This window comes from Mustelus asterias, chromosome 20 (assembly GCF_964213995.1).
Source record: "Mustelus asterias chromosome 20, sMusAst1.hap1.1, whole genome shotgun sequence".
NCBI lineage: Eukaryota > Metazoa > Chordata > Chondrichthyes > Carcharhiniformes > Triakidae > Mustelus > Mustelus asterias.
The window spans coordinates 17,790,997-17,935,175 of NC_135820.1; the positions used below are offsets into that span (position 1 = coordinate 17,790,997).

General features: G+C 46.2%; 1 protein-coding gene across 1 annotated transcript; it reads left to right on the forward strand.

Annotated features, from left to right (window-relative positions):
- Window positions 1-59,302: 59,302 nt before the first annotated feature.
- LOC144508415 (transcriptional repressor CTCF-like) lies at window positions 59,303-101,207 on the forward strand. Its single transcript, XM_078236300.1, has 10 exons — window positions 59,303-59,366; window positions 65,226-65,396; window positions 67,829-67,962; window positions 76,835-76,955; window positions 77,509-77,658; window positions 82,855-83,015; window positions 84,794-84,976; window positions 89,016-89,148; window positions 95,780-95,911; window positions 98,307-101,207. The coding sequence occupies exons 2-10, from the start codon at window positions 65,297-65,299 to the stop codon at window positions 98,435-98,437; spliced, it is 1,245 nt and encodes a 414-aa protein (XP_078092426.1). The 5' UTR covers window positions 59,303-59,366; window positions 65,226-65,296; the 3' UTR covers window positions 98,438-101,207.
- Window positions 101,208-144,179: the final 42,972 nt, after the last annotated feature.

Sequence of the window (144,179 nt, forward strand, 5' to 3'; positions counted from 1 at the left end):
TACTGACTCTGTGTGATCACTGGTTAGGGAGATCACTGACTCAAGGTGATCCTGGTTAAGGGAGATCACTGACTCGGTGTGATCCTGGTTAGGGAGATCACTGACTCAGTGTGATCACTGGTTAGGGAGATCACTGACTCTGTGTGATCCTGATTCGGGAGATCACTGACTCAGTGTGATCCCTGATTAGGGAGATCACTGACTCAGCGTGATCCCTGCTAAGGGAGATCACTTACTCAGTGTGATCCTGGTTAAGGAAGATCACTGAATCTGTGTGATCCTGGTTAGGGAGATCACCGACTCGGTGTTATCCTGGTTAGGGAGATCACTGACTCAGTATGATCACTGGTTAGGGAGATCACTGACTCAGTGTGATCACTGGTTAGGGAGATCACTGACTCAGTGTGATCCTGGTTAGGGAGATCACTGACCCGGTGTGATCCTGATTAGGGAGATTACTGACTCAGTGTGATCCTGGTTAGTGAGATTGCTGACTCAGTGTGATCACTGGTTAGAGAGATCACTGACTCAGTGTGATCCTGGTTAGGGAGATCACTGACTCGGTGTGATCACTGGGTAGGGAGATGACTGACACAGTGTGGTCCTGGTTAGGGAGGTCACTGACTCGATGTCATCCTGGTTAGGGAGATCACTGACTCGGTGTGATCACTACTTATGGAAATCACTGACTCAGTGTGATGACTGGTTCGGGAGATCACTGACTCACTGTGATCCTCGTTAGGGAGATCACTGACTCGGCGTGATCACTGGTTAGGGAGATCACTGAATCAGTGTGATCCTGGTTAGGGAGGTCACTAACTCGGTGTGATCCTGCACAGGCAGAACACTGACTCGGTGTGATCACTGGTGAGGGAGATCACTGACTCAGTGTGATCCTGGTTACGCAGAACACTGACTCTGTGTGATCACTGGTTAGGGAGATCATTGGCACGGTGTGATCACTGGTTAGCGAGATCTCTAACTCTGTGTGATCACTGGTTAGGGAGATCACTGACTCGGTGTGATCAATGGTTAGGGAGATCACTGACTCTGTGTGATCACGGGTTAGGGAGATCACTGACTCAGTGTGATCACTGGTTAGGGAGATCTCTGACTCAGTGTGATCCTGGTTAAGGAAGATCACTGAATCTGTCTGATCCTGGTTAGGGAGATCACTGACTCGGTGTGATCCTGGTTAGGGAGATCACTGAGTCAGTAGGGTCACTGGGTAGGGAGATCACTGACACAGTGTGATCCTGGTTAGGGAGGTCTCTGACTTGGTGTGATCCTGGTGAGGGTGATCACTGACTCGGTGTGATCACTGGTGACGGAGACCACTGACTCAGTGTGATCCTGGTTACGCAGATCACTGACTCTGTGTGATCACTGGTTAGGGAGGTCACTGACTCGGTGTGATCCTGGTGAGGCAGATCACTGACTCAGTGTGATCACTGGTTACGGAGATCACTGACTCAGTGTGATCCTGGTTAGGGAGATGACTGACTCAGTGTGATCACTGGTTAGGGAGACCACTGCCTCTGTGTGATCACTGCTTCGGGTGATCACTGACTCATGTGATCACTGGTGACGGAGACCACTGACACAGTGTGATCCTGGTTACGCAGATCACTGACTCTGTGTGATCACTGGTTAGGGAGGTCACTGACTCGGTGTGATCCTGGTGAGGCAGATCACTGACTCAGTGTGATCACTGGTTACGGAGATCACTGACTCTGTGTGATCACTGGTTAGGGAGGTCACTGACTCGGTGTGATCCTGGTGAGGCAGATCACTGACTCAGTGTGATCACTGGTTACGGAGATCACTGACTCAGTGTGATCCTGGTTAGGGAGATGACTGACTCAGTGTGATCACTCGTTAGGGAGACCACTGCCTCTGTGTGATCACTGGTTCGGGAGATCACTGACTCATGTGATCACTGGTTAGGGAGATCACTGACTTAGTGTGATTACTTGTTAGGGAGATCACTGACTCTGTGTGATCACTGGTTAGGGAGATCACTGACTCGGTGTGATCACTGGTCAGGGAGATTACTGACTCTGTGTGATCACTGGTGAGGGAGATCACTGACTCGGTGTGATCCTGGTTAGGGAGATCACTGACTCGGTGTGATCCTGCTTAGGGAGATCACTGACTCGGTGTGATCCTGGTTAGGGAGATCACTGACTGGGTGTGATCCTGGTTAGTGAGATTGCTGACTCAGTGTGATCACTGGTTAGGAAGATCATTGACTCAGTGTGATCCTGGTTAGGGAGATCACTGACTCGGTGTAATCACTGGTTAGGGAGATCACTGACACAGTGTGATCCTGGTTAGGGAGGTCTCTGACTCGGTGTGACCCTGGTTAGGGTGATCACTGACTCGGTGTGATCACTGGTTATGGAGATCACTGACTTAGTGTGATGACTTGTTCGGGTGATCACTGACTCAGTGTCATCCTGGTTAGGGAGATCACTGACTCGGTGTGATCACTGGTGAGGGAGATCACTGACTCAGAGTGATCCTGGTTAGGGAGGTCACTGACTCGGTGTGATCCTGGTTACGCAGATCACTGACTCTGTGTTATCACTGGTTAGGGAGATCACTGACACGGTGTGATCCCTGGTTAGGGAGATCTCTGACTCTGGGTGATCACTGGTTAGGGAGATCTCTGACTCTGGGTGATCACTGGTTAGGGAGATCACTGACTCAGTGTGATCACTGGTTAGGGAGATCTCTGACTCTGTGTGATCCCTGGTTAGGGAGATCTCTGACTCTGGGTGATCACTGGTTAGGGAGATCACTGACTCAGTGTGATCACTGGTTAGTGAGATCACTGACTCAGTGTGATCCTGGTTAGGGAGATCACTGACCCGGTGTGATCCTGATTCGGGAGATCACTGACTCAGTGTGATCCTGGTTAGTGAGATTGCTGACTCAGTGTGATCACTGGTTAGGAAGATCATTGACTCAGTGTGATCCTGGTTAGGGAGATCACTGACTCGGTGTGATCACTGGTTAGGGAGATCACTGACACAGTGTGATCCTGGTTAGGGATGTCTCTGACTCGGTGTGACCCTGGTTAGGGAGATCACTGACTCGGTGTGATCACTGGTTATGGAGATCACTGACTTAGTGTGATGACTTGTTCGGGTGATCACTGACTCAGTATCATCCAGGTTTGGGAGATCACTGACTCAGAGTGATCCTGGTTAGGGAGGTCACTGACTCGGTGTGATCACTGGTTAGGGAGATCAATGACTCATGTGATCACTGGTTAGGGAGGTCACTGACTCGGTGTGATCACTGGTTTAAGGAGATTACTGACTCTGTGTGATTACTGGTTAGGGAGATCACTGACTCAAGGTGATCCTGATTCGGGAGATCACTGACTCAGTGTGATCCCTGATTAGGGAGATCACTGACTCAGCGTGATCCCTGCTAAGGGAGATCACTGACTCAGTGTGATCCTGGTTAAGGAAGATCACTGAATCTGTGTGATCCTGGTTAGGGAGATCACCGACTCGGTGTTATCCTGGTTAGGGAGATCACTGACTCAGTATGATCACTGGTTAGGGAGATCACTGACTCAGTGTGATCACTGGTTAGGGAGATCACTGACTCAGTGTGATCCTGGTTAGAGAGATCACTGACCCGGTGTGATCCTGATTAGGGAGATTACTGACTCAGTGTGATCCTGGTTAGTGAGACTGCTGACTCAGTGTGATCACTGGTTAGAGAGATCACTGACTCAGTGTGATCCTGGTTAGGGAGATCACTGACTCGGTGTGATCACTGGGTAGGGAGATGACTGACACAGTGTGGTCCTGGTTAGGGAGGTCACTGACTCGATGTCATCCTGGTTAGGGAGATCACTGACTCGGTGTGATCACTACTTATGGAAATCACTGACTCAGTGTGATGACTGGTTCGGGAGATCACTGACTCACTGTGATCCTCGTTAGGGAGATCACTGACTCGGCGTGATCACTGGTTAGGGAGATCACTGAATCAGTGTGATCCTGGTTAGGGAGGTCACTAACTCGGTGTGATCCTGCACAGGCAGAACACTGACTCGGTGTGATCACTGGTGAGGGAGATCACTGACTCAGTGTGATCCTGGTTACGCAGAACACTGACTCTGTGTGATCACTGGTTAGGGAGATCACTGGCACGGTGTGATCACTGGTTAGCGAGATCTCTAACTCTGTGTGATCACTGGTTAGGGAGATCACTGACTCGGTGTGATCAATGGTTAGGGAGATCACTGACTCTGTGTGATCACGGGTTAGGGAGATCACTGTCTCAGTGTGATCACTGGTTAGGGAGATCTCTGACTCAGTGTGATCCTGGTTAAGGAAGATCACTGAATCTGTCTGATCCTGGTTAGGGAGATCACTGACTCGGTGTGATCCTGGTTAGGGAGATCACTGAGTCAGTAGGGTCACTGGGTAGGGAGATCATTGACTCAGTGTGATCCTGGTGAGGGAGATCACTGACTCGGTGTGATCACTGGTTAGGGAGATCACTGACACAGTGTGATCCTGGTTAGGGAGGTCTCTGACTTGGTGTGATCCTGGTGAGGGTGATCACTGACGCGGTGTGATCACTGGTGACGGAGACCACTGACTCAGTGTGATCCTGGTTACGCAGATCACTGACTCTGTGTGATCACTGGTTAGGGAGGTCACTGACTCGGTGTGATCCTGGTGAGGCAGATCACTGACTCAGTGTGATCACTGGTTACGGAGATCACTGACTCAGTGTGATCCTGGTTAGGGAGATCACTGACTCAGTGTGATCCCTGATTAGGGAGATCACTGACTCAGCGTGATCCCTGCTAAGGGAGATCACTGACTCAGTGTGATCCTGGTTAAGGAAGATCACTGAATCTGTGTGATCCTGGTTAGGGAGATCACCGACTCGGTGTTATCCTGGTTAGGGAGATCACTGACTCAGTATGATCACTGGTTAGGGAGATCACTGACTCAGTGTGATCACTGGTTAGGGAGATCACTGACTCAGTGTGATCCTGGTTAGAGAGATCACTGACCCGGTGTGATCCTGATTAGGGAGATTACTGACTCAGTGTGATCCTGGTTAGTGAGACTGCTGACTCAGTGTGATCACTGGTTAGAGAGATCACTGACTCAGTGTGATCCTGGTTAGGGAGATCACTGACTCGGTGTGATCACTGGGTAGGGAGATGACTGACACAGTGTGGTCCTGGTTAGGGAGGTCACTGACTCGATGTCATCCTGGTTAGGGAGATCACTGACTCGGTGTGATCACTACTTATGGAAATCACTGACTCAGTGTGATGACTGGTTCGGGAGATCACTGACTCACTGTGATCCTCGTTAGGGAGATCACTGACTCGGCGTGATCACTGGTTAGGGAGATCACTGAATCAGTGTGATCCTGGTTAGGGAGGTCACTAACTCGGTGTGATCCTGCACAGGCAGAACACTGACTCGGTGTGATCACTGGTGAGGGAGATCACTGACTCAGTGTGATCCTGGTTACGCAGAACACTGACTCTGTGTGATCACTGGTTAGGGAGATCACTGGCACGGTGTGATCACTGGTTAGCGAGATCTCTAACTCTGTGTGATCACTGGTTAGGGAGATCACTGACTCGGTGTGATCAATGGTTAGGGAGATCACTGACTCTGTGTGATCACGGGTTAGGGAGATCACTGACTCAGTGTGATCACTGGTTAGGGAGATCTCTGACTCAGTGTGATCCTGGTTAAGGAAGATCACTGAATCTGTCTGATCCTGGTTAGGGAGATCACTGACTCGGTGTGATCCTGGTTAGGGAGATCACTGAGTCAGTAGGGTCACTGGGTAGGGAGATCATTGACTCAGTGTGATCCTGGTGAGGGAGATCACTGACTCGGTGTGATCACTGGTTAGGGAGATCACTGACACAGTGTGATCCTGGTTAGGGAGGTCTCTGACTTGGTGTGATCCTGGTGAGGGTGATCACTGACTCGGTGTGATCACTGGTGACGGAGACCACTGACTCAGTGTGATCCTGGTTACGCAGATCACTGACTCTGTGTGATCACTGGTTAGGGAGGTCACTGACTCGGTGTGATCCTGGTGAGGCAGATCACTGACTCAGTGTGATCACTGGTTACGGAGATCACTGACTCAGTGTGATCCTGGTTAGGGAGATGACTGACTCAGTGTGATCCTGGTTAGGGAGACCACTGCCTCTGTGTGATCACTGCTTCGGGTGATCACTGACTCATGTGATCACTGGTGACGGAGACCACTGACTCAGTGTGATCCTGGTTACGCAGATCACTGACTCTGTGTGATCACTGGTTAGGGAGGTCACTGACTCGGTGTGATCCTGGTGAGGCAGATCACTGACTCAGTGTGATCACTGGTTACGGAGATCACTGACTCAGTGTGATCCTGGTTAGGGAGATGACTGACTCAGTGTGATCACTGGTTAGGGAGACCACTGCCTCTGTGTGATCACTGGTTCGGGAGATCACTGACTCATGTGATCACTGGTTAGGGAGATCACTGACTTAGTGTGATTACTTGTTAGGGAGATCACTGACTCTGTGTGATCACTGGTTAGGGAGATCACTGACTCGGTGTGATCACTGGTCAGGGAGATTACTGACTCTGTGTGATCACTGGTGAGGGAGATCACTGACTCGGTGTGATCCTGGTTAGGGAGATCACTGACTCGGTGTGATCCTGCTTAGGGAGAACACTGACTCGGTGTGATCCTGGTTAGGGAGATCACTGACTGGGTGTGATCCTGGTTAGTGAGATTGCTGACTCAGTGTGATCACTGGTTAGGAAGATCATTGACTCAGTGTGATCCTGGTTAGGGAGATCACTGACTCGGTGTAATCACTGGTTAGGGAGATCACTGACACAGTGTGATCCTGGTTAGGGAGGTCTCTGACTCGGTGTGATCCTGGTTAGGGTGATCACTGACTCGGTGTGATCACTGGTTATGGAGATCACTGACTTAGTGTGATGACTTGTTCGGGTGATCACTGACTCAGTGTCATCCTGGTTAGGGAGATCACTGACTCGGTGTGATCACTGGTGAGGGAGATCACTGACTCAGAGTGATCCTGGTTAGGGAGGTCACTGACTCGGTGTGATCCTGGTTACGCAGATCACTGACTCTGTGTTATCACTGCTTAGGGAGATCACTGACACGGTGTGATCCCTGGTTAGGGAGATCTCTGACTCTGGGTGATCACTGGTTAGGGGGATCTCTGGCTCTGGGTGATCACTGGTTAGGGAGATCACTGACTCAGTGTGATCACTGGTTAGGGAGATCTCTGACTCTGTGTGATCCCTGGTTAGGGAGATCTCTGACTCTGGGTGATCACTGGTTAGGGAGATCACTGACTCAGTGTGATCACTGGTTAGTGAGATCACTGACTCAGTGTGATCCTGGTTAGGGAGATCACTGACCCGGTGTGATCCTGATTCGGGAGATCACTGACTCAGTGTGATCCTGGTTAGTGAGATTGCTGACTCAGTGTGATCACTGGTTAGGAAGATCATTGACTCAGTGTGATCCTGGTTAGGGAGATCACTGACTCGGTGTGATCACTGGTTAGGGAGATCACTGACACAGTGTGATCCTGGTTAGGGATGTCTCTGACTCGGTGTGACCCTGGTTAGGGTGATCACTGACTCGGTGTGATCACTGGTTATGGAGATCACTGACTTAGTGTGATGACTTGTTCGGGTGATCACTGACTCAGTATCATCCAGGTTTGGGAGATCACTGACTCAGAGTGATCCTGGTTAGGGAGGTCACTGACTCGGTGTGATCACTGGTTAGGGAGATCAATGACTCATGTGATCACTGGTTAGGGAGGTCACTGACTCGGTGTGATCACTGGTTTAAGGAGATTACTGACTCTGTGTGATTACTGGTTAGGGAGATCACTGACTCAAGGTGATCCTGGTTAGGGAGATCACTGACTCAGTGTGATCACTGGTTAGGGAGATCACTGACTCTGTGTGATCCTGATTCGGGAGATCACTGACTCAGTGTGATCCCTGATTAGGGAGATCACTGACTCAGCGTGATCCCTGCTAAGGGAGATCACTGACTCAGTGTGATCCTGGTTAAGGAAGATCACTGAATCTGTGTGATCCTGGTTAGGGAGATCACCGACTCGGTGTTATCCTGGTTAGGGAGATCACTGACTCAGTATGATCACTGGTTAGGGGGATCACTGACTCAGTGTGATCACTGGTTAGGGAGATCACTGACTCAGTGTGATCCTGGTTAGGGAGATCACTGACCCGGTGTGATCCTGATTAGGGAGATTACTGACTCAGTGTGATCCTGGTTAGTGAGACTGCTGACTCAGTGTGATCACTGGTTAGAGAGATCACTGACTCAGTGTGATCCTGGTTAGGGAGATCACTGACTCGGTGTGATCACTGGGTAGGGAGATGACTGACACAGTGTGGTCCTGGTTAGGGAGGTCACTGACTCGATGTCATCTTGGTTAGGGAGATCACTGACTCGGTGTGATCACTACTTATGGAAATCACTGACTCAGTGTGATGACTGGTTCGGGAGATCACTGACTCACTGTGATCCTCGTTAGGGAGATCACTGACTCGGCGTGATCACTGGTTAGGGAGATCACTGAATCAGTGTGATCCTGGTTAGGGAGGTCACTAACTCGGTGTGATCCTGCACAGGCAGAACACTGACTCGGTGTGATCACTGGTGAGGGAGATCACTGACTCAGTGTGATCCTGGTTACGCAGAACACTGACTCTGTGTGATCACTGGTTAGGGAGATCACTGGCACGGTGTGATCACTGGTTAGCGAGATCTCTAACTCTGTGTGATCACTGGTTAGGGAGATCACTGACTCGGTGTGATCAATGGTTAGGGAGATCACTGACTCTGTGTGATCACGGGTTAGGGAGATCACTGACTCAGTGTGATCACTGGTTAGGGAGATCTCTGACTCAGTGTGATCCTGGTTAAGGAAGATCACTGAATCTGTCTGATCCTGGTTAGGGAGATCACTGACTCGGTGTGATCCTGGTTAGGGAGATCACTGAGTCAGTAGGGTCACTGGGTAGGGAGATCATTGACTCAGTGTGATCCTGGTGAGGGAGATCACTGACTCGGTGTGATCACTGGTTAGGGAGATCACTGACACAGTGTGATCCTGGTTAGGGAGGTCTCTGACTTGGTGTGATCCTGGTGAGGGTGATCACTGACTCGGTGTGATCACTGGTGACGGAGACCACTGACTCAGTGTGATCCTGGTTACGCAGATCACTGACTCTGTGTGATCACTGGTTAGGGAGGTCACTGACTCGGTGTGATCCTGGTGAGGCAGATCACTGACTCAGTGTGATCACTGGTTACGGAGATCACTGACTCAGTGTGATCCTGGTTAGGGAGATGACTGACTCAGTGTGATCACTGGTTAGGGAGACCACTGCCTCTGTGTGATCACTGCTTCGGGTGATCACTGACTCATGTGATCACTGGTGACGGAGACCACTGACTCAGTGTGATCCTGGTTACGCAGATCACTGACTCTGTGTGATCACTGGTTAGGGAGGTCACTGACTCGGTGTGATCCTGGTGAGGCAGATCACTGACTCAGTGTGATCACTGGTTACGGAGATCACTGACTCAGTGTGATCCTGGTTAGGGAGATGACTGACTCAGTGTGATCACTGGTTAGGGAGACCACTGCCTCTGTGTGATCACTGGTTCGGGAGATCACTGACTCATGTGATCACTGGTTAGGGAGATCACTGACTTAGTGTGATTACTTGTTAGGGAGATCACTGACTCTGTGTGATCACTGGTTAGGGAGATCACTGACTCGGTGTGATCACTGGTCAGGGAGATTACTGACTCTGTGTGATCACTGGTGAGGGAGATCACTGACTCGGTGTGATCCTGGTTAGGGAGATCACTGACTCGGTGTGATCCTGCTTAGGGAGATCACTGACCCGGTGTGATCCTGGTTAGGGAGATCACTGACTGGGTGTGATCCTGGTTAGTGAGATTGCTGACTCAGTGTGATCACTGGTTAGGGAGATCACTGACTCAGTGTGATCACTGGTTAGGGAGATCTCTGACTCAGTGTGATCCTGGTTAAGGAAGATCACTGAATCTGTCTGATCCTGGTTAGGGAGATCACTGACTCGGTGTGATCCTGGTTAGGGAGATCACTGAGTCAGTAGGGTCACTGGGTAGGGAGATCACTGACTCAGTGTGATCACTGGTTAGGGAGACCACTGCCTCTGTGTGATCACTGGTTCGGGAGATCACTGACTCATGTGATCACTGGTTAGGGAGATCACTGACTTAGTGTGATTACTTGTTAGGGAGATCACTGACTCTGTGTGATCACTGGTTAGGGAGATCACTGACTCGGTGTGATCACTGGTCAGGGAGATTACTGACTCTGTGTGATCACTGGTGAGGGAGATCACTGACTCGGTGTGATCCTGGTTAGGGAGATCACTGACTCGGTGTGATCCTGCTTAGGGAGATCACTGATTCGGTGTGATCCTGGTTAGGGAGATCACTGACTGGGTGTGATCCTGGTTAGTGAGATTGCTGACTCTGTGTGATCACGGGTTAGGGAGATCACTGACTCAGTGTGATCACTGGTTAGGGAGATCTCTGACTCAGTGTGATCCTGGTTAAGGAAGATCACTGAATCTGTCTGATCCTGGTTAGGGAGATCACTGACTCGGTGTGATCCTGGTTAGGGAGATCACTGAGTCAGTAGGGTCACTGGGTAGGGAGATCATTGACTCAGTGTGATCCTGGTGAGGGAGATCACTGACTCGGTGTGATCACTGGTTAGGGAGATCACTGACACAGTGTGATCCTGGTTAGGGAGGTCTCTGACTTGGTGTGATCCTGGTGAGGGTGATCACTGACTCGGTGTGATCACTGGTGACGGAGACCACTGACTCAGTGTGATCCTGGTTACGCAGATCACTGACTCTGTGTGATCACTGGTTAGGGAGGTCACTGACTCGGTGTGATCCTGGTGAGGCAGATCACTGACTCAGTGTGATCACTGGTTACGGAGATCACTGACTCAGTGTGATCCTGGTTAGGGAGATGACTGACTCAGTGTGATCACTGGTTAGGGAGACCACTGCCTCTGTGTGATCACTGCTTCGGGTGATCACTGACTCATGTGATCACTGGTGACGGAGACCACTGACTCAGTGTGATCCTGGTTACGCAGATCACTGACTCTGTGTGATCACTGGTTAGGGAGGTCACTGACTCGGTGTGATCCTGGTGAGGCAGATCACTGACTCAGTGTGATCACTGGTTACGGAGATCACTGACTCAGTGTGATCCTGGTTAGGGAGATGACTGACTCAGTGTGATCACTGGTTAGGGAGACCACTGCCTCTGTGTGATCACTGGTTCGGGAGATCACTGACTCATGTGATCACTGGTTAGGGAGATCACTGACTTAGTGTGATTACTTGTTAGGGAGATCACTGACTCTGTGTGATCACTGGTTAGGGAGATCACTGACTCGGTGTGATCACTGGTCAGGGAGATTACTGACTCTGTGTGATCACTGGTGAGGGAGATCACTGACTCGGTGTGATCCTGGTTAGGGAGATCACTGACTCGGTGTGATCCTGCTTAGGGAGATCACTGACCCGGTGTGATCCTGGTTAGGGAGATCACTGACTGGGTGTGATCCTGGTTAGTGAGATTGCTGACTCAGTGTGATCACTGGTTAGGGAGATCACTGACTCAGTGTGATCACTGGTTAGGGAGATCTCTGACTCAGTGTGATCCTGGTTAAGGAAGATCACTGAATCTGTCTGATCCTGGTTAGGGAGATCACTGACTCGGTGTGATCCTGGTTAGGGAGATCACTGAGTCAGTAGGGTCACTGGGTAGGGAGATCACTGACTCAGTGTGATCACTGGTTAGGGAGACCACTGCCTCTGTGTGATCACTGGTTCGGGAGATCACTGACTCATGTGATCACTGGTTAGGGAGATCACTGACTTAGTGTGATTACTTGTTAGGGAGATCACTGACTCTGTGTGATCACTGGTTAGGGAGATCACTGACTCGGTGTGATCACTGGTCAGGGAGATTACTGACTCTGTGTGATCACTGGTGAGGGAGATCACTGACTCGGTGTGATCCTGGTTAGGGAGATCACTGACTCGGTGTGATCCTGCTTAGGGAGATCACTGATTCGGTGTGATCCTGGTTAGGGAGATCACTGACTGGGTGTGATCCTGGTTAGTGAGATTGCTGACTCTGTGTGATCACGGGTTAGGGAGATCACTGACTCAGTGTGATCACTGGTTAGGGAGATCTCTGACTCAGTGTGATCCTGGTTAAGGAAGATCACTGAATCTGTCTGATCCTGGTTAGGGAGATCACTGACTCGGTGTGATCCTGGTTAGGGAGATCACTGAGTCAGTAGGGTCACTGGGTAGGGAGATCATTGACTCAGTGTGATCCTGGTGAGGGAGATCACTGACTCGGTGTGATCACTGGTTAGGGAGATCACTGACACAGTGTGATCCTGGTTAGGGAGGTCTCTGACTTGGTGTGATCCTGGTGAGGGTGATCACTGACTCGGTGTGATCACTGGTGACGGAGACCACTGACTCAGTGTGATCCTGGTTACGCAGATCACTGACTCTGTGTGATCACTGGTTAGGGAGGTCACTGACTCGGTGTGATCCTGGTGAGGCAGATCACTGACTCAGTGTGATCACTGGTTACGGAGATCACTGACTCAGTGTGATCCTGGTTAGGGAGATGACTGACTCAGTGTGATCACTGGTTAGGGAGACCACTGCCTCTGTGTGATCACTGCTTCGGGTGATCACTGACTCATGTGATCACTGGTGACGGAGACCACTGACTCAGTGTGATCCTGGTTACGCAGATCACTGACTCTGTGTGATCACTGGTTAGGGAGGTCACTGACTCGGTGTGATCCTGGTGAGGCAGATCACTGACTCAGTGTGATCACTGGTTACGGAGATCACTGACTCAGTGTGATCCTGGTTAGGGAGATGACTGACTCAGTGTGATCACTCGTTAGGGAGACCACTGCCTCTGTGTGATCACTGGTTCGGGAGATCACTGACTCATGTGATTCCTGGTTAGGGAGATCACTGACTCGGTGTGATCCTGGTTAGGGAGATCACTGAGTCAGTAGGGTCACTGGGTAGGGAGATCACTGACTCAGTGTGATCACTGGTTAGGGAGACCACTGCCTCTGTGTGATCACTGGTTCGGGAGATCACTGACTCATGTGATCACTGGTTAGGGAGATCACTGACTTAGTGTGATTACTTGTTAGGGAGATCACTGACTCTGTGTGATCACTGGTTAGGGAGATCACTGACTCGGTGTGATCACTGGTCAGGGAGATTACTGACTCTGTGTGATCACTGGTGAGGGAGATCACTGACTCGGTGTGATCCTGGTTAGGGAGATCACTGACTCGGTGTGATCCTGCTTAGGGAGATCACTGACTCGGTGTGATCCTGGTTAGGGAGATCACTGACTGGGTGTGATCCTGGTTAGTGAGATTGCTGACTCTGTGTGATCACGGGTTAGGGAGATCACTGACTCAGTGTGATCACTGGTTAGGGAGATCTCTGACTCAGTGTGATCCTGGTTAAGGAAGATCACTGAATCTGTCTGATCCTGGTTAGGGAGATCACTGACTCGGTGTGATCCTGGTTAGGGAGATCACTGAGTCAGTAGGGTCACTGGGTAGGGAGATCATTGACTCAGTGTGATCCTGGTGAGGGAGATCACTGACTCGGTGTGATCACTGGTTAGGGAGATCACTGACACAGTGTGATCCTGGTTAGGGAGGTCTCTGACTTGGTGTGATCCTGGTGAGGGTGATCACTGACTCGGTGTGATCACTGGTGACGGAGACCACTGACTCAGTGTGATCCTGGTTACGCAGATCACTGACTCTGTGTGATCACTGGTTAGGGAGGTCACTGACTCGGTGTGATCCTGGTGAGGCAGATCACTGACTCAGTGTGATCACTGGTTACGGAGATCACTGACTCAGTGTGATCCTGGTTAGGGAGATGACTGACTCAGTGTGATCACTGGTTAGGGAGACCACTGCCTCTGTGTGATCACTGCTTCGGGTGATCACTGACTCATGTGATCACTGGTGACGGAGACCACTGACTCAGTGTGATCCTGGTTACGCAGATCACTGACTCTGTGTGATCACTGGTTAGGGAGGTCACTGACTCGGTGTGATCCTGGTGAGGCAGATCACTGACTCAGTGTGATCACTGGTTACGGAGATCACTGACTCAGTGTGATCCTGGTTAGGGAGATGACTGACTCAGTGTGATCACTCGTTAGGGAGACCACTGCCTCTGTGTGATCACTGGTTCGGGAGATCACTGACTCATGTGATCACTGGTTAGGGAGATCACTGACTTAGTGTGATTACTTGTTAGGGAGATCACTGACTCTGTGTGATCACTGGTTAGGGAGATCACTGACTCGGTGTGATCACTGGTCAGGGAGATTACTGACTCTGTGTGATCACTGGTGAGGGAGATCACTGACTCGGTGTGATCCTGGTTAGGGAGATCACTGACTCGGTGTGATCCTGCTTAGGGAGATCACTGACTCGGTGTGATCCTGGTTAGGGAGATCACTGACTGGGTGTGATCCTGGTTAGTGAGATTGCTGACTCAGTGTGATCACTGGTTAGGAAGATCATTGACTCAGTGTGATCCTGGTTAGGGAGATCACTGACTCGGTGTAATCACTGGTTAGGGAGATCACTGACACAGTGTGATCCTGGTTAGGGAGGTCTCTGACTCGGTGTGACCCTGGTTAGGGTGATCACTGACTCGGTGTGATCACTGGTTAGGGAGATCACTGACACAGTGTGATCCTGGTTAGGGAGGTCTCTGACTCGGTGTGACCCTGGTTAGGGTGATCACTGACTCGGTGTGATCACTGGTTATGGAGATCACTGACTTAGTGTGATGACTTGTTCGGGTGATCACTGACTCAGTGTCATCCTGGTTAGGGAGATCACTGACTCGGTGTGATCACTGGTGAGGGAGATCACTGACTCAGAGTGATCCTGGTTAGGGAGGTCACTGACTCGGTGTGATCCTGGTTACGCAGATCACTGACTCTGTGTTATCACTGGTTAGGGAGATCACTGACACGGTGTGATCCCTGGTTAGGGAGATCTCTGACTCTGGGTGATCACTGGTTAGGGAGATCACTGACTCAGTGTGATCACTGGTTAGTGAGATCACTGACTCAGTGTGATCCTGGTTAGGGAGATCACTGACCCGGTGTGATCCTGATTCGGGAGATCACTGACTCAGTGTGATCCTGGTTAGTGAGATTGCTGACTCAGTGTGATCACTGGTTAGGAAGATCATTGACTCAGTGTGATCCTGGTTAGGGAGATCACTGACTCGGTGTGATCACTGGTTAGGGAGATCACTGACACAGTGTGATCCTGGTTAGGGATGTCTCTGACTCGGTGTGATCCTGGTTAGGGTGATCACTGACTCGGTGTGATCACTGGTTATGGAGATCACTGACTTAGTGTGATGACTTGTTCGGGTGATCACTGACTCAGTATCATCCAGGTTTGGGAGATCACTGACTCAGAGTGATCCTGGTTAGGGAGGTCACTGACTCGGTGTGATCCTGGTTTCGCAGATCACTGACTGTGTGTTATCACTGGTTAGGGAGATCACTGACACGGTGTGATCACTGGTTAGGGAGATCTCTGACTCTGTGTGATCACTGGTTAGGGAGATCACTGAGTCGGTGTGATCACTGGTTCGGGAGATCACTGACTGATGCGCGTTATCACACACGAGGCTTGAGATGCTCAGGAAATAAAGGCTTTTATTTGCTGTAACAACGAAGCTACTAATTATATACACGATCCCAGACTGAGGGGTCCCAGACAGAGCAGAGACCTTTATACCTCTCCCAGGAGGCGGAGCCTGACTGGGATGTACCACAGTAACTATAATACAAGGTGTAACAGCCCAACCCTAACCCCAACAGCAACAAGTAGAACAACCCAACCCTACCCCCAACAGCAACATATATACATACTTGTAGTACTGGCCAGACCCTGGCTCAGTACTATCTCGTGGGAACCAACGATGGTTCACCACATTCACCCCTCCTTTGAAGACAAAGGCTGGCGAGGTACAAAAAAACAGAATAATTTGTCATCAGTCTGTAAGTTCAGACGGTCAGGGGGACCGCACCGTCGTTGTGACCTCCTCAATACTGGCGATGACACCGGAGTAGGCACTCGCGGTGGCGTTCTCCCCAAGGCGATGTCCAACTGTTCCTCCACAGTCTCACAGACCGGTTGACCCTGAGGTGATGGTAATCCATGGAGTTCCGACACGCCCTGAAGTGGCGACCATCCTCTGGACTCAGGCAAGCTGTACACGGGAGTAAAAGGGTTAAGTAATGGTCCCGATGCTGCTCGCGCCGTGTCCGGAGGGGAAACAAGAGTTATGGGGTTTGTAACAGGGGGTATGGGAGCGACAGGGGTTTCTACGTCCCCTGCTGGCGCCAGGTCTCAGATCGAGACCGTGTCCTCTCGCCCGTCAGGGTATGCCACATAGGCATACTGAGGGTTGGCGTGGAGGAGATGGACCTGTTCGACCAACGGGTCAGACTTGCGGGCCCTTACATGTCGCCGCAGGAGGACAGGTCCTGAGTACTTCAACCAAGACGGTAATGAGGTCCCAGAGGAAGACTTCCGAGGGAATGAAAACAGCCTCTCATGGGGAGTAGCGTTGGTTGCCGTACACAGGAGTGAGCGTATGGAATGGAGCGCATCAGGGAGCACCTCTTGCCAACGGGAGACTGGAAGGCTTTTTGACTTCAACGCCAGTAAGACAGCCTTCCAGACTGTAGCATTCTCACGTTCCACCTGTCCGTTACCCCTAGGGTTGTAGCTCGTGGTTCTACTCGAGGCAATCCAGTATGAGAGCAGGTATTGCCTCAAGTCATCGCTCATGAACGACGAGCCCCTGTCGCTGTGAATGTAGCTGGGGTACCCGAACAGGGTAAAAAGATCACGGAATGCCTTGATAACCGTGGCAGCGGATGTATCAGAGCAGGGAATAACAAAAGGGAATCTCGAGTACTCATCAATGATGTTGAGGAAGTACACATTCCAATCTGTTGAGGGAAGGGGGCCCTTAAAATCGACACTCAGTCTTTCAAAGGGATGAGTGGCCTTGACTAATTGTGCCCGGTCAGGTCGGTAAAAGTGCGGTTTGCATTCCGCGCATACCCGACAGCTTCTTGTTATGGACCTGACATCCTCTACCGAGTAGGGCAGATTGCGGGCTTTTATAAAGTGGTAGAGCCAAGTGACCCCAGGATGACATAGGTCATTATGGAGAGCCTGCAAACGGTCCTCCTGTATACTGGCGCATGTTCCACGCGAGAGGGCATCTGAGGGCTCATTGAGTTTCCCTGGACGATACATTATGTCATAGTTTAGGTGGAGAGTTCAATTCTCCACCGCAAGATCTTGTCGTTCTTGATCTTGCCCCTCAGCGTGTTATTAAACATGAACGCCACGGACCGCTGGTCCGTGATCAGGGTGAACTGTTTTCCCGCCAAGTAATGCCGCCAGTGCCTGACGGCCTCCACAATGGCCTGGGCCTCCTTTTCCACCGCTGAATGCCGAATTTCGGGGCCTTGGAGGGTGCGGGAAAAAAAAGGCGACGGGCCTGCCCGCCTGGTTAAGTGTGGCGGCCAGGGCGAAATCAGGTGCATCGCTCTCCACCTGAAAGGGGATGGACTCATCAACAGCGTGCATCATAGCTTTCGCGATGTCGGCTTTTAGTTTATCAAAGGCCAATCAGGCCTCTGGTGTTAGGGGAAAAGAAGTGGACTTGATGAGCGGACGGGCTTTGTCCGCGTAATTGGGAACCCACTGTGCATAATAAGAGAAGAAGCCTAAGCATCTTCTCAGTGCTTTTGCGCTAGTGGGCAGGGGAAGTTCAAAGAGGGGACGCATACGGTCTGGATCAGGGCCAATGACCCCGTTTTCCACCACGTATCCGAGGATGGCTAAACGGCGCGTACGAAACACACACTTCTCCCTGTTGTAGGTCAGGTTCAGGCGAGATGCAGTGCGTAGGAAATTCAGGAGATTTGTGTCGTGGTCCTGCTGCTCATGGCCGCAGATGGTGACGTTATCCAGGTATGGGAAGGTAGCCCGCAGCCCGTTCTGGTCCACCATTCGGTCCATAGCACACTGGAAGACCGAGACCCCATTGGTGACACCAAAGGGAACCCTGAGAAAGTGATACAAGCGACCATCCGCCTCAAAAGCTGTGTATTGTCAGTCCTCTGGGTGAATGGGGAGTTGATGTTAGGCAGACTTGAGGTCTATGGTGGAGAACACCCGGTACTGCGCAATCTGATTGACCATGTCAGATATGCACGGGAGGGGATACGCATCCAGCTGCGTGTATCTATTAATGGTCTGACTATAGTCAATGACCATCCGGGGTTTGTTCCCACTCTTGACAACCACGACCTGCGCTCTCCACGGACTAGCGCTAGGTTGTATGATCCTTTCCTTGAGGAGCCGCTGAACTTCAGATCGAATGAAGATCCGATCCTCAGCGCTGTAACGCCTACTCTTAGTCACAATGGGCTTGCAGCCTGGCACAAGATTCTGGAACAGGGAGGGTGTGGTAATCTTCAGCGTCGAGGGGCTACAGGCGGGGCGCGTTGGGCAATTTGGAGGCTGCTGTTCTCCCACTGAAAGCGAAGGGAGTGGCCCACCGTACTGTAGGGTTACACTCCTCAAGTGGACCATGAAGTTTTGTCCGAGAAGTATTGGCGCGCAAAGGTGCGGCAACACCAGGAGCTTGAAACGCTCGTAAACTGTGCCTTGCACCGTTAAAGTTACCACGCAACTCCCTAGCACGGTGACAGACTGGGACCTTGATGCCATAGAAATTGTCTGTTTGACAGGTTGAATCCGGAGTCCACACCGCTTCACAGTGTCTGGGTGGATAAAGTTCTCAGTGCTCCCGCTGGCAAACAGACAATAAATCAAGTGGTCGTTTACCTGAATGTCCATCATAGACGTGTCAAGTCTATGAGGCTTGGCCTGGTCCAGGATGATCGACGCCACCGTTGGTTCATGAGCGCCACTGCAGGTGGCTGAGATTGACGAGGATGACCCCTGCTGGTCGTTCGCGGTCGGTGCCGACCAACATGGCCGCTCCCATAGGTCGCACGTGGGTGATGGCGCTAAACTCAGCGACCCCTGGTGGTCACACCTCTCCGGCTCCGTCGACCGTAATGGCGTCGTCCTGGCCTCGCACGTGGACGAAACCCTCGACGATGCCGACGACGAAGAACCGGGCTCCGAGGAATCGCAGGCCGCACTGCTGTTCCGAGAAGCAGATTTAGATCGGCACACTTTCGAATAGTGCCCCTTCTTACCGCAGGCGGACCACAACACAGCTTTAGCGGGACACCGTTGCCGAGTATGCTTCGCTCCCCCACAGAAGTAACACCGCCGGCCACCCGGAGCTGCTGCCATCGTCTGGCCCGAGTGTGAGCACGCCATCACGCAGCATTTCGAACACGAGGGACGAGGAGGGATCAGCGACTGCTCCTGCCACGTTGTCTCCACGTGGTCTTCAGGATACAATACTAGGCTTTTGGAGGCCGTCTCCAACATATCCGCTAGTTCTATTGCCTGGGTGAGGTCAAGATTACCTTTCTCCAGTAGTCTGAGTCGGATGTAAGATGATCCGACTCCCGCCACAAACGCATCTCGAGCGAGGTTGTTCATATTCTGATCTGCCGACACTGCTTTGCAGTTACTGCCCCTGGCTAGCTGTAGGAGCTCGTTCACGTATTCCTCCGTCGTTTCGCCGGACTGCCGTCATCGAGTGGCTAAGCGGTAACGAGCGTGCATTTCGTTGGGTGGTTTAATATAACGCTTCTTAAGAAGCTCGAGGGCCTTTGTGTAGTCGGTGGCCGCACGGATCGCGAGGTAGACGGTGTCGCTTACCCTCGCATGGAGGACCCGGAGTCTGTCATCATCTGTGGTGACCGCTGCGAAGGCTGCCAGGTAGTCCTCAAAACATTGCAACCAGTGGTCGAAGGTGTAAGAGGCACCCGCCGCACATGGATCCAGTGTAAGGCATTCAGGCTTCAGAATCTGCTCCATACTCTCTATATCATTTTTTTTTCCGACGAGAGTTTATTTACAGCAAATAAAATTGATGCGCGTTATCACACACGAGGCTTGAGATGCTCAGGAAATAAAGGCTTTTATTTGCTGTAACAAAGAAGCTACTAATTATATACACGATCCCAGACTGAGGGGTCCCAGACAGAGCAGAGACCTTTATACCTCTCCCAGGAGGCGGAGCCCGACTGGGATGTACCACAGTAACTATAATACAAGGTGTAACAGCCCAACCCTAACCCCAACAGCAACAAGTAGAACAACCCATCCCTAACCCCAACAGCAACATATATACATATTGTAGTACTGGCCGGACCCTGGCTCAGTACTATCTAGTGGGAACCAACGATGGTTCACCACACTGACTCAGTGTGATCACTGGTTAGGGAGATCACTCACTCAGTGTGATCCTGGTTAGGGAGATCACTGACTCTGTGTGATCACTGGTTCGGGAGATCACTGACTCATGTGATCACTGGTTAGGGAGATCACTGACTCAGTGTGATCACTGGTTGGGGAGATCACTGACTCATGTGATCACTGGTTAGGGAGATCACTGACTCAGTGTGATCACTGGTTAGGGAGATCACTGACTCGGTGTGATCCTGGTTCGGGAGATCATTGACTCGGTGTGATCACTGGTTAGGGAGATCACTGACTCAGTGTGATTACTGGTTAGGGAGATCACTGACTCAGTGTGATCACCGGTTAGGGAGATCACTGACTCGGTGTGATGACTGGTTCGGGAGATCACTGACTCAGTGTGATCCTGGTTAGGGATTTCACTGACTCGGTGTGATCACTGGTTAGGGAGATCACTGACTCAGTGTGATCCTGGTTAGGGAGGTCACTGCCTCGGTGTGATCCTGGTTAGGCAGATCACTGACTCGGTGTGATCACTGGTGAGGGAGATCACTGACTCAGTGTGATCCTGGTTACGCAGATCACTGACTCTGTGTGATCACTGGTTAGGGAGATCACTGGCACGGTGTGATCACTGGTTAGCGAGATCTCTGACTCTGTGTGATCCTGGTTCGGGAGATCACTGACTCGGTGTGATCCTGGTTCGGGAGATCACTGACTCAGTATGATCACTGGTTAGGGAGATCACTGACTCAGTGTGATCCTGGTTAGTGAGATTGCTGACTCAGTGTGATCACTGGTTAGGAAGATCATTGACTCAGTGTGATCCTGGTTAGGGAGATCACTGACTCGGTGTGATCACTGGTTAGGGAGATCACTGACACAGTGTGATCCTGGTTAGGGAGGTCTCTGACTCGGTGTGACCCTGGTTAGGGTGATCACTGACTCGGTGTGATCACTGGTTATGGAGATCACTGACTTAGTGTGATGACTTGTTCGGGTGATCACTGACTCAGTGTCATCCTGGTTAGGGAGATCACTGACTCGGTGTGATCACTGGTGAGGGAGATCACTGACTCAGAATGATCCTGGTTAGGGAGGTCACTGACTCGGTGTGATCCTGGTTTCGCAGATCACTGACTGTGTGTTATCACTGGTTAGGGAGATCACTGACACGGTGTGATCACTGGTTAGGGAGATCTCTGACTCTGTGTGATCACTGGTTAGGGAGATCACTGAGTCGGTGTGATCACTGGTTCGGGAGATCACTGACTGATGCGCGTTATCACACACGAGGCTTGAGATGCTCAGGAAATAAAGGCTTTTATTTGCTGTAACAACGAAGCTACTAATTATATACACGATCCCAGACTGAGGGGTCCCAGACAGAGCAGAGACCTTTATACCTCTCCCAGGAGGCGGAGCCTGACTGGGATGTACCACAGTAACTATAATACAAGGTGTAACAGCCCAACCCTAACCCCAACAGCAACAAGTAGAACAACCCAACCCTACCCCCAACAGCAACATATATACATACTTGTAGTACTGGCCAGACCCTGGCTCAGTACTATCTCGTGGGAACCAACGATGGTTCACAACATTCACCCCTCCTTTGAAGACAAAGGCCGGCGAGGCACAAAAAAACAGAATAATTTGTCATCAGTCTGTAAGTTCAGACGGTCAGGGGGACCGCACCGTCGTTGTGACCTCCTCAATACTGGCGATGACACCGGAGTAGGCACTCGCGGTGGCGTTCTCCCCAAGGCGATGTCCAACTGTTCCTCCACAGTCTCACAGACCGGTTGACCCTGAGGTGATGGTAATCCATGGAGTTCCGACACGCCCTGAAGTGGCGACCATCCTCTGGACTCAGGCAAGCTGTACACGGGAGTAAAAGGGTTAAGTAATGGTCCCGATGCTGCTCGCGCCGTGTCCAGAGGGGAAACAAGAGTTATGGGGTTTGTAACAGGGGGTATGGGAGCGACAGGGGTTTCTACGTCCCCTGCTGGCGCCAGGTCTCAGATCGAGACCGTGTCCTCTCGCCCGTCAGGGTATGCCACATAGGCATACTGAGGGTTGGCGTGGAGGAGATGGACCTGTTCGACCAACGGGTCAGACTTGCGGGCCCTTACATGTCGCCGCAGGAGGACAGGTCCTGAGTACGTCAACCAAGACGGTAATGAGGTCCCAGAGGAAGACTTCCGAGGGAATGAAAACAGCCTCTCATGGGGAGTAGCGTTGGTTGCCGTACACAGGAGTGAGCGTATGGAATGGAGCGCATCAGGGAGCACCTCTTGCCAACGGGAGACTGGAAGGCTTTTTGACTTCAACGCCAGTAAGACAGCCTTCCAGACTGTAGCATTCTCACGTTCCACCTGTCCGTTACCCCTAGGGCTGTAGCTCGTGGTTCTACTCGAGGCAATCCAGTATGAGAGCAGGTATTGCCTCAAGTCATCGCTCATGAACGACGAGCCCCTGTCGCTGTGAATGTAGCTGGGGTACCCGAACAGGGTAAAAAGATCACGGAATGCCTTGATAACCGTGGCAGCGGATGTATCAGAGCAGGGAATAACAAAAGGGAATCTCGAGTACTCATCAATGATGTTGAGGAAGTACACATTCCAATCTGTTGAGGGAAGGGGGCCCTTAAAATCGACACTCAGTCTTTCAAAGGGATGAGTGGCCTTGACTAATTGTGCCCGGTCAGGTCGGTAAAAGTGCGGTTTGCATTCCGCGCATACCCGACAGCTTCTTGTTATGGACCTGACATCCTCTACCGAGTAGGGCAGATTGCGGGCTTTTATAAAGTGGTAGAGCCAAGTGACCCCAGGATGACATAGGTCATTATGGAGAGCCTGCAAACGGTCCTCCTGTATACTGGCGCATGTTCCACGCGAGAGGGCATCTGAGGGCTCATTGAGTTTCCCTGGACGATACATTATGTCATAGTTATAGGTGGAGAGTTCAATTCTCCACCGCAAGATCTTGTCGTTCTTGATCTTGCCCCTCAGCGTGTTATTAAACATGAACGCCACGGACCGCTGGTCCGTGATCAGGGTGAACCGTTTTCCCGCCAAGTAATGGCGCCAGTGCCTGACGGCCTCCACAATGGCCTGGGCCTCCTTTTCCACCGCTGAATGCCGAATTTCGGGGCCTTGGAGGGTGCGGGAAAAAAAGGCGACGGGCCTGCCCGCCTGGTTAAGTGTGGCGGCCAGGGCGAAATCAGGTGCATCGCTCTCCACCTGAAAGGGGATGGACTCATCAACAGCGTGCATCATAGCTTTCGCGATGTCGGCTTTTAGTTTATCAAAGGCCAATCAGGCCTCTGGTGTTAGGGGAAAAGAAGTGGACTTGATGAGCGGACGGGCTTTGTCCGCGTAATTGGGAACCCACTGTGCATAATAAGAGAAGAAGCCTAAGCATCTTCTCTTATTATGCACAGGTCTGGATCAGGGCCAATGACCCCGTTTTCCACCACGTATCCGAGGATGGCTAAACGGCGCATACGAAACACACACTTCTCCCTGTTGTAGGTCAGGTTCAGGCGAGATGCAGTGCATAGGAAATTCAGGAGATTTGTGTCGTGGTCCTGCTGCTCATGGCCGCAGATGGTGACGTTATCCAGGTACGGGAAGGTAGCCCGCAGCCCGTTCTGGTCCACCATTCGGTCCATAGCACGCTGGAAGACCGAGACCCCATTGGTGACACCAAAGGGAACCCTGAGAAAGTGATACAAGCGACCATCCGCCTCAAAAGCTGTGTATTGTCAGTCCTCTGGGTGAATGGGGAGTTGATGTTAGGCAGACTTGAGGTCTATGGTGGAGAACACCCGGTACTGCGCAATCTGATTGACCATGTCAGATATGCGCGGGAGGGGATACGCATCCAGCTGCGTGTATCTATTAATGGTCTGACTATAGTCAATGACCATCCGGGGTTTGTTCCCACTCTTGACAACCACGACCTGCGCTCTCCACGGACTAGCGCGAGGTTGTATGATCCTTTCCTTGAGGAGCCGCTGAACTTCAGATCGAATGAAGATCCGATCCTCAGCGCTGTAACGCCTACTCTTAGTCGCAATGGGCTTGCAGCCTGGCACAAGATTCTGGAACAGGGAGGGTGTGGTAATCTTCAGCGTCGAGAGGCTACAGGCGGGGCGCGTTGGGCAATTTGGAGGCTGCTGTTCTCCCACTCAAAGCGAAGGGAGTGGCCCACCGTACTGTAGGGTTACACTCCTCAAGTGGACCATGATGTTTAGTCCGAGAAGTATTGGCGCGCAAAGGTGCGGCAACACCAGGAGCTTGAAACGCTCGTAAACTGTGCCTTGCACCGTTAAAGTTACCACGCAACTCCCTAGCACGGTGACAGACTGGGACCTTGATGCCATAGAAATTGTCTGTTTGACAGGTTAAATCCGGAGTCCACACCGCTTCACAGCGTCTGGGTGGATAAAACTCTCAGTACTTGTAGTACTGGCCGGACCCTGGCTCAGTACTATCTAGTGGGAACCAACGATGGTTCACCACACTGACTCAGTGTGATCACTGGTTAGGGAGATCACTCACTCAGTGTGATCCTGGTTAGGGAGATCACTGACTCTGTGTGATCACTGGTTCAGGAGATCACTGACTCATGTGATCACTGGTTAGGGAGATCACTGACTCAGTGTGATCACTGGTTAGGGAGATCACTGACTCATGTGATCACTGGTTAGGGAGATCACTGACTCAGTGTGATCACTGGTTAGGGAGATCACTGACTCGGTGTGATCCTGGTTCGGGAGATCACTGACTCGGTGTGATCACTGGTTAGGGAGATCACTGACTCAGTGTGATTACTGGTTAGGGAGATCACTGACTCAGTGTGATCACCGGTTAGGGAGATCACTGACTCGGTGTGATCACTGGTTAGGAAGATCACTGATTTGGTGTGATCCTGGTTAGGGAGATCACTGATTTGGTGTGATCCTGGTTAGGGAGATCACTGACTCAGTGTGATCACTGGTTAGGGAGATCACTGACTCTGTGTGATCACTGGTTAGGGAGATCACTGACTTGGTATGATCCTGGTTAAGGGAGATCACTGACTTCTTGATCATGGATCGGGAAATCACACACAATTGAACAAGAATTAATTGATAAAATTTTCTCTGGATAACTTACATGTTCAATTTTACTTCGATGTGGAGATGCCATCGTTGGACTGGGGTGGGCACAATAAGAAGTCCCACGGCACTCGGTTAAAGTCCAGCAGGTTATTTGGTATCACGAGCTTTCGGAGCACTGCTCACCTGATGAAGGAGCAGTGCTCTGAATGCTCGTGATCCCAAATAAACCCGTTGGACTTTAGCCTGATGTTGTGAGACTACTTACTGTGCCCAATTTTACTTCACCCACTCATCCAACTCCACGAGAATTCCTCAGCTCTGATTTTCCCTATGTTTCTGGATCTCATGAATTTTCTTCATCTCTTACACTTTCAATAAAATGTACAATTTTTTCATGCACAGTGGTACCCTAATGGTACCATAACACAAATGTTATGCTTTGATTGATCATGTTAATGGTGCCAGTAGACCTGTATTGATTCCTTGGTGTGGAGATGTCGGCGTTGGACTGGGGTAAACAGTTAAACCTGTTGGTTCCTTGGTAGCAGACACACTGTGGGCTCCTATTTCTGCAGTGTTTTCCACTAATACAATGGAAGATCACAAACAATTTTACCCGCTGATGCGTTTTGTCAACAGGTATTACGAATTTATATATCCCCCAAACACGGTACTCAAAAAATAATGAAGGGCTTTGATCGAGTAGATGGGAAGAATTTGTTCCACTGGAAGGTGGATCCATAAGGGAACACAGATTTAAAATAACTGGCAAAAACTGCAGAGATGAGATCTTTTTTAATGAGCAAATTTTTATGATACTGAATTCATTGAACACAGATTTGAAAGCATGTTTATCAATAACTTTCAAAATGGAACCAGGTCACTAATCAACAAGGAGTTATGGGCAACAATGGGGAGTGTGGCTAATTTGATTTGATTTGATTTGATTTATTATTGTCATATGTATTGGGATACAATGAAAAGTATTTTTCTTGTGTGCAATACAGACAAAGCATACAGAATCATAGAATCCCTACAGTACAGAAGGAGACCATTCAGCCCATCGAGTCTACACCGACCACAATCCCACCCAGGCCCTAACCCCATAAAGAACAAAGAACAAAGAACAGTACAGCACAGGAAACAGGCCCTTCGGCCCTCCAAGCCTGTGCCGCTCCTTGGTCCAACTAGACCAATCGTTTGTATCCCTCCATTCCCAGGCTGCTCATGTGACTATCCAGGTAAGTCTTAAACGATGTCAGCGTGCCTGCCTGCACCACCCTACTTGGCAGCGCATTCCAGGCCCCCACCACCCTCTGTGTAAAAAACGTCCCTCTAAAGAGTTATACTTCGCCCCTCTCAGCTTGAGCCCGTGACCCCTCGTGATCGTCACCTCCGACCTGGGAAAAAGCTTCCCACTGTTCACCCTATCTATACCCTTCATAATCTTGTATACCTCTATTAGATCTCCCCTCATTCTCCGTCTTTCCAAGGAGAACAACCCCAGTCTACCCAATCTCTCCTCATAGCTAAGACCCTCCATACCAGGCAACATCCTGGTAAACCTTCTCTGCACTCTCTCCAATGCCTCCACGTCCTTCTGGTAGTGCGGCGACCAGAACTGGACACAGTACTCCAAATGTGGCCTAACCAGCGTTCTATACAGCTGCATCATCAGACTCCAGCTTTTATACTCTATACCCCGTCCTATAAAGGCAAGCATACCATATGCCTTCTTCACCACCTTCTCCACCTGTGTTGCCACCTTCAAGGATTTGTGGACTTGCACACCGAGGTCCCTCTGTGTTTCTATACTCCTGATGACTCTGCCATTTATTGTATAACTCCTCCCTACATTATTTCTTCCAAAATGCATCACTTCGCATTTATCCGGATTAAACTCCATCTGCCACCTCTCCGTCCAATTTTCCAGCCTATCTATATCCTGCTGTATTGCCTGACAATGCTCTTCACTATCCGCAATTCCAGCCATCTTCGTGTCATCCGCAAACTTGCTGATAACACCAGTTACACCTTCTTCCAAATCATTTATATATATCACAAATAGCAGAGGTCCCAGTACAGAGCCCTGCGGAACACCACTGGTCACAGACCTCCAGCCGGAAAAAGACCCTTCGACCACTACCCTCTGTCTCCTATGGCCAAGCCAGTTCTCCACCCATCTAGCCACTTCTCCTTGTATCCCATGAGCCTTAACCTTCTTAACCAACCTGCCATGTGGGACTTTGTCAAATGCCTTACTGAAATCCATATAGACGACATCCACGGCCCTTCCTTCATCGACTGTTTTTGTCACTTCCTCAAAAAACTCCACCAAATTTGTAAGGCACGACCTCCCTCTTACAAAACCATGCTGTCTGTCACTAATGAGATTGTTTCGTTCTAAATGCACATACATCCTGTCTCTAAGAATCCTCTCCAACAACTTCCCTACCACGGACGTCAAGCTCACCGGCCTATAATTTCCTGGGTTATCCCTGGTACCCTTCTTAAACAACGGGACCACATTCGCTATCCTCCAATCCTCAGGGACCTCACCCGTGTCCAAAGAAGCGACAAAGATTTCCGTCAGAGGCCCAGCAATTTCACCTCTCGTCTCCCTGAGCAGTCGAGGAAAGATGCCATCAGGCCCTGGGGCTTTGTCAGTTTTAATGTTCCCTAAAAAACCTAACACTTCCTCTCTTGTAATGGAGATTTTCTCTAACGGGTCAACACCTCCCTCCGAGACACTCCCGGTTAACACGCCCCTCTCCTTTGTGAATACCGATGCAAAGTATTCATTTAGGATCTCCCCTATTCCCTTGGGTTCTAAGCATAATTCTCCTCCTTTGTCCCTGAGAGGTCCGATTTTCTCCCTGACAACTCTTTTGTTCCTAACGTATGAATAGAATGCCTTAGGATTCTCCTTAATCCTGCCTGCCAAGAACATCTCGTGACCTCTTTTTGCCCTTCTAACTCCCCGTTTGAGATCTTTCCTACTCTCTCTGTATTCCTCCAGAGCTCCATCTGTTTTCAGTTGCCTGGACTTAACGTATGCCTCCCTTTTCATTTTAATCAGATCCTCAATTTCCCTGGTTATCCACGGCTCTCGAATCCTACCTTTCCTATCCTTCCTTTTTACAGGCACATGCCTATCCTGCAGCCTTATCAATAGTTCCTTAAAAGACTCCCACATGCCAGACGCGGACTTACCCTCGAACATCCTCTCCCAATCAACATCCACCAATTCCTGCCTAATCCGGCTATAGTCAGCCTTCCCCCAATTTAGCACCCTGCCCGTAGGACAGCACTCATCCTTGTCCATTACTATCCTAAAGTTAACAGAGTTGTGGTCACTATTTGCCACATGTTCCCCTACCGAAACTTTGACGACCTGACCGGGCTCATTTCCCAGAACTACGTCCAGTATAGCCCCCTCTCTAGTCGGGCTATCTACATACTGTTCCAAAGAACCTTCCAGTACGCATTTTACAAATTCCTCCCCGTCCGGACCCCCAGCTCTAAGCACTTTCCAGTCAGTGCCAGGGAAATTAAAGTCCCCCACTACAACAACCCTATGTTTTCTGCACCTATCCAGAATCTCCTGACATATCCTTTCCTCCACTTCCCGTGGGCTGTTGGGTGGTCTGTAGTACACCCCCAGCATAGTGACTGCACCCTTCCTGTTTCTGAGTTCCACCCACAGCGACTCAGTACATGACCCCTCTAAGTTGTCTACCCTCTGCACCGCGGTAATATGCTCCTTAACTAATATCGCTACTCCCCCACCTTTTTTAGCCCCTCCTCTGTCTCGCCCAAAACACTTATACCCCGGAATATTCAGCTGCCAGTCCTGTCCTTCTTTTAACCAAGTTTCCGTCACCGCAACCACATCCAAATTCCGCATAAGCATTAAGGCCCTAAGTTCGTCTGTTTTACCCGTTACACTCCTCGCATTGAAGCAGATGCACTCCAGACCTCCAGGCCCAGTCAGGTCCTCCTCCTCCAGAGTGCACCTCTTCTTAGCTAGCCTTGCCCTGGCCCCCAGCTCGACCCCAGCCTCAGTATTTACTGACCTCCTGTTTTGTTCCCCACCCCCCTGCCACACTAGTTTAAATCCTGCCGAAACACTCTAGCAAAACTCCCAGCCAGGATATTTGCTCCCTTCCAGTTAAGGTGTAACCCATCCTTTCTGTACAGTTGCCATCCTGACTTGAAGATTTCCCAGTTATCTATGAATTTAAAACCCTCCCTCTTGCACCAGTCCTTTAGCCACGCGTTCAACTGTAGAATCTCCCTGTTCCGAGCCTCACTTGCACTAGGCACCGGGAGCAGTCCAGAGATTGCTACCCTGGAGGTCTTACTGTTTAGCCTAGCACCCAGCTCCCTGAATTTCTCTCGTATGACCCCCCTGCTCTTCCTACCTACGTATTTACCCCACGTATTTACCCCACTAATCTCCCTAACACTAAGGGACAATTTTAGCATGGACAATCCACCTAACCTGTACATCTTTGGACTGTGGGAGGAAACCGGAGCTCCCGGAGGAAACCCACGCAGACACGGGGAGAATGTGTAAACTCCACACACAATCACTCAAGGCTAGAATTGAACCCAGGTCCCTGGCGCTGTGAGGCAGCAGTGCTAACCACTGTGCCACCATACGGCTCATAGAGAAGGAAAGAAGAGGGTGTAGAATGTAGTGCTACAGTCATAGACAGGGTGTAGAGAAAGATCAACTTAATGTAATGTATAGGCACATGGAGCACACCAGGATGATAGGGAGTGGGATAGCTTGATCTTGGTTTCAGATAAAGTTCAACACAACATCGTGGGCCGAAGGGCCTGTTCTGTGCTGTACTGTTCTATGTTCTATGTAAGGAAGATCACAAACAATTTTACCTGCTGATGTGTTTTGTCAACGGATGTTACTCAGTTATACTACATCGGTAATGATGATTCCCCCAATAATTGGGAGTTGGAGCACAACAAATGACTTTCTTCTTTGCTCTATGATTCCACGGAACATTCCAATGGTTACCTTCCTTCCCATAGAAGAATCAGGATCACTTGCACTTCAAGAACAACCATACCAACTCAACAAGCATCCCTGTTGTATTTCCAGGTACCCATTGTGACTCACTATACCCTCAGCTGGCACAGGAGATTTTACACTCTAGTGAAAGGAGAATCATTCTTCTTTAAGGGTAAAATCAAGGTACTTGAGGTCTACGATGACAATGGCTCAACAGGGAAAATTCTGCATCTTGGCCCGGGAGGTTTTTAAAAATTCATTTATGGGATGTAAGTGTCTCTGGCCATCCCTAGTTGCCCTTGAACTGAGTGGCTTGCTAGGCCATTTAAGAGACAACCACATTACTGTGGCTCTGGATCACATGTAGGCCAGATTTCCTTCGCTAAAGGACACTGGTGGACCAGGTGGGTTTTTATGATAATTGACAATGGTTTCATGGCCATCATTAGACTTTAAATTCCAGACTTTTTTTTACTGAATTCAAATGTCACCATCTGCCACAGGGATTCTGGCCACGTCTGATAAGTGTGGCTGGAGTTGAAGAGTGTCATTTGTAATGGTGTTTTACAAATTAACAGCATCATTAAGTTTCAGCTAAACTTTAGGGCTGAACCAGCAACATAGAGGCAAGGCATTAGATCACAAACTGAAGCATGAACGCCAGCTACCCTGGGACATTCAGGACTCTCAGGTTGCCAGAAAGATCATCAAACTTTGTTGGTATATGGCCATCCTTGGCAAAGCGGTTGAACCTGCCAGACTTCCAGAAAGATGCACGTAATTTGCTAAATACAACCACACGTAGACCGGAATCTTACCACCGTTCACGCCAGAGGGCTTTTCCCATCCCGCACAGTGAACGGAGATTTGGCTGGCCACCAAATTCTCCGACCTCGCTGCAGCAGGAGTGTGGCATGAACGGGTGGTAAGATTGCACACATAGTGTTCTGGAGCTGGTAAAGTCACCCCAGCACCTCTCACAACCATTTCAGACACAGAATTGATTGTTCAAATCAATTTTGGTCAGCGCTGGAGTGCCAGGATTCAACAAAGACCTCTCTAAAACTGGTGAAATAGGTTAATAGGTTGATACCATTTGGTCGCTACAATCTTGGAAAACTCAAAATATCTAACACAATTGTCCTGGCTCTACTAGTGATTCAGTCAAGAAATTAAGTCAACCTCATAGATACCTGCACCTGAATATGAATAAAATTATATGAAATAAAATATAATCTGTGAAAGTAATTTTGTGAAAACTCAATAATCCTGTCTGTGATAGAAAACATGCTTCTGGGGGAAAAATGATCTTAAGCCCTTGTAGATCTAGCTACAGAAGGTTCTAGAGTGCTCCAAATAAATAAGACATTAACAATGAAACTGGTTAATGATTACATTTTAGAAAAACAGAATAGCAAAGCAACTGAAAACAAGTTTGTAATATTGCGCTATTCATGTACCCAGAATGGGGTCAGAATGATTAATTCCACAAACAGCGTGTTTTTTGGTGCAAAGAACTGGGTAAAAGGTTGCAGCTGATTTGCTGCTTCAATCACGTAGCAGTCGTTCTCTGCTTTTGATTTTTAAGAGCTTGGCTTTGAGACAATCTGAAAGCTCTTGTCCGCCATTCGAATGTTGAATACTTGGCTTTTCAACGATCGTTATCAACTCAACATGAAAATGTGATTGGAGAATCCAAATTGTACTGAAAGGGTAATGCAACTGGAAATATGGCATGTTAATATGACGAAGGGTGGCACGGTGGCACAGTGGTTAGCACTACTGCCTCAGCACCAGGGACCCGGGTTCGATTCCCGGCTTGGGTCACTGTCTGTGTAGAGTCTACACTTTCTCCCCGGGTCTATGTGGGTTTCCTCTGGGTGCTCCGGTTTTCTCCCACACTCTAAAAGACGTGCTGGTTAGGCGCATTGCCCATGCTAAATTCTCCCTCAGTGTATGCGAACAGGTGCCGGAGTGTGGTGACTGGGAGATTTTCACAGGAACTTCATTGCAATGTTAATGTAAGCCTACTTGTGACACTAATAAATAAACTTTAAACTTAAACTTTAAACAATTGGAAATATGACAACCAATATACAACGCAGTTTGGGAAGCCCTGCACTCGTCTCTCTCCCATTTCCCCTCATGCCCTCTCTGAGTTCATCTCGAGTGTGACGCCCATCTCCTGCTCCCATGAACTCATTTCTAGAAAATGGCTGACTGGCCAGCCTCACCCCCTGGACATGCATGCTAGCTGACATTATACATTCCTTCTCCTCAGATACTGCCCCCTTCCTTTCAAAGGTACTCTCAACAATCCCTCTCAACAATGGCAACAACTTCCATTTGTATTGCGTACGTCATAAGAAATAAGAGTGGGAGTAGGCTACCTGGCCTCTCGAGCATGCTCCACTATTCAATACAATAATGAACAGTCCCTCATATAACTCCTGTAGATCAAAAATCTGTCTAACTCGACCCTGAGTATATTCAATGACCCAGTCTCCACTGCTCTCTCCGGCAGTGAATTCCAAAGACTAACGACCCTCTGAGAGAAGCAATTTCTCATCATCTCCATCTCAAATAGGAGACCCCTAATTTTGAAACTGTGTCCCCCCTAGAACTATCTAGATTCCCACATGAGTGAAAACATCCCTCAGCATCTACACTGAGCCCCGGCATCTACAACCCCCTCATTATCTTTTATATTACAATAAGATCATCTCTCATTCTTCTAAACTGCAATACTCTAGTTGCGTCTCATCAAGGTACAACTGGAGCAAGACTTCTCTACTTTTATATTCCATCTTTCTTGCAATAGCAACATTCTATCTGCCTTCCCAATTACTTGCTGTACATGTCGGTTAACCTTTGGTGATTCATATACAAGGACACCCAGGTCTCTCTGTACTGCAGCATTCTGTGGTCTCCTTCCACTTAAGTAATATCCCAGAAAATCTCAGCAGGTCTGACAGCATTTGTGGAGAAAGAATGCAGCCAACGTTTCGAATCTGGATGGCCCTTTGTCAGAGCTGAGAGCAAAGAATTTCAGATGAGATTTATACTGTGAGGTAGTGGGTGGTGGGGGGCTCTTAATTGGACAAAGGAAAAGTAAATAGTGATGATGAACGCTGAGAAAGGTGCTAAAAGTGTCTATTACGCGATCGGAATGTGTGAATGGCTGAACAGAAGTACAGGCTGTTAAGGGACTACCTGAGGAATGTGGCAATTGCCCTGAAGGGCATTGTGAGGGGGGGGGGGGGAGGTGGTCGTTGGAGACAAGCTGGAGAGCAAATCTGGAGAAGTGTAAAAATTGAAGAAGAATAAAAAGTGTTAAAAATAGATGACGACGATAAAAGAGGAAAATAAAATAAATGGAAGTGGGGTGAAGGTGGAGGGGAGAGTTCATGCTCTGAAGTTGTTGAACTCAATGTTCGGTCCGGAAGTCTGTAAAATGTCCAATCGGAAGCTGAGGTTCTGTTCCTCCAGTTTGTGTTGGGGTTCACTAGAACATTGCAAAAGGCCAAGGACGGACATGTGGAAAATAGAGCAGGTTGGTGTGTCGAAATGGCAATGACAGATAGATCAGGGTCCAGCTTGCGGACGGACCGAAGGTGTTCTGCAAAGCCGTCACCCAGTCTACTATTCGTCTCTCCGATGTAGAATAGACTGCATTGGGAGCAGTGAATGCAATAGACCAGATTGAATGAGGTGCATATGAAGCGCTGCTTCACCTGAAAACAGTGTTTCAGCCTGGGATGGTGAGAAGGGAGGAGGGAAAGAGGCAAGTGTTGCACCTTCTGCGATTGCATGGGAAGGTTCTGTGGGCAAGAGGTGTTGTGTGTGACGGAGGAGTGAGCCAGGGTGTCCCGGACAGAACAATCCCCGTGGAATGCTGACAGGGGGAGTGACAGGAAGATGTGTTGAGTAGTGGCATCATGCTGGAGTTGGAGGAAATGGCGGAGGCTAGTGAGGTGAAAAGTGAGGACAAGGGGGACCATATCCTGGTTCTGGGAGAGAGGGGAGGGGGTGAGAGCAGTGACCCAGGATGGGTCGGACACTATTGAGAGCCTTATTGGCTCTATTCTCTCTCCACAGATGCTGTCAACCTGCTGAGATTTTCCAGCATTTTTCTGTTTTTGTTTCAGATTCCAGCATCTGCAGTATTTTGCCTTTAAATAAGTTTCTGCTTTTCTATTTTTTCTGCCAAAGTGGACAACTTCACATTTGCCCACATTATACGCCACCTGCCAAATTTTAGTCCACTCACTTAATCTATCTATATACCTTTGCAGGCTCTGTGTAATCTCCTCATAACTTGCTTTCTTACCTATCTTTCTATCATCAGCAAATTTGGCTACAATACAATCTATCCTTCATTAATATAAATTGGAAATAATTGAGGCCCCAGCACAGACTCCTGTCACACTCCACTGGTTAGAGTTGCCCATTTACCGCTACTCTCTCTTTCCTGTTAGTTAGCCAATCCTCTATCCATGCAAATATATCATCACCAACACCTTTGACGTAGCATCTTATTGAATGCCTTTTAGAAATTAAAATAGACTACATCGACTGATTTCCCTTTATCCACTTTGCTTGTTACAGCCTTAAAGAACTCTCAGAAATTTATCAAACAAAATTTCCCTTTCACAAAACTATGTTGACTCTGTCTGATAATTTGATGCCAAGTCATATTTGGAGACATTGGGTAAAATGACCAAACACTTGGTCAACAAGGGAGGTTTTAAGACATATCTTAAAGGAAAAGAGAGGTGAAAAAATTTAGAAAGGGAATTCCAGAACCTAGGACCTTGCAGCTGAAGGCACAGCTACCAGAGGTACAGCAATTATAATCGGGAATGCTCAAGAGGCCAGAATATGTGGAACACAGATATCTCGTGAGTTGGTTTTGGGGGTGGGACACTGGAGGGAGACTTAGAGCAACTAACAGATTTGGAGAGGGTGTGAGCCATGAAACAATTGAAAAACAAGCATAAGAATTTTAAACCCAAAGCATCACTCAACAGGAAGCCAATGTAGGTTAGCAAGTACAGGGGAAATGGATGAGCTGAACTTTGTGCGATTTAGGACCAGGCAGCAGTGTTTTGGATGACCTCAAGTTTGTGAAGGGTTGAACTAGGCACACCAGCCAGGAATAGTAAGGGCTAGTGATAATAAAGGCATGGATGAGGGTTTCAGCAGCAATAAGCTAAGGCAAAGAATTGGATGAAGTTACGGAGTGCAAATGGTCTTAGTGATAGTGGATAGGTGTTACAAAACTTATGTCAAAGTCAAATGACATCAAAGCAGTGAGCAGTCTGGCTGAACCTCGACAGTTGCCAAAGAAAGGAATGAAATTGGTGTGAAGGGAATGGAGCTTGTGATGGGAATTGAAGACAATAGATTCTGTCTTCCCAATGTTCAGTTGGAGGAAATTAGTTACTGTTGTCAGCCAAGCAGCTGACAATTCTGAGACAGTGGAGGGACAGAGAGGTGGAGACAGAGCTGAGTATGGTCAGTGTTTATACGGAGGCTGACACTTTGGGCATGATCTTACTGCCTGTTCACACTCCCCCTGCAGCGAAGACTGAAATATTTTGTGACAAGCCAAATCTCCGTTCACTGCAGCGGGATGGGAAAATCCCACTTGTGTGAACAGTCGGAAAATTCCAGCCCATGTTCTTGGATGATGTTGCCAAGTAACAGCGTATAGATTTCTTTCTCAAAAATAGCAGCCTTAAATTCACTCTCCTTGTTAACTACCAACCCATCTTCCATCTCTTTTTCCTCTTCAAAGTCTTTCAATGTGCTGGCATTTCTCAATGCTTCATGTTCAAAATCCCTAATTAGATTCACAGAAATTAGAGAATTGTTACACTGCAGAAAGGGGCCATTCAGCACATCATGTTGCAATGACTCTTTGAATGAATGCCATTCTCCTGCCTTTTCCCCATAAACCCTGCATATTGTTTCTATTCAAATAGTCATCTAATGCCATCCCTGCCACAGCAATAAAACGATCATAACCAAAGTCACAAAGAGCATCATCTCTGATTGGGACATTGATATCCACTTATCCATCCTTTTTGCCCTTAACCTCTCTAGCCTTTGACACTGTCAACCACAGCATCCTCCTCTAATTTTTTTCCCGTGTTCAAGCTTAGGGGGAACTGCTCTTCTTGGTTTTCTTCTCAACTGATGGTGGCCAGAGAATCTCCATCAATAGCTTCTCTTCCTGTCCCATCACTATCCTCTCCCTCCCTTTTCAGCCTTCCCTTTTTTTTCCCCACCGCCCCAAGGATCTATCTTTGCCCATTCCTATCTCACAACCTTGCTAACATTCTCCATAGACAGCTACCACATGTAGATTGAAGAACCATAGGGTTATCTGTTCTCCCTGAACTCCTACACTGCCTCTGTTTTGTCCAAATGCTTGCTCATGGATGATCCCCTCTCCCCTCCCACACTGTTACAGCTCTAAACTGCTTTTCCTCCCCACCTCACTCACACCCATGGTAATTTTCAAGCCTCAAAATAGGATTTTAATGGGAAGCACTGGACAGGAGGGGAGAACAACTTTAAGGCGGCACGGTAGCACAGTGGTTAGCACTGCTGCTTCACAGCTCCAGGGACCTGGGTTCGATTCCCAGCTTGGGTCACTGTCTGTGTGGAGTTTGCACATTCTCCTCGTGTCTGCGTGGGTTTCCTCCGGGTGCTCCGGTTTCCTCCCACAGTCCAAAGATGTGCGGGTTAGGTTGAATGGCCATGCTAAAAATTGCCCTTAGTGTCCTGAGATGCGTAGGTTAGAGGGATTAGCGGGTAAATATGTGGGGGTAGGGCCTGGGTGGGATTGTGGTCCGTGCAGACTCGATGGGCCAAATGGCCTCTTTCTGTACTGCAGGGTTTCTATGATTTCTAAGGCTATGGCAGGGAATGTGGAGGAAGGTGGGGGTGATGGGGTTGTAGGTTTGCTTTAGTGGGAAAGGGGAAATGGCAGATGTGGCAGAAGTAGCCGAACAGATGGTGTGAATTTTAGTGACAAAGATGTCTGTGAGCTCCTCGCACTCGATATTGTGGGTGAGGGTGAAGGCACATGGTGAGGGGGTTTAAAGAGACAGTTGGTCACAGGGAACAAGATAATCCTGGAATAATGAATTGTTTTATCAGAGGGCAGTGTGACCCAATAACACTTGCTGTGGTCCAACTGGATCTGGCAGTGGGTGACTAAACCCACTGCTAGATCCAGTTGGACCACAGCAAGTGCTAGATCAGCAAATGTCTCTGCCTCTTTGTTTTACTGGAGCAAAAACTGGGGGCTATATTAGGAGAATGTGATAGACTAAAGCTTGTGAATCGGACATCAGAATTAGAGGAATAGAAATGCATTGCATAGGAATTGCCTGAGGAAGGTTAGCCTGAAATGGAAAAGTGAACCAGGTGTCATAGAGGGGAATGATCACTTTGGGAAGCAGATAGGGGTTGGGAGGTTGTGCCTGGTGGTGCCATCATGCTGTAAATGGAAGAAATGGTGAGAAATTATCCACGATTACTTGGCTGGAAATTCAGAAGAGGACCTCTCATTGTTAAAAAGAAAAGGAGGTAAAATGCACTTAATCAGGCACCATAAGGAAAACCTTAGGAAGTGAAAATAACATTTCAGAGTTCTGGAATGGTAAGTAGACTCTTACAATTCCCACAGAGACTGATAGCATCTTAAAAAAAACTGGAATTTCCAGTTCATAGTTGAACGGAAGGCACATTTTAAGACATTTACTGTAAAAAAAAGACTTAAAGCACTTGTTGTAGGGAAGAATCCCTTGTACCAGTGCATTCAAGGAGGTCGAGTCGCAAGGCAAGGTTCAAAGCGTTTTTCTTTATTGTACAATTACTGGGATCCCAGGGAGACCCCCGTGGCCAGCTCAGAAACAGTGGCTTGGCCACGTTGATCTCAGCAGTTACACATTTGCTCTGGATATTTATAGGAATCCAAATTCGAGCGGGAACATTTGCTCATACATTTTTACAATACCTAAAAAGTGTCCTATCTGGTCAGGAGGTTCCCTGGGAGACTTGTCAATTTACATCTGTATGGTGTGTGTCCGTGTTAATGGGACTGTCTGTTCTTGCCCCGGTGTTTTAATGTGTTTCCCATTATCCTCTTGATGTGTCCCCTTATCTAAATCGGCCTCTGATGTTTTGTGTCTGTATTCTATGCTTGCGAGATTAGGTGTTAATGTCATTTTGTCCTGCTGTGTGTAGGGGGATTTAATCTAATCTTTTATTCTTTTTATCCTGGTTTATTAAGTTTCTTTGCCTGCCTTGGCCATTTTATTCCCATAATATTTTATTTAGAGTACAGTTATGCCATATATCCCACTGTGGAGATGCCGGCGTTGGACTGCGGTAAACACAGTAAGAAGTTTAACAACACCAGGTTAAAGTCCAACAGGTTTATTTGGTAGCAAAAGCCACACAAGCTTTCGGAGCTGCAAGCCCCTTCTTCAGGCGAGTGGGAATTCTGTTCACAAACAGAGCATATAAAGACACAAACTCAATTTACATGAATAATGGTTGGAATGCGAATACTTACAACTAATCAAGTCTTTAAGAAACAAAACAACATGAGTGGAGAGAGCATCAAGACAGGCTAAAAAGATGTGTATTGTCTCCAGACAAGACAGCCAGTGAAACTCTGTGGGGGTTACAAATAGTGGGACATGAACCCAATATCCCGGTTGAGGCCGTCCTCGTGTGTGCGGAACTTGGCTATCAGTTTCTGCTCAGCGACTCTGCGCCGTCGTGTGTCGCGAAGGCCGCCTTGGAGAACGCTTACCCGAATATCAGAGGCCGAATGCCCGTGACCGCTGAAGTGCTCCCCAACAGGAAGAGAACAGTCTTGCCTGGTGATTGTCCATATTCTCAACTTGCGCTCAGGATGCAGACCAGCTGTGAAACTCTACCAAGCAGACGAGACAAAGATGAATGAACACCGCTCGACAATCACCAGGCAAGACTGTTCTCTTCCTGTTGGGGAGCACTTCAGCGGTCACGGGCATTCGGCCTCTGATATTCGGGTAAGCGTTCTCCAAGGCGGCCTTCGCGACACACGACGGCGCAGAACCGCTGAGCAGAAACTGATAGCCAAGTTCCGCACACACGAGGACGGCCTCAACCGGGATATTGGGTTCATGTCCCACTATTTGTAACCCCCACAGAGTTTCACTGGCTGTCTTGTCTGGAGACAATACACATCTTTTTAGCCTGTCTTGATGCTCTCTCCACTCATGTTGTTTTGTTTCTTAAAGACTTGATTAGTTGTAAGTATTCGCATTCCAACCATTATTCATGTAAATTGAGTTTGTGTCTTTATATGCTCTGTTTGTGAACAGAATTCCCACTCACCTGAAGAAGGGGCTTGCAGCTCCGAAAGCTTGTGTGGCTTTTGCTACCAAATAAACCTGTTGGACTTTAACCTGGTGTTGTTAAACTTCTTACTGTATATATCCCACTGCCAGGTCTTGACTCGCAGATATCCCGATCTTCTGGCTAAGGGCCGTTTTAAAATGCAGCTTCGTGCTGTTGCTGGGCAGAATAAGGATCTTTTGTCGGCTTTGAAATTAAAGGTCTCTCAGCTATACAGAGGGGGGTTTAAACGAATGTCCATTTGGGTGTTCCCCTCTGCATTGTGGGCACGTTATGAATGGTGCCAATCAGTCCAATAAATGAATATGTTTAATGGGGTGAATATTGATGAGATAATAAAAATATGGCTTTGGAAAATGGCCTACCTCACACTATTGACTAAACACAAATGTTTAGGCAAATTATACCTTAAACTACCTTCAACGAAACTAAGAAAACACACTTTCTAGGTACAGATTACACTGTACTTTGAGTAGATAGTCAATTATTCCAGAATCAGTCCAGAATGATTCTTAGCTCCTTGGGGTTTACTTCTGCTCTTTTCCTTCTAACCCTTGAACTGCTCTTATTGGTTTTGCCTTCACACTGAGAGAATTACTGGAGACATCTCCCTCTAATTAAAGCTAGGTAAATCTTCTAGTTTCATTTTAATTCCTCACAAATCTGCTCTTTCCAATCTGAGTGTGAGCTCCCACCTGCATTCCTGAATGGTGAACCACAGCATCTTGCTACTGATAGCTGCTCCCCCTCTCCTGGATCCTAGTGGACAAACCTATATGTTATATGGAGTGCTGTTTCAGATAAGCCTGTAACCCAATTGCCCTATGGTGTCCTCTGTACTCTCGCCATCTCAATACCCATCACCACAGCAATAGTGGAGCACAAATACCTTGCATTCAGGTAGCGATGCTAAGGGGCCAGCCTTGAAATCTCAACTTTCTTTCACCTTGGAACTAAATGGGCAATTTCAAGATCAACAGTGTACAACCCAACATTTCTGGAACTTTGGAGACTCACAATCCATCCACTGTTAGTACACAGGCTTTTGCCATTGTATGACGTTAGTGTATCTTTAAGAATTTTGTTTTCTAAATCATGTTCTCTGCAGTCTTAAGCAGGCCTTTTGGTTTCATTGTTTCTGGGCTGTCCAGTAGAAGTCCTTTTATTACTGCTTCAATGGTTTAAATGGGGTTTTGTTAATTTTTACTCTGGGACTCAGGTACTTTCTGTGATTTGTTCTATGACCTTGCATTGTTAGGAGGAAGACTGTCTGGCAGGTCGTGTGTTTTGGACAGTTACTTTTTCTTCCTAGTGGATTCAAGGTTTCATTTTCAGTTTGGCTGGTGGCTGCAGTTTTAGTTTAGAAGTGGGTGGACATCAGACTGAAAAGCAGTGTTTTTCTCTCTCTCTCACTGGCATTGGAAATTCTGCTGGCTATCTGGAAGCACAGCTTCTTGCCTTCCTGGAGTGAAAATTCTGCTGTTGCTGGTTTTGCTAGCTAGAACCTAGAGTCTCTCTCCCCCTGGTGTTTTGGGAAACTGCTGACTCCAAGCTTGTCTGTGTCTATAACAAGAGAACTGCAGCATCCAACCAAAGGACTAAGTTCCAGCATCACGTGAGCATTCGTATTTTCTGTGCTAAAACCTGTGGCAAGGGTTTTTTATAGGGAAGTTTGTTTGCTTGGAACATTTCACATATTTATTAAGGGTTATACAATATCATGGTTGCTTTTCTTTCTTGTTTGTAATTGGTAAAAGCTATTGCTATAAGTTAACTGTATTCTTAAATAAACTTTGTTTGATAAAAGCTCCTTAGTGGGTCAGGTGAATCAAACCTGAAGTAAAACATCTCATGCTCACTATCCAAATTCAAATTGCAAAACTTATGATTCAGGTGGACTGCATAATACACTTTGGAGTTTCTGACCTGAATTTGAGGCTCATCTGGGATTAAAATCTATATTTCTTGATTGTTTTGGGATTATTGAACTCAAAGACAGTGAGTGGTGAGCATATTTGTGTTTTGTTTTCAGTTGTTGTACTCAAGTTTAAATAGGGACTGCCTTGTGGAATAATGGCTCTTTCAGAGGTTAGAAGTTCCTGGCTGTGGAAGAAGTCTCATAGGGTGGTTTACAATAGGTGACTAAAACAAAGCTTTTGAGATTGGCAAAAATGTTGCAGTTGACATTACCTGATGGTGTAAGGAAGGGGGAGATAATTGTGGTGATAGCTCAGCATTTAAAATTGCCAGAAACAGTCAGAATCATTGGAAATGGCTAGAATTCAATTACAAATGAAACAGCTTGAACATGAAAAAGAATTAAAACAGTTGAATTAAAAAAAGAAAAAAAATGAACCTGCTTGAATTGCAGGCAAGAGAAAAAGAAAAAGAGAATTTGAACTTCAGAAGCTGGCAAAAAAAGGCGAATGTCATAAAGGGAATAGTACAGTTTGAGGATAGTGATGAGGATGGTGAGAAAAAACAACAGCTTCATAGTCAAAGGCTTTGTGGGATCTATTTAAATACGTCCAAGCATTGCCAAGGTTTGATGAGAAGGACGTAGAAGCCTTTTTCATTTCATTTGAGAAAGTGGCTAAACAAATGAAATGGCCACAGACCATGTAGGTATTACTGATTCAAACAAAGTTGGTAGGTAAAGCTAGTGAGTTGTTTGCATCACTATCAGAGGAGGTATCTGGAATCATGATGAGGTGAAAAAATCCATTTTACGTGCACATGAACTCGTGCCAGAAGCCTACAGACAACAGTAGGCTTCTAAGGAAAAAACATAGAATTTGAAAGGATCAAACAGTAATTTTGATAGTTGGATAAGGCTTTGAAAATAGACTAGACGTATGAAGCCCTTAGAGAAATGATTATTTTGGAGGAGTTTAAAATTTCACTTCCTGACTTAGTGAGAACTCATGTGGAAGAGCAGAGGGTTAAAACTGTGAGGTTAGCAGCAGAAATGGCAGATGATTATGAATTAGTTCATAAATCAAAGTTTGGTTTCCAACATTGGTTACAGCCTGAGAGGGATAGAAATTGGGGAATAGAGAAATACTCAAGTGGCAAACATAAAGGAGATCTTGTGGGAGATAATAAAGAGAGTGTACCTCAGGTTAAAAAAGAAATCCAGGAGGGTGGAAGAGAAATGAAAAGCCTCAGATGTTTTCACTGTAATAAATTAGGCCATGCAAAGTAGTAGCGTTGGTGGTTTAAGAAAAGTACTGGGAAGACTGAGGTGGTAAAAACAGGATAAGCCAGTGGGGTTTGTTAAAGTGGTACAGGGAAGTTTGTTTGATTGGAACATTTCATATGTTTATTCAGGGATATACAATATCTTGATTGTTTTTCTTTCTTGTTTGTAATTGGTAAAAATTATTGCTGTATGTTAACTGTATTCTTAAATAAACTTTGTTTGATAAAAGCTCCCTAGTGGGTCAGGTGAATCAAACTTGAAGTGAAACATCTCATGCTCACCCGAGCCAAATTCACAGTGCAAAACGTCTGATCCAGGCAGGCTACACAACACACTTTGGAGTTTCTGACCTGAATTATAACATTGTCTCCAAACATTGCAAGTTCTTACCAGTAAAACAGTCTGGGCTCCCTTTAATCTCAATCAATCAAACCACGCAGGCTTGCTGTCAGGTAGACTTCAGCATAGGTCGAATGACCACCTTCATTTTACCTGAAATGTAAAGAAACAGTCCCAAAACATCATAATATCCTACATTCCATTTTTGTCACAACTAACAGAGCAGATTTGAAGAAACAGTGGCATGGGACTGAAGCATAAGCAGTTGGAAACAGGCCTTAAGTAGTTACAGAAATACTTGGAGATGTGAGCAATTGGTGGAAAGGTTACTGCGAGAAATGATGGAACAAAACCCAAGGCTTGTTAAATTCAGAATGAGAGCAGAAAGCACTTGCACTTTTTGTTTTTCCTATTATTTTCACTATTGAGATGAGCAACCAGTTAAAAGATTCAGCTCGTTGAAATGAAAATTTCACACATGTCATTAAACACATTAACTTTCTTCGTGATATTAGTGAGCAAAGCTAAGCGGGAAAATCCCGAGAAAGTCATGAAATGTTGGGCTGAGGAATCAGATGATCATAGAATCCCTACAGTGCAGAAGAAGGCATTTGGGCCCATCGAGTCTGCACCGACCACAATCCCACCAGGCCCTATGCCCGTAAACCCACATATTTACTCTGCTAATCCCCCTGACACTAGGGTCAATTTAGCATGGCCAAACCCGCACATCTTTGGACTGTGGAAGGAAACCGGAGCACCCAGAGAAAACCCACTCAGACACGGGGAGAATGTGCAAACTCCACACAGACAATAACTCAAGCCGGGAATCGAACCAGGGTCCCTGGCGCTGTGAGGCAGCAGCGCTGACCACTGTACCACTGTGGCAATCTTAAAGTTCTTAATTTATCTTTTCATGTATGAATTATTTGAATTTAAATTCTAATTGTGTTCATTTGAGACTTTCACATTTTGGAAACATGAGACAAGTTTGGTGAAATAACTCACAAAATCTTTTAAGTTGTAAATTTATACCTGTTAAAGACAAGGCAGGACTGTATTAGCACATTCTGGCTCTTGCATTCCTGTTCGGCCTTGGTGCAGATTGCCACTCAATCTCTGTTCACTCTAACGTCTGCTTCCCTCTGGACAGGTGACATAGAACATAGAACAGTACAGCACAGAACAGGCCCTTCGGCCCACGATGTTGTGCCGAGCTTTATCTGAAACCAAGATCAAGCTATCCCACTCCCTACCATCCTGGTGTGCTCCATGTGCCTATCCAATAACCGCTTAAATGTTCCTAAAGTGTCTGACTCCACTATCACTGCAGGCAGTCCATTCCACACCCCAACCACTCTCTGCGTAAAGAACCTACCTCTGATATCCTTCCTGTATCTCCCACCACGAACCCTATAGTTATGCCCCCTTGTAATAGCTCCATCCACCCGAGGAAATAGTCTTTGAACGTTCACTCTATCTATCCCCTTCATCATTTTATAAACCTCTATTAAGTCTCCCCTCAGCCTGCTCCGCTCCAGAGAGAACAGCCCTAGCTCCCTCAACCTTTCCTCATAAGACCTACCCTCCAAACCAGGCAGCATCCTGGTAAATCTCCTCTGCACTCTTTCCAGCGCTTCCACATCCTTCTTATAGTGAGGTGACCAGAACTGCACACAATATTCCAAATGTGGTCTCACTAAGGTCCTGTACAGTAGGCATGGTAGCACAGTGGTTAGCACTGCTGCTTCACAGGTCCAGGGTCCCGGGTTCGATTCCCGGCTCGGGTCACTGTCTGTGTGGAGTTTGCACATTCTCCTCGTGTCTGCGTGGGTTTCCTCTGGGTGCTCCGGTTTCCTCCCACAGTCCAAAGATGTGCGGGTTAGGTTGATTAAAAATTGCCCCTTAGAGTCCTGGGATGCATAGGTTCGAGGGATTAGCGGGTAAATATGTGGGGGTAGGGCCTGGGTGGGATTGTGGTCGGTGCAGACTCGATGGGCCGAATGGCCTCCTTCTGCACTGTAGGGTTTCTATGATTCTATGATTCTAGTTGCAGCATAACCCCACGGCTCTTAAACTCCAACCCCCTGTTAATAAAAGCTAACACACTATAGGCCTTCTTCACAGTTCTATCCATTTGAGTGGAAACCTTTAGAGATCTGTGGATATGAACCCCAAGATCTCTCTGTTTCTCCACAGTCTTCAGAACCCTACCTTTGACCCTGTAATCCACATTTAAATTAGTCCTACCAAAATGAATCACCTCACATTTATCAGGGTTAAACTCCATTTGCCATTTTTCGGCCCAGCTTTGCATTCTATCTATGTCTCTTTGCAACCTATAACAGCCCTCTACCTCTTCCACTTCTCCACCAATCTTGGTGTCATCAGCAAATTTACTGATCCACCCTTCAGCCCCCTCCTCTAAGTCATTAATAAAAATCACAAAGAGCAGAGGACCAAGCACTGATCCCTGCGGCACTCCGCTAGCAACCTGCCTCCAATCCGAAAATTTTCCATCCACTACCACCCTCTGTCTTCGATCAGACAGCCAGTCACCTATCCAATCGGCCAACTTTCCCTCTATCCCACACCTCCCCACTTTCATCATAAGCCGACCATGGGGGACCTTATCAAACGCCTTACTAAAATCCATGTATATGACATCAACTGCCCTACCTTCATCAACACACTTAGTTACCTCCTCAAAAAATTCTATCAAATTTGTGAGGCACGACTTGCCCTTCACGAATCCGTGCTGACTATCCCGGATTAATCCGCATCTTTCTAAATGGTCGTAAATCCCATCCCTAAGGACCTTTTCCATCAATTTACCAACCACCGAAGTAAGACTAACCGGTCTATAATTACCAGGGTCATTTCTATTCCCTTTCTTAAACAGAGGAACAACATTCGCCATTCTCCAGTCTTCTCGCACCATCCCCGTGGACAGCGAGGACCCAAAGATCAAAGCCAAAGGCTCTGCAATCTCATCCCTTGCCTCCCAAAGAATCCTAGGATACATTTCATCAGGCCCAGGGGACTTATCGACCTTCAGTTTATTCAAAACTGCCAGGACATCCTCCCTCCGAACATCTATTTCCTCCAGTCTATTAGCCTGTAACACCTTCTCTTCCTCAAAAACATGGCCCCTCTCCTTGGTGAACACTGAAGAAAAGTATTCATTCATCACCTCGCCTATCTCTACTGACCCCATACACAAGTTCCAACTACTGTCCTTGACCGGCCCTAATCTCACCCTGGTCATTCTTTTATTCCTCACATAAGAGTAAAAAGCCTTGGGGTTTTCCTTGATCCGACCCGCCAAAGACTTCTCGTGTCCCCTCCTAGCTCTCCTAAGCCCCTTTTTCAGCTCATTCCTTGCTAACTTGTAACCCTCAATCGAGCCATCTGAACCTTATTTCCTCATCCCTACATAAGCTTCCCTCTTCCTTTTCACAAGACATTCCACCTCTTTCGTGAACCATGGTTCCCTCACTTGGCCATTTCCTCCCTGCCTGACAAGGACATACCTATCAAGGACATCCAGTATTTGTTCCTTGAGAAAGTTCCACTTTTCATTAGTTCCTTTCTCTGACAGTTTCTGTTCCCAACTTATGCCCCCTAATTCTTGCCTAATCGCATCATAATTACCTCTCCCCCAATTGTAAACCTTGCCCTGCCGTACGGCCCTACCATTGCAATAACAAAAGACACCGAATTGTGGTCACTATCTCCAAAGTGCTCTCCCACAACCAAATCTAACACTTCGCCCGGTTCATTTCCCAGTACCAAATCCAATGTGGCCTCACCTCTTGTCGGCCTATCCACATATTGTGTCAGGAAACCCTCCTGCACACACTGCACAAAAACTGCCCCATCCAAACTATTTGACCTACAAAGGCTCCAATCAATATTTGGAAAGTTAAAGTCCCCCATGACAACTACCCTGTGACCCCCACACATATCCATAATCTGCTTAGCAATTTCTTCCTTCACATCTCTATTACTATTTGGGGGCCTATAGTAAACTCCTAGCAACGTGACCGCTCCTTTCCTATTTCTAACCTCAGCCTATATTACCTCAGTGTGCAGATCCCCCTCGAAGTGCCTTTCCACAGCCGTTAAACTATCCTTGATTAACAATGCCACTCCTCCACCTCTTTTACCAGCTTCCCTACACTTAGTGAAACATCTATACCCCGGAACGTCCAACAACCATTCCTGTCCTTGTTCTACCCACGTCTCCGTAATGACCACAACATCGTAGCCCCAAGTACCAATCCACACCCCAAGTTCATCTACCTTGTTCCGGATGCTCCTTGCATTGAAGTAGACACACTTCAACCCACCTTCCTGTCTACCGGTACCCACCCTTGAGCCTGATACCTTCCCCAATACCTCACCACCCTCACCGACTTCTGGACTGCTTTTCCCACTCCCCTGACAAATTAGGGCGGCATGGTAGCACAGTGGTTGGGCGGCACGGTAGCACAGTGGTTAGCATTGCTGCTTCACAGCTCCAGGGTCCTGGGATCGATTCCCAGCTCGGGTCACTGTCTGTGTGGAGTTTGCACATTCTCCTCGTGTCTGCGTGGGTTTCCTCCGGGTGCTCCGGTTTCCTCCCACAGTCCAAAGATGTGCAGGTTAGGTTGATTGGCCAGGTTAAAAATTGCCCCTTAGAGTCCTGGGATGCGTAGGTTAGAGGGATTAGCGGGTAAATATGTGGGGATAGGGCCTGGGTGGGATTGTGGTCGGTGCAGACTCGATGGGCCGAATGGCCTCTTTCTGCACTGTAGGGTTTCTATGATTTCTATGATTAGTTTAAACCCCCCTGAAGAGCCGTAACAAATTTCCCTCCTAGGATATTGGTGCCCCTCTGGTTCAGGTGCACCCCGTCCTGTTTGTACAGGTCCCACCTTCCTCAGAATGTGTTCCAATTATCCACGTATCTGAAACCCTCCCTCCTACACCATCCCTGCAACCACATGTTTAACTGCACTCTCTCCCTGTTCCTCAACTCGCTATCACGTGGCACCGGCAACGTACCAGCGATGACCACATGTTTTGTCTTGGCTCTCAGCTTCCAGCCCAGCTCCAGAAATTCCTGCTTTAAATCCCCGTCCCTTCTCTTACCTATGTCATTGGTACCAATGTGTACCACGACTTGTGACTGTTTCCCCTCCCCCTTCAGAATCCGGAAAACACGGTCTGAGACGTCACGGACCTTGGCATCCGGTAGGCAACATACCATCCGTGAGTCTCTTTTGCTGCCACAGAACCTCCTATCTATCCCTCTAACTAACGAGTCCCCAATAACTATTGCCCTCCCGCTCTGCCCCTTACCCTTCCGAGTCACAGAGACGGACACAGTGCTGGAGATCCTCTCACTGCGGCTCACCACTGGTATGTCATCCCCCTCAACCGTATCCAAAGCGGAATACTTGTTGCTAAGGGGAACGACCACCGGGGATCCCTGCACGGACTGCTTCCTCCCAGCCCCTCTCACTGTCACCCATCTGTTTTCATTCCTCGGAGTAACTGTATTCCTAAAGCTTCTGTCTATGGCCACCTCTGCGTCCCTAATGATCCTAAGTTTATCCAACTCAAGCTACAGTTCCCTAACACGGTTTTGGAGGAGCTGCAGATGGGTGCACTTCCCACAGGTGTAATCAGCAGGGACACTGTCGTCGTCCCTCACCTCAAACATAGTGCAAGAGGAACATAGCACTGCCTGCACACCCATCCCCTCTCGATACCTTGCCAGTACCAGGTAGAAAGTGCAGAAATGAATTTAAACTCACCTCTGCTCGCCCTTACTGCCTAAGCCCTGTGAGCCAAAGCCTTATAGCTCACACTCTGCTTCCCACACACTCAAGCCCTGTGAGCCAAAGCCTTATAGCTCACACTCTGCTTCCCACACACTCAAGCCCTGTGAGCCAAAGCCTTATAGCTCACACTCTGCTTCCCACTCACTCCACTGCCCGCTCCCGACGCTGCCCGCTGTATACTGCAGCCTACCTTTTATACTTCACGTGCTTAAAAAACCCTTCCCAGACTCCTTAGCAGCCCACTTCCAGTTTTCACTTTAAACTTAAAATTCTACTGCAAAAGGCCAAAAAAAAACACACACTAGCTGACTAATTAAATAAATAAACAATTCAATTAATCTCCTACCAGCACTGCTGCCTCCAATCACTCCCTTTCAGCTTGCTCCAGTGGAACAATCTTCATACACAACTGTCAAATACACATCCTCATACACAACTGTCAAAATCAAAGAAATACTAGTAATCTTATTGATTGCCACAGCAGCATAGAACTACATAAATTTACAGCAGAAAAAGGCTATTTCAGCCCAGTTGGTCCATGCTGTTTAGCTCCAGAGCAGCCTCCAACCACCTGACTGCATCTTACCTTACATATAGCATCCCCTTCTTCTGTGATATGTTTATTTAGCTTCCTTCTCCTACATTGCATTTTGAACAGCATGCTTTTAAATTATGGTTGGCCAACCCTCTTTGATTGGACTGGACTCTGCAGGAATTGAACACCAATCTCCAAGACACTGCTGTGTGCAACCCTGGAGGAAAATCATCACGACATAACAGGCTACAAAATGAAGGCAGGTAAAATTACCGGCACCAATGCACCCCTTCCCGATGAGCTCAACATTTCATACCCATTTTAAGCAAGAGGTCAGCGAGAACACGCCATCCATCCTGGAAGCATCGGATGAACCTGTATCTGAGGTCACACTGCCGATGTCAGAGCAGCCTTCTCAAAAGCCAACCCCTGGAAAGCAACTGGCCCAGATGGGGTACCCAGATGAGCACTCAGGTCCTGAGTGGATCAACTGGCAGGGGTATTTGTAGACATCTTCAACCTCCCTTTACACCAATCTGAGGTCCCTACCTGTTTCAAGAAGATGCCTATCATCCTGGTACCAAAGAAAAGCCAGACAGCGTGCCTTAATGACTACTGCCTACTGGCTCTGACATCCATCATTATTAAGTACTTCAAAAGGTTAGTCATGGCACAAATCAAGTTCAGCCTCCCACACTGCTTGGAGCCACTACAGTTCGCCTATCACCACAACAGGTCCACAATAGACGCCATCTCCCTGGCCCTACACTAAACCCTGGAGCACCTAGATAACAAAGATACCTCTGTCAGACTCCTATTTGTAGACTACAGCTCAGCTTTTAACACCATTATTCCTAAGAGACTCATCTTCAAACTCCGTGGCCCGGGGCTCAGCTCCTCCCTTTGCAACTGGATCCTAGACTTCCGAACCTATAGACCGCAGTCAGTAAGGATAGGCAACAACACCTCCTCCATGATTATCCTCAACATCGGTGCCCCACAAGGCTGTGTCCTCAGCCCCCTACTATATACCCTTATACATCTCTGACTGTATGACCAAATTCCCCTCTAACACGATTTTGAAGTTTGCTGATGACACCTCAAACAATGACAAGACAGAGTACCGGAAAGAGATTGAGAATTTGGTGAACCGGTGCGACAACAATAACCTCTCCCTCAATGTCAACAAAACAAAGGAGATAGTAATCGACTTCAGGAAGCGTAGTGGAGGGCAAGCCCCTGACTACATCAATGAAATGGAAGTGGTCGAGAGCTTCACGTTTTTGGTGTCCAGATCACCACCAACCTGTCCTGGTCCCTCCATGTGGACGCTAGTTGAGAAAGCCTACCAATGCCTTTCTCAGATTAAGGAAATTTGGCATGTCCACTGCAACTCTCACAAACTTCTACAGATGCACCATAGAATGCATTCTTTCTAGTTGTATCACAGCTCCTGCTCTGTCCAAGAACAAAAGTCAATGGATGGGATGCTGGTTTGTGTGATAGACTGGGCTTTGTTCACAACCCTTTGTAGTTTGTTGCTGTCTCGGTCAGAGCAGGAGCTGTACCAAGCTATGATACATCCAGAAAGGATGCTTTCTATGGTGCATCTGTAAAAGTTGGTGAGATTCGTAGCCAACATGCCAAATTTCCTTAGCCTTAAGAAAGTATGCAAGAGGAATTTTGACAAATGTTACTTAATTTCCAAATTTTATTGGATTTCTTTTTGCCTGTACATTTTAAAGAATGAGCTGGGATATGATTATAGTTTGGTGCCGCTGGCAGACGGATGGGTGGCACGGTAGCACAGTGGTTTGCACTGCTGCTTCACAGCTCCAGGGCCCCAGGTTCGATTCCCGGCTCGGGTCACTGTCTGTGTGGAGTTTGCACATTCTCCTCGTGTCTGCGTGGGTTTTCTCCGGGTGCTCCGGTTTCCTCCCACAGTCCAAAGATGTGTGGGTTAGGTTGATTGGCCAGGTTAAAAATTGCCCCTTAGAGTCCTGGGATGCGTAGGTTAGAGGGATTAGCGGGTAAATATGTGGGGGTAGGGCCTGGGTGGGATTGTGGTCGGTGCAGACTCGATGGGCCGAATGGCCTCCTTCTGCACTGTAGGGTTTCTATGACTCTGGCACTGCCAAAGCCTCTCCGTCTCAACCCGGGCAACTGGCCGCCCCAACCACCACCTAGCCGCGCCTGCGAGCGGCCACCACTGGACTGCGCCTGCGCACTGCCGCCGCCACCACTGGACTGCGCCTGTGCACTGCCGCCACCGAGCCACGCCTGTGCACTGCCGCCGCCACCGCTGGACTGCGCCTGCGCACTGCCGCCACCAAGCCACGCCAGCGCACTGCCGCCACCAAGCCACGCCAGCGCACTGCCGCCGCCATTTTGCGTCGGGGCTTTGGCGCGAGTGGCGCGTTTCCTGCCGGCTGGGCGTGGTAAGGGCGCATGCGCAGGCTGGAGCTAGGTCGGGCCGCATGGAGGTGGCGGCGCTGCCTCTCGAAGACGACAGAAGGTGGAGCAGCGGCGAGAATTTTCCCTCACTCCTTCCCTCCCAGGCTGCCCATGGGCCTTCTCCCTACCCAGGCCCTCTGAGAGGGAGGAACCTCCCCCCCAGCATTTACCAGTCCCCTTGCCCAGGGGTGATCAGCTTGGTGGAAAGATCAGAACCACTGATTGCAGTGTGGGAGCCAGTTTCCTTATCCTGTTTGCCTGGGATTCCTCTGGGTGCTCCGGTTCCCTCCCAAAAGACGTGCTGGTTAGACGCATTGGCCATGCTAAATCCTCCCTCAGTGAACCCGAACGGGTGCCAGAGTGATGACTAATTTTCACAGCAACTTCATTGCAGTGTTAATGTAAGCCTACTTGTGACACTAATAAAATTCTCAGTCCAGATCCTTCATGAGTTTGTATACCTCTATCGAGTCTCTCTTTTAAATCTTCAGATCTCTGTGAAGCTGAGCTGGTATTTGAAGCAATCCTTGTTATACAGAACTGCAGATTCATCAATCCCTGTGAAGTCTTTGGGTTCTGTTTTAAACTCCATTTGCCCAGGAGAGGTTGCTCTGGATGGGTGGACAGTTAAAATTACTTTATCTTGCTGCCTGGCATTTTATTTTGGAGGTGGTTATCTAAAACAAGCAAAGATGTTAAATTGATGCAAATTGGTATACTAACACTGGGCAAGAAATTTGTCAGTGACATTTTAATGAGGCCTGGCAGATAAAATCACAGAAGGACTCTAAATGCTGCTGCCATGCGAAGAATTTAATTTCTGGAAAATATTCCACCAGAGAGAAGCCCTGAATTTGCCCCCTTGCTCATCCTCATAACTTTTCAAAGGTACTGGAAAATATCCCAGTTAAAACTGCAAAATGTTGTCCAAGAAAATCTTGGATGTTCTGGGCTCCAGGTATCTTTGTAAGACAGAAAATGCCTTCTATATAGAAACTCCTGATCCTGCCTTCTCACCCCCATATCCCTTGATCCCTTTAGCTCTAGGAGATATATCTAATTTTTTCCTGAAATCACACAATGTTTTGGCCTCAACTTCTTTCTGTGGTAGTGAATTCCACACATTACCCACTCTCTGGGTGAAGAGATTTCTCAAAAGACAGGAGAATCATGTTAACAAAAGCAACGTGTTCAATGCTGTTTTGAATTCATCATCTGTAATGTCATTTGTTTTGCTGTGGGAGTGTAAATCGGGTTTGAAAATTCCAATATGTGAAGAAAATATGAACTGTAGAATAAGTTGCATTTATATAACACCTTTCAGGACGTCAGGACATTGGCTTTACAATCAATAAAGTACTTCTGGAATGTAATTGTGAATATTCGATGGCTTAAAGCAAATGCTTTGAGTAATTCACTTTTCTTTTTATACAGACAACCATGACAGTAGAGGCCTCGGAATTGGGAACATTCACTAGAGTAAAGGTCGATGAAGTTGGCTGAACATAAAATAAACATGAGAAAAGTGGTGAAGTTGGGAGTTTGGAAACCATGATGGAAAGTCAAATTTTATCCCAGGAAACAACTTTATTTTTAACAAAGTCAGAAGAGGACATCATGCAATATTCGGTGGAGCGAGGACTTTCTGACAAAATGCACATTATCACGCTGCAGGTAGTGAATATGGATGAGTACATCCAGCCCAGCCTGACTGAGGTCAATTTGATGTCAATGCATCAAGGGATTGAAATGATTCCAAGTGGGCTCAGGCAGGCATTGGGCAGTGAGGGTGAGATCATGCATACCCTTCCTCTCCCAGAAGGAGTGCGAGTTTTTAAGGTATGGAAGTTAGAAACCTGCTGCAAAAGGGGCCTTTAAACCTCAATTATTAGTCTTAAAACCCTGATTTTAAATTTTAAACACTATTTCAAAGACCCTTCTCCTTGGGCGGAGAAGATTTGTGTGAGATTGACTTGGCTCTAGAATGATATACTGACAATGGGAAGTTCAGAAACGAATCAGCCCAGTGTGGCAGATTGATAGGTGAACTAAGCAGCTCTGTGGTATTCCAGGACCTGATTGGTTAATTAAACAGCAGCCTCGCTTTCTAATAAAACTTGAAAGTTACTGGAAACTGGCGTTCTTCCCATGCTCGAAATAATTTGCAACCCACTGCATTAATCAGTTGGGTAGTCGTACATGGACAATTAGCAGAAACCTTGATGGTGTTTTATTACTAAACTGTTTAGCTTTGGATTAGTTAGCTCCACCAATATCCCTATATACATTTGAAGATTGCTTTGGCTTCCCTGCGACCTCCCAGCTTCACTCCAAAGAGTTAGGAACACTAGGTGTGACTTTACAGAGAATGAATCTGTACTTTTAGCCTAACTGGTCTCTTGGAAAACTGATAGCATGAGGTGAAACATTAGCTGAACACCCTGCCCAGTTGTACACTTCATTGAAGTCAGCACGTGGGATGTAAAACCAATTCTGTATTGAAGAAACAAATGCTCTAATTCATAGAATCATAGAACCACAATAGTATAGAATATTCAATCCATTGTGTCCTATTCCCTACTCCCTGTAACCCCATGCATTTACCCTGCTAATCCCCTGACACTGAGGGTCAGTTTAGCCAATCAACCTAATCCGTACATCCTGGGAGGGTTAGAGGAAACCAGAGCACCCGGAGGAAACCCACGCAGACATGGGGAGAATGTGCAGACTCCACACAGACAGTGACCCGAGGCCAGAATCGAACCCGGGTCCCTGGTGCTGTGAGGCAGCAGTGCTAACCACTGTGCCACCGTTCCGTCCCTAATTGGGGAATTGTAACATTCTCACTAGCCTACCTAGAGATCTTTAAATGTTGTGACGATTTCCATGTGTGTCTGATACATTTAACCAAGAATGGTATCAGGGAGCTCCAGCAAAACGAGTCAATGGGAATCAGGGAGAAAACTCTCCACTTGTTGGAGCCGTACCTGGCAGAAAGGAAAATGGTTGTGGTGATTGGCGGTCAGTGATTTCAGATCCAGGACATCACTGTAAGAGTTCCTCAGGGGACTATCCTCGGCCCAACCATCTTCAGCTGCTTCATCAATTACCTTCTTTCCATCATAAGGTCAGAAGTGGGGATGTTCGCTGATGTTCAACAGTGTCCAAATGCAGCAAGACCTGGACAATATCTAGGCTTGGGCTGACAAGTGGCAAGTAACATTTGCACCACACAAGTGCCAGGCAATGATCATTTTCAACGAGAGAGGATGCAACCACCGCCCCTTGACATTGAATGGTATTACCATCACTGAATCCCCCACTATCAACATTTTGTGGGTCTCCATTGAGCAGAAATTGAACTGGACTAATATAAATACTGTGGTTACCAGAGCAGGTCAGAGGCTAGGAATACTGTGCTGAGTAACTCGCCTGACTCCCCAAAGTCTGTCCACTATTCAAAAGGCACAGGTCAGGAGTGTGATGGAATACATCCCACTTGTCTGGATGAGTACAGCACCAACGACACTCGAAACCCAACACCATCCAGGACAAAGTAGCCTGCTTGATTGCACCCCTTCCACAAACATTCACACCCTCCACCACCAATTTACATTGGCAGCTGTGTGTACCATCTACAAGATGGTCCAAAGATGTGCGGGTTAGGTTGATTGGTCATGCTAAAATTGCCCCTTAGTGTCCTGAGATGCGTAGGTTAGAGGAGTTAGCAGGTAAATATGTAGGAATATGGGGGTAGGGCCTGGGTGGGATTGTGGTTGGTGCAGACACGATGGGCCAAATGGCCTCTTTCTGCACTGTAGGGTTTCTATGAAGATGCACTGCAGGAACTCAAAGGTTCCTTAGGCAGCACCTTCCAAACCCACAATTGCTGCCATCTAGAAGGATAAGGGCAGCAGATACTTGGGAACGCCACCATCAGGAGGTTCCCTCCAAGTCACTCACCATCCTGACTTGGAAATATATCACCGTTCCTTCGCTGCCACTGGGTCAAAATCCTGGAACTCCCTTCCGAACAGCACTGTGAGTGTACGTATATCACGTGTACATATATCACATGGATTGCAACAGTTGAAGAAGACAGCTCACCACCATTTTCTCTATAGTAATTAGGGATGAGCATTAAATGCTGGCCTGCCAGCAACGCCCACATCCCATGAATGAATTTTTAAAAATATCCAATGAAACAAGCCGAAGTCACACTATTGCAGATGTGCCCTACATTAGCATTGTGAAGTGCGAACAGTTTACTCACTAACATTAAAGTTGTCTTAAAGATGCACCCTAAGGATTTAATGCTCCGTGTTCATTGTGGAATTAAAGTCATCCTACTGGGTTTTTTAAAATTTCAGGACCTCTGGCTCTCCCCATTACTCTAAACAAAAACTGGTCCTGTCAAGACAAAATATTTCCATTGGAAATGAAACTTACTTGAATCCACCGTGTGGGTTTTCCTGCCCTCTGATCACCTTAGTGTTCAGTGTGCATTTTGCAGACAGGAAAATTGTCTTGGGCGAGTGTGATCACTGCACCAAATTCAGCACTTGAATAACATAAGTGGCAGGAAAGTGGGTGCTGCAGCAAACTTTAAACTAGTGGCTGCTCTTTGTGGCAGCAGCAAAAATATCTTCAATCCTTGTATGTGCTGCAATGTCCGAATCAGTAATGATAATGAATGAAGCATCAAGCTGCATATTGACAGATACTCCAATCCCAATGTGAAGGACCAGTTCAACATTGCCTAACCACTAGTCTATCACAGTTCTAGGAAACGCAGGATTAAAAAAAAATAATAGTTTTGCTGTATTTAAATTTTAGTGATACCACTTAAAAAACATTATGGCCAGAATTCTCTGATGTCATACACCCTGCCACTGCCGCCAGCAAGAATGAAGATATTTGGTGCTCAGCCAAATCTCCATTCACAGCAGCATGACAGGAGAATCCCCACCTACATTAAAATTTATGTGACTTTATAAAGCTGTAACATTTTGTGCGTATGAGGTGCCATCCTTATCAGTGAGGCATTGAAAATCAATGCTTCATGCTTCAGATTATTTTAAAGTTACTTTGTCAGTAGGTGTGATAGCCCAGCTGTCTTTTTTCAGCTAACATCATCATAGATATTTGTACCCTGGAGTGCATGGCTCCGATATTTTGATTATGCCTTTTTGCCAACAAGTTTGCCAACACGTGGCCTTCCCCACGTTTAAGATGTCTACTGTGTCCTGTGATAATGGGTGCTAAGATGTTGCAGAGTCACTTTCTCCCCACCAGGGAAAATTGGAGTATAGTGCGAACCTTGTACATTAACACAAAAGTTGTACATGTACAATGCCTTTAGCATTAAAAAGACACAAAGCACTTCGCAAAAGTTGCTACACAATGGATGCTAAGCCATGGAGAGAAAGCCCAGTGAAGAAGATGGCTTTTGAGTAAGCATTTCAAGGTGGAAAGGGAAGTGATGAAGAAGGGGGTGAGGCGGGCAAGCAAACTATGAGAGCCACCTGTGGTGGACAAACTTTACTGAAAGCCAGAGTTGGAGGACCAAAGTGCACACCACACACTGTCACACTTAAATGTAGCAACTTAACCTTTATTAATAAAAATACAAACACATGAAGCACTATAGTGGGTTAAGGCAAGGAATAGGAAATCATTTCAGTATTGCTGAACACACTGAGTAGAAGTTATTAAAAAAGAAACTAATAAGAAAGGGAAATATAAACATTTTAATTACTTTCTAGCCAAGAATTTATATTGCAAAAAACATGTGCAATTGTATATACTATTAAAAGGCAAAATAAAAATGATTGTGTTAAATAGATAATCAGACTTAAGGGAATGTTTGATTCTAAGCATTATTAATTCATAAACATATTTCCCCATGAATCACTAATGTACCATGATAGCAATAGAAAAAAATAAATATTGAGTAGCAGCGTAAAAGAGATTTCCATTTTGGAACATGCACTGGTTTGTGTTTGACATACATAAGATATATTACAGATGGCAACGGATTGGAGGGACCCGCGTTAAATTTTGGCCTCGGATGACTGTGTGGAGTTTGTACATTCGTCCCGTGTCTGCGTGGATTTCCCCCGGGTGCTCCAGTTTCCTCCCACACTCCAAAGATATGTGTGTTAGGTGGATTGGCAATGCTAAATTGTCCCTCAGTGTCGGGATTAGCAGGATAAATACGTGGGTTACGGGGATAGGGTCCGGGTGGAATTGTTGTCGGTGCAGCTTTGATGGGCCGAATGGCCTCCTTCTGCACTGTAGGGATTCTATGATTCTATTCTATAAATATTCACGTCAGGTTGTCTGATTAGTTAGGTGCAATATCAGCTAGGACAAGGAAGAAGTCTATCTTCCTTAGACATCTGTACTGTTCGCTGATGACATATGCTAAAGTTGCAGTTTAAATTGTATTTGCACTCCTGTTTTAACCTTTGTATTGATAACATCTTTGTTATTAGGTAGGGCCAAATGGAGAGATGCAGAGCATCGAAAGAGTGGAACTGGATGCAGCTACTGCTGGGACAGAATACTTAGGCATGATCGTAGATCAAGACCATGATACTCTTGTCAAAAAGGAGAATAGTAGTCTGCAGTATAACATACAAGTTGGCAATAATACAGATTTGACTACTTGTGACTGTAGAGAGAGGCAGCTGGAAGGGCGAAGAGCGGATGTGACTGGTGAGAAAAATATTGGTCCCGCCATAACAACCAGACTTACCAAAATTAAAAAGAAAGGTTAGTGTTTGTTTTTGTTTGAGCATATATATATATTATATATGTATATATTTGAAGCTTGAGAGAACTTCTTTCAGAGAGAATTTCTGTAATTGAATCAGAATCCTTCTACTTGCCCCCGTCAGACACCGATGATCACAGCTCCTCCACATTCCCACGTTAGAGCCAGCCTCCCTTTATCCTGACCCTACAACCACTGGCAACAGCAATTGGGACAAATTAACTAGGTGAAATGCAGGTTGGAAGGGCCAAACACGAAATAGCAACTTAGCTGATGACCCATTATATGATCGACTTCATCACCTCACTGACCATTTCACAAAACACCAAAGAATGATTGACTTGAGTTACAAACAAAACAAAGGATATGTCTTAAGGAGACCGTTTGCATATGTGTTGAAATCGTACCCCCCAATTATGAACAGGGATGAGTTTTAATTCTTGAGTTTAACCCCTACAGTTAGGACTTTCTGCAGGTGTGATTAATAATCACTTATTTTAAACAAAAGAGAAAATGCCAGAAAATTTCAGCAGGTCTGGCAGCGGAGAGAGAAGAGCTGATGTTTTGCGTCCAGATCAGCCATTGTCAAAGCTAAAAGGCATAGAAAGTGGGAGATATTTATACTGTAGAGAGAGGGAATGAAAGATGAGTCATAGCTACAAAAACAAGGGGAAAGGCTAAGAGGTGCTAATGGCAGTCCAGAGAGAAGGTGTGAATGGCCAAATAGTAGAGAAGCTGAAATCAGAGGGTAAGCTGTGACGGGGGAGATGTGTTGGGAGGGGCAGATGGGTGGGAGAGTGGTAAAATTGAGAAGAAGGGGGAAAAGGGAAGCAAAGGAGGAGAAAAGATAAAACGGGGGATAAAATAGGGGGAAAGAGTGGGGGGAAGAAAATTTAAGCACGACAAAAAATAAAAGGGGGAGAACAGTTAAAAATTAAATAGAATGAAAACAAAGGGGTCGAGGTAGGGTAGAGCTAATCATCTGAAGTTGTTGAATTCGATGTTGAGATTGGAAGACTGTAATGTGCCCAGCTGGAAAATGAGATGTCCCTCCAGATGGGTTGAGCTTCACAGGAACATTGCAGGAGTAAGAAGTCTCACAACTCCAGGTTAAAGTCCAACAGATTTATTTGGTAGCAAAAGCCACTAGCTTTCAGAGTGCTGCTCCTTTGTCAGGTAAGAACATTGCAGCAGGCCAAGGACACATTGGCTGACCCTAAATGGCAGTGCTGTCTGCTGATAGCACTCTTGGGTTATGCAAGTACAATAAAGATGATTGTACTGCCCTGTCTCTCTCTTTCTGTTATACTATCAAGGATAGTTTTGTGACCTTGAAAGGCACAGGGTTAAATTCCTTTTGCTATGCAAACAGCTGCAAATAGGCTAAGATGTTTATAACGTCACAAGTTCAAGGTGTGGATCTAGTCTGCTGCTACTACTTGTCCATCTAAGGAGAATTGTGCCCTGAAAAGCAGCCTCACTGCTGCACATATCATATGGATCCTGATGTGGTTCTGGTGAATCTCTTGTTTAGCCTACATCTCGCGCGCTCCAGCAAGTGATATGTAAGGCTAATTACCTAAGGAAGGTCCCACTAAGTTTGTGAGTACAGCATGTTATCCGGCTTTTAATTTAACCACCGTGCAAGCACTCCAGTTTAATGAGACAAACAAAGGCTGTAATTCAACGATTTCTTCATTTAATACTTCTGGTACCAACTCAAAGATAAACACTTGCAACTCATTAACTCCTTTACTGAACTTTTAACTCTTAACTGCACATTAACTGAATGTCAACTTTAATTATTTAACTGAAAATAGATACTATCGAGTTTCAGAAAAACTCTGGCCAAGAACTATCCTCGATGTAGAATCTATTTTCTTTGAAGTATCCTTCAGGGTACATTTCCTACGATGGTTATTCTCGATCGAGTTTTCACTGGCAAACAAAGGCTGCAATGCCATTTATCTACAAATCCTCCATTTGCCTCCAGAAGATTCTCTGTCATCCAGCCAACTGTGTAACCAGAAACCGATCACATGGCTTGAACATCCAATGAAATTACTTGCAAATAATGCCATTATGCTTAGTTCATTTGACATGTTCCACACATGACAGTAAATCAAAACTCAATGTCTGGGTCAAATGTAAGAAACCTCCGTTATCTGGGAAGCTACGGATCACAGCTACCAGACCAGAGAAACTTTACGACTTGAATCTGGTTTTAATTATAAGTTGACCAAAAATCCCAGCATGCTTAACTCTTAGCCAGAAAAGCCATTTTAAAGTCACTATTGCCATTATTGTTGTTAAATTATTGTTGTAGTCATTCTTCTCCATCCACAAGCACAACAAAGAAGTCCTAAATAAGCTTAACCCAGAGCTAGGCAATGGACATCATTTTGGTCAAAGTAAGAATTATATTTTGAATGTGGACACTGGAGGGATTTACAGGATCAGGTTCATAGAATCTCAGGACCTCAAATGGATAAAGCTAACGGGATGCTGGGTTTTTGTCGGAAATGGTACAGCAACTGAAATTCAACATCTAATGAATGAATGTACCTAAAGCTTTAGCAAACCCATGGTTTAAGCAGTGTGCAGATTTGGGCTGCACACTATAGAAACAGTGTTGAAGTCAGTGATGGTGCAATGCAGTTTCACAAATTGCTACTTGGTGTGAGAAAATACAAATATAAAGAAAGACATTAAACATTTGAGTTGTTTTCATGAGAGCAAAGGTGATTTGATCAAAGTGTTTACAACTCTGAAGGGATAGGAGAGAGTAGATGGAAAGTGACTGATTCAGGTCTTTCGAATAAGAGATCATGGATGTAAGTTTACCAAGTGAATGTTGATGCCATTTTGTCAGTCAGCGACCAAAAGAGAAAATTCTGAAAAATCTCAGCAGGTCTGGCAGCATCTATAAGGAGAGAAAAGAGCTGATGTTTCAAGTCCAGATGACCCTTTAACTGCTGCAGTCCACTTTGATGTAAGTACACCCACAGCGCTGCTTCATAAGGAGTTCTGGGCAGCACGGTAGCACAGTGGTTAGCACTGCTGCTTCACAGCTCCAGGGACCTGGGTTCGATTCCCGGCTTGGGTTACTGTCTGTGTGGAGTTTGCACATTCTCCTCGTGTCTGCGTGGGTTTCCTCCGGGTGCTCCGGTTTCCTCCCACAGTCCAAAGATGTGCAGGTTAGGTTGATTGGCTATGCTAAAAAAAAAAAATTGCCCTTAGTGTCCTGAGGTGCGTAGGTTAGAGGGATTAGTGGGTAAATATGTAGGGATGTGGGGGTAGGGCCTGGGTGGATTTGTGGTCGGTGCAGACTCGATGGGCTGAATGGCCTCTTTCTGTACTGTAGGGTTTCTATGATTTCTTCTATGAAAGCTAATGGATGCTGGGTTTTGTTGGAAATGATACAGCAAATGAAGTAGCTGTACCATTTGACAAAGGGTGCCATCCACAAGATGCAAGTTAGAATAGCTCAACACCATCCAGAACAAAGCAGCCAGCTTGATTGATATCCAGTGCACAACATCCCCCCCCCCCCCCCCCCCCAATCCCCCCATTACCACGAGAGACAGTGTATATCTACAAGATGCATTGCAGCAAATTACCAGGGCTCCTTTGACAGCACCTTCCAAACCAGTGACCTCTACCATCTAGAAGGACAAGGGCAGCAGTTGATTGGAAACGCCACCGCCTGCAAGTTCACCTCCAAGTCCATGCTGACATGGAAATATATCGCTGTTCCTTCACTGTCGCTGGGTCACATTCCCAGAACTCCTTACGAAGCAGCACTGTGGGTGTACTTACATCAAAGTGGACTGCAGCAGTTAAAGGTGATGGCTCACCACCACCTTCTCAAGGGGCAATTAGGAATATGTAATTAAAATGCCGGCCTAGCCGGCGACACCCATGTCCTGTGAACAAATATAAAATAAGTTATTTGATTAAATGTAGGTGGACCAGCTCCAACTCGGACACCTGCCTGCTAGAAGGGTTGAAACCAAATTGGATAAAGTAAAGTTTATTTATTAGTCACAAGTAGGCTTACATTCACACTGCAATTAAGTTACTGTGAAAATCCCCTAATCGCCACACTCCAGCGCCTTTTTCTGATACACTGAGGGAGATACACTGAACCAACTCCCACAGTTGGTTCGGCGCATGGCCAATGCACCTAACCAACTGTGGGAGAAAATATGAGCCTCTGGGGGAAACACACGCAAACACGGGGAGAATGTGCAAACTCCACACACACAGTGACCCAAGCCGGGAATTGAACCTGGGTCCCTGGTGCTGTGAGGTAGCAGTGCTAACCACTGGACCACAGTGCTGCCCTCAATTTCCCTTCACATGTTCTCAATCTGTCCCCAAATCCAGCTATCTGGGCAGCAATCTGAAAGTATAAAGATCGTTACCAGCAATGAGATCTCTTTTGCTTTACATTGCTGGCAGGCATGTTGCCTTCCAGGTATGGCAATGTCCTCTCACCATAAATGTCTAGATTAAACATCTGTGGGACTGTATGTAAGTCAGAGTCCTTTCTGCACTGCTGCTGACTAGCTGAGCAATGATTCAAACTGGATCCTCTTGTGGAAACAGATGCACATCACATTCCCACAGGAGTGGCAGGTGGATACAAGTTGAAAGATGGAATCACACTTGCTCAGGTACAATAGGAATAGTAGCCCAATCCAATGGCATTGGAGAATAGGAGAAGCAGTGACCTACTGGACTAGTAACCCAGAGAGCCAGGGTAATGCTCTGGGGACCCAGGTTCACATTCAACCATCTGTCATGGGACTGGCCATCCATGAGGCACTGGGTCATCAGCAGCAGCAGAATTGTATTCAGCCACAATCTATAACCCATGGCTTAGCATATCCCCCTTTCGAACATGACCACTACTTCAGGGGACCAAACCTAGTTCAATGAAGAGTGTAGTAGGAAGGAGGGCATGCCAGGAGCAGCACCAGGCATACGTAAAATGAGCTGTCAACCTGGTGAAGCTACAACATGGCTACTTGTTTGCCAAGCAGTGTATGAGGCACGCAATAGACAGCTAAGCAATCCTACAATCAATAGTTCAGATCTAAGCTCTGCAGTCCTGCCACATCCAATAATGAATGGTTAAACAACTCATTGGAGGAGGATGCGGGACAGTGGTTAGCATTGCTGCCTCACAGCACCAGGGACCTGGGTTCAATTCTGGGTGACTGTGTGGAGTTTGCACGTTCTTCCATGTCTGCGTGGGTTTCCTCCAGGTACTCAGGTTTCCTCCCGCAGAGAAAAGATGCGCAGGTTTGGTGGATTGACCATGCTAAGTTGCCCCATCGTGTCCCAAGATGTGTAGGTTAGGGGGATTAGCATGGTAGATGCATGGGGTTACGGGGATAGGTTGGGCATTGGGACCTAGGTAAGATGCTCTATCGAAGAGTCAATGCAGACTCCTTGGACTGAATGGCCTTATCCTTCACGGTAGGGATTCTATGAACCTATGAATTAGCCAGGTTGCTCCATGTCTATGAATCCTCCCTTTTGACTGCCGTACATAACCTCTACCCATGTGCTTTGTGTCTAAGCATTAAGAAAAAAATCTGTTGTTAAGTATTTTAGTAAAATGAAATAATTATACCTTATAACTTCATATTAGGTAATTAAATCTATTTTTCTGCAGTACAGATGTCTCACTGAGAATTAATCCTCTCAACTCAATGTTCATCCATGAGTTACTGGTAAAATAGTGTAAATCTCTTTGGAGGTAATACGTTTTCAGGAGCTTTGATGTTGTTTTGAAAGGTGTGATAAAAATAAAGTTTTTCGTTCTTTGAAATGCTTTTTTTTGACAGACCTTAGGCAAACATTTCAGTGTAAACTGTGTTCGTACACCTTTCCACAAAGATCTAATCTAGACCGTCACATGCGAAGCCATACAGATGAGCGACCACACAAGTGTCATCTTTGTGAAAAGGCTTTCCGAACCATCACACTTCTACAAAACCATATCAACACTCACACAGGTAGGTGTCCGGTTAGCTTTTACATCTGCATGTGTTACAGCTGAACTTTACTGACTGATTCTAAAACCAGTTGTGGTAATGCAGCCTCTCCTTATGGCAGAAACTTATTTGCTCAAAGGTTGTTTCAGTTGAAGAATCAGTACTACAGCCCTATCTCCACTCTGTGGTTCCTGTGAGCTTGGCTCCTACTGTTACTGAGGGAACGTAGAATTTACTCCTTTATCTTGGACTGTTCCACACAAGTTAGGGCAGCACGATGGCACAGTGGTTAGCACTGCTGCCTCACAGCGCCAGGGACTCAGGTTCGATTCCGGCCTTGGATGACTGTGTGGAGTTTGCACATTCTCCCCGTATCTCCGTGGGTTTCCTCCGGATGCTCCGGTTTCCTCCCACACTCCAAAGATGTGAAGGTTAGGTGGATTGGCCATGCTCAATTGCCCCTTTGAATCCCAAGATATGCAGATTAGGGGGATTAGTGGGGTAAATAGATGGGGTTACGGGGATAGAGCCTGGGTGGGATGCTTTGTCGAAGAGTCAGTGCAGATTCAATGGGCCGAATGGCCTCCTTCTGCACTCTAAGGATTCTATGATTCCATAAGTTAGCATTGCTGCCTCACAGCACCAGGGACCAGGGTTCAATTCCGGTCTTCGGTGACTGTGTGGAGTTTGCACATTCTGTCCTTGGGTTTTTCTGCATGCTCCGGTTTCCTCACACACTCCAAAGATCTGCAGGTTAGCTGGATTGGCCATGCTAAATTGCCCCTTAGTGTCAGGGATTAGCAGGGTAAATACATCGGGTTACCGGGATTTGGACCTGGGTGGCATTGTTGTCTGCAGGCTCGATGGGTCGAATGGCCCCATGTACTGTCGGGATTCTGTGATTCTAAGTCATTGTAATTCAGTAGGTAGCACTTTCTGCCTCTGAGTCAGAAGTTTCTGTGTTTCATGTCCAGTTAATTTCCAGCCCCTGAACTGACTTTCACAGCGTGGGTTATACCCTGGAGATCCCTCTCTCCAGCCAAAGCTAGGCAAGTCTTCCAGCTTCGTTAAACCCTCACAACCCTGATCTCCTCAATCCGAGGGCAAGCTCACACCCACATTCTGTGTGGTGAACAATATAGACTTTTGCGTGTCTTTTGCTCTCTCTCTGATTCTTGCAGACTAATTCTGAGGTTCAGTGATATTTTCAGGGAAACCTGCAATTCGATCCTACAATAGCTTCCTAAGGACCCATCCCCTCTCAAAGCGCACCCCCATGCAAAGTGAATTACATCGCCCTTGTATCCAGGTCGAAATAACAATTAGCTATCTTCTAGACCCCAACTTCATTCAATACAAATATAAAATGAAAAGTGTTGTGAGCTATGCATCTTACAATGCTCTCATTCACATCTGACTGCTTACATGCACTAATCATTTTCACCGCTTCATCAGTGAGTACTGTTGACGCGGTGGAGGAAATGGCTCCGCACAATGATGGTGTCTTAGATGTTGTGACTGTCACTTCCAGATCGCATGCTGTGCTCCTGAACACTGACAGTCATGCTGGCTTATTCCTTAGTCACACATTTTGGCCAGGACAGTGCAGATGTGAGGAACCTGGTCAAGGGTTAACTGTTTGGGTGCATCCTGATAGACAAGTGGCAAGAGTGCAAGTGGATAGGCTAAGGACTGTGACACTCTTCATCATACATCCACTGATATATAGCATATTAATACCAGGCAATGGTGCCAATATAATGAGGTCTCCTCCAAAACGCTGGGACTGTAAATGGACTTCCTCCCTCACAGATTAACCGTTTTGAAGGATCACTTGTTATATCCACACGAGTTGCCTAATTCATGCTGGGCCGCCTCAGAGCTCACACAATTCCCTGGGACATCCACCCATGGCTCCCATTATACCCCCATCCCCCTCGTACCAAAAAAACTGAAATGCTGGTTCGCGGAGCCGGGAATTAACCTGATTCTGCATACCCGATGTGAGATTGAAAACTCAGGCCTGAGAGTCAATCTACTATCAGCACAGCTGCTGTGGTCATTGTTTACTAGTGTGATGAATATCTTGCACCTTCTTCCCAGTGAAAGAGCCTGGGCCTCCCTTTAACAACCAGGCTTGCAGTCAGCATACATACCCCACCCAGAAGGAAAAAAACAGTAAAACAGGGAAATAAGAATACTGGCCTAAAATTGCTCTCGTATACTTTAAAATTCAACACCAGGAAAACAGGGAAGGAAGTAAAGTGGTCTGACCTGTTTTTTACCTTCTGGGCATTCATTTCTCCATCTTGCCCTCAATGAAAGATGCTGACCTGAAACAAAGTAATCTTGCATTTGTAGCATAAGCGTATAATTACAGCAAATCGGCACTTTAACCTCTTTTTAACCTACTTAAAATGAAGACATTAATCTGACTACACTTTTCTTCTTAGGTACCAGACCACATAAGTGTCCTGATTGTGCTATGGCCTTTGTTACAAGTGGTGAAGTAGTGCGGCACAGACGCTACAAGCATACCCATGAGAAACCCTTCAAATGCTCAATCTGTGATTATGCTAGTGTGGAGGTGAGTGTAATACTGTGTATGTGTCGGGTTACCCTAGGGCACTGCTAATGACCCAAACCCAGAAATCCACATTTTAAGTTTAAAGTTCATTTATTAGTGTCACAAGTAGAGTTACATTAACACTGCAGTTAAGTTACTATGAAAATCCCCTAGTCACCACACTCTGGCGCCTGTTCAGGTACACTAAGGGAGAATTTAGCATGGCCAATGCACCTAACCAGCGCATCTTTCAGACTGTGGGAGGAAACCGGAGCATCCGGAGGAAACCCACGCAGACACGGGGAGAACAATTCCCTGTGCAGACTCCACACAGACAGCCACCCAAGTCGGGAATCGAACCTGGGTCCCTGGCACTGTGAGGCAGCGTTGCTAACCATCGTGCAATGGTGCTGCCCTGTGTAGCACAATTCAGGTGCATCCATCTGCTTGAACTCAGGCTGAAGCCAGGAAGAAAAATTAGGAGCATTAAGTATGAGTTCAAATCCAGCAAAGACTGATAAAGTCACGGTCTCCTTTACTTGTTTCCCAAGGTCCTGATTTTTTACCAATTTGCCATTTCTATTCATCAAGTACTACTTTCTTATTAACAATAAGAGTCACTTTTCTGTAGGATTGAGTGTTGTAGCTTGATGATGTACCAAAAACTGCAGTCTCTTTTGCAGACATATTTCATAAACAGAATGGTGATTTATTTTTCATGGTGCTGTGATTACCCCAAAGAGGTAAAGGAGGAACAAATTTTCAAGTTTGAATATATCATGATAATCTGGTATATCTGTGTGGGATCTTCTGATTTGATTGGATTTTTGTGGAAAATCACAAAGTGTGCAATTTGGGAGAATTGACTTTGGAGCAGGAAAGCCATGTGGCTGCCCCTTTCATACTGCTACCAAAAAATTATAACCCGAAAACTGTACGAAACGTTGAGGCTTTTATATTTACAGTTGTGGCTTCAAACTTTTAATTTGCCCTAAGATGGCGGGAGGGTTAAAAACTGTTTCAGATATGCCCAAGGTAAAAGTTGTGATCGTGCTTTTAATAAATAATGTTTTGTTGTGCCTTCAAAACTAACCAGAGATCAAGATCTGTTATTTAATGCAGTATAAAAGCCAAAGCCCTCATGGCAGTGCCTGAAGAAGAACCAAGCTTCATTAAAATTGATCTAAATTGTACTTAAAATCATCTAAACTCTCTAAATTTTGTACTGTTCCCTGGGCAGCACGGTGACACAGCCTCACAGCGCCAGGGACTCGGGTTCGATTCCCGGCTTGAATCACTGTCTGTGTGGAGTTCGCATGTTCTCCCCGTGTCTGCGTGGGTTTCCTCTGGGCGCTCTGGTTTTCCTTTCACAGTCAGAAAGACGTGCTAATTAGGTGCATTGGCTATGCTAAATTCTCCCTCAGTGTACCCGAACAGGGAACACTTGTTCTTAAGAGTGTGGCAACCAGGGGATTTTCACAGTAACTTGATTGCAGTGTTAATGTAAGCCTACTTGTGACAGTAAGAAATAAATTTTAAACTTTATATTGGAGGCAGAAATCACACACGTTGCATCTTTATATCGGCATTGCATTTCCAGATCTGATTTTATTTAAGGAAGGATGTAAATGCGTTGGAGCAGTTCAGAGAAGGTTTACCAGACTAATACCTGGCATGGATTGGTTATCTTATGTGGAAAAGTTGGACAGGCTAGACTTGTATCTGCTGGAGTTTAGAGAGGTAAGAGGTGACTTGATTAAAACAAATAAATTCCTGAGGGGTCTTGACATGTTGGATGTGGAGAGGACGTTTCCTCTTGTGGGAGAATCTAGAACTAGGTGTCACTTGAAAAATAAGGGGCAGGAATCCCCGGCCACGCACATCCCAAGATCGAAAATCCCCGCACGAGTTCAACGGATCTTTGTATTTTCTGTCTCGCCTGCTATGATTCCTGCGGCAGGTGAGATGGGAGAATTTCAGCCAAAGGATCGCCCATTTGAGGTGAAATTCTTTCACTCTGAGAGTGGTGAGTGTCTGGAACTCTCTTCCTGAAAGGCTGGTGGAAGCAGAATCTTTGAATAGTTTTCAGGCAGAGTTAGATAGGTTCTTGGTCGTCAAGGGGGTTATAGTTAATCACAGGTAGGCGGGATGCAGATTTGAGGTTACTGTCAGATCAGCCATGATCCTATTAAATGGCGTAGCAGGCTCCAGGGGCTGAATGGCTTATTCCTGCTCTTTGTTCTTAAGTAATAAGTGAAGGAAGACTAAGGTTGGATCAGAGGTGTTATCTGTGAGTTAGATAAGTAAGGCACATATAGAAATTAGGATGCTCATTGCTCAACTGAAGTGTACCAAGAAGATAAAGAATTATTGCACTGAAAATGGGAGTGACCTCAGTCATAGGTTGATGGAATAAAAAGATAAGAATGTGAAATGTTTCCGATAACTGATAAAGAAAGAACAACTTGCATTTATCATGTATCATGGCATGTAAGTTGACTCAATATTAAGATGTGCCTTTTTCTAGGCACCAGCGTGTAAGTCAACTTCACCAATACATGCACATTTATGGCTATTCTTGCATTAGGAGTCAGCCTCAATTTTTCAGCTCAAAAATACATGTTTAAATTTGTGCCTGCCTTGTAGGTTAGTGCAGGAGATCAAGCAGGCATTGGTGGCAGTGTTACCAAGAAAGTATGCGGGAGTTTAAGATACTCTCAATAGAGCAGATCAGTGCATGGCCTGGCAAGGGATGAACAGAAATGGGTCCTCCTACAAAATGAATGAAGTACGAAGCTATTTAAAGTTAAAAGCTAACTTGTCAATTAACTGTGCTGCAGCGAGGGGAATCGGTGTTGGTGAAAAACTGGTGTGAGAATGGAAGAGGAAGGAATCTGCCCTGAAGAATGTGCTGATGACCAACTGCACCATGCGAACAGGGACAAGCCACCAGGCTAATCTTGAGACATGTATTGGAGTGGGTCCTTGAAAATTGTCAGAATGGTAACACTGTCACCAGAAATGAAATGCGTATTGTGCACTTAAGAACACCAAATCAAACCCCGATACTAAAAAATATTTCAGAGCAACAGCTCATTGGTCTAGCTTTGCTTTATAAAACAAATACAATCAGCCCTTATCTTATTGAATGACAGAGCAGGCTCGATTGGGCTGAATGGCCTACTCCCATGTTACTAAGCATGTCTACTGTTGTGGCAGAAGACCAGAGTTGCACAGAGACTACCAAAAGACTTCAGCCAAAATGACCAGTTTCCAGCGGTTGATCATCCGGGAGAGCCTAAAACCAGAGTGTCCATTACATCACATTGGCAACGTGATGAACTGCCTATGAATTTTGATAAGCTCAGCAATCCGAATTGTGAAGTGGAAATGTTTGAAATCAGTTCTAGTGAAAACCACAGGACATGTCAAGACAAGCAAGATTCATGGTGGTACGAGCCTGCATGGCCAACAGGGCAACATTAAAGCGTGTGGTAATTTTGAAACGTAAACCTACATTGAAAGTCAAGTTCCCTTAAGGAGTTTTTGTGCATGCGCATGACAAATGGTTAGATGGATGAGGATGGAGTGAAATTGTGGATTGATGGTGTGGAATAGGCATCCCAGTGACCTACAGAAAGAACAGTAGCACAGCATATTAATGTGGGCAATGTTCAGATTCCATATAACTAATGAGATCAAGATGTGCTTGCCAAGAACACACCCACATTGCAGTTACAGCAGAGGCTGTAATGTCTCTAGTTCAATCTTTGGATGTGTGGCTCCACAGGCCATGCAAAAATCATGTTCTTAGCGAATGCAATAGGGAGATAGTTGACAGAGAACAAACTTTCACAAAGAGTGGGAATATACATGCGGTCCCACTTGATGGTTTATATAGTTTTGTCATAATTTGCAGTGCTATTACTCGTAAAGTGTTGTCAGATTGTTAAAAACTTCGGAATGTCTAATTCAGTAAACGGAGAGGAAGATAGTATAAAAATGCTCAACTCCTATTGTATTATTGAGAAGGTAGCTGCCAAAGTACTGCGGAGTACCAGTGCTTTCTCCATCGAAGCTTTGTGTCTGAAATAAAACTGTGTTATTGAACCTCCAGTCTGACTCCGGTGGTAATTTTCCCACAACAGTCCAATGGGCGGGAAATCAGGAGGTTTTCCCACCGTTCTTTGGGCCAGCTGAGCTTCATGGCACACTATGATTACGTCACAAAAAAATGCCACAGGAAGATACGGATCTGCCGGACACTGGGTGGGAAGCTGAATTTTTGAGCCCTGCTTACATTTCCCACCCCGCTATACTGGTCTGTAGCGTAACAAGGTGGGAATCTGTTTCAGATATGTCCAAAGTGAAAGTTGTGATCGTGCTTTTGATAAATAATGTCTTGTTGTGCCTTCAAAACTAACCAAAGATCAAGCCATCTCATTCAATGTAGTATAAAAGCCAAAGCCCTCATGGCAGTGCCTGAAGAAGATCCAAGCTTCATTAAAATTGATCTAAATTGCACGTAAGATCATCTAAACTCTCTAAATTGCGTAACTTTTGTACCTTTCCCTGGGTGCATGGTGGCACAGCTCCAGGGACTCGGGTTCAATTAATGGCTTGGGTCACTATCTGTGTGGAGTTTGCACATTCTCCCCGTGTCTGTGGATTTCCTCTGGGCGCTCCGGTTTCCTCTCAGTCAGAAAGATGTGTTAATTAGGTGCATTGGCCATGCTAAATTCTCCCTCAGTGTACCCGAACAGGCACCGGAGTGTGGCAACTAGGGGATTGCATCTGACATTGCATTTCCAGATCTGATTTGTGTAACAAAATGATGGAAATGTTAATTACTTCGTCTCCTTAAATTCAGGAAAAAAATCAGTATTCAATTGATTCAAACAATTCTAATAATGCAGAAGAAATTCACTTTAAAAACCCCAGGAAATCATACATCTGGAGATTAGACTGGACGAGGGGGAAATTCAGAGCAACAATATTCATTAAAAAATAAAAGAGCAATAAAGGTTGTGCATGAAGTGGGACTGGTGGCTAGTAACAAGAGAATGGTTGGTTATAAGGTGACCAGCTATTTCTTGCATGCTGCCTAGGGGTGCGAAAGAGAGAGATGTTTGAGCCTCTCCTTTTCCAGAACAATGCTCACATTTTGAGTTTTGTATGTAGTAAAAATGAGAGAGAAAGTGAAGAACTGCTCTGCTTAGAGACACCTTCAGGTGTGGGAGGGGTGTTGGAGTTGCATTTGAAGTGAAAGAAGATTCAGAAGACAGGAATGTCAGAGGTTAAGGGAATGGGCAAAGACCTGGCAAATGGGGTATTTTGTGGGGAAATGTGAAATTGTTCATTTTGGCAGGAAGAATAAAAAATTAGCATATTATCTAGCTGGTGAGAGATTGCAGAGCTCTGAGGTGCAGAGGGATCAAAATGTCCTAGTGTATTAATGACAGACTAGTATGCAGGTACAGCAAGCAGGAAGGGTAATAGAATATTATCATTTATTACAGGGGAACTTGAATACAAAAGAAGGGAGTTTAGGCTTCAGTTATATAGGGCAGTAGTGAGACCACATTTGCAGTACTGTGTAAAGTATTGGTCATCTTATTTAAGGAAGGATGTAAATGCGTCGGAGCAGTTCAGAGAAGGTTTACCAGGCTAATACCTTGAATTGATTGGTTGTCTTATGAGGAAAAGTTGAACAGGCTACGCTTGTATCTGCTGGAGTTTAGAGAGGTAAGAGGTGACTTGACTAAAACAAATAAATTCCTGAGGGATCTTGACATGTTGGATGTGGAGAGAACGTTTCCTCTTGTGGGAGAATCTAGAACTAGGGGTCACTGTTTAAAAATAAGGGGCGGGATTCCCCGGCCGAGCACATCCCAAGACTGGAAATTCCTACCTGAGTTAAACAGACCTTTGAATTGTGAAGTGGAAAAGTTTGAAAACAGTTCTAGTGAAAACCACAGGACATGTCAAGACAAGCAAGATTCATGGTGGTACGAGCCTGCATGGCCAACAGGGCAACATTAATGCGTGTGGTAATTTTGAAACGTAAACCTACATTGAAAGTCAAGTTCCCTTAAGGAGTTTTTGTGCATGCCCATGGCAAATGGTTAGATGGATGAGGATGGAGTGAAATTATGGATTGATGGTGCGGAAGAGGCTTCCCAGTGACCTACGGAAAGAATGGTAGCACAGCTTATTAATGTGGGCAATGTTCAGATTCCACATAACGAATGAGATCAAGATGTACTTGCCCAAGAACACACCCGCATTGCAGTTACAGCAGAGGCTGTAATGTCTAGTTCAATCTTTGGATGTGTGGCTCCATGGCCATACAAAAATCATATTCTGAGCGAATGCAATAGGGGTATAGTTGACAGAGAGCAACCTTTCTCAAAGAGTGGGAATATACATGCGGTCCCAAACAATGTTTTATATGGTTTTATCACAATTTTGCAGTGCTATTACGCCACAAAGTGTCATCAGATTGTTAAAAAGAACAAAGAACAATGCAGCACAGGAACAGGCCCTTCGGCCCGCCAAGCCTGCGCTGCTCATGTGCCCAACTAAACCATTCTTTTGTATCCCTCTATTCCCAGTCTGTTCATGTGGCTATCTAGATAAGTCTTAAACGATCCCAGCGTGTCCGCCTCAATCACCTTGCTTGGCAGTGCATTCCAGGCCCCCACCACCCTCTGTGTAAAATGCGTCCCCCTGACATCTGTGTTGAACCTTGCCCCCCTCACCTTGAACCTGTGACCCCTTGTGTTCGTCACCCCCGACCTGGGAAAAAGCTTCCCACTGTTCACCCTATCTATGCCCTTCATAATTTTATACGCCTCGATTAGGTTGCCCCTCATCCTCCGCCTTTCCAGGGAGAACAACCCCAGTTTACCCAATCTCTCCTCATACCAGGCTTCAGAAAAACTTCAGAATATCCAATTCAATGAATGGAGAGGAAGATAGTTAACTGTGGAGGGATAATTCCGAAACCAAAAGCACCATATCGGATCCAGAGAGGTATCCGTATGATGATATAAGCAAAGTGACACTGGATGAATTTGATTAACTCTTTGTGCAGGATGCTGAAAACAATGGAGGCAATTTTCCCAAAAATAATCAAAAGTGTCCAACGGGTGGAAAGTTGTGAGATTTTTCCACCCGTATTTTGGGCGAGCTGAGTTTCATGGACTCTGTGATTTGGTCAAAAATAAAAGCGCAGGAAGATTGCGACCTGCCAGACATTGGGTGGGGATCAGATTTTTGGATCCCGCTTACGTTTCCCGCCGCACTATTCTGGTCATGTAGCGTAACCGGGCAGGAAGTTATGTTTGTGGTTCAAACTATGCTTGCAGAATCATTCAATTAAATAAAATGTGATGCATTGATGTAATTTGAACTGCTAGTGTTTTTTCACATTTCAAAATGGTGGCCAACAACACCCACACCATAATTCATATTTTATACTCTGTATAAGTCCCCCCCCCCCCATTTTCGGGAGGATATTTGAATGTTCCCAGGTCAATTTATAATCCGCGATCTACATTACATTTTTCGTGACTTCTGAATGTTCCAAATGTTTTAGAACCTGTGGAATACTTTTAAAGTGTAGTCACTGCTGCTTGTTAGGGGGCAGAACAGACGGTTTGCACGCTGGAAGCTCCCATCAACAGCAGTGATATAAATGTACTCTGTTTCGATTGAAGGATAAATATTACATAGGACACCAGGGGAATCTCAATCAAAAAACAGAAAATGCTGGAAGATCTAACAGCATCTGTGGAGAGAGGATAGAGCCAATGTTTCGAACCTGGATGACCCTGCGTCAGAGCATCCACAGTAATTTGCCGTTAACCAGGAGAATCTCTTTGCTCCTCTTTGCAGAGAACTATGGAATCCTTTACATCCACCTGAGGGGACAGGCGGGGCTTCCACATAATGTCCCTTCTGAAAATAGTGATTATAGATATCCATGACACATTGCTTTGGAATACCAAAGTGATAGGGAGCGATTGGCCAGGCTAGGACTTCATTTCTTGGGACGTAGAGGAATGAGGGGGTCGCCTTAAGGTGTGTAAAATCATGAGGGGCATGGATAGGATGAACGCACATAATTTTTTTCCCAGGGAAGGGGAATTGAAAACTAGAGGGCATGGGTTTAAGGTGAGAGGGGAAAGATTTAAAAGGGATCAGAGGGGCAACTTCTTCACACAGAGGGTGGTGTGTATATGGAATGAGCTGCCAGAGAAGGTGGTTGGGGCAGATACAATAGCAACATTTAAAAAGCATTTGGATAAGTAGATGGATGGGAAAGGATTAGAGGTTATGGGCCAAATGTGGGCAATTGGGACTAGCTGGGAGGGCATCCTGGTCGGCATGGGCCGGTTGGGCCGAAGGGCCAGTTTCTATGGTGTATTGCTCTTTGACTGACAATGTAATGGTAATTTGTTCAAAGATGCTCAATATCAGACCTTACCTAAAGTTTTGAGATGTACTGATAATGGTAAGTTAATCAAAGTATTAAAAGCCATGTATATGTGCAGTATCTGCAGTATAAATCAGTCCAATTCATTGCCAGACTTGGCCATTTATTCAGATTTTCCTGCAGACTGAACAGATGTATTTACAGCCATCAGCAGTTGTGCTGGTAATCAAAATGAAAATAATAGCACCACACCTCCCTGGTGACACCCATTGGTTTAAAACATCAGGCATGCATTTTTGATTCAGTTGAAAAAAGGGCAATTATGACCATCAAATGGATCAATGGATCAAGTTTGTGACATATTATGGTTTCAATTCCACACCTTAATTATTAGTTTATTTTGTAAACCACAGATCACACCTCACTGTATTTTTCATGTTTTATTCTTTTTAGGTGAGTAAACTGAAGCGCCACATCCGTTCTCACACAGGGGAGCGGCCATTCCCATGTACATTTTGCAGCTATGCTAGCAGAGATACGTACAAGCTGAAACGCCACATGAGAACTCACTCAGGTATGTTAAGAATACTTCAGCGATTGTTCCCAGTGATTATAATTTTACATAGAGCATTGGGTAGAAGTTTCTACATGTTAGTATCACAACTGGGTAGCTCCGGCCCTCTCCCCCAGCCTACCCTTGACACCAAGAGCAGTCACAGTGTGTTCTAAAATGTCTGTGCAAAGCTACTACTTTTATGCTCACTCTTTCTTGTGTTTTAAAGCTTATTTATTAGTGTCACAAGTAAGCTTAGATTAACACTGCAGTGAAGTTATTGTGAAAATCCCCTACTCCGGCACCTGTTCGGGTACACTGAGGAAGAATTTAGCATGGCCAATGCCCCTAACCAGCAAGTCTTTTGGACTGTGGGAGGAAACCCACACAGACATGGGGAGAACGTGCAAACTCCCCACAGTGACCCAAGCCGGGAATCGAACCCGGGTCCCTGGTGATGTGAGGCAGCAGTGCTAACCACTGTGCCACCATGTGGAATGCAATGTAATTCAATTCTAATTAGTTTGTAATTAGTGGGCTATAATTAAGACCTGTAATTTCTGATATTTTGTAGGTGAGAAGCCTTACAAGTGCCACGTGTGCCAGGCTAATTTCACACAGAGTGGGACAATGAAAATGCACATCCAGCAGAAGCACACAGACAATGCGCCCAAGTACCATTGTCCTCACTGTGATGCTATTATTGCCAGAAAGAGTGATTTGGGTAAGGTCCACTGGACAGAAATAGTTTTGGAAGCTCAGAGACAATGGAAATAGAAGATCTAACAATGCATTTATAACACTTCCAACTATTCGGCAGCAGCATCTTGTTCTATAAGCCATTGTAAAATAACCAATCTTCAGTGAATCTGGAATATGCTGATAACTTCCCATGCAATGGCTGGATTTTGTCAAAATCGGCAAGGTCCTGATAAGAATACCTACAGTACAGAAGGAGGCCATTTAGTCCATCGAGTCTGTACTGACCACAATCCCACCCAGGCCCTATTCCTGCAACCTACGCATTTATCCTGCTAATCCTCCTGATACTCGGGTTAATTATTCATGGCCAATCAACCTAATTCGCACATCTTTGGACTCTGGGAAGAAATCAGAGCGCCCGGAGGAAACCCATGCAGACATGGGGAGAATGTGCAAACGTCACACAGACAGTGGCCCGAGGTCGGAATCGAACCTGGGACTCTGGCGCTGTGAGGCAGAATTTCCGGCTGGAAATTCGTGTTGCCAAAACACACAACCGCTGGCAGATCCCCTTAATTTTACAGCTCATGACTAATCAATCCACTGCGCTGGCTGGCTTGTTCAGGATGGCTGACTACCCCTAGGAGCTGCTGGCCAGTCAGGAATAGTGGCCAAGCTAAGGCGGGGCCCTGCAGCCTACAGAATGTAGGCTGGAGATAATTTATAAAAATTAAAATCACTGCTTGTCGAGGGGAAACTCCTGCAAGGAAACAGCTGGATCCAGAAAGGCAGGTTGGAGCTGTAAGGGTGAGTCTCACTTGCTTTCAGAGCTGTATTCTGGGTGAACAGAAATGAGTGGCTCAATACCAAACTATGTGAAACATTAATCTTTAATAAACAACTATTATTGATTAAAAGAAAACGACAGAAAGATAACTTTGTTAAAAGAAAGGAACTTTAAAGGAGTAACAACAATTTTACATGCATGCCATACATTCTATATTATAAATACATACAAGTACCTATTATATTTCAAATGATTCAAGACAGCTCCCTAAAATGGTAAAACAACCAAATTCATAACTCCAGCCTGTGGTCTGCCATTCACCTTGGCATTTCAGAAGCTGTTGATATGTTCAATCTCACCCTCAGCCTTAACACCGGATGGGGTACCCGGACAAACACTCAGGTCCTGCTGGCGGGGGTATTTGCAGACATTTTCAACCTCTTTACACCAATCTGAGGTCACTACCTGCTTCAAGAAGACGACCATCATCCTGGTACCAAAGAAAAGCCAGGCAGCGTGCCTTAATGATTATCGTCCAGTGGCTCTGACATCCATCATTATGAAGTGTTTCAAAGGTTAGTCATGGCAAAATCAATTCCTGCCTCCCAGACTGCCTGGCTCCACGACAGTTTGCCTATCCCCGCAACAGGTCCACAGCAGACGCCATCTCCCTGGCCCCACACTCAACCCTGGAACACCGAGATAATAACGATACCTATGTCAGACTCCTATTCATATACTCCAGCTCAGCCTTTAACACCATTATTCCTACGAGACTCATCTCAAACTTCGTGGCCTGGGGCTCAGCTCCTCCCTCTGCAACTGGATCCAAGACTTCCTCACCCACAGAGAGCAGTCAGTTAGGATAGGCAACAACACCACTTCCACGATCATCCTCAACATTGGTGTTCTGCAAAGTAGTGTCCTCAGCCACTTACTACACTCCTTATACACCTCTGACTGTATGGCCAAATTCCCCTCCAACTCGATTTTCAAATTTGCTGATACCACCATTGTGGGTCAGATCTCAAACAATGATGAGACATAGTATAGGAAAGAGATAGAGAATCTGATGAACTGATGCGACGAGAATAATCTCCCCTCAATATCAACAAAACAAAGGAAATAGTCATTGACTTCAGGAAGCGTAGTGGGGAACAAAGTACAAATGGTTGAGAGCTTCAAGTTTTTAGGTGTCCAGATCAGCAACAATCTGTCGTGGTCCCTCCATGCGGATGCTATATTTAAGAAAGCCCACCAATGCCTCTACTTTCTCAGGAGTTAAAGGAAATTTGGCATGTCAGCTACGACTCTCACCAACTTCTACAAATGCACCATAGAAAGCATTCTTTCTGGTTGTAACACAACTTGGTCTAGTCCTGCTCAGTCCAAGACCGCAAGAAACTAAAAAGGGTTGTGAATGAAGTCTAGTCCATCCCTCAATCCAGCCTCCCATCCATTGACATTGCCTATACTTCCCGCTGCCTCGGAAAAGCAGCCAGTATAATTGACCCTATGCACCCCGGACATTCTCTCTTCCACCTTCTTCCATCGGGAAAAAGATACAAAAGTCTGAGATCACGTACCAACCGACTCAAGAACGGCTTCTTCCCTGCTGCCATCAGACTTTTGAATGGACCTACTTCGTATTGAGTTAATCTTTCTCTATACCCTAGCTATGACTGTAACACTACATTCTGCAGTCTCTCCTTCTCTATGTACGATATGCTTTGTATAGCACGCAAGAAACAATACTTCTCACTGTATACTAATACATGTGATAATAATAAATCAAATCATATTAAACACCCTTGACCTCAGTAGAACTATTACTCTATCTCAGCCTGATCCTTTCCCCAGCTAAAGCTTCATGTCCACTCCCTGAAGTCCAAGTAATGCAAACTTGAATGTGCATGGTGGACAACTGGTTTAGCCATTCATACTCAGATCTGTCTGGATCACAAAATAGTATCAAATCCTCTGCCAAAATTGCTCAGTATTTCAGGGTCATCCTGGAATATAAAGATACCACTGACTTTGCACTACTTTCTTCTTAAACCATTCCCTTCCACCCTCACCTCCAAAAAATACAAGGAGCTTATGGACTTATCACTAAAATGGAGGCTATCGGATAAGTTATCTCTAGCACTTACTTTCTTCCAGCCCACTGAGCCAAATATCCCGTAGGTTACCCCCGACCCCAGCCCTGATCTCACACCTTTCTCCATCTCCCCTTCTGCGTTCTCCAGACTCATGGGCCGGGATTCTTCCAGCCCGCTGCATTATTCGAGTAGCACAACGGGCTGGGAGACATCAACAGGAGGCTTGTAGTGGGACTTCTGACCGGCAACTGACTGATCATGATTGTCCCAGTCTATGTTTTCCAACGTAATCAGCCCTTCCCCCCACCCCCCAACCCACCCCTCCCCTTCCGCCTCAGGAGATGTTATTACCAGCAGGGTTTACAACTGGTCCCCACCAAGGCCAATCTACTTGACCTGCCCATCTTGGACTGGAATTGAACCTGGGTCCTTGGCGCTGTGAGGCAGCAGTGCTCACCATTTATTCTGGGCCCTTGCTATGGAGTCTCAGGACTCACTTATATCAGGTGAAATGAGTCTGTTTGCCAATATTAATGAATATAGAAAAGACAGAAAGCCAATGGGACAGCACGGTGGCACAGTGGTTAGCACTACTGTCTCAGCGCCAGGACTCAGGTTAGGTTCCGACTTTGGTGACTGTCTATGTGGTGTTTGCACGGTCTCTCCGTATCTGTGTGGGTTTCCCCCCCGGTGTTCTGGTTTCCTCTCTCAGTCCAAAGATGCGCAGAGGTTGGATGGATTGGCCATGCTAAATTGCCCCTTCGTGTCCAAAGATGTGTAGGTTAGATGGACTGGGTTATGAGGGGAGGATGCGGAAAGTCGGTGCAGACTTGGTGGGCCGAATGACCTCCTTCTATGTTGTAGGGATTGTGCTCTTTTGAGGATAATTGTGACTTTGTGTGATAGTGAATTAGAAGTCTGTTTTACATCACTCTTGATTGAAGTCAATGGAAATAAAAGTAGTGAGAGGTGTAGAATGGGCTGCCAACTGGCTATTACCCAGCAAAATTACACTTTTAAGTAAGGTCACCTGTCATTGGAGTTCAGAAGAAGAGTGATCTTATTGAATCACACAATATTTTGAAAGGGTTTGACGGAGTAGGTGCTGAAAGGATGTTACCCCTCGTAGGGGAATCTAGAAGTAGGGAGCACAGTTTAAAAATAATAAGCCTCTCACTTAGGATAGAAATAGGGAACTTCTCTTTTGGGGATTGTTAATCTTTGGCATTCTCTACCTCTGAGATCAGTGGAGGCTGGGTCATTGAATATATTTATGACTAAGTTAAACAGATGATTGATCTACAAATGAGTTGACGGCAATGTGAGGCAGACAGAACACTGGATTTTGACTGCAATCAGATGATTTTATGAATAGCGGAACAGGCACGAGGGGCTAAATGTGCTACTCATCCTCCGAGATCTTATGTTTCTATGTTCATAATTGTTTGGGAGAAAATACAGCTATTCAGCTGTTGTGTACTTCACTCTCTCAATCTCTAGAAAACCAGACAAAGACTCTTGGAGTCTCAGTCAAGGCATTTATTACAAACTACAGTAGGGGCTGGCCCCAGTTCTCCAACTAGGGTTCACCAGGGAGAGCCCCGATTCAAGAATTCTATACAGTTTATACAGTGGAGCCCCGTTGTAATGCGATGGTTGGGGTCCATAAAATGTTATCGTGAATGTTATCGGGGTCGCGCTAAATCGGGTTCGCGCTAAATCACTAAACCGGAAATAGTTTAAAAAAGGGTCCAATGATTCATCGCGTCATATCCGATTTCGCGCTAAATCGGGGCGTGTTACTACGGGGCTCCACTGTAGTTAAGATCCAATTACAAGAAATTAGCACATACCAGTCAAAGATGTATATTTGCACAGGCAAATATCCGCTAACAAGTATCAATTAAGTTTATATCATGTGTAACATAAGGCTATATTTATCCAATTACAACTTGTGCATGTCTACCTAATTAAAATATCACCAAGTATGCATTTCTTCGTTATTATGAAATTATCTTTCTAACCAGTGGTATATCAACTCCCACATCCCATTGTCTCTTGTTAGAAGACAGGAACAAGCTGCAGCTATACATAATTCTTGACGCATTTCTGGGTCTGACTTAATCAAGATCTGTGGGGTTTTTTCATAGCATTCCTTGTATGACTGAATCAAGCAACTTGCAGCTTATGTGATTTTTAAACTTGTGTGATTGTTAACCCTTTCAATAATCTATCCCAATATCCTTTGAAAATTCCCAAGAATGATAAAGGCTGAACCTTATTGTTTATAGCCTTCTTAAAATTGTCACTTGTATCTGCAACCTTTCAGGTGTCCATCTACGAAAGCAGCATTCCTACACAAGCTCCAGCATGAAATGTCGTTATTGCGAGGCTACGTTCCATGAGCGCTATGCACTTATCCAGCACCAAAAGACCCACAGGAATGAGAAACGCTTCAAGTGCGACCAGTGTGATTATGCATGTAAACAGGTACACTGCTGAAGTGTTTGAAGGTACAGTTTACTCCAGGTTTATATGTATCGCTTAAGGATCCCAAACCAGTTTCTGAATATTCGGCTGTTGATACCATGGAGTGGCGGTCAGTATTATCAATTCAGAATGCTGCAAGTTTAGCCAGAAAAGAAATCTGAACCCTTTTTGAGGGAGGCTGCGATCCTTTGTGTTTTGTCAGACCATTCAACTGCAGGGGTTTTACAGGCAACTACGATTCTATTCTCACCTGACAGCCTCCTCTGCAATATATATATGTATATATGTATGCTGACTGGATGATGAAAAGGAGCAGGAGCACAATTAATTGAGACTTTTCCTCGCCACTCAAGGGCTATTGGAGGAAGCCTTACATTTATCCTGCTGGCTTGTAGAAGGGTGCTGATGGTAAAGTTGGTAAATTATATTGGATCTTTTGTATGCAGAAATACTTCACAAGAGTCGCAGACTGGGTTTTATGCTTCTGTAGCCTCGATCAAGATTTGTAATGTGTACACCTTTTGTTGATTATATAATTGTTCCTGTTCACACAGGCGGTTTTATACTATCCTTTCACATTTCCCCCTTCTCAATTTGAAGCTATGCCTTAATTTGATTTTGACAAATTACCGAAACTGATCATTGAGCTCCATCTGCAGGCCACATCAATTTTCCAATTGAAAAACTTAAATGTTCAGAAAGCAGGAGGAGGTATCAGTGTGTATACACGATGTATATGCCGGCTCTTTGCTAGACCACCATATATCATAGTGCAAAAGGAGGCCATTTGGCCCAGCGAGCCTGCACCAACAACAATCCCACCCCGGCCCGAGCCCTGTAACCCCATGTATTTACCCTGCTAGTCCCCCTGACACTAAGGGATAATTTAGTGTCGCCAATCCACCTGACCTACACATCTTTGGTTGTGGGAGGAAACAGGAGCACCTGAAGGAAACCCACACAGACACGGGGAGAACGTGCAAATTCCACACGGACAGTGACCCGAATCCAGAATTGAACCCGGGCCCTTGGCGCTGTAAGGCAGCAGTGCCAACCACTGTGCTGCCCTAACGCTGTAGTAGTGTCAGCAACCTTAACTACTTGTGGAGCTCCAACAACTCTGTGCGCAAAGAAAACTCAACCTCCTCTCAGTGATGGTTGACTTGTCTCTGAATCCTCAACAAGAAGCAATATCCTTTTTATGCTCACCCTGTCAAAACCGATTATCAATTTAAAATAAACCTCTTTCCTAGCCTTTTTACTCCAATGGAAATAGTTGTTGCATCTGAAATTTTTCCTCATAACTCTCATTGAAACAACTGCTGTGCCCGCTGAAATGTTGTTGGTGCAGGCTTGATGGGCCAAATGGCCTCTTTTGCACTGTAATCTATGGTGGTCTAGCAAAGAGCCGGCATACACATAAACCGATACCTCCTTCTGCTTTACGAACATTTAAGGTTTTTCAATTGGAAACACTTGACATGGCCTACAGTGAAAAGAGTTGAAAACATAAATCATGGAAGTACCCAACAGATTTTAGCAGATATCTCAGAAACCTTTGGGATGTGCGATGCCTGCAATGATACCTTGAAGTGGATTGCTCTCTGGGCAAATGAAGGGTCTTCATCTCTTAACAATGTTACCCAACCTGCTAAGTGTTTCCATCGATTCCTGTTTTAGTCCACATTTCCAGCATTCAGCTTACTTTATTTCCTGTCAACCAGTTTGATTTAGTACCAGTCAGTTGCTAGCAATCACTGTTCTTGTTTTGTGCACAGAAACGTCACATGGTAATGCATAAGCGTATCCACACCGGAGAAAAGCCTTTCAGCTGCTCCCAGTGCGATAAGAGGTTCAGACAGAAGCAACTGCTGGATTTGCATTTCAAGAAGCATCATAATCCCAGTTTCATCCCAGAGGCATATGTTTGCAGGCGGTGCTGTAAGAGCTTCACTCGCAAGGTACCTGCTTGTGTTTTGCCTTTGTTATAGTGTCATGTCAGGCAGTTTGCAGTGCACAGATCTAGGGAGAAACAACCCCTCTTTGATTTGATTTGATTTATTATTGTCACATTTATTAACATACAGTGAAAAATATTGTTTCTTGCGTGCTATACAGACCAAAGCATACCATTCATAGAGAAGGAAACGAGAGAGTGCAGAATGTAGTGTTACAGTCATAGCTAGGGTGTAGAGAAAGATCAACTTAATGCAAGGTAAGTCCATTCAAAAGTCTGATGGCAGCAGGGAAGAAGCTGTTCTTGAGTCGGTTGGTACGTGACCTCAGACTTTTGTATCTTTTTCCCGACGGAAGAAGGTAGAAGAGAGAATGTGTTTGTGTCCTCAAATGGGAGCATCAACTGAACAAGGGGCCCAGCCCCTCACTGGCAGACAGAGTTCACCTGAGTGCAGAAACCCACATGTGGACACCAAACTCGTCATTATCAGTTCCATTATGCAGTATTCTGTGATGCTTCACAATAGTTGAAAGAGAAGAAACACTGGATCCACAGGTTTTGCAAGATATAATTTCATACCCCTGACAGGTTAGTGTACTATTTGGACATGTGAGAAATAATGAGACAGCGCTCAAATAAGGCACGAATGTTTTTACTAGCTTTGAACAATACAGTTACTCTGTTGTAATACATCTGTTAACAACACACCTGCTAGTCCCAGGGACATTATAAAAAATCATACAAATGACCACCCAGAGAGGTCAACCTCTTACCATTTATACCTTCTAGCAACTGACTGGGCTATTTTAGCTAAATTATCTTTACAATGACCTTTATGCTCTTCTTTCCAAGATGGGCAGGGTGTTTCATTGGCAAGATCATACTGTCCTTTCAAAATCAACCTTAAGCTACAATTATCCAGTGAGGCATCCAGTTCTTTGTTCGAACCATGATATTAGACACTCTTTGACAATGAGCATATGTTTGAGCCCCTTCAATAATTTTCCACCCCTGTCTGGCTCTTGCCTTTGCTTTCAAGATCTTTATTTGTCCTCTTGCCTGGTCTCATACACATTTTATGATCATTGGACAATAAGACAATTCAAGCCACTTAACTTTCTGAGTTCCGAGTCTCTCTGCATTCTCATGGGCAGAATTCTCCCTTGCCCACGTCAGTGGGATCATTGGCGGGTGGTGTGGGGCAGAATTTGGTGGAGGTCCAAAAATCAGTTTCACACCGGTGTGAAATGACAGCATGACACTGCCTGTCATGGCAGATGGGGATTCCCGCTATAGGTCAGCATGATTTACATCCCTCTCATGGAATGCAGATTTGGGCCTGACCAGAATCTGCCCCCCCCCCATGCCCAATTCTCCATGACATCAGTGGGAAAATGTGCCAGTTCAGAACACATCTGGGCTAATGTGTGTAAAAGCCAGGACTTACCTTAAAGTTTATTTATTAGTGTCACAAGTAGGCTTACATTAATACTGCAATGAAATTACTGTGAAAATCCCCTATTCGCCACATTCTGGCGCCTGTTCGAGTAACACTGAGGGAGAATTTAGCATGGCAAATGCACCGAATCAGCACGTCTTTCGGACTGTGGGAGGAAACCGGAGCAGACACAGGGGAGAACGTGCAGACTCCACATACAGTCGCCCAAGCCAAGAATCGAACCTGGGTCCCTGGGGCTATGAGGCAGCAGTGTTAACCACTATGCCATCGTGCCTTGGCCAGTTTGTGAACATCAGATGAGAAGATGGAGGCCTCCACCTACTGGACCCTGAATCTGCAGCACCACATGCAACACAGGGTGGATGAAGCTTCATCCACATGGGTCTTACACCAAGCAGCTTCCAGACAGTGGAGGTTCTCCATGGAGCAACCTCGCTCAAAACTTTGAGCCTTCTTCCAGGGACTTTGCATGGGATCGAACTTTCTTCCAGGAACTTATGCTGTAGGTTTGGACCTTTTTCCAGTGACTTTGCCATGTGTTTGGACCTCCTGCCAGGGACTTCTACATGGGATCAGATCCTAGAACAGCAGGTTGGAAGGCAACATCAGGTAGTGTTGGATGGTCAAGGCCCTTTGGGGAGGTCCTTAAAGAAAGCTAGGAGAGGACTGAAGATGTGGTAGGGGTGTGAAGGCTGAGAAAGAGGCATTAGTGTTTGTGCATGCTGGAAAAGGTATTACAGGGATGTAGTGAGGCGGCAGAGGGAATGGAGGGGGAGGTTGGGAAGGGCCATATTGTCTGCCAGGCCTGGCTAGGGGGAGGGATTATGTCCAGATGTTGGAGGTGTATGAGGGTATGAGGTGGGGGTTATGTCCAAGTATGTGAAGGGGCTCATAGGGAGGCTGTCAGTGGAGTCAATTGTTGACTGTGGGGAACAAACTCAAGAACAAGGAAAAGTACAGCACAGGAACAGACTCCTTCGGCCCTCCATGTCTGTGCCGAACATGATGCCCTAACTAAACTAAAAAAAATCTCTGCCCTTACCTGATCCATACCCCTCTATTCCCTCCCTATTCACTACCCATCCAAGTGCCTCTTAAATGTTGCTAATGGGTCTCCTTCCACCACCTCCTCTGGCAGTGCGTCCAGGCACCCACCACTCTGCGTGAAAAAACTTTCTCCATTCATCTCCCTTAAACTTTTCCCCTCTCCCTTGAACCTGTGCCTCCTTGTAATTGACACTTCCACCCTGGGAAAAAGCCCCTGACTATCCACCCTGTCTATGCCTCATAATTTTGTAGACCTCTATCAGGTCTCCCCTCAGTCTCAGTCTTTCCAGTGAAAACAATCCTAATTTATTCAACCTCGCCTCATTGCCAATACCCTTGAGACCAGGCAACATCCTGGGTGAACCTTCTTTGCACTCTCTCCAAAGCTTCCATGTCCTTCTGGTAGTGTGATGACCAGAACTGCATGCAATACTCCAAATGCAACCCAACCGAGGTTTTATATCGCTACAACGCGATTTCCCAATTCTTATACTCAGTGCCTCAGCTGATGAAGGCAAGAATGCCATATGCCTTCTTAATCATCCTGGCCACCTGTGTTGCCATTTTCAGGGAACTGTGGACTTGCACACCCAGATCCCTCTGTATGTCAATGTTCCTAAGGGTTCTCCCATTTACAGTATAATTCACACCTAAATTTGATCCTCCAAAATGCATCACCTCGCATTTGTCCAAATTAAACTCCATCTGCCATTTCTGTGCCCAAACATCCAATCTATTTATATCAAGTTGTATCCTCTGATAATCCCTGGCACTATCAGCAACTCCACCAATCTTTGTGTCATCCACGAACTTACTAATCAGGACACCTACAAATTCATCCAGATCATTTATATAAACTACAAATAGCAGAGCTCCCAGCACTGAACCACACGGAACACCACTGGCTACAGATCTCCATTTTGAAAATCACTCTATAACCAAGCCAGTTCTGTATCCACCTCGCCAGCCCACCCTGAAACCCATATGATTTTAGTTTTTGTACCAGTCTGCCATGTGGGACCTTGTCAAACCTTACTGAAGTTATATAAACTACATCCGCAGCCCTTCCCTCATCAATTTTCATTGTTACCTCTTCAAAAAACTCAAATTGGTGAGACTTTGCTCACGTCTTCCTTAGAATCATAGAATCCCTACAGTGCAGAAGGAGGCTGTTTGGTCCATCGAGCCTGCACTGACAACAATCCCAACCCCATAACCCCACATATTTACCCCACCACTCTCCCTGACACTAAGGGTCAATTTACCATGGCCAATCCACCTAACCCACACATCTTTGGAGTGTGGGAGGAAACCGCAGCACCCAGAGGAAACCCACACAGACATGGGGAGGAAATGCAAACTCGACACAGTGATCCAAGGCCAGAATTGAATTTGGGTCTCTGCCACTTTGAGGCAGCAGTGCCACCCATTGTATGAGCAAAGTTTGTTTCTTATTTAATGTCCTGATTGTGGATGACAGTGGAAATGAAGAAGAAGTGACCTGTGTGATTTGAATGAATCTATGTTCCTTTATCAGAATGTCATGAAGAAACATGCTGAGAAGTGTGAGAATGGAACGTCACAAGATGTAAATGCAAAGGTGATGGCGAAGAAAAGTAAGGGCAAGGCAATGAAGCTGGAGTCCAAAAAGAAGGCTGAAGAAAAAGGAGGTATGTTTTATTAAAACTGAAGCCAAAGTCATTATTTAAAGTTGCTGCTACAAATAATTAGTCAGATTTATTGAAGATAAAGTCAAGTGATTTCCTGGAGCTTAAGGGGAAGAAATAAGGAGTGGTTGCATTGAAACATCAAGTTCTGAGAGGGTTTGACAGCGTAGATGCTGCAAAGCTGTTTCCCCTGACTGCTGGAGAGTGAAGATGTGGAGATGCCGGCGTTGGACTGGGGTAAACACAGTAAGAAGTTTAACAACACCAGGTTAAAGTCCAACAGGTTTATTTGGTAGCAAAAGCCACACAAGCTTTCGAGGCTCTGAGCCCCTTCTTCAGGTGAGTGGGAATTCTGTTCACAAACAGAACTTATAAGACACAGACTCAATTTACATGAATAATGGTTGGAATGCGAATACTTACAACTAATCCAGTCTTTAAGAAACAAAACAATGGGAGTGGAGAGAGCATCAAGACAGGCTAAAAAGATGTGTATTGTCTCCAGACAATACACATCTTTTTAGCCTGTCTTGATGCTCTCTCCACTCCCATTGTTTTGTTTCTTAAAGACTGGATTAGTTGTAAGTATTCGCATTCCAACCATTATTCATGTAAATTGAGTCTGTGTCTTATAAATTCTGTTTGTGAACAGAATTCCCACTCACCTGAAGAAGGGGCTCAGAGCCTCGAAAGCTTGTGTGGCTTTTGCTACCAAATAAACCTGTTGGACTTTAACCTGGAGAGTGAAGAACCAGAGATTACTGTCTCGGAATAAAGGGCTAATATTTTGGAGTGAGATAAGGAGAAATGGCAGGTCTGTCATATGAGGAGAGACTCAGGCGGTTAGGATTATATTCACTGGAGTTTAGAAGAGTGAGAGGGGATCTCATAGAAACTTATAAAATTCTAACAGGGTTATGCAGGGTAGATTCAGAAAGAATGTTCCCGATTTGGGGGGGGGGGGAATCCAGAACTAGGGATCATAGTTTGAGGATAAAGGATAAATCTTTTAGAACTGAGGTGAGACGGAATTTCTTCATCCAGAGAGTGGCGAATGCGTGGAATTTCAAGAAATTAGTATAGCTCTTGGGGCTAAAGGGATCAAGGGATTTGGAGGGAAGTGGGGATCAAGATATTGAATTGAATGATCAGCCATGACTGTAATGAATGGCAGAGCAGTCTCGAAGGGCCGAATGGCTTACTTCTTCTAGTTTCTATTTTTCTGATTCCTTCACTCAGAGGGCTCCAAATCTTTGGAATTCTGTACTCCAGTGGGCTGTAGTTGATAGGTAATTTTGCATTTTCAGTCCAATGACGAATATATTTTTGGATTCTAATGGAATCAAGGAATACGGGAATCAGGTGGGAAGGTGATGTTAAGATTGTGCGGATCAGTCATGATCTTATTAAATGGCTGAGCAGGCCTGAGTGGCCAAATGACCGCTAACTAATGGTTGATGTTGTTCAAATGTTCTTGCTGTTGTAAAATTGCTCATGTAGCTCTCAATACTCCTGCACCATACATAGCCCATTCTCTGTTGCAGTGCCCAGGAATCACCCTTTGTTAGCACAGGTATGGCCTCTACAGTTTTGGTGTTTAAGTGAGAGAATATTTTACTGTAGCTATGTCTTATTGTCTCTATCCCTCCCTTAGTCCATCTGCTGCTGAAGCCTTTATTTGTGTCTTTATTAACTCCAGCAGTGGCCATTCCGACGTACTCCTGATTGGCCTTCCATTTTCCATTCTTTATAAACCATGAACGTACCCAAACCTTTCCTACCTGAATCCTAGATCACATCAAGTCCATCTTAAGCTTCTGCTTATTGAAATACAATAGCTTCCCGTCCAGCAGTGCGGAACATTATAGTGATCAAGTCTCGCGTCACCTCACCTTTTGCTGTCTCTGAAGCCTTCATCAACTTTACAACCCTCTGAGATCTCTGCTCTCCTCCATTTCTACACTCATGCAGATCCCTAATTTCCTTCCCACCACTAAATTTTCAAAGGGAATTCCAGAGCTTAGGGAACAGCATTTAGTAATTTCCTTCCCAGATCTTTCCACCTCTCTACACCTCCTTTAAGTCATTCCTTCAAACTAACAGTTTTCAGTAAGATTTTGGTCATCTGTCCTTGTATTTCTTTACGTGAAACAGTGGCAAATTATGCACCTTAGAACTGCCTTTACCACATTAAAGGTGTACAAAGGCAAGTTGTTGTGCATAAATCTCTCTTAATTTTTCCAAATTTGCACAAAATAAATTTCTTTTCTCCCTTTGTTAGTCCCTCCAAAATGAGGTTTCAGTAAGAAGTCTCACAACACCAAGTTAAAGTCCAACAGGTTTATTTGGTAGCACCAGCTTTCGGAGTGCTGCCTGATGAAGGGGCAGCGCTCCGAAAGCTTGTGCTACCAAATGGCACAAAACCAAGCCAAGACAGTCAGTGTATCCAGGGATAAGACAATGACTAAGCCCAGGAGTGATAACTCCTGATTTCTGAAAATCTTATCTGTGTAATCTAGTGAGAATTCCTAACAACAGACACATCCCTAATAGTTGCTCCATGTACATAGTTTGCAGACCTTCAAACTCTTAACTGAGAGAAGACATTACAAGGGCATTCCTTAAATATTAGAGTTCTGATTGGAAAGGATAAGTTTAACGATAATAACATAGTGTTGGCTTCAGGTGTTAGATTTCAACTTAAGTTCTCCCTGGATCATAATTATCTTCCAACTGTGCTTTTTTTTTAACTTCTTCGCTATTTGAAAAGAGAGAGGTTAATGTGAGCCAACTAATTCCAGTGTAGGAAACCATAGTAACATCTTAAAGTGGTAAAATTTCCCATGGCACGAGGAGCATTATCAAACAAAATTTGTGACTGAACCACAGTGATATTTGGACAGGTGATCAGCTTCGTAAAAGAGAGAGATTTTAAGGAGTTTCTTAAAGGAGGAAAAGGAAGGTAGAGAGGCAGACAGATGTAGGGAGGGAGTACCAGACTCACAATCTCAGCACATAAAGGGCTGGAGCTATGAAAATTAGGAATGTGCAAGTTACCATACTTGGAGGGTTGTAGAACTGGCAGAGGTTACATAGTCAAGGAGGGATTTGAACATGAAGATGACACTATCAAAACATCACTACGTTGGTCTCTATAAAAATCTCTGGAGATAATTTGGAGACAATTGAAGCTGTCCTCTGAAAGAAATCACCAAAGCACATCTCCCTGCTTCTCTATCTCTCTCTTTCCCCTTTAAGCTGGGGAGATGTTGGGATTCAAGTCCATAGCTCCCTGAAAGTGGCCACACATGTTGATAAGGTAGTAACGAAGACATATGGCATGCCTACCTTCATTGGTTGGGGTACTGAGTACAAGAGCCAGGATGTCATGTTGCAGCTTTGTAAAACTTTGGCTAGGCTGCACTTAAGAGAATTGCACTCAATTTTGGTTGCACAATACGGGAAGGATGTGGAGGCTTTGGAGAGGGTGCAGAAGAGGTTTACCAAGATGCTACCTGGATTAGAAGGTATGAGCTATAAGGAGAGGCTGGGCAAACTAGGGTTGTTTTCTCTGGAGAGGCGAGGCTGAGGGGAGAGCTGATAGAAGTCTATAAAATCATGAGAGGCATAGATAGGGTTGACACTCATAGGGTTTTCCCAGAGTTGAAATGTCCGATACAAGCAAACTACTGCGGACGCTGGGATCTGAAATCAAAAGAAAAAATGCTGGAAAATCTCAGCAGGCCAGGCAGCATCTGTAAGGAGAGAAAAGAGCTGACGTTTCGAGTCCAAATGACCCTTTGTCAAAGATAAAAGGCATAGAAAATGGGAGAAATTTATACTGTCGGGTGAAGGAATGAAGGATGAGTCATAGCCACAGAAACAAGGGGAAAGGTACCATAGAGAGAATAGAAGGTGTGAATGGCCAAACGGCAGAGAAGCTGAAATGAGAGGGTAAGCTGTGACAAATGAAGATGTTGGGGGAGGGGGGAGATGGGTGGGAGAGAGGTAAAATTGGGGAAAGGGGAAGCAAAGGGAAGGAAGCGGGGGGGCGCTAAGAAAATAAAAAAGACAATAAAGAAATAAAGGGTACAGAACAGTTAAAAATTAAATAAAATGAAAACAAAGGGGTCGAGATGGGGTAGAGCTAATCATCTGAAGTTGTTGAATTTGATGTTGAGACTGGAAGGCTGTAAAGTGCCTAGCCGGAAGATGAGATGCTGTTCCTGCTGTTTGCGTTGAGCTTCACTGGAACATTGCAGCAGGCCAAGGACAGACATGTGGGCACGGGAGCAGGATCGTGTGTTAAAATGGCAAGCAACCGGAAGGTCAGGGTCCTGATTACACACAGAGCGAAGGTGCTCAGCAAAGTGATCACCCAGTCTATGCTTGGTCTCTCCGATATAGAGGAGATCACATTGGGAGCAGCAAATGCAATAGACCAAATTGAAAGAGGTACAAGAAAAACGCTGCTTAACCTGGAATGAATGTTTTGGACCTTGGATGGTGAGCATGGAAAAGGTAAAGGGGCAGGTGTTACACCTTCTGAGATTGCATGAGAAGGTGCCATGGGTGATGGGAGAGGAATTGGGTATAGTGGGGGTTATCTCCAGAATTTATCACGGAGGGAACGGTCTCTGCGGAATGCTGACAGAGGGAGTGAAGGGAAGACGTGTTTGGTGTTGGTATCACGCTGGAGTTGGTGAGAATGGTGGAGGATTATGCTTTGCATGTGGAGGCTGGTGGGGTGAAATGTGAGAACAAGGGGGACTACCTTGTTCTGGGAGGGAGGGAAGGGGGTGAAGGTCATGGCGCGGGAGATGGACCACATGCTGTTGAGGGCCCAGTTGACGTTGTAGATGGGAAACCACGTTTGAGAAAAAAGAAGCACATACTAGAAGTACCACTTTGGAAAGTGGCATCATCGGAACAGATGCAACGGAGGGGAAGGGGCTGAGAGAAAGGAATGGAGTCCTTACAGGATGTGGGGTGTGAAGAGCTATAGTTCAGATAGCTGTGGGAGTCAGTGGGCTTGTAATGGATATTGGTAGATAGTCTATTGCTAGAAATGGAGACAGAAAGGTCAGGGAAGGGAAGTGTCTGAGATGGACCAGGTGAAGGTGAGGGGTGGAAACTGGAAGGGAAGTTGATGAATTTGTTCGGGTCCGGACGAGAGCATGAAGCGGCACCAAAATAGTCATCGATGTACCAGTAAAGGAGTTGTGGGAGGGGACCTGGGTAGGCTTGAAATAAGGAATGTTCCACACACCCCATAAAAAGACAAGCATAGCTAGGACCCATGCAGGTATCCGTTGCTACACCTTTGATTTGGAGAAAGTGGGATGAATTAACGGAGAAGTTGTTGAGAGATAGAACGAGTTCGGCAGGTGGACGAGAGTGGTGGTGGATGGGAATTGATCAGGCCTCTTTTCAAGAAAGGAGCGAAGAGTTCTCAGGCCATCCTGGTGTGGGATGGATGTGTAGAGAGATTGCACATCCAGGGTGAATAGGAGGCGGTTAGGCCCTGTGAATTGTCTTAACACTAGGGGGCATGCAGTTATGGTGAAAGGGGGAAAGTTCAAAGGAGATGTGAGGGGCAGGTTTTTTACACAGAGTGGTAGATGTCTGGAATGCGCTGCCAGGGGTGGCGGTGGAGGCAGATACAATAGGGACGTTTAAGGGGCTTTTCGATAAGCATATGAATATGCAAAGAATAGAAGGATATTGACCAAGGCAGGCAGAAGGGATTAGTTTAATTTGGCGTCATGTTTGGCATGACATTGTGGGCTGAAGGGCCTGTTCCTGCTGTACTATTCTATGTTCTATGTCTTTAAAAGTTGCTGGCTAGCCATGCATCATGCTATCCACACATACTTCTGGGCACCGTCCTGAGCTTGAAATCAATCAACGGCACACTGAGCACTGAGCATTGGACTATACACTGCAATCATTCAGATGAAAAGTCAGCACTAGGTGCATATGTTTCTTGCATCACTCCAATGGGACAAAGGATACTCATGCTGCACAGCCCTCATGCCCGCTAAAGGGCCGAATCAAATTTCTAACCCTTTGAGTAAGGGAGTGTGAAGTCTCCCCTTCACCCTCCTGCTCTGCTTTTCAGTGGACTGAGGGTTTCTGATGGAATTTGATTGGAAGGTTTAAGTTTTTTTTAGGAATAGGAATAGGGCTTTATACCTTTTAACTACAGGTGGGATTTTCCAGCCACGCTCGCCCCAAGACTGGAAAATCCCGCCCGAGGTCAACAGACCTTTGCATGGTCCGTGTGCCGCTCGCTACGATTACTGTGGCCGGCAGGACGGGAAAATTCTGCCCTGTATCTTTCAATCCATTCTGTCTGCAGATGTAAAATTATCTTTTGCCCCCAAACAATTTAATAGCTTCCCTAGTGTCTATCCATCAAGTTTACAACTCTTATATACAAAAGAAAGTTCCAGCTGATTTATTTTCTAATCCTTATCGTTTGAATTTTTATCTGTTGTACCTGAATTTTGAACACGTCTTGAGGTCCAGGACAATGAGGAGAAATTTCTGAGCTCAGGGCTGTGTGTGGATTTGATGATTGATCTGTTTAATCTGTAATGTGCACAAATGTGGGGTTTCTGCTTCATTACAGATGAGCATCCAGTTCAGCAAAAGACTGAACAACCTGTTGAAATAACTAATGACCTTCACATCAAGAAGGACATCACATCACCAACTAAAAGGAATGTGGTTAAAAGGAAGAAAATGGTTAAAGGAAAATCAGGTAGAGAACTTCAAATTATATATGGAGTCTCTTGAAATATATATTGAACCCCTTGAAAAGAGGCCTGAACAATTCCCATCCACCACCATTCCCATCCTCTGCCTGCTGAACTCGTTCTATCTCTCAACAATTTCTCCGTTAACTCACCCAACTTTCTCCAAATCAAAGGTGTACCAACGGGAACCCGCATGGGTCCTAAGTATGGAGTCATAGAAGTTGTAGCTCATTTCTAGTGTTAGCTCTCCCAACTAGAGCTATTCCTCTAAACCTGCTCCTTCTTCTTTTTTATCCTGTAATTAGCTCCCTTTCCAAGTAAATATCTAAATGCCACAATTTAGGTCGCATTAGCTGAAAACCCAGCATAATTAGGTAGTCTACTGTTGTCAGTGTGATTGCAGGATGGAAGGTTCGATACTTTTAGCTGGCACATTCTCTAAAGATGCTTCCACTCACTTTATATATTTTATATGACTCTGACCTGCCTCTTGCCTGTCTCTGGGGCTGAATAGGCTCCCCAGGCACAGGTTAGCAGGCGAAGGAGAGGCAGAAAATCAGGCACAATGCCCGACGCATTCCTGACACCTAGCAGCCAGTCCTTGCCCCAATTGTACTCGTGGTGTGGGAGGCATTGGACAGTTCACCTGTCCATGGGCCAATTGAGGCCCCAAATTAAGGCCACTGGAGGGCCCCTTTCAACTCCGCTGTAAATTTTCCTATGGTGGACATTATATGAAGCCCAGCAGTTTCCACTAGTTAGGTTGGTGACAAGCAAGGGGGAGGCAATGGCCCAGTGGTATTGTCGCTAGACTATTAATCCAGAAGCTCAGCCAATGTTCTTGGGTTCCGAGTTCAAACCTCGCCATGGCAGATGGTGGAATTTGAATTCAATAAAAACATTTCTGGAATTAAGAATCTACTGATGTCCATGGAACCATTGTCGATCATTGGAAAAACCCATCTGGGTCATTAATGTCCTGTAGGGAGGGAAATCTGCCGTCCTTACCCAGTCTGACCTACATGTGACTCCAGAGCTACAGTGATGTGGTTGACTCTCAACTGCCCTCTGGACAAGGACAACTAGGGATCGGCAATACATGCTGGGGGATGGGCAATACATGCTGGGGATGGGCAATACATGCTGGGGATGGGCAATACATGCTGGCCAGCCAGACAGCAATGCCCGTGTTCCCTGAATGAATAAAAGAAAAGGGAAGTGGGGGTACCTCTGAGAGCGGGGAAAGAGTGTCAGAGAAAAGGAAGCAAAATGTTAGAGGAAGAGATTGCTTCAGATAGGGAGAGGCGATCAGAGAAGATTTCAAAGAGAAAATACCAGAGAAAGAAGAACTCTTGGGCCCAATGAAGGCAGCCCCAATATCCCCAACTCCCCCTCCCCCCCCAACCACACCTTCCGGCCTGTCCAGTCCCGGCCCTCACTCGCCCTCACCAGGGTCTGCCAGCCTAGTCTAGGAATACCCCTCCCACTTACCTTCCCATCCCAGCTCCAGCAATGATTGCTGCTGGGGACTGGATGCAATCCTGGCAGTGGCCACTGATGCAGGGAGCAGAAAGCCGACTTCCCTCTTTTTCTCTGGCTCTTAATTCTCCTCCTCATTTTCTCTGAATCTTGAACTTTCCTCATTTTATTTTTCTGCTTCACTTATTTTGCTTGCTTCCTTTTCTACTGACTACCCTCTCACTTTCTCTTCTCTAGCTCTGGTCCTCCCATTTTCTGACATTCTTTGGCTCGCTCTTCTCCTGGTTCTGGCTCACAGTCTCTAATTTTTTTCACTTCATTCTCTGACCTTTTTTCCCCTCTTTCGGACCTGCTCACTCCTCTTTGAATTTTTCTCTCTTCCCTCTGACTTTATCTCTCCCATCTCTCTATTTCACTATTCTTCTTTCTCTGGTACTTTCTCTTGAGTTCCTCTCTGATAAATTTTAAAGTTTATTTATTAGTGTCACAAGTAGGCTTACATTAACACTGCAATGAAGTTACTGTAAAAAATCCTCCCGTCGCCACATTGCGGGGCCTGCTCAGGTACACTGAGGGAGAATTTAGCATGGCCAACACACCTAACCAGCACATCTTTCAGACTGTGGGAGGAAACCCCGAGCACCCGGAGGAAATCCATACAGACAAGGGGAGAACGTGCAGACTCCGCACAGTGACCCAAGCCGGGAATCGAACCCAGGTCCCTGGCACTGTGAGGCAGCAGTGCTAACCACATGGCCTCTGCTGTTTGAAGTTTTCTCTTCCTCTGACGTTTTCCCCTCCTCCTCTCTGATGTATCGTCTTTCTCTGACTGCCCTTCCCTCTCTCACTCATTAATTCTCCTTGTTTCTGTATTGATTAATCTCTTCTACAAATCCTCATGTATTCTTTCTGCCTCTGTAGGTGATCTGAAATTGGAGCGACAGGAACTTACAGGGGATGTTTCCAACCACACAATCGAAATCGTCCAAGTTGGGAGCAGCAAGGAGCTAGCAGTCAGTGAACAGTCAATCCAAAAAAGAGATTACCCCTGAGATGATCATGAAAGGCATGGTCCTGTAAGGAGCCACCTCCTTTCCACTTCTCACTTCAGTTTCTTCACAAACAGTTAAGTTGGTGATTCTCTGAAAAAGATCGTCAAGAGTAGGAAAGAAGCTTCAAAAATATTATTGCAATTTTTTTTATATCTAAAGAATTGATATAGGATAATTGATTCTCAAGTTGGCAGATTCAACACATTAAAATAAGGGACAAAATTGTTTAACAGTGAAAAACCTGTACAAAGAAAATTAAGTCAGAATTTGTAAAACAATGCAGAGCACCACTTGAAAGTGTGAATTGTGTTACCTTTTATACTTCAATGTTGTTGCTTTCATTCTTAGCTGTTCATTGAATAACGTAAATAACTTGTGCGTTCTAATTTCCTCACTTCTGAGTGTGTGTTTCTGGAGCACAGACCATTCCTCGCCAATCGTCCAGCAAAAGTTGCATTTGCTTCAGAATGCAAGCAATGTTCCCCTTTGTTAGATTTATTGTCTATTCAGTAAGGAAAGGGGAGGCAGTGTTTATAACCATCCCTGTTAAAAGTATGTTTTGTAAACTGGTGCCTGTTGTGAGAAATGTAGAGGCAGTTTGTAAAGAATTAGCACGGTTGCCAGGTTTCAGGAACAGGTTTCATTAGGACAGTTGTAGGAATTAGATTCTCATTGTTCTCACTGTTGATGAGTTCCTGGTGCCAGTAAGGGACATGTAGCCCTGTTGATTCAGCTGGTTAAGGGAGTGAGCAGCTGAGCTGAACACCGCCAGTCTTTGCTGGGTTAGGTCCAATGGGACACCACTGTATTCCAGTTAGAGAATGGGAATCGAACAGGTTCCTGGTGCTAAACATTATTCAGAGTTCATGTGCATGGATGGGAGCCGAGGAATGGATTGGCTGAACTGTGATGTGGTGCTGTCAGTGAACAAGCTAATTTTTAGGAGATAAATCTTCATACAAGTCCTCTTGAACATTATCCCATTGAAAAGTCCATGACGATTCTGAGAATGACAGCAAAGGCATGGCTGGCGATCTGGAGAATCCCCACAGAAATTCAAATCCTGTTAGTGTCCAGTCTCAGACATGCAGATTTGGCACATAGGCAAGTTCTCGGCATATGGCAAATGCCATGGACTGTACCAGCATAAGGAGTCATAGTTTTCAGCAGTGAAAGTGGAAGAAGTGATTGAGGAATATAAAAGGAGTATAAGAGCATTTTATTTGAGACTGTGAATGGTATCAGTTCACCTGCCTGGACTAGTACTTATTTTCCAATTGCAATTTCCTGGAGCTGATGAGCTGCTGGGGCCACTATGGTGCAGGATGTTTGTGATACTTGCTGAGATTTAGTTCGGAGTAAAGTATGAGTGATATCTATTAGCTTGCGATGGAGCAGTGTAATGTAGCAGAACCAAGTTGGCAACAGTTTAGTTAGAGGCTCTAATTCCTTTAGCATTCACCATTCATGTTAGGTTAATATCTCAACATCCTTCCAGTATTTAGCTGCCAAGCCATTGAGCTTGTCGTTATCTTCGATTTTCCAGTGCCACATAGGCCATAAATCCATCATGGAAACTTGTTTCCATTTGCTTCAGGTCTCACCTATTTTAATCTCTTGGGGAGATTTTAACCTCACAAAGTAATTTGTATCCGGTTCTTCTGCCCCAATTTTCTCACTTGACTCCGCAGCACAAACTCCGGAAACCATTGCAAGTTGCGGAGCACCACTTAATTTGAAAACAGTCCACCCTTTACAGCTTCAACTGAGATCTGACAGGAACTAGCAGACGGTGAGATGATTGTTCGTGGTGTGGGAAATATTGTCTGATTCACTGGGCTTGTCTTGTCACCAAATACTTAATGGTCAATAATCTTCAATAATCATTTACGCTGGCACTTGGGTACAGAGTGGAGAGACTGTTAGATTTCCTGAGCTTTTTCCCTTGATTTGAGGTGTTAAACCAAGATGCTAAATCTGCTGACCTAACGGACCCTCGTGGCACTTATTGAAATGCAACAAGAGTTTCTCATGCTTCACAACGCTTTTTTAAAAATTGGTTAAAACTGGGCAGCTTCTTTTCCCACCATCTCATCTCCCCCCAAACAAATTAACTGATCAGCCCGCTCCTTTATTGTTTGGATCTTTCTGTGTGCAAAATGGTTGTTAATCTTTTCTGGTTGGAGCACTTTGGGATGTCTCTGAGAAATATGATGGAATAAAGCTAGAAAAGTAAAAGACCTTTACTGAATTGTGCTGTACAGCTTTTGAAAAAAATGCACCAACCAAATACCATCTCTTGCACTGTAAAATGACTCAAACTTTCCAAATTATCTAAGTTTATTTGCACAGTTACCCAATCACAGAATTAACTTTATAGAAGTATTGTCCTGGTTCATAGAGATATCCAATGGACCTGTTTCCCACTCCACCCGAGTTTCTTCAACCATCGAGTTTGAAACTTGCTCTTTCTCATCCTTCGGTTTGCAGCTGATAGTTTTCAACAAGAAACATGTGGGAAATATAAACAGTTTCTTGTTGCCTTGCTTGTTTTTACTGTACTTGTTATCCTTGGAATAATGTTGGAAGTTGCTAAGTGTTTTTAAAACACAGATGTTGAAATTGATGGCAGTTTGTGCATTCCCGTTTGTTCTTTTGGTTACACAGTAAAACTTTGAACATTGTTGGACTTTTTCTTGTTCAATTGAACTGACTGCTTTCTGCATTTCTATTCATGTCGTGTAGGTACACGAATCCTGTGCACACTAAATATACACCTTGTCATGCCACACTCTCAGTTGTGTGTTCTTAATTATTGAAAAGCATTTCCACTGTGACAGTGATACCATACTGTTTGCTGGTAATGGCATACAGTTAACTGGTGTGGTGTGGGGCTTCATACCACACAGTCTGATGGTGTGGTTTCTGTGTTCTTTTTCTTATATATACAAGTTTCCCGACTTAAAAGCAGTTTTGTTTCAGTGTGGTGGTAAATTAGGGACACTCCCTGATAGAGCTACCGCCATTTTAATTTTATTGTGGTTACTGAGTCTTAAAACAAACTGCCAGTCACCACCTCCCTCCTTGACTCTCCCTACCTGCCGTCTCTCCCACTCACTGGATGCAGGAGCAGCATGCAGGAGGTAACTTGGAGGACAAATGTAGCTGCCTCACTGAACAGTTTGCCAATGCTGTTGGGAGAGTTTAACCTAATGCAGGGAGATGCAGTGGCATTGGGAAAGAGAAACAAGGAAGAGGAGTGTTACAACGTTGTACTTCTGCAGTGTAAGTGCTGCTGCAGGAAAGTAGGTGAGTACAAGAGAGAAAGCACAGAAGGAAATGGTAATGGGAAGAGAGGAGGTACGGCGGGAAGAGGCTCGTGTTGATCATAAATGCTAGCGCAGAAGGTATACAGGAGAACCATTCTTGTTCCTCCTTGCCCAAAATAATCCATTACAAATTGTCCTGCTTTCATGTGGGCTGGATGCTGGCTGCCAGTTATTATCGTGGGCAGTTCCGTCATTAAAATGGCATCATTGGGAAGCAACTTTACTTTTGAAACAAGCTAACAATAAGTAAGAATAAGCTATGCAACCTCCCCCCCGCCCCGCCCGCCCGCAAGCTTTTTCTGCATTACAATACAGTCATGGTTTATTTTCCACCTCCGACTGCCTGATACCTATATCCTTTAATTCACTGGGAGTTCAAAAATCTGTCAATCTCCTGCAGCCCATAGGATTAGAGAGCACCAAACATTCACAACTGAGCCAAGAAATTTCTCCTCATGTCAGTTCTAAATGATCAATCCCTTATTCTGACACTAATGCTTAAAAAACAACCTCTCAGCATTTACCCCTGTCAGCTCCTCTGAGAATCTATGTTTCAATAGGGCGGTCTGGTGGCACAGTGGTTAGCACGGCTGCCTCACAGCGCCAGGTACCCGGGCTCGATTCCCGGCTTGGGTCACTGTCTCTGTGGAGTCTGCACATTCTCCCCATGTGTGCATGGGTTTGTTCCCACAGTCCAAAGATATGCAGGTTAGGTTGATTGGCCATGCTAAATTGCCCCTTAGCATCGGGATTAGCTGGGTAAATACATGGCCATACGGGGATTGGTGGGATTGTTATTGTCGGTGCAGGTTCAATGGGCTGAATAGCTTTCTGCACTGTAGAGATTTTATGATCCCATGAATAAGATCATCTCTCAAGATTCTGAATTCTAGACATCTAGAATTCATCCTACTCAACCTCATCATAGGACAGCCCTCGTCCTGTGTCTCTCAGGTGGCTGGCCTTCCTCTATCTTATTTGAGGCCAGGTAACATGGTGGGAATGTTATTCCAACACTATCCCTGCTCCCCCCGCCAGTCTAAACCTGCCATCTTCACTCTACAGCCTGAGTGCTGCAGCCAGGCTGGTGTTCATCTTTCTCTTGGTATTTTTGCTGAGTTGGGATCACTCTTATTTAGGCCACTGGGTGGTGCAGTCATACTTCGGAGAAGAACAGCTCTCAAACGAAGGCTGCAGAAAGGGTTGGGAGCTTTCAGCAAGCGGATCAGGCCACATCTGTCCAGAGAAACAGGCAAGTGAATGTTTGGGCTGTGGAATCCTCATCAGCCCTCAGGGTAATTTATTAGAAACAGAAAAACTACAGCACAATACAGGCCCTTCAGCCCACAATGTTGTGCCGAACATGTCCCTACCGAAGCGATTACTAGGCTTATCTATAACCCTCTATCTTACTAAGTTCCATGTATTTATCTAAAAGTCTCTTAAAAGACCCTATCGAATCCACCTCCACCACCATTGCTGGCAGCCCATTCCACGCACCGACCACCCTCTGAGTGAAAAACTTACCCCTGACATCTCCTCTACCTACTCCCCAGCACTTTAAACCTGTGTCCTCTTGTGGCAACCATTTCAGCCCTGGGAAAAAGCCTCTGTCCACTCGATCAGTACCTCTCAACATCTTATACACCTCTATCAGGTCACCCCTCATCCTTCGTCTCTCCATGGAGAAAAGACCGAGCTCACTCAACCTATCCTCATAAGGCATGCTCCTCAACCCAGGCAACATCCTTGTAAATCTCCTCTGCACCCTTTCTATGGCTTCCACATCCTTCCTGTAATGAGGTGACCAGAACTGAGCACAGTACTCCAAGTGGGGTCTGACCAGGGTCCTATATAGCTGCAACATTATCTCACGACTCCTAAACTCAATTCCTCGATTGATGAAGGCCATACGCCTTACACCATACGCCTTCTTAACCACAGCCTCAACCTGCACAGCTGCTTTGAGCATCCTATGAACTCGGACCCCAAGATCCTTCTGATCTTCCACACTGCCAAGAGTCCCACCATTAATATTATATTCCGCCATCCTATTTGACCTGCCAAAATGAACTACCTCACACTTATCTGGGTTGAACTCTATCTGCCACTTCTCCGCCCAGTCTTGCATCCTATCAATGTCTTGCTGCAACTTCTGACAACCCTCCAAACTATCCACAACACCACCAACCTTCGTGTCTTCGGCAAACTTACCAACCCATCCCTCCACTTCCTCATCCAGGTCATTTATAAAAATCACAAAGAGTAAGGGTCCCAGAACCGATCCCTGGGGCACTCCACTGGTGACCGACCTCCATGCAGAATATGACTCATCTATCACCACTCTTTGCCTTCTGTGGGCAAGCCAGTTCTGGATCCACAAAGCAATGTCCCCTTGGATCCCACGCCCCCTCACTTTCTTAATAAGCCTTGCATGGGGCACCTTATCAAATCCTTGCTGAAGTCCATATATACTACTTCTACTGCTCTTCCTTCATCAATGTGTTTAGTCACATCCTCAAAAAATTTAATCAGGCTTGGAAGGCATGATCTGCCTTTGACAAAGCCATGCTGACTATTCTTAATCATATTATACCTCTCCAAATGTTCATAAATCCTGCCTCTCAGGATCTTCTCCATCAACTTACCAACCACTGAGGTTAGACTCACTGGTCTATAATTTCCAGGGCTATCTCTACTCTCTTGAATAAAGGAACAACATCCGCAATCCTCCCGGAACCTCTCCCATCTCCATTGATGATGCAAAGATCATCGCCAGAGGCTCAGCAATCTCCTCCCTCGCCTCCCACAGTAGCCTAGGGTACATCTCATCCGGTCCCGACGACTTATCTAACTTGATGCTTTTCAAAAGCTCCAACACATCCTCTTAATATCTACATGCTCAAGCTTTTCAGTCCGCTGCAAGTCTGCACTACAACCACCAAGATCCTTTTCCATAGTGAATACTGAAGTAAAGTATTCATTAAGTACCTCTGCTATTTCTTCTGGTTCCATACAAACTTTCCCACCGTCACACTTGATAAGTCCTATTCTTTCACGTCTTATCCTCTTGCTCTTCACATACTTGTAGAATGCCTTGGGGTTTTCCTTAATCCTGCCTGCCAAGGCCTTCTCACGACCCCTTCTGGCTCTCCTAATTTCCTTCTTAAGAACCTTCCTATTAGCCGTATACTCTTCCAGATCTCTAACATTACCGAGCTCCCTGAACCTTTTGTAAACTTTTCTTTTCTTCTTGACTAGATTCATTACAGCCTTTGTATACCACGGTTCCTGTAACCTACCATAACTTCCCTGTCTCATTGGAACTTTGCTATGCAGAACTCCAGACAAATATTCCCTGAAAATTTGCCACATTTCTTCCGTACATTTCCCTGAGAAAACCTCTTTCCAATTTAAGCCTCCAATTTCCTGCCTGATAGTCTCATAATTCCCCTTACTCCAATTAAACACTTTTCTAACTTGTCTGATCCTATCTCTCTCCAATGCTATTGTAAAGGAGATAGAATTATGATCACTATCTCCAAAATGCTCTCCCACTGAGAGATCTGACACCTGACCAGGTTCATTTCCCAATACCAAATCAAGTACAGCCTCTCCTCTTGTCGGCTTATCTACATACTGTGTCAAGAAACTCTCCTGAACACACCTAACAAATTCCTCCCCATCTACACCCCTTACTCTAGGGAGATTCCAATCAATATTTGGGAAATATTCCGTCCGTCACACTAGTAGACAGCGGGTTGAGATGCAGAGTCAGTGACATGTTTGCAGCATGCTGGTTTGTAGAGGGTTCCCACATTTCATAGAATCAGTGCAGTGCAGAGGCAGGCCATTCGGCCCATCAAGCCTGGACTGACAACAATCTCAACCAGGCCCTATCCCCATAATCCCACATATTTTCCCTAGCTAATCCCCCTAACACGAAGAAGGAATTTAGCATGGCCAATCAACCTAACCCGCATCTTTGGAGTGTGGGAGGAAACCAGGTCACCCGGATTAAAACCAGACAGACACAGGGAGAACATGCAAATTCCACACAGACAGTGACCTGAGGCCGGAATTGAACCCAGGTTGCTGGCGCTGTGAGGCAGCAGTGCTAACCACTGTGCCACCATACCGCCTCTTGCACATCATGAACACTTACAAGCTTAAAATCTTATTTTTTATTATGTCCTACCTTCAAGATAAAGTCAGCACAAGATGCAGGAGAATCTTCTGGCACCCAGTTTACGTCAGTTTAAAGGTGGCATCCCCCAACTTGGTTTTGTGCAATTGTGTCCAAGGTCAATGGATTTCCTCGTTAAAACTCTCCAGCGCAAGGGAGAGGAAGCAGGAGCTTGATAGCTTGATTGGAGTTTTGGGATTGGCAAGGGTGAGTCAGTGGTGAAGTGGATGTGGGGAGGAGTGGGGGGCATGGAGAAGTAGGAAGCAGAATCTTAGTGAGGACAGAGAGTGGGGTTGGGAGCATGGAGGAGTGAGGAGGAAATGGCCCAATGGGAGTAATGGGAACAGTTAAGGTAAGAAATTGAGGGAACTAAAAGATGGGGTTAGTGCTGTCCATTTATGGGTCCATCTCAGGGTGTTGGCTGGAGAGTCCTTCCACCAACAACGTTTCAATATACACCGCTGTGAGTGATCTCTGATAATGTGGACGGCACGGTGGCACAGTGGTTAGCACTGCTGCCTCACAGCACCAGGGACCCGGGTTCAATTCCGGCCTCGGGTCACTGTCTGTGGGAAGTTTGCACATTCTCCCCATGTCTGCATGGGTTTCCTCCAGGTGCTCTGGTTTCCCCCCATACTCCAAAGATGTGCAGGTTAGGTTGATTGGCAGGGTAAATACTTGGGGTTACGGGGATAGGGCCTTAGTGGGATTGTGGTCGGTGCAGACTCGATGGGCTGAATGTCCTCCTTCTGCACTGTAGGATTCTATGACTACATGGGAGAGAGGGTCAGCTCAGTCTGCAAGATCAGCCTTGTTCCACAGAGTGGTGAGTACAGCACTGAACACTAACATGAACATCCGCAAAAGAAGGAATGGAAAAAGACACCATCATTGTATCCAAAATAAAGAAATGTCCCAAACTTCCCTGTAACCATGGGTAATGTGTGCTAACCATGAGAGTTTGTCAGTACATTTAACTCTGATTGAGCTAGTCTCTACAAATAACGATGATGCACACAAGAATGAGACAATGGGACATTTGGAGGGAGGAGGTCATGTGATGCACCCTCCAGGGATTTGTCCAACCAGAGTGGCAACTCTAGTACTGAAGGAGATAGTGGCCTCAAAATTTAATCTAGAAGCAGGGTGACCCTGTCCATTTTTAGATGGGCCACTTTTTAAAAACCTGTCTCCAAAGTGTTAGCCATGGCTAAAATTGGTAGCACTCAGCACAGACAGATATGGTTGAAGTCTGACTACTGAAGTAAATCAGGGGAGTTCTCCCTCTTATCCAGGTCAATACTTAATCCTCAATCAACATCATTAAAACGGATTACCTGGTTATTCGTTCCATTGCTGATTGTGGGAACATGCTGTGAGTAAATTGGTTGCTGTATTTCCTATAGTGACGGCATTTCTAAAGTACTTCAGAGGGTTGTACTTTGGGAGTATGGAGGAGTGAGGAGGGAATGCCTGGTGACCTGGGAGTGATGGAAACAGGTAAGGTAAGAAAATGGGGGCCCAAAAAAGCAGGGTTAGTACTGTCTACATATAGGTCCATCACAGGGTGTTGGCTGTGGAGTGTTTACAGTTTTTTTAGTTCACCTACGACATTTCAGTTATCCTGCTGGGAGTGATCTTTGATAATGCCCTTTACAACACATGGAAGGGACATCCCGAGCTCGTGACAGGTGCTGTAGAAATGCAAGTTTGTTCTTATTTTAGATTTCAATGACCAAATAGCTACATGAGCTCCTCTTCGAAGTTCCAAAAAAATAGCTGGTAAATCAGAGCTGGCCAGCTGACTCTGCCTGGGTGCTGATGTGTTGACATTCCAATCTTAGCATACTCAGTACAACATGTCCTGCGTCCCGATAGCACGAATAAACAATCGATGGGATTTCACATTATGGGCAAAGGCACACATTCGGTTATATCAAAGGCCTGACCACATTGTCAGCCTTTACATATCTTTCACAGGTTTGACGTGGAGGGAGAAGCTCTTGATCAGCCGGCATTAACTTTTTCAATAGAAACATTAAGCCTTAAGCCCTCGCTTGAAGGTCATTCTGAAGAATATGCTGCAACGAGGGGTTTGGAATGGAAGTTTACACTCGCCATTACCCAAACACAAATTTGCAATTACAGCCATGTCACCAGGGGCTTTAGACAGAGAATCCACTGGGACAAATTACACTACAATTTAAAGTTCTTTCACTCACTCTTTGGATACTGAGATAACCATGTATACCTCCACAAGAAGGAGAAGGTGTACTACTGAATAACAAACTATAGTGCAGGTGTGAGGGACAAGGGAGGGGGGGGGGGGTGGGGGGATGGGGACACGGTGGCACAGTTGTTAGCACTGCTACCCCACAGATCCAAGGACCCGGGTTCGATTCCCGGCTTGGATCACTGTCTGTGTGGAGTCTGCATGAGTTTTTCCTCCGGGTGCTCCGGTTTCCTCCCACAGCAGTCCAAAGATGTACGGGATAGGTTGATTGGCCATGCTGAATTGCCCTTTAGTGTCAGGGGGACTTCTAAGGTAAATACATGGGGTTATGGGGATAGAGCCTGGGTGGGATTGTAGTCGGTGCAGACTCGATGGGCTGAATGGCCTCCTTCTGTGCTGTAGGTATTCTAAAATTCTAAAAACATTTGTAGGCAGCACATGTGAAGGACAAACAGGAAGTACAGGTGTAAGGGACACATGGGAGGTACAGGTGTGAGGGACACAGGATCGACAGGTGTATTGAGGGGCACAGATGCAGGAGGCGAAGGTGTGAGGGGCACCACCTCCTGCATCTGTACCCCTCAATACACAGGATGTACAGCTATGAGACTGCAGGTACAGGTGTGTTGAGTGGCATAGATACAAGTGTGAGACACATAGGTACAGGAGTGAGGCACACAGATATTGGAGGTACCAGTGTGAGGGACTCGGGATACGGGCGATATAGGTATGACTGGATGTGGATATTGGAGTTAAAGGTATAATAGCACCGATACAGAAAGTTCAGGTGTGCTGAGAAAGGCAGACACAGGAGGTACCATCGGCTCCTCAACCTATGAAGAATACAATTAATGATGGAACCTGTACTTTCAGACCAATGCAAAAGAAGGTTGTTCATGGGAAATATGTTCCAATAATATTATCTGTAATAAAGTATAACTGCAAAATAAAACTGTCCACGTGTGTGCTGTGAAATGTATGGACCGTCAGAATGTGGTTATCACCCTATTTAGCATGTTGGAGACATCCATGCCAGCAGCTGGATCTACTGAAAGGGGAAGGGATTTGTGGGAAATGGACTCCTGGTTTTAACTGTGTTCCTTTTCTCTCTGAGATGCACAGACAGAGAGCATGTGCAGCTGGATACACATCCCCCTTCTGATCTGAAGGTAAGAGAAAGCACTATTTAGTTCAGTTGAGATAGTGGACTAGCATCAGGCAGGTCCTTATAGGACACATGGGTACAGCTGTCTTTAACTTCAGTGCTAATAGTGTGTTCCAGAAAGGTACGCCCCTGTCAAAGAAATGATCAATCCCTCCTGAGGTGAAATTGTTCAACAGATTGTTAATTGGGGGAGTCTGTGGGAAGGCCAAGGGACGTCTGGTAAGTGGAAGGCTTTAAAAGTGTGTTAACCAGGGTTCAGGGTAAACACATTCCTCTTAGAGAGAAGGGCAAGGCTGGCAGAAGTAGGGAACCCTGGATGACTCGGGATATTGAGACCCTGGCCAAGAAGAAGAAAGAGGCACGTGACAGGCATAGGCAGCTGGGATCAAGTGAATCCCTTGAAGAGTATAGGGAGTGTAGGAGTAGAGTGAAGAGAGAAATCAGGAGGGCAAAAATGGGACATGAGATTGTTTTGGCAGATAAGGCAAAGGAGAATCCAAAGAGCTTCTTCAAATACATAAAGGGCAAAAGAGTAACAAGGGAGAGAGTAGGGCCTCTTAAGGATCAACAGGGACTTGATGGTTTGGGTTATAAGGAGAGGCTGGATAGACTGGGACTTTTTTCTCTGGAGCTTAGGAGGCTGAGGGGTGACCTTATAGAGGTCTATAAAATAATGAGAGGCACAGATCAGCTAGATAGTCAATATCTTTTCCCAAAAGTAGGGGAGTCTAAAACTATTAGAGGGCATAGGTTTAAGATGAGAGGGGAGAGATACAAAAGTGTCCAGGTGGACAATTTTTTCACACAGAGGGTGGTGAATGTCTGGAACAAGCTGCCAGAGGTAGTAGTAGAGGCGGGTACAATTTTGTCTTTTAAAAAGCGTTTAGACAATTACATGGGTAAGATGGGTATAGAGGGATATGGGCCAAATGCGGGCAATTGGGATTAGCTTAGGGGTTCAAAACAAAAGGGTAGCATGGACAAGTTGGCCGAAGGACCTGTTTCCATGCTGTAAACCTCTATGACTCTATGAGATGAACCCAAAGACTTTTCCAAAGGGATACTGCCTTCAGAAGGATATCTTTCATCAATATATTTTCTTTAATAAACAAGGAAAGGACTCATATTCACAACACTCAAGCACGTGGCAGAATGAAGCAGAAATAATTTGCCAAAAGCAATATCGGAAAGGTCAGACAACATCTGTGTGGAGAGGAAGATAAAGTTAATGTCTCGTGTCCTGTGACCTTTTGAAATGAGGTGTGTCAATGCCTTTGTGAATAAGGGGGAAAGATTTATTGTTGATTTATCAATGGACAGATGTTCCTTTTTAGTGAGGACTAATTAGGAGTGAAAGAGGATTGAGGATTTGTGCTTCCCTCCACTGTAACCTTCTTCAACTTTGTCCATAGCAGGATGTGCAAAATCCTCCTAAAATCCAGTTTGATCTCAGCATGATTATACACACATCTTACATATCGGTGTGTCTGAATCCCAAACCGTTATCCTTGGGAGTGTCCTCCACGATAACCACTGGCCTGCCTTGCTGTAGGTGGGGTGGGGGGGGGGGGTGCTGTCAACCTCTATCATGACACTTTGGACAATGTCGCCTTATTCAAATGCATTCAGCTGTTCCTCAGGAGGAGGGACGTGGTTAACCAGGTCACCGTGGCTCCTTGCACACCAGCCTCCTGCTGTTCAGCTCGCGTCTGCCAGGCAGCTTGACAAGGAGCCGTACACAAGCAGCAGCCTTTCCACCGTTGCTCCTTCAGTGCAGGCACGCCAGCCCTCCTCCACCCTCCCCCCAGCACCAATGTTCACTTGGGTGGTGTCCAGCATGTATACGTTGCATTTGGCGACATCAGAGTCTGATCATTACTGGCAGTGAGACTTCATGAGAAAAACGAGATGAATGGCAAGTTTACTATTTAATTTCAAAGAAAACACCCAGGGCAGCACGGTGGCACAGTGGTTAGCACTGCTGCCTCACAGTGCCAGAGACCCAGGTTCAATTCCGGCCTTGGGTCACTGTCTGTGTGGAGTTTGCCCATTCTCCCTGTATCTGTGTGGTTTTCCTCCGGGTGCTCTGGTTTCCTCCCACTGTCCAAAGATGTCACACTGTCAGAGAGTGAGCAGGGTAAATCCATGGGGTTATGGAGATAGGGCCTGGACAGGATTGTTGTCGGTGCAGGCTCGATGGGCCGAATGGCCTCCTTCTGCACTGTCAGGATTCTATGAACTTAATAGAACTGCAATAAAACACATTCACGCTGCATTTACAGCTGGCCATTTGGCCCAACAGAAGGAAAGTAGCACAGTGGGTTACCTGCCTCCCAGCCAGAAGCTCCAGGTTCAAGTCCCACCCCAGGACTTGATGGCCAAGGAAGGTGCGTTCACAACATGGTCAAACAGGTTTGAGTTTCAACCTGCAAAATCCTTCCAAACATACCAATGGCAGATGGTGAGGAGCAGGAGAGGCTCCTGGTCAGCCATGCTTGATGCGGAGTGGCACCACTTAACGTCTCTGGTGACAAGCTAGTGACCTGTTCCAGGGAAACCTTGCTATGGGAATGAATTAAAGTCTGCCTTGTGTTGTTTCTCTTCCTGCACCACTAGGTGTAGGAAGAAAAGCAACATTCAGCTCACCTGCTCGGTACCAGTGTTTATGCTCCATACAAACCTTAACATCATCTCATCCTATCCAACATATTCTGTTCTTTTCTCCCTTTGGTGTTCATCTAGTTCCCCCTTAAATGTAGCAATGCTCCGTGCCCCCTGTGATAGCATAGAACATAGAACATAGAACAGTACAGCACAGAACAGGCCCTTCGGCCCACGATGTTGTGCCGAGCTTTATCTGAAACCAAGATCAAGCTATCCCACTCCCTATCATCCTGGTGTGCTCCATGTGCCTATCCAATAACCGCTTAAATGTTTCTAAAGTGTCTGACTCCACTATCACTGCAGGCAGTCCATTCCACACCCCAACCACTCTCTGCGTAAAGAACCTACCTCTGATATCCGTCCTGTATCTCCCACCACGAACCCTATAGTTATGCCCCCTTGTAATAGCTCCATCCACCCGAGGAAATAGTCTTTGAACGTTCGCTCTATCTATCCCCTTCATCATTTTATACACCTCTATTAAGTCTCCCCTCAGCCTCCTCCGCTCCAGAGAGAACAGCCCTAGCTCCCTCAACCTTTCCTCATATGACCTACCCTCCAAACCAGGCAGCATCCTGGTAAATCTCCTCTGCACTCTTTCCAGCGCTTCCACATCCTTCTTATAGTGAGGTGACCAGAACTGCACACAATATTCCAAATGTGGTCTCACCAAGGTCCTGTACAGTTGCAGCATAACCCCACGGCTCTTAAACTCCAACCCCCTGTTAATAAAAGCTAACACACTATAGGCCTTCTTCACAGCTCTATCCACTTGACTGGCAACCTTTAGAGATCTGTGGATATGGACCCCAAGATCTCTCTGTTCCTCCACAGTCTTCAGAACCCTACCTTTGACCCTGTAATCCACATTTAAATTAGTCCTACCAAAATGAATCACCTCACATTTATCAGGGTTAAACTCCATTTGCCATTTTTCAGCCCAGCTTTGCATCCTATCTATGTCTCTTTGCAGCCTACAACAGCCCTCCACCTCATCCACTACTCCACCAATCTTGGTGTCATCAGCAAATTTACTGATCCACCCTTCAGCCCCCTCCTCTAAGTCATTAATAAAAATCACAAAGAGCAGAGGACCAAGCACTGATCCCTGCGGCACACCGCTAGCAACCTGCCTCCAATCCGAAAATTTTCCATCGACCACCACCCTCTGTCTTCGGTCAGACAGCCAGTTACCTATCCAATCGGCCAACTTTCCCTCTATCCCACACCTCCTCACTTTCATCATAAGCCGACCATGGGGGACCTTATCAAACGCCTTACTAAAATCCATGTATATGACATCAACTGCCCTACCTTCATCAACACACTTAGTTACCTCCTCAAAAAATACTATCAAATTTGTGAGGCACGACTTGCCCTTCACGAATCCGTGCTGACTATCTCGGATTAATCCGCATCTTTCTAAATGGTCGTAAATCCCATCCCTAAGGACCCTTTCCATCAATTTACCAACCACCGAAGTAAGACTAACCGGTCTATAATTACCAGGGTCATTTCTATTCCCTTTCTTAAACAGAGGAACAACATTCGCCATTCTCCAGTCCTCTGGCACCATCCCCGTGGACAGCGAGGACCCAAAGATCAACGCCAAAGGCTCTGCAATCTCATCCCTTGCCTCCCACAGAATCCTAGGATACATTTCATCAGGCCCAGGGGACTTATCGACCTTCAGTTTATTCAAAACTGCCAAGACATCCTCCCTCCGAACATCTATTTCCTCCAGCCTATTAGCCTGTAACACCTTCTCTTCCTCAAAAACATGGCCCCTCTCCTTGGTGAACACTGAAGAAAAGTATTCATTCATCACCTCGCCTATCTCTACTGACTCCATACACAAGTTCCCACTACTGTCCTTGACCGGCCCTAACCTCACCCTGGTCATTCTTTTATTCCTCACATAAGAGTAAAAAGCCTTGGGGTTTTCCTTGATCCGACCCGCCAAGGACTTCTCATGTCCCCTCCTAGCTCTCCTAAGCCCCTTTTTCAGCTCATTCCTTGCTAACTTGTAACCCTCAATCGAGCCATCTGAACCTTGTTTCCTCATCCCTACATAAGCTTCCCTCTTCCTTTTCACAAGACATTCCACCTCTTTTGTGAACCATGGTTCCCTCACTCGGCCATTTCCTCCCTGCCTGACAGGAACATACCTATCAAGGACATCCAGTATTTGTTCCTTGAAAAAGTTCCACTTTTCATTAGTTCCTTTCTCTGACAGTTTCTGTTCCCAACTTATGCCCCCTAATTCTTGCCTAATCGCATCATAATTACCCCTCCCCCAATTGTAAACCTTGCCCTGCCGTACGGCCCTATCCCTCTCCATTGCAATAACAAAAGACACCGAATTGTGGTCACTATCTCCAAATTGCTCTCCCACAACCTAATCTAACACTTGGCCCGGTTCATTTCCCAGTACCAAATCCAATGTGGCCTCACCTCTAGTCGGCCCATCCACATATTGTGTCAGGAAACCCTCCCGCACACACTGCACAAAAACTGCCCCATCCAAACTATTTGACCTACAAAGGTTCCAATCAATATTTGGAAAGTTAAAGTCCCCCATGACAACTACCCTGTGACCCCCACACATATCCATAATCTGCTTAGCAATTTCTTCCTCCACATCTCTATTACTATTTGGGGGCCTATAGTAAACTCCTAGCAACGTGACCGCTCCTTTCCTATTTCTAACTTCAGCCCATATTACCTCAGTGTGCAGATCCCCCACGAAGTGCCTTTCCGCAGCCGTTAAACTATCCTTGATTAACAATGCCACTCCTCCACCTCTTTTACCAGCTTCCCTACACTTCGTGAAACATCTATACCCCGGAACGTCCAACAACCATTCCTGTCCTTGTTCTACCCACGTCTCCGTAATGGCCACAACATCGTAGCCCCAAGTACCAATCCACGCCCCAAGTTCATCTACCTTGTTCCGGATGCTCCTTGCATTGAAGTAGACACACTTCAACCCACCTTCCTGTCTACCAGTACCCACCCTTGACCCTGATACCTTCCCCAATACCTCACCACCCTCACTGCCTTCTGGACTACAACTCCCTTTCCCACTCCCCTGACAAATTAGTTTAAACCCCCCTGAAGAGCCGTAACAAATTTGCCTCCAAGGATATTGGTGCCCCTCTGGTTCAGGTGCACCCCGTCCTGTTTGTACAGGTCCCACCTTCCCCAGAACGTGTTCCAATTATCCACGTATCTGAAACCCTCCCTCCTACACCATCCCTGCAACCACATATTTAACTGCACTCTCTCCCTGTTCCTCAACTCGCTATCACGTGGTACCGGCAACGTACCAGAGATGACCACATGTTTCGCCTTGGCTCTCAGCTTCCAGCCCAGCTCCAGAAATTCCTGCTTTAAATCCCCGTCCCTTCTCTTACCTATGTCATTGGTACCAATGTGCACCACGACTTGTGACTGTTTCCCCTCCCCCTTCAGAATCTGGAAAACACGGTCTGAGACATCACGGACCTTGGCATCCGGTAGGCAACATACCATCCGTGAGTCTCTTTTGCTGCCACAGAACCTCCTATCTATCCCTCTAACTAACGAGTCCCCAATAACTATCGCCCTCCCGCTCTCCCCCTTTCCCTCCCGAGCCACAGAGACGGACACAGTGCTGGAGATCCTCTCACTGCGGCTCCCCACTGGTATGTCATCCCCCTCAACCGTATCCAAAGCGGAATACTTGTTGCTAAGGGGAACGACCACCGGGGATCCCTGCACGGACTGCTTCCTCCCAGCCCCTCTCACCGTCACCCATCTGTTTTCAATCCTCGGAGTAACTGTATTCCTAAAGCTTGTGTCTATGGCCATCTCTGCGTCCCTGATGATCCTAAGTTCATCCAACTCCAGCTCCAGTTTCCTAACACGGTTTTGGAGGAGCTGCAGATGGGTGCACTTCCCACAGGTGTAATCAGCAGGGACACTGTCGTCGTCCCTCACCTCAAACATAGTGCAAGAGGAACATTGCACTGCCTGCACACCCATCCCCTCTAGATACCTTGCCAGTACCAGGTAGAAAGTGCAAAAATGAATTCAACTCACCCCTACTCGCCCTTTCAGCCTAAGCCCTGTGAGCCAAAGTCTTATAGCTCACACTCTGCTTCCCACACACTCCACTGCCCGCTCCCGACGCTGCCCGCTGTATACTGCAGCCTACCTTTTATGTTTCAGATTCTATCTACTCTCTGGGTCAACAAATTCTCCCTGATTTCTCTATTAGATTTATTATTATCTTACAAATTTGTGAGCTCTTCACACAAGTAGAAATCTTATGTCTACATCGATCCTGGTAAAATCTTTCATAAATGTAAAGGCCTCTATTAGGCCTCCCCTTGACCAGCTCTTTTCAAGAGGAAAGAGACCCGGCCTGTTCGATCTTTACTGGTAGGTATAGCGTCACAGTTTTGGTAACATATTTGTAATAAAAACAGAAAATGATGAAATATTCAGCAGGTCAGGCAGCATCTGTGGAGTGAGAAATGGAGCGAATGGATTTTCCTGCCCCTGGAGAGACGGGGAGGGTAATGGGAGTGGGTTCCAGGAAAATAGGGAGGCCAGTGGTCACCTGTTGCATAAGGGTCTGACAATACAGGGTTGACATGGGGCTGAGTAAAAGGTAAAGCCACCACAGTCCCAGATGACCAGAGGCTGCTCTCCCCTTTGAGAGCCGGCTGGTGGTGATGTAACCTGAGGATCACCATACCTCAGGCACGGAGCAAGGTTGAGAAGGGTGAGCCTTCATGAATAACCTCAGCCGGTACGGGAATTGAACCTGCGCTGTTCAGCCAACTGAGCTAACCAACACCCCAGGTTGGGGCTGAGTATAGTACTGCCAACACAGTGCTGCAAGAGAACCTTACTGCTAGCAACTTTCACTGATAAGAACTTGCACATTCTGAGGTTTCACTGTTTCCAAAGAATGTGGTTGTGTCTGCTAAAGCTCCTTTCCATCATCTCTCATAGCAGCCTGCCTTTGGCTGAAGTGTGCAGTTACATTTTAAAAATGCAGTTAATACATTTTAGAAGAGCAAAATACATATTTAAATCAGCAATGTTTGTTCAAATCTCATAGTTAAATCTCTTACTGCGTTATACTGTTTTCATGTATACAGTTCTCCTGTTAGACTATGGGCCTGATTCTCCCATTGCGACACGCACATTTTTTGGCGCGTCGGGTTGGGAGATCTGCGTGTCGGTCACTTCATGGGATTTGCGCATGCGTTCCTGACACATGCGTGTCTCCTGCCACCGGAGATCAGGCGCAGTCGAGACCACGCTGGAAACTGGCGAGAAGACCAGTTAAGTCATTTTAATCTGTTTTTAATGTCATTTAATTGTCATTATCAGGCTTGGGACTGAATTCTCTTGGCCCGAAAGCATCTCCCACCCTGTCAGGAGCATTTCACTCCAGCAGGGTTTAGAGTAGCTCCCCACTTTCGGGGAACTAGCAGGAGACCCTGCTGGAGTGAAGGGGGGCAATCGGAAAGCCCCCAGGGAGTCGGATAGTGAGGAGGTGGTGCACCCAGGCATGGGCACCCTGGCAGTACCAGCCTGTGCCCGCGGCACTGCCCAAGGGGCAAAGTGCCCATGACCAGGGGGGCACCTTGGCAGTGCCCACCGGGCATGGAGCAGTGCCAAGGGGAGGCCTATTGTGGGTGGGGCCTAGGGGCGATTGGTAGGGATGGGGGGTCCCACTACCGCTCTGTATTGGGATCTGTCTGGGCTGGAGGGAGGGCAGCGATCAGGGCAGGCTAGGGGGGGGAGTGGTCTGCTGGAGGGGCCTGCCTCCTGCTGGGGGAGTCTGCCACCTGGTGGGGGCGGGGGGGGCGGGTCTGCCATCCATGGGGAGGATAGTTTTCCAGGGTGGGATGGGGATCTGCTTGGGTGGAGGGTAGGGGGGATCGTCACTGCTGGGTGTTGAGATGTAGGCTGGCCCACGAATGGTTGTGGGGATGCAATTGAGCCATGGGATGGTTGGAGGGGGCAGCATTGCGGGGGCCCCAGGCTGGCCATTGATTGAACTGGCCAGCAATCTGCAGGCTGAGAGATCAGGGTCACTGCGCATGTGCAGAGTTCCGGAACGATCAGACTCCGGCCTGAATAGGCACCCCCCCCCGGGCTTTTAATGATAGTCCCGATTGTGACTTCTGCATTGCGCAGAGTGTGGGAGATTCGAGTCTGAACTCACACTGAAAAAACAATCGTGATTTACACCAGTATTCCCATGAATTCGACACTTAGAACTTTTTGGGAGAATCAAGCCCTGTGAGTCTTATCTGAGATCATTTCACTTCGTGTCAGTAGTTTGATTAGTGCCTTAAATCCATCATTATTTACAATTCCTCTAACCTACTCAGATTTTCTCCCCAACACGCTTGATTAAATTCCAGCCTGTAAGTCGCTTTAAGTATCCATTATTCTACATACAATCTAACCAAACTCTTTGTTAGATTCCAGCCTGTAACAAACTCCCAGGTGTCTTGTTATATATAAAGCTGCTAAACTCTTCGATTATATTTTAACCTTCTTGGTATGGGCGTCTTGACAAATACATTAATAGGGTGGGAAAAGAGAGAGATGGTCCCCGGAAGGGTAGGAGGTTTTAGTTCTGTCGGGCAGCATGGCCGGTGCAAGCTTCTTTGTTCTTTGTTCTGGAAGTGGAGAGGATGTTTCCACTAGTAGGAAAAACTAGAACCAGAGGACACAACCTCAGACTAAAGGGACGATCCTTTAAAACAGAGATGAGGAGGAATTTTTTCAGCCAGAGAGTGATGAATCTGTGGAACTCTTTGCTGCAGATGGTTGTGGAGGCCAGGTCATTGAATGTCTTTAAGGCATAGGTTTTTGATGAATAAGGAGACATGGGGTTTTCGGGAAAAGGCAGGAGAATGGGGATGAGAAAAATATCAGCCATGATTGAATGGTGGAGCAGACTCGATGGGCCGAGTGGCCGAATTCTGCTCCTGTGTCTTATGGTCATTGTACGATATATATTTCACATATTAACATATCAAAACCACATGTTATCTATTATTTACTATATTTATCTATTATTATCATTGCAATCTATCATAGAAACATAGAGTGAGAAGCAAGAGTAGGCCATTTGTCCCTTTGAGCCTGCTCCGCTATTCATTTTGATCATGGCTGATCATCAAATTCAATACCCTAATTCCACCTTCTCCCCCATATCCGTTGATCCCTTTAGCCCCAAGAGCTGTTTAATTTCTTCTTGAAACACAGTGTTTTGACCTCAACTACTTTCTGTGGGAGTGATTTCCACACATTCACCACCTCAGGGTGAAGACATTTCTCCTCACCTCAATCTGAAAATGTTTACCCCTTATCCTCAAACTGTGACACCTCGTCCTGGACTCCCCCACTTTGGGGAGATTCTTTCTGAATCCACCCTGTTAGAATTTTAGAAGTTTTGATGAGATCCCCTCTCACTCTTCTGAACTTCAATGAATACAGTCCTAACTGACTTAGTCTCTCCTCATACAACAGACCTGCCATCCCAGGAATCAGCCTGGTGAAGCTTCGCTGTACGCCCTCTATAGCAAGGACATCCTTCCTCAGATAAGGACACCACAACTACACACAATACTCCAGGTGTGGCCTCACCAATGCCCTATGTTATTCATTTTGCTTGCTTAAGAAAGAATTTTGTCCATTTATGAGTAAAATGCATGTTGCTCATGAGCCTTTCTCCTTGTAGTTAGATTGGATTGAACTGCAGGGTAGTTGATTAAATTAACCACAGACCAAGATACTGAGCTGCAGTTTATCCCTCCCAATCCTTGTTGAACAGTTATTTGGGTACGTGTTTCTCGGGGACCTGGGTCTGTGAGGAACCACAGCGATGTCAAGTTCAGTTGACAATAGCCACGGGAAAATAACACCGAGTCTCTGGCAGAGGAACTGTGCCAAATGGCTTGCTCATACCAGCAGTCACAGGTGCCCCAGCTTAATGAGCTATTTGAATCCAAGGGTTGCACTGACAGATGAGAAACAATGGAACTCCACTCAGCAGGGAAGAAAAGAAAACAGCTGTGAGTGATGTGACTCTCCACAGTTCAGGAAAAGGCATTTTATGATAAACTGATTTAATTAGGCATGACAGGGAAACAGATTGGGCTGAAACTGGCGTGGATTCTCTGCTTGTTTTGTGAGGTTATTGTGTTTGTGACACAGACAAGAGAGAGTCTGGCTAGGGGAGTTATTCAGCTTCAGAAAGAGTCTTCCTGACATAGGTGGGAGAGGCAGTCCCTTGACGATACGTCTGCTGTTCAAAAGCAAGGACTGTCACAAAAAAATGTTCTGTCGCAGCTGCCATTGAAGGGTTTAGAGGAGCCTCCATCCTCCATCACACTCTGTGCTTATTACTCCCCACACTCACACACTGTGCTTATTATTCTCCTCATTAACACATTGTACATATTACTCCCCTCACTAACAAACGATTCTTATTACTCCCCTCACTAACACACTGTGCTTATTACTCCCCTCACTTACACACTGTGCTTATTACTCTCCTCACTAACACACTGTGCTTATTACTCCCCTCACTCACACACTGTGCTTATTACTCCCCTCACTTACACACTGTGCTTATTACTCCCCTCACTTACACACTGTGCTTATTACTCCCCTCCCTCACACGCTGCTTATTATTCTCCTCATTAACACATTGTACATATTACACCCCTTACTAACAAACTGTGCTAATTACTCTCACGAGTAACACACTGTGCTGATTACTCCCCTGAATAACACATTGTACTGATTACTCACATCACGAACAAACTGTGCATATTACTCCCCTCACTAACAAACGATTCTTATTACTCCCCTCACTAACACACTGTGCTTATTACTCACCTCACTTACACACTGTGCTTATTACTCTCCTCACTAACAAACTGTGATTATTACTCTGCTCACTCACACACTGTGCTTATTACTCCCCTCACTAACACACTGTGCTTATTACTCCCCTCACTCACACACTGTGCTTATTACTCCCCACACTCAAACACTATGCTTATTACTCTGCTCACTCACACACTGTGCTTATTACTCCCCTCACTCACACACTGTGCTTATTACTCTGCTCACTAACACACTGTGCTTATTACTCCCCTCACTCACACACTGTGCTTACTACTCCCCTCACTCACACACTGTGCTTATTACACTGCTCACTCACACACTGTGCTTATTACTCTGCTCACTCACATACTGTACTTATTACTCCCCTCACTTACACACTGTGCTTATTACTCCCCTCACTTACACACTGTGGTTACTACTCCCCTCACTTACACACTGTGCTTATTACTCCCCTCACTCACACACTGTTCTTATTACTCCCCTCACTCACACACTGTGCTTATTACTCTGCTCACTCACACACTGTGCTTATTACTCTGCTCACTCACACACTGTACTTATTACTCCCCTCACTCACACACTGTACTTATTACTCCCCTCACTACACACTGTGCTTATTACTCCCCTCACTTACACACTGTGCTTCCTACTCCCCTCACTTACACACTGTGCTTATTACTCCCCTCACTCAGACACTGTGATTATTACTCTGCTCACTCACACACTGTGCTTATTACTCCCCTCACTCACACACTGGGCTGATTACTCTGTTCACTCACACACTGTGATTATTACTCCCCTCACTCACACACTGTGCTTATTACTCCCCTCCCTCACACGCTGTGCTTATTATTCTCCTCATTATCACATTGTACATATTACTGCCCTTACTAACAACCTGTGCTAATTACTCTCACGACTAACACACTGTGCTGATTACTCCCCTGAATAACACATTGTACTGATTACTCACATCACGAACAAACTGTGCTTATTACTTCTCTCACTCACACACTGTGCTAATTACTCCCCTTACTAACACACTGTGCGTATTACTCTCCTCACTCACACACTGTGCTTATTACTCCCCTCACTCATACACTGTTCTCATTACTCCCCTCACCCACACGCTGTGCATATTACTCCCCTCACTCACACACTGTGCTCATTACTCCCCTCACTAACACACTGTGCTTATTACTCCCCTCACTCACACACTGTACTTATTACTCCCCTCACTCACACACTATGCTTATTACTTGGCTCACTCACACACTGTGCTTATTACTCTGCTCACTAGCACACAGTCCTTACTACTCCTCTCACTCGCACACTACTGATTATTTCCCTCACTTACACGCTGTGCTTATAACTCCCTCACTCACACACTGTGCCAAGTCCTCCCCTCATTCACACACTGTACTCAGTACTCCCCTCACTCAAACACTGTGCTCATTACTCCCCGCACTAATATACTGTGCTTATTACACCCCTCACTCCCGCAATGCGTTTATTAATCCCCTCACTCACACAATGTGCATAATACTCCCCTCACTAATACACTGTGCTTATTACTTCACTCACTCACACAATGTTCTTAATACTCCCCTCACTAACACACTGCGCTTATTACTCCCGTCACTCACACACTATGCTTATTACTCCCCTCACTAACACACTGTGCTTATTACTCTCTTCACTTACACACTGTGCTTATTACTCTCCTCACTCACACACTGTGCTTATTACTCCCCTCACTCACACACTGTGCTTATTGCTCCCCTCACTCACACACAGTGCTTACAACTCCCCTCACTCACACACTGTGCTTATTACTCTGCTCAATCAAACACTGTGCTTATTACTCTGCTCACTCACACACTGTGCTTATTACTCCCCTCACTCACACACTGTGCTTATTACTCCACTCACTAACACACTGTACGTATTACGCCCCTCACTCACACACTGTGCTTATTACTCCCCTGACTAACACACTGTGCTTATTACTCCCCTCACTCACACACTGTGCTTATTACTCCCCTCACTCACACACTGTGCTTATCAGTCCGCTCACTCACACACTGTGCTTATTACTCCCCTCACTAACACACTGTGCTTATTACTCCCCTCATTCACACACTATGCTTATTACTCTGCTCACTCACACACTGTGCTTAATACTCCCGTCACTCACACACTGTGCTTATTACTCCCCTCACTCACACACTGTGCTTATTACTCCCCTCACTAACACACTGTGCTTATTACTCCCCTCACTCACACACTGTGATTATTACTCCCCTCACTCATACACTGTGCTTATTACTCTCCTCACTCACACACTGTGCTTATTACTCCCCTCAATCACACACTGTGCTTATTACTCCCCTCACTAATACACAGTGCTTATTACTCTACTCACGAACACACTGTGCTCATTACTACCTCACTCACACACTGTGCTTATTATCACCTCACTCACAAACTGTGCTAATGACTCCCCTCACGAACACACTGTGCTTATTACTCCCCTCACTCACACACTGTGCTTATCACTCTGCTCACTCACACACTGTGCTTATTACTCCCTTCACTAACACACTGTGCTTATTAGTCCACTCACTCACACACTGTGCTTATTACTCCCCTCACTCACACACTGTGCTTATTACTCCCCTCACTCACACACTGTGCTTATTACTCCCCTCACTCACACACTGTGATTATTACTCCCCTCACTCACACACTGTGCTTATTACTCCGCTCACTCACACACTGTGCTTATTACTCCCCTCACTCACACACTGTGCTTATTACTCCACTCACTCACACACTGTACTTATTACTCCCCTCACTCACACACTGTGCTTATTACTCACCTCACTCACACACTGTGCTTACTACTCCGCTCGCTCACACACTGTGCTTATTACTCACCTCACTCACACACTGTGCTTATTACTCTGCTCACTCACACACTGTGCTTATTACTCCCCTCACTCACACACTGTACTTATTACTCCCCTCACTCACACACTGTGCTTATTACTCCCCTCACTCACACACTGTGCTTACTACTCCCCTCACTCACACACTGTGCTTATTACTCCCCTCACTCACACACTGTGCTTATTACTCTGCTCACTCACACTCTGTGCTTATTACTCCCCTCACTCACACACTGTGCTTATTACTCCCCTCACTCCCGCACTGCGTTTATTAATCCCCTCACTCACACAATGTGCTTAATACTCCCCTCACTAATACACTCTGCTTATTACTCCACGCACTCACACAATGTTCTTTATACTCCCGTCACTAACACACTGTGCTTATTACTCCACTCACTCACACACTGTACTTATTACTCCCCTCACTCACACACTGTGCTTATTACTCACCTCACTCACACACTGTGCTTACTACTCCCCTCGCTCACACACTGTGCTTATTACCCCCTCACTCACACACTGTGCTTATTACTCCCCTCACTCACACACTGTACTTATTTCTCCCCTCACTCACACACTGTGCTTATTACTCCCCTCACTCACACACTGTGCTTACTACTCCCCTCACTCACACACTGTGCTTATTACTCCCCTCACTCACACACTGTGCTTATTACTCTGCTCACTCACACTCTGTGCTTATTACTCCCCTCACTCACACACTGTGCTTATTACTCCCCTCACTCCCGCACTGCGTTCATCAATCCCCTCACTCACACAATGTGCTTAATACTCCCCTCACTAATACACTCTGCTTATTACTCCACTCACTCACACAATGGTATTATACTCCCGTCACTAACACACTGTGCTTATTACTCCCCTCACTCACACACTGTGCTTATCACTCCCCTCACTCACACACTGTGCTTATTACTCCCCTCGCTCACACACTGTGCTTATTACTCTCCTCACTCACACACTGTGCTTATTACTCCCCTCACTCACACACTATGCTTATTACTCTGCTCACTCACACACTGTGCTTATTACTCTGCTCACTCACACACTGTGCTTATTACTCCCCTCACTCACACACTGTTCTTATTACTCCCATCACTCACACACTGTGCTTATTACTCCCCTCACTAACACACTGTGCTTATTGATCCCCTCACTCACACACTGTGCTTATTACTCCCCACACTCACACACTTTGCTTATTACTCCCCTCACTCACACACTGTTCTTATTACTCCCATCACTCACACACTGTGCTTATTACTCCCCTCACTAACACACTGTGCTTATTAATCCCCTCACTCACACACTGTGCTTATTACTCCCCTCATTCACTCACTGTGCTCATTACTCCCCTCACTCACACACTGTGACAATGACCAGCCTCAGAAACACACTGATTATTACTCCCCTCACGAACACTCTGTGCTTATTAGTCCACTCACTCACACACAGTACTTATTACTCCCCTCACTCACACACTGTGCTTATTAATCCCCTCACTCACACACTGTGCTTATTACTCCCCTCACTCACACACTGTGCTTATTACTCCCCTCACTCACACACTGTGCTTATTACTCCCCTCACTCACACACTGTGATTATTACTCCCCTCACTCACACACTGTGCTTATTACTCCGCTCACTCACACACTGTGCTTATTACTCCCCTCACTCACACACTGTGCTTATTACTCCACTCACTCACACACTGTACTTATTACTCCCGTCACTCACACACTGTGCTTATTACTCACCTCACTCACACACTGTGCTTACTACTCCCCTCGCTCACACACTGTGCTTATTACTCACCTCACTCACACACTGTGCTTATTACTCTGCTCACTCACACACTGTGCTTATTACTCCCCTCACTCACACACTGTACTTATTACTCCCCTCACTCACACACTGTGCTTACTACTCCCCTCACTCACACACTGTGCTTATTACTCCCCTCACTCACACACTGTGCTTATTACTCTGCTCACTCACACTCTGTGCTTATTACTCCCCTCACTCACACACTGTGCTTATTACTCCCCTCACTCCCGCACTGCGTTTATTAATCCCCTCACTCACACAATGTGCTTAATACTCCCCTCACTAATACACTCTGCTTATTACTCCACTCACTCACACAATGTTCTTTATACTCCCGTCACTAACACACTGTGCTTATTACTCCACTCACTCACACACTGTACTTATTACTCCCCTCACTCACACACTGTGCTTATTACTCACCTCACTCACACACTGTGCTTACTACTCCCCTCGCTCACACACTGTGCTTATTACTCTGCTCACTCACACACTGTGCTTATTACTCCCCTCACTCACACACTGTACTTATTACTCCCCTCACTCACACACTGTGCTTATTACTCCCCTCACTCACACACTGTGCTTACTACTCCCCTCACTCACACACTGTGCTTATTACTCCCCTCACTCACACACTGTGCTTATTACTCTGCTCACTCACACTCTGTGCTTATTACTCCCCTCACTCACACACTGTGCTTATTACTCCCCTCACTCCCGCACTGCGTTCATCAATCCCCTCACTCACACAATGTGCTTAATACTCCCCTCACTAATACACTCTGCTTATTACTCCACTCACTCACACAATGTTCTTTATACTCCCGTCACTAACACACTGTGCTTATTACTCCCCTCACTCACACACTGTGCTTATCACTCCCCTCACTCACACACTGTGCTTATTACTCCCCTCGCTCACACACTGTGCTTATTACTCTCCTCACTCACACACTGTGCTTATTACTCCCCTCACTCACACACTATGCTTATTACTCTGCTCACTCACACACTGTGCTTATTACTCTGCTCACTCACACACTGTGCTTATTACTCCCCTCACTCACACACTGTTCTTATTACTCCCATCACTCACACACTGTGCTTATTACTCCCCTCACTAACACACTGTGCTTATTGATCCCCTCACTCACACACTGTGCTTATTACTCCCCACACTCACACACTTTGCTTATTACTCCCCTCACTCACACACTGTTCTTATTACTCCCGTCACTCACACACTGTGCTTATTACTCCCCTCACTAACACACTGTGCTTATTAATCCCCTCACTCACACACTGTGCTTATTACTCCCCTCATTCACTCACTGTGCTTATTACTCCCCTCACTCACACACTGTGACAATGACCAGCCTCAGAAACACACTGATTATTACTCCCCTCACGAACACACTGTGCTTATTAGTCCACTCACTCACACACAGTACTTATTACTCCCCTCACTCACACACTGTGCTTATTAATCCCCTCACTCACACACTGTGCTTATTACTCCCCTCACTCACACACTGTGCTTATTACTCCCCTCACTCACACACTGTGCTTATTACTCCCCTCACTCACACACTGTGATTATTACTCCCCTCACTCACACACTGTGCTTATTACTCCGCTCACTCACACACTGTGCTTATTACTCCCCTCACTCACACACTGTGCTTAATACTCCCCTCACTAATACACTCTGCTTATTACTCCACGCACTCACACAATGTTCTTTATACTCCCGTCACTAACACACTGTGCTTATTACTCCACTCACTCACACACTGTACTTATTACTCCCCTCACACACTCTGTGCTTATTACTCACCTCACTCACACACTGTGCTTACTACTCCCCTCGCTCACACACTGTGCTTATTACTCTGCTCACTCACACACTGTGCTTATTACTCCCCTCACTCACACACTGTACTTATTACTCCCCTCACTCACACACTGTGCTTATTACTCCCCTCACTCACACACTGTGCTTACTACTCCCCTCACTCACACACTGTGCTTATTACTCCCCTCACTCACACACTGTGCTTATTACTCTGCTCACTCACACTCTGTGCTTATTACTCCCCTCACTCAAACACTGTGCTTATTACTCCCCTCACTCCCGCACTGCGTTCATTAATCCCCTCACTCACACAATGTGCTTAATACTCCCCTCACTAATACACTCTGCTTATTACTCCACTCACTCACACAATGTTCTTTATACTCCCGTCACTAACACACTGTGCTTATTACTCCCCTCACTCACACACTGTGCTTATCACTCCCCTCACTCACACACTGTGCTTATTACTCCCCTCGCTCACACACTGTGCTTATTACTCTCCTCACTCACACACTGTGCTTATTACTCCCCTCACTCACACACTATGCTTATTACTCTGCTCACTCACACACTGTGCTTATTACTCTGCTCACTCACACACTGTGCTTATTACTCCCCTCACTCACACACTGTTCTTATTACTCCCATCACTCACACACTGTGCTTATTACTCCCCTCACTAACACACTGTGCTTATTGATCCCCTCACTCACACACTGTGCTTATTACTCCCCACACTCACACACTTTGCTTATTACTCCCCTCACTCACACACTGTTCTTATTACTCCCATCACTCACACACTGTGCTTATTACTCCCCTCACTAACACACTGTGCTTATTAATCCCCTCACTCACACACTGTGCTTATTACTCCCCTCATTCACTCACTGTGCTTATTACTCCCCTCACTCACACACTGTGACAATGACCAGCCTCAGAAACACACTGATTATTACTCCCCTCACGAACACACTGTGCTTATTAGTCCACTCACTCACACACAGTACTTATTACTCCCCTCACTCACACACTGTGCTTATTAATCCCCTCACTCACACACTGTGCTTATTACTCCCCTCACTCACACACTGTGCTTATTACTCCCCTCACTCACACACTGTGCTTATTACTCCCCTCACTCACACACTGTGATTATTACTCCCCTCACTCACACACTGTGCTTATTACTCCGCTCACTCACACACTGTGCTTATTACTCCCCTCACTCACACACTGTGCTTATTACTCCACTCACTCACACACTGTACTTATTACTCCCGTCACTCACACACTGTGCTTATTACTCACCTCACTCACACACTGTGCTTACTACTCCCCTCGCTCACACACTGTGCTTATTACTCACCTCACTCACACACTGTGCTTATTACTCTGCTCACTCACACACTGTGCTTATTACTCCCCTCACTCACACACTGTACTTATTACTCCCCTCACTCACACACTGTGCTTATTACTCCCCTCACTCACACACTGTGCTTACTACTCCCCTCACTCACACACTGTGCTTATTACTCCCCTCACTCACACACTGTGCTTATTACTCTGCTCACTCACACTCTGTGCTTATTACTCCCCTCACTCACACACTGTGCTTATTACTCCCCTCACTCCCGCACTGCGTTTATTAATCCCCTCACTCACACAATGTGCTTAATACTCCCCTCACTAATACACTCTGCTTATTACTCCACTCACTCACACAATGTTCTTTATACTCCCGTCACTAACACACTGTGCTTATTACTCCACTCACTCACACACTGTACTTATTACTCCCCTCACTCACACACTGTGCTTATTACTCACCTCACTCACACACTGTGCTTACTACTCCCCTCGCTCACACACTGTGCTTATTACTCTGCTCACTCACACACTGTGCTTATTACTCCCCTCACTCACACACTGTACTTATTACTCCCCTCACTCACACACTGTGCTTATTACTCCCCTCACTCACACACTGTGCTTACTACTCCCCTCAATCACACACTGTGCTTATTACTCCCCTCACTCACACACTGTGCTTATTACTCTGCTCACTCACACTCTGTGCTTATTACTCCCCTCACTCACACACTGTGCTTATTACTCCCCTCACTCCCGCACTGCGTTCATCAATCCCCTCACTCACACAATGTGCTTAATACTCCCCTCACTAATACACTCTGCTTATTACTCCACTCACTCACACAATGTTCTTTATACTCCCGTCACTAACACACTGTGCTTATTACTCCCCTCACTCACACACTGTGCTTATCACTCCCCTCACTCACACACTGTGCTTATTACTCCCCTCGCTCACACACTGTGCTTATTACTCTCCTCACTCACACACTGTGCTTATTACTCCCCTCACTCACACACTATGCTTATTACTCTGCTGACTCACACACTGTGCTTATTACTCTGCTCACTCACACACTGTGCTTATTACTCCCCTCACTCACACACTGTTCTTATTACTCCCATCACTCACACACTGTGCTTATTACTCCCCTCACTAACACACTGTGCTTATTGATCCCCTCACTCACACACTGTGCTTATTACTCCCCACACTCACACACTTTGCTTATTACTCCCCTCACTCACACACTGTTCTTATTACTCCCATCACTCACACACTGTGCTTATTACTCCCCTCACTCACACACTGTTCTTATTACTCCCATCACTCACACACTGTGCTTATTACTCCCCTCACTAACACACTGTGCTTATTAATCCCCTCACTCACACACTGTGCTTATTACTCCCCTCATTCACTCACTGTGCTTATTACTCCCCTCACTCACACACTGTGACAATGACCAGCCTCAGAAACACACTGATTATTACTCCCCTCACGAACACACTGTGCTTATTAGTCCACTCACTCACACACAGTACTTATTACTCCCCTCACTAACACACTGTGCTTATTAATCCCCTCAATCACACACTGTGCTTATTACTCCCCTCACTCACACACTGTGCTTATTACTCCCCTCACTCACACACTGTGCTTATTACTCCCCTCACTCACACACTGTGATTATTACTCCCCTCACTCACACACTGTGCTTATTACTCCGCTCACTCACACACTGTGCTTATTACTCCCCTCACTCACACACTGTGCTTATTACTCCACTCACTCACACACTGTACTTATTACTCCCGTCACTCACACACTGTGCTTATTACTCACCTCACTCACACACTGTGCTTACTACTCCCCTTGCTCACACACTGTGCTTATTACTCACCTCACTCGCACACTGTGCTTATTACTCTGCTCACTCACACACTGTGCTTATTACTCCCCTCACTCACACACTGTACTTATTACTCCCCTCACTCACACACTGTGCTTATTACTCCCCTCACTCACACACTGTGCTTACTACTCCCCTCACTCACACACTGTGCTTATTACTCCCCTCACTCACAAACTGTGCTTATTACTCTGCTCACTCACACACTGTGCTTATTACTCCCCTCACTCACCCACTGTGCTTATTACTCCCCTCACTCCCGCACTGCGTTTATTAATCCCCTCACTCACACAATGTGCTTAATACTCCCCTCACTAATACACTCTGCTTATTACTCCACTCACTCACACAATGTTCTTTATACTCCCGTCACTAACACACTGTGCTTATTACTCCCCTCACTCACACACTGTGCTTATCACTCCCCTCACTCACACACTGTGCTTATTACTCCCCTCGCTCACACACTGTGCTTATTACTCTCCTCACTCACACACTGTGCTTATTACTCCCCTCACTCACACACTATGCTTATTACTCTGCTCACTGACACACTGTGCTTATTACTCTGCTCACTCACACACTGTGCTTATTACTCCCCTCACTCACACACTGTTCTTATTACTCCCATCACTCACACACTGTGCTTATTACTCCCCTCACTAACACACTGTGCTTATTACTCCCCTCACTCACACACTTTGCTTATTACTCCCCTCACTCACACACTGTTCTCATTACTCCCATCACTCACACACTGTGCTTATTACTCCCCTCACTAACACACTGTGCTTTTTAATCCCCTCACTCACACACTGTGCTTATTACTCCCCTCATTCACTCACTGTGCTTATTACTCCCCTCACTCACACACTGTGACAATGACCAGCCTCAGAAACACACTGATTATTACTCCCCTCACGAACACACTGTGCTTATTACTCTGCTCACTCACACACTATGCTTAATACTCGGCTCACTCACACACTGTGCTTATTACTCCCCTCACCCACACACGGTGCTTATTACTCTGCTCACTCGCACACAGTCCTTACTACGCCTCTCACTCGCACACTACTGATTATTTCCCTCACTTACACACTGTGCTTATTACTCCCCTCATTCACACACTGTGCTTATTACTCCCCTCACTCACACACTGTGACAATGACCAGCCTCAGAAACACACTGATTATGACTCCCCTCACGAACACACTGTGCTTATTACTCTGCTCACTCACACATCGTGCTTAATACTCTGCTCACTCACACACTGTACTTACTACTCCCCTCACTCACACACTGTGATTATTACTCTGCTCACTCACACACTGTGTTTATTACTCCCCTCACTCACACACTGTGCTTATTACTCCCCTCACTCACACACTGTGCTTATTACTCCCCTCACTCACACACTGTGCATGTTACTCCCCTCACTCACACAATGTGCTTATTAACCCCCTCACTCACACACTGTGCTTATTACTCCACTCACGAACACACTGTGCTTATTACTCTGCTCACTCACACACTGTGCTTATTACTCTGCTCACTCACACATTGTGCTTATTACTCTGCTCACTCACACACTGTACTTACTACTCCCCTCACTCACACACTGTGATTATTACTCTGCTCACTCACACACTGTGTTTATTACTCCCCTCACTCACACACTGTGCTTATTACTCCGCTCATTCACACACTGTGCTTATTACTCACCTCACTCACACACTGTGCTTATTACTCTGCTCACTCACACACTGTGCTTATTACTCCCCTCACTCACACACTGTACTTATTACTCCCCTCACTCACACACTGTGCTTATTACTCCCCTCACTCACACACTGTGATTACTACTCCCCTCACTCACACACTGTGCTTATTACTCCCCTCACTCACACACTGTGCTTATTACTCTGCTCACTCACACTCTGTGCTTATTACTCCCCTCACTTACACACTGTGCTTATTACTCCCCTCACTTACATACTGTGCTTATTACTCCCCTCACTTACACACTGTGCTTATTACTCCCCTCAATCACACACTGTGCTTATTACTCCCCTCACTCACACACTGTGCTTACTACTCCCCTCACTCACACACTGTGCTTATTACTCCCCTCACTCACACACTGTGCTTATTACTCCACTCACTAACACACTGTACTTATTACTCCCCTCACTTACACACTGTTCTTTTTACTTCCCTCCCCCACACACTGTGCTTATTACTCCAATCACTAACACACTGTACTTATTACTCCCCTCACTTACACACTGTGCTCTTTACTCCCCTCACTTACAGACTGTTCTTTTTACTCCCCCCCCTCACACACTGTGCTTATTATTCTCCTCATTAACACATTGTACATATTACTCTCCTTACTAACAACCTGTGCTAATTACTCTCACGACTAACACACTGTGCTGATTACTCCCCTGAATAACACATTGTACTGATTACTCACATCACGAACAAACTGTGCATTTTACTCAGCTCATTCACACATTGTGATTATTGCTCCCCTTACTCACACACTGTGCTTATTACTCCCCTCACTAACACACTGTGCTTATTACTCCCCTCATTCACACACTATGCTTATTACTCTGCTCACTCACACACTGTGCTTAATACTCCCCTCACTCGTACACTGTGCTTACTACTCCCCTCACTCACACACTATGCTTATTACTCTGCTCACTCACACACTATGCTTATACTCCCCTCACTCATACACTGTGCTTATTACTTTCCTCACTCACACACTGTGCTTATTACTCCCCTCAATCACACACTGTGCTTATTACTCCCCTCACTAATATGCTGTGCTTATTACTCCCCTCACTCCTGCACTGCGTTTATTAAGCCCCTCACTCACACAATGTGTTTAATACTCCCCTCACTAATACACAGTGCTTCTTACTCTACTCACGAACACACTGTGCTCATTACTCCCCTCACTCACACACTGTGCTTATTATCACCTCACTCACACACTGTGCTAATGACTCCCCTCACGAACACACTGTGCTTATTACTCTCCTCACTCACACACTGTGCTTATTACTCCCCTCACTCACACACTGTTCTCATTACTCCCCTCACCCACACACTGTGCTTATTACTCCCCTCACTCACAAACTGTGCTTATTACTCCACTCACTAACACACTGTACTTATTACGCCCCTCACTCACACACTGTGCTTATTACTCCCCTGACTAACACACTGTGCTTATTACTCCCCTCACTCACACACTGTGCTTATTACTCCCCTCACTCACACACTGTGCTTATCACTCCGCTCACTCACACACTGTGCTTTTTACTCCCCTCACTAACACACTGTGCTTATTAGTCCACTCACTCACACACTGTACTTATTACTCCCCTCACTCACACACTGTGCTTATTAATCCCCTCACTCACACACTGTGCTTATTACTCCCCTCACTCACACACTGTGCTTATTACTCCCCTCACTCACACACTGTGCTTATTACTCCCCTCACTCACACACTGTGATTATTATTCCCCTCACTCACACACTGTGCTTATTACTCCGCTCACTCACACACTGTGCTTATTACTCCCCTCACTCACACACTGTGCTTATTACTCCACTCACTCACACACTGTACTTATTACTCCCCTCACTCACACACTGTGCTTATTACTCACCTCACTCACACACTGTGCTGACTACTCCCCTCGCTCACACACTGTGCTTATTACTCACCTCACTCACACACTGTGCTTATTACTCTGCTCACTCACACACTGTGCTTATTACTCCCCTCACTCACGCACTGTACTTATTACTCCCCTCACACACACTGTGCTTATTACTCCCCTCACTCACACACTGTGCTTACTACTCCCCTCACTCACACACTGTGCTTATTACTCCCCTCACTCACACACTGTGCTTATTACTCTGCTCACTCACACTCTGTGCTTATTACTCCCCTCACTCACACACTGTACTTATTACTCCCCTCACTCACACACTATGCTTATTACTTGGCTCACTCACACACTGTGCTTATTACTCTGCTCACTAGCACACAGTCCTTACTACTCCTCTCACTCGCACACTACTGATTATTTCCCTCACTTACACGCTGTGCTTATAACTCCCTCACTCACACACTGTGCCAAGTCCTCCCCTCATTCACACACTGTACTCAGTACTCCCCTCACTCAAACACTGTGCTCATTACTCCCCGCACTAATATACTGTGCTTATTACACCCCTCACTCCCGCAATGCGTTTATTAATCCCCTCACTCACACAATGTGCATAATACTCCCCTCACTAATACACTGTGCTTATTACTTCACTCACTCACACAATGTTCTTAATACTCCCCTCACTAACACACTGCGCTTATTACTCCCGTCACTCACACACTATGCTTATTACTCCCCTCACTAACACACTGTGCTTATTACTCTCCTCACTTACACACTGTGCTTATTACTCTCCTCACTCACACACTGTGCTTATTACTCCCCTCACTCACACACTGTGCTTATTGCTGCCCTCACTCACACACAGTGCTTACAACTCCCCTCACTCACACACTGTGCTTATTACTCTGCTCAATCAAACACTGTGCTTATTACTCTGCTCACTCACACACTGTGCTTATTACTCCCCTCACTCACACACTGTGCTTATTACTCCACTCACTAACACACTGTACGTATTACGCCCCTCACTCACACACTGTGCTTATTACTCCCCTGACTAACACACTGTGCTTATTACTCCCCTCACTCACACACTGTGCTTATTACTCCCCTCACTCACACACTGTGCTTATCAGTCCGCTCACTCACACACTGTGCTTATTACTCCCCTCACTAACACACTGTGCTTATTACTCCCCTCATTCACACACTATGCTTATTACTCTGCTCACTCACACACTGTGCTTAATACTCCCGTCACTCACACACTGTGCTTATTACTCCCCTCACTCACACACTGTGCTTATTACTCCCCTCACTAACACACTGTGCTTATTACTCCCCTCACTCACACACTGTGATTATTACTCCCCTCACTCATACACTGTGCTTATTACTCTCCTCACTCACACACTGTGCTTATTACTCCCCTCAATCACACACTGTGCTTATTACTCCCCTCACTAATACACAGTGCTTATTACTCTACTCACGAACACACTGTGCTCATTACTCCCCTCACTCACACACTGTGCTTATTATCACCTCACTCACAAACTGTGCTAATGACTCCCCTCACGAACACACTGTGCTTATTACTCCCCTCACTCACACACTGTGCTTATCACTCTGCTCACTCACACACTGTGCTTATTACTCCCTTCACTAACACACTGTGCTTATTAGTCCACTCACTCACACACTGTACTTATTACTCCCCTCACTCACACACTGTGCTTATCAATCCCCTCACTCACACACTGTGCTTATTACTCCCCTCACTCACACACTGTGCTTATTACTCCCCTCACTCACACACTGTGCTTATTACTCCCCTCACTCACACACTGTGATTATTACTCCCCTCACTCACACACTGTGCTTATTACACCGCTCACTCACACACTGTGCTTATTACTCCCCTCACTCACACACTGTGCTTATTACTCCACTCACTCACACACTGTACTTATTACTCCCCTCACTCACACACTGTGCTTATTACTCACCTCACTCACACACTGTGCTTACTACTCCCCTCGCTCACACACTGTGCTTATTACTCACCTCACTCACACACTGTGCTTATTACTCTGCTCACTCACACACTGTGCTTATTACTCCCCTCACTCACACACTGTACTTATTACTCCCCTCACTCACACACTGTGCTTATTACTCCCCTCACTCACACACTGTGCTTACTACTCCCCTCACTCACACACTGTGCTTATTACTCCCCTCACTCACACACTGTGCTTATTACTCTGCTCACTCACACTCTTTGCTTATTACTCCCCTCACTCACACACTGTGCTTATTACTCCCCTCACTCCCGCACTGCGTTTATTAATCCCCTCAATCACACAATGTGCTTAATACTCCCCTCACTAATACACTCTGCTTATTACTCCACGCACTCACACAATGTTCTTTATACTCCCGTCACTAACACTCTGTGCTTATTACTCCACTCACTCACACACTGTACTTATTACTCCCCTCACTCACACACTGTGCTTATTACTCACCTCACTCACACACTGTGCTTACTACTCCCCTCGCTCACACACTGTGCTTATTACTCCCCTCACTCACACACTGTGCTTATTACTCCCCTCACTCACACACTGTACTTATTACTCCCCTCACTCACACACTGTGCTTATTACTCCCCTCACTCACACACTGTGCTTACTACTCCCCTCACTCACACACTGTGCTTATTACTCCCCTCACTCACACACTGTGCTTATTACTCTGCTCACTCACACTCTGTGCTTATTACTCCCCTCACTCACACTCTGTGCTTATTACTCCCCTCACTCACACACTGTGCTTATTACTCCCCTCACTCCCGCACTGCGTTTATTAATCCCCTCACTCACACAATGTGCTTAATACTCCCCTCACTAATACACTCTGCTTATTACTCCACTCACTCACACAATGTTCTTTATACTCCCGTCACTAACACACTGTGCTTATTACTCCACTCACTCACACACTGTACTTATTACTCCCCTCACTCACACACTGTGCTTATTACTCACCTCACTCACACACTGTGCTTACTACTCCCCTCGCTCACACACTGTGCTTATTACTCTGCTCACTCACACACTGTGCTTATTACTCCCCTCACTCACACACTGTACTTATTACTCCCCTCACTCACACACTGTGCTTATTACTCCCCTCACTCACACACTGTGCTTACTACTCCCCTCACTCACACACTGTGCTTATTACTCCCCTCACTCACACACTGTGCTTATTACTCTGCTCACTCACACTCTGTGCTTATTACTCCCCTCACTCACACACTGTGCTCATTACTCCCCTCACTCCCGCACTGCGTTCATCAATCCCCTCACTCACACAATGTGCTTAATACTCCCCTCACTAATACACTCTGCTCATTACTCCACTCACTCACACAATGTTCTTTATACTCCCGTCACTAACACACTGTGCTTATTACTCCCCTCACTCACACACTGTGCTTATCACTCCCCTCACTCACACACTGTGCTTATTACTCCCCTCGCTCACACACTGTGCTTATTACTCTCCTCACTCACACACTGTGCTTATTACTCCCCTCACTCACACACTATGCTTATTACTCTGCTCACTCACACACTGTGCTTATTACTCTGCTCACTCACACACTGTGCTTATTACTCCCCTCACTCACACACTGTTCTTATTACTCCCATCACTCACACACTGTGCTTATTACTCCCCTCACTAACACACTGTGCTTATTGATCCCCTCACTCACACACTGTGCTTATTACTCCCCACACTCACACACTTTGCTTATTACTCCCCTCACTCACACACTGTTCTTATTACTCCCATCACTCACACACTGTGCTTATTACTCCCCTCACTAACACACTGTGCTTATTAATCCCCTCACTCACACACTGTGCTTATTACTCCCCTCATTCACTCACTGTGCTTATTACTCCCCTCACTCACACACTGTGACAATGACCAGCCTCAGAAACACACTGATTATTACTCCCCTCACGAACACACTGTGCTTATTAGTCCACTCACTCACACACAGTACTTATTACTCCCCTCACTCACACACTGTGCTTATTAATCCCCTCACTCACACACTGTGCTTATTACTCCCCTCACTCACACACTGTGCTTATTACTCCCCTCACTCACACACTGTGCTTATTACTCCCCTCACTCACACACTGTGATTATTACTCCCCTCACTCACACACTGTGCTTATTACTCCGCTCACTCACACACTGTGCTTATTACTCCCCTCACTCACACACTGTGCTTAATACTCCCCTCACTAATACACTCTGCTTATTACTCCACGCACTCACACAATGTTCTTTATACTCCCGTCACTAACACACTGTGCTTATTACTCCACTCACTCACACACTGTACTTATTACTCCCCTCACACACACTGTGCTTATTACTCACCTCACTCACACACTGTGCTTACTACTCCCCTCGCTCACACACTGTGCTTATTACTCTGCTCACTCACACACTGTGCTTATTACTCCCCTCACTCACACACTGTACTTATTACTCCCCTCACTCACACACTGTGCTTATTACTCCCCTCACTCACACACTGTGCTTACTACTCCCCTCACTCACACACTGTGCTTATTACTCCCCTCACTCACACACTGTGCTTATTACTCTGCTCACTCACACTCTGTGCTTATTACTCCCCTCACTCAAACACTGTGCTTATTACTCCCCTCACTCCCGCACTGCGTTCATTAATCCCCTCACTCACACAATGTGCTTAATACTCCCCTCACTAATACACTCTGCTTATTACTCCACTCACTCACACAATGTTCTTTATACTCCCGTCACTAACACACTGTGCTTATTACTCCCCTCACTCACACACTGTGCTTATCACTCCCCTCACTCACACACTGTGCTTATTACTCCCCTCGCTCACACACTGTGCTTATTACTCTCCTCACTCACACACTGTGCTTATTACTCCCCTCACTCACACACTATGCTTATTACTCTGCTCACTCACACACTGTGCTTATTACTCTGCTCACTCACACACTGTGCTTATTACTCCCCTCACTCACACACTGTTCTTATTACTCCCATCACTCACACACTGTGCTTATTACTCCCCTCACTAACACACTGTGCTTATTGATCCCCTCACTCACACACTGTGCTTATTACTCCCCACACTCACACACTTTGCTTATTACTCCCCTCACTCACACACTGTTCTTATTACTCCCATCACTCACACACTGTGCTTATTACTCCCCTCACTAACACACTGTGCTTATTAATCCCCTCACTCACACACTGTGCTTATTACTCCCCTCATTCACTCACTGTGCTTATTACTCCCCTCACTCACACACTGTGACAATGACCAGCCTCAGAAACACACTGATTATTACTCCCCTCACGAACACACTGTGCTTATTAGTCCACTCACTCACACACAGTACTTATTACTCCCCTCACTCACACACTGTGCTTATTAATCCCCTCACTCACACACTGTGCTTATTACTCCCCTCACTCACACACTGTGCTTATTACTCCCCTCACTCACACACTGTGCTTATTACTCCCCTCACTCACACACTGTGATTATTACTCCCCTCACTCACACACTGTGCTTATTACTCCGCTCACTCACACACTGTGCTTATTACTCCCCTCACTCACACACTGTGCTTATTACTCCACTCACTCACACACTGTACTTATTACTCCCGTCACTCACACACTGTGCTTATTACTCACCTCACTCACACACTGTGCTTACTACTCCCCTCGCTCACACACTGTGCTTATTACTCACCTCACTCACACACTGTGCTTATTACTCTGCTCACTCACACACTGTGCTTATTACTCCCCTCACTCACACACTGTACTTATTACTCCCCTCACTCACACACTGTGCTTATTACTCCCCTCACTCACACACTGTGCTTACTACTCCCCTCACTCACACACTGTGCTTATTACTCCCCTCACTCACACACTGTGCTTATTACTCTGCTCACTCACACTCTGTGCTTATTACTCCCCTCACTCACACACTGTGCTTATTACTCCCCTCACTCCCGCACTGCGTTTATTAATCCCCTCACTCACACAATGTGCTTAATACTCCCCTCACTAATACACTCTGCTTATTACTCCACTCACTCACACAATGTTCTTTATACTCCCGTCACTAACACACTGTGCTTATTACTCCACTCACTCACACACTGTACTTATTACTCCCCTCACTCACACACTGTGCTTATTACTCACCTCACTCACACACTGTGCTTACTACTCCCCTCGCTCACACACTGTGCTTATTACTCTGCTCACTCACACACTGTGCTTATTACTCCCCTCACTCACACACTGTACTTATTACTCCCCTCACTCACACACTGTGCTTATTACTCCCCTCACTCACACACTGTGCTTACTACTCCCCTCACTCACACACTGTGCTTATTACTCCCCTCACTCACACACTGTGCTTATTACTCTGCTCACTCACACTCTGTGCTTATTACTCCCCTCACTCACACACTGTGCTTATTACTCCCCTCACTCCCGCACTGCGTTCATCAATCCCCTCACTCACACAATGTGCTTAATACTCCCCTCACTAATACACTCTGCTTATTACTCCACTCACTCACACAATGTTCTTTATACTCCCGTCACTAACACACTGTGCTTATTACTCCCCTCACTCACACACTGTGCTTATCACTCCCCTCACTCACACACTGTGCTTATTACTCCCCTCGCTCACACACTGTGCTTATTACTCTCCTCACTCACACACTGTGCTTATTACTCCCCTCACTCACACACTATGCTTATTACTCTGCTCACTCACACACTGTGCTTATTACTCTGCTCACTCACACACTGTGCTTATTACTCCCCTCACTCACACACTGTTCTTATTACTCCCATCACTCACACACTGTGCTTATTACTCCCCTCACTAACACACTGTGCTTATTGATCCCCTCACTCACACACTGTGCTTATTACTCCCCACACTCACACACTTTGCTTATTACTCCCCTCACTCACACACTGTTCTTATTACTCCCATCACTCACACACTGTGCTTATTACTCCCCTCACTAACACACTGTGCTTATTAATCCCCTCACTCACACACTGTGCTTATTACTCCCCTCATTCACTCACTGTGCTTATTACTCCCCTCACTCACACACTGTGACAATGACCAGCCTCAGAAACACACTGATTATTACTCCCCTCACGAACACACTGTGCTTATTAGTCCACTCACTCACACACAGTACTTATTACTCCCCTCACTCACACACTGTGCTTATTAATCCCCTCACTCACACACTGTGCTTATTACTCCCCTCACTCACACACTGTGCTTATTACTCACCTCACTCACACACTGTGCTTACTACTCCCCTTGCTCACACACTGTGCTTATTACTCACCTCACTCGCACACTGTGCTTATTACTCTGCTCACTCACACACTGTGCTTATTACTCCCCTCACTCACACACTGTACTTATTACTCCCCTCACTCACACACTGTGCTTATTACTCCCCTCACTCACACACTGTGCTTACTACTCCCCTCACTCACACACTGTGCTTATTACTCCCCTCACTCACACACTGTGCTTATTACTCTGCTCACTCACACACTGTGCTTATTACTCCCCTCACTCACACACTGTGCTTATTACTCCCCTCACTCCCGCACTGCGTTTATTAATCCCCTCACTCACACAATGTGCTTAATACTCCCCTCACTAATACACTCTGCTTATTACTCCACTCACTCACACAATGTTCTTTATACTCCCGTCACTAACACACTGTGCTTATTACTCCCCTCACTCACACACTGTGCTTATCACTCCCCTCACTCACACACTGTGCTTATTACTCCCCTCGCTCACACACTGTGCTTATTACTCTCCTCACTCACACACTGTGCTTATTACTCCCCTCACTCACACACTATGCTTATTACTCTGCTCACTCACACACTGTGCTTATTACTCTGCTCACTCACACACTGTGCTTATTACTCCCCTCACTCACACACTGTTCTTATTACTCCCATCACTCACACACTGTGCTTATTACTCCCCTCACTAACACACTGTGCTTATTAATCCCCTCACTCACACACTGTGCTTATTACTCCCCTCACTCACACACTTTGCTTATTACTCCCCTCACTCACACACTGTTCTCATTACTCCCATCACTCACACACTGTGCTTATTACTCCCCTCACTAACACACTGTGCTTTTTAATCCCCTCACTCACACACTGTGCTTATTACTCCCCTCATTCACTCACTGTGCTTATTACTCCCCTCACTCACACACTGTGACAATGACCAGCCTCAGAAACACACTGATTATTACTCCCCTCACGAACACACTGTGCTTATTCCTCTGCTCACTCACACACTATGCTTAATACTCGGCTCACTCACACACTGTGCTTATTACTCCCCTCACCCACACACGGTGCTTATTACTCTGCTCACTCGCACACAGTCCTTACTACGCCTCTCACTCGCACACTACTGATTATTTCCCTCACTTACACACTGTGCTTATTACTCCCCTCATTCACACACTGTGCTTATTACTCCCCTCACTCACACACTGTGACAATGACCAGCCTCAGAAACACACTGATTATGACTCCCCTCACGAACACACTGTGCTTATTACTCTGCTCACTCACACATCGTGCTTAATACGCTGCTCACTCACACACTGTACTTACTACTCCCCTCACTCACACACTGTGATTATTACTCTGCTCACTCACACACTGTGTTTATTACTCCCCTCACTCACACACTGTGCTTATTACTCCGCTCATTCACACACTGTGCTTATTACTCCCCTCACTCACACACTGTGCTTATTACTCCCCTCACTCACACACTGTGCATGTTACTCCCCTCACTCACACAATGTGCTTATTAACCCCCTCACTCACACACTGTGCTTATTACTCCACTCACGAACACACTGTGCTTATTACTCTGCTCACTCACACACTGTGCTTATTACTCTGCTCACTCACACATTGTGCTTATTACTCTGCTCACTCACACACTGTACTTACTACTCCCCTCACTCACACACTGTGATTATTACTCTGCTCACTCACACACTGTGTTTATTACTCCCCTCACTCACACACTGTGCTTATTACTCCGCTCATTCACACACTGTGCTTATTACTCACCTCACTCATACACTGTGCTTATTACTCTGCTCACTCACACACTGTGCTTATTACTCCCCTCACTCACACACTGTACTTATTACTCCCCTCACTCACACACTGTGCTTATTACTCCCCTCACTCACACACTGTGCTTACTACTCCCCTCACTCACACACTGTGCTTATTACTCCCCTCACTCACACACTGTGCTTATTACTCTGCTCACTCACACTCTGTGCTTATTACTCCCCTCACTTACACACTGTGCTTATTACTCCCCT

Coding starts and splice junctions, on each gene's coding strand:
- LOC144508415 (XM_078236300.1), top strand. CDS start 65,297: ATGCGAAGCCATACAGATGAGCGACCACACAAGTGTCATCTTTGTGAA. Junction 83,016..84,793: donor GTGATTATGCATGTAAACAG/GTACACTGCTGA, acceptor TTTTGTGCACAG/AAACGTCACATGGTAATGCA. Junction 89,149..95,779: donor GAAGGCTGAAGAAAAAGGAG/GTATGTTTTATT, acceptor GCTTCATTACAG/ATGAGCATCCAGTTCAGCAA.